Here is a 144,179-nt window from a genome sequence, read left to right as displayed (position 1 = left end):
TAATTTATAAAAATCATGTATTAATCTATATTTAACAATCAATATTCCCCAAACTTGAGAATTCCTCAACATCTCAAATGTCTATCTATTTTAATGTAGAATAGAGCATATTTTGAGTCAGATTTAGTTTTGGGCTTCACCTCTACTGCATTTTCAGCACCATGGCCTTGATTCATTTTCCCATCTCTGAATACAGCTTCTTCACTTATACTGTGATGATGATAATGCTATCCATAGAGGTGGTGTGGATAACAATAGTGGTAAACTTTGGCACATAGAAGAGAATGAATAAATCTTTGGTTTTAAGTTAATCAAATAATATATTCTTTCTAAAAGCAGCATTTTAACACATAGATTTGAATGAAATATATATGACATAGGAACCAGAAATTGGGTTTTTACTATTTTCACAAACACATGAGTAATGTGTATTTTTTTAATATGTTACTTGTAACCTATTGGAATACTGTGTGCCAAAGTTTTGAATTTGCAGATATTTGTCTGTGCTCTGCAGAAAGAATGTGTTTCATGTACCTGGTAGGTAATAGAGAGAAAACTAAAAAAAAATAATACATAGGTTCTCAAAGATAGATAAAAACATTTATTCCAATACCCATCTACATAAATAATAATTCTTTACACTATTCGGGAGTATATAACATCTGTTGTGATGTTATGTTTGATAATGAATGATATCTGATGTAGACAAAAAGAAATTGTAGGTGATGTGGCAATCTTTAGAACAAATCAGGAAAATAACCATTGTGAATTTTCAGATAATTGTAAAAATAAGTTCTTATTCAATCTCATCCCCCAAAATATCCACAAATATTTTACTTTCTTAAAACATTAAAAATACATTTGATGATTTGATACTTTTTTTGATAAATTGGTATTAAAAAGTCAGACAAATGATGCTCTGATTCTTTTATAATATAGAGATATTCAAAATAAAATATTTCACCCTTCTGCAATTTGTTTAATATTTCTTTTCTGAAATATTCCCTTTTTTTCTTTTTAACTTATTTTTCTAAGCTCATAAAAAGCCATGCCTCCTCTCCTGAGTATGGCGAGCTTCCCTATCAAAAAAAGTACATCCAACTCTTCCCTAGTATTTGTACTTGAACTGACCAAATTAGTACCAAGTATATGTCGCCTTAGATTTTTCATTGCTGTTTTTAAAACATTATTTTTGTCTCTTGTAATGTCAGTCTCTGCATCATTCTGCTAACCTTATTTTCTCAAATAATCAATGTTCTTTCTTATTATCTGGTATTTTTTTTTTTTTGCTTAGTTCTTTTCTATTTGGAATGGTTTTTCCTTCTCTTGGCATGGATACATCTATTCAGTACTTGTGTTTCAGTCAAGATATTACAACTTCTAAAAAGGTTTCTCCTACCTTCTACACCACTTAGGTCTCCTGAAATATGTGTCCCCAAAGCTCTATGCAGTTTATGACAAAACTAATCTGAAGTGGCCATAAATAAGAATGCAATCATATGTCTTTCCTAGAAGCCCCTGTGGGCAGACTGGGTCTATGTTTTGCACTGCTTCAAACCTGCCACCTAGTACTGTGTCTGGCAGAGAGATAATAAATAGTTATTGTACTAAAAATGAATTTTTAGGTCCTTCAGGGCAGGGATTTCAGACTCTACTTCCTCTATACCCTTTACTTGACAATGAACAAAGTTCTGGCATGCATTCCAAGAAACCTGGAGTGAGAAAACATTTTATAAACAGGTTCATATACTATCTTCAACTTATTGAAAGTTGCAGAAGCAAAAGATCAAAGACCAAAAGTTTGGTTGGTTTAAAATACCATGCTGAGACCAAAGTCTTCTAATCATATACTGAGGATTCTTGTAACAACTATGCTGCCATATTGATGGATCCCATTTCATAGTTAAACAGTACTGTGTAGCCAGCAAGAGGTGGCCATGACTATCATAAGCAAATGTCATTATAAATTTTCATATCTTTAGCTACCAATAATAATAATTCATATTACTTACAAAGCCAATGTAAAAACTCTTCTACAAGATGCTTAGATTTTAGAAGTTTGTGGATCTCTTCTATATTCTTATGTCATTGATAGAAGCAAAATAACTTTGAAGAGGGGGCCGTGGATACATCATTGAAGATTATTGTGTTTCTTTTTCTTTAATATATTTTATTGATTATGCCATTACAGTTGTCCTATTTCCCCCCTTCACTCTTCTCCACCCTGCACACCACCTTCCCCACCATTTCCCCCATTTAGTTTATGTCCATGTGTCTCAAGTTCTTTAGATTCTATATTTCCCCTACTATCCTTATCCTTCCCCCTATCTATTTTCTACCTATCATCTATGCTACTTATTTTCTGTACCTTCTCCCCCCTTCTCCTCCTCCCACTCCCCTGTTGTTAACCCTCCATGTGATCTTCATTTCTATGGTTCTGCTCCTGATCTAGCTGTTCTTTTAGTTTGCTTTTGTTTTAGGTGTGGTTCTTAATAACTGTGAGTTTGCTGTCCTTTCACTGTTCATATTTTTTATCTTCTTTTTCTTAGGTAAGTCCCTTTAACATTTCATATAATAAGGGCTTGGTGATGATGAACTCCTTGAATTTGATCTTATCTGAGAAGCACTTTATCTGTCCTTCCATTCTAAATGAAAGCTTTGCTGGATAGAGCAATCTTGGTTGTAGGTCTTTGGATTTCATGACTTGGAATACCTCTTTCCAGCCCCTTCTTATCTGTAAGGTCTCTTTTGAGAAACCAGAGGGCAGTCTGATGGGAACTCCTTTGTAGGTGACTATCCCCTTATCTCTTGCTGCTTTGGATTCTCTCCTTCATTTTAATCTTGGCTAATGTAACGATGATGTGCCTTGGTGTGTTCCTTCTTGGGTCCAACTTCTTTGGGACTCTCTGAGCTTCCTGGATTTCCTGGAAGTCAATTTCCTTTGCCAAAATGGGGAAGTTCTTCTTTATTATTTGTTCAAATAAGGTTTCCACTTGTAGCTGTTTCTCTTCCTCTTCTGGTACCCCTATAATTAGAATATTGGAGCATTTAAAGATGTCCTGGAGGTTCCTAAGTCTCTCCTCAGTTTTTTGAATTCTTGTTTCTTCATCCTTTTCTGTTTGGTCATTTTTTTCCATTTTCTGGTCCACTCCATTGATTTGAGTCCCAGTTTCCTTTCCATCACTATTGCTTTCTTGTACATTTCCCTTCATTTCAATTAGTTTCGCCTTCATATGTTCCTCTAATTTGTGGCTAAAATCAACCAGTTCTGTGAGCATCCTGATCACCAGTGTTTTGAACTGTGCCTCTGATAGGTTAGCAATTTATGGTTCGCTTAGATTTATGGGCTCTGGTGCTCTGAGTTCTTGAGCCATGTTTTGATCTGTTCATGCCTGTTATGTATGAGGAGCAGAGCCTTAGATGTTCACCAGGGCAGGGCTACACAGGTCGCTGGTTTGTGACGCTGTATGTGGGGGCAGGGTCAGAGAGGGACAATGGTGGTCCTCTCTGCTCCTTCCTGCTGTTGGGGCCTGCCTGGTCTGTCTCACTGCTTGCTCCTTTCCTGGTTTATCTGTATGCAAATATGTGACTGCAGTCAGCCATCCGCCTTGCGCCTTCACTGGGTCTGCCCCCGTTGCTACCCCACACCTGGGATTCTTCCTTAGCTGCCTATGTCTGGGGATCTTTTTTGCCTCATCTGCTGCTGGCTCCACCCCTCTTACCAGTCTAGCTGAGTGGTTTGTTGTTGTTGGACTCTGTATTGTTCAATTTTCTGTGGTTTGGCTGCGATTATTTTTTGCTAAAACTTTGTTGTTTTTAGATTTGGTTGTGCAAGAAGGCAAAGTGTTTCCACCTATGCCTCCGTCTTGGTGGAAGTCTGAAAATATAACATGTCTTTCTAATTGTGTGTGCATCTGTATGTTTCTGCATATTTTAAAGAGATAATACAATCTCTCCTTCCTAAATCTCAAACATCTCCATCACAAATGCATTAAATTGGAGGAAGAGAGATGGCATTTGTAGCAGGATAAGGAACTTAACAAATAGATATGCATAAATGTAGTTCCATTTGTAGTGGAGTAGTTCCATTGTTTTACTCTCATTTAATGAACTTGTGATGGTAAGGGAGGTGTAATTAGAGCTGTCAATATTGAATTCCAAATGTGCACTGCACTATAAATTTAATTTAAATTTTTCCATCCTGACTTTTTTCTTCCCATCACCACTGGGAGAAATTGAAGCACTTGACTGCTGCTGTGGCAAATTGGATCCTAATAGGTATGATGCTTTACTGCTTCTTGTTTTTGCTACGATACAATGACACTATTTCTGAAGAACTCACCTGGGCATTAATTCAACAAGAAGTGTTGGTGAGAGCATTACATTTTCCACGTTTTGATATCTTACTGAATGACTTGCATATTAAGAGGTCTGGCAGCTAGTTTTTATCATTCACTGGTGTGCTTGTCATTTTAACTTCAGGTTTGGCTAAATTGTTCTGGGGGCTTAGAAATTATATTTCTCAGTTTTTCAAATAATTTGAGATTAATTTTTTCATACTGAATTTAAAGCATAATGAAACCGATTAATATGCCTAAATGTGAAGGAGTTGATTAAAAAAGGTATCTTAACAATAATCTGCAACCTTATAGATCATGATAGGCCTTGTTAAAATTAGATTATGTTCTGAGAAATCAACATCTGTGCTATAAACATCTAAAAACAATGACAATTTTTAAGTTAAAATAAAATCTTTCAGCCCTGGCTGGTGTAGCTCAGTGGATTGAGTGCAGGCCCGAAAGCAAGGAGTCACTGGTTCGATTCCTGGTCAGGGCACATGCCTGGGCTGTGGACCAGGTTCCCAATAGGGGGTGTATGAGAGGAAGCCACGCATAGATGTTTCTCTTTCTATCTTTCACCTTTCCTTCCCCTGTAAAAAAATTAATTAATTAAAAAACCAAAATATCTCACTAGGCAATCTCATGAAATATTTTATAAATGGAGACATTCAAGAGTGATATGAAATATATCAAGTGCTGGTCAGAAGCAGAATATCCAGAACTTTCATACACCGAGAGCAAGCATGTACACTGAGACAACTACTTTGGAAGAGTTCAGTAGTGTCTATTAAATCCGAATGTGTCTGTGAAGCTGAAACAGAAATACATACAAGTATGGTTCTTCTACATGGACAAACACCAAAGTTTCATTAGTAGCACTACTCATTTAATAAGCCAAACTGAATAAACTACAAGTTCTCATCAACGACAGAAAGGATGAATAATTTGTAGCATAAGTATAAAGTGCAACACTATTCAGCAGTGAGAATGAACAAACAACTCACTCAGATTAATACCAATTAATGTCACAATGCAATTTGAAGTGTAATAAACTTGAGGAAAAAGGAGTTTATACCAATCAATTATGTAAGTTCATAAAGAGTAAAATCTAGGCCCTGGCTGGTGTAGCTCAGTGGATTGAGAACGGGCCTGTGAACCAAAAGATCACAGTTCAATTCCCAGTCAGGGCATTGATTTTTTTTAAAAAAAGAGTAAAATCTAATCTAAGGTAATAGAAGTCACCTTTGTAGTTACCTTTGAAGAGCCTCTAGAGAGCTGATAATGTTCTATTTCTCAAGGGATTTGGTAGTTACATGCAAGATTTTCCTTAGTGAAAATTTCCTGAGCTGCATGCTTATCATTTGCACACATTTGTGTAGATAATCAGATTTATATATAAAAATTACATTTTGTAAAAGAGGATATGAAGTGAAACAAAAAAGAAGACATGTCCATTATAGAATAGGTCCTTGATTTTTCCTTTCTCAGTTCTCCATATTTTTAATATATTTTCATTTAGCATGTAGCACATTTTTATTATATTTTATTTTTATTTAACTAACTTGTGAAGTTATTAAGTCTGAGACTATTCTTGTATACCCATGATTTGTCATTTTAAGTTTATTAATAAATAACTTAAAAATCTAACACTTGGGTGCTTACTGTGTATCATTATTGTATTGTAATTCATGTGCATTGTTTAAGTTTTATAAAAATTATTTGAGATAGTTAATATTATCTTTGTTTTCCAGGTGACAAACTAAGGTACTTAGTAGTACAGTAATTTGCTCAAAAGTTAATAGTTTTCAAGTGGTGATAACAGGATTAAAACTCCAGAGCTTAATTGCTAAACTTCTAGGATACGAAGGGTAGTAAATTAAACAGGTAGTAGTACAGGTTTGATGCCACCAGTACTCAGTAATGTGAGCTTTGAATAGAACATTTAACTTATAAATTTATATAACAGTGGTTAATCTTGCTGTGGGAGAATGGAGGCTGGGCGCATGCAGATATGTTTATTTACACACCTCACACTATGGAAGAAACATCAGATGAAGCCCAGACTTCCATAGATTGAAGTGTAGCAGAAAGGATAGGAATTAACAAAATTACTACATTTGTTATGTGTCCATAAGGAAATCAATTGATGCATAAGTATAACTAAACAGGTGCCAGACACCCCAAATAAACAAAAGGAAGCCATGAGACATCACGGCTAAAGGCCAAGGATGACTGCTCTGAGAGGGGTGGGAGGAAGGCTGGGCCAGATAGTGCAGTTATATGGGTCAAGACCCTGAAAGAGCTGTGACTATAAGAAAAGGGGATGATGATATTATGTATAAAATTCAATCCAGTGAGATTATCTTGAGTAGACCTACTTCTATGTCTTTAAGAACATGTCGTCAAAGTTATTTAATTTAAAAAGACAGTGAATTATCAAGATCACAAAGATGGGATGAAGCAAAAAATACCAACAAGATCACCAAGGTGAAAGCTCTCTTTATGTATAAGTTTCTTCATTATTTGAAGACTATAAAGAATGTTTAACAACTGCAGTTACAGTGGAAGAAATGATATTGCATAAAATGTGTGATAATTCACTCTGAGCATTAGCTTTTTCTCTTCCTGTCTTTCAACAAGTCCTAGAAGCACCTGTTTTAGATGGCTCTGCTCTTTCCGCTGTCCAAGTCAAAAGGTGGTAAGTGGATGGTGGATGAATAGTGACAGGATTGGTACTTCTGGAATTCAGAAAGCATCTCTCCTAAGATGAAGTGAACAATGACATTGCCTGTCTAACATGTTGACATTCATCACTTTTTGTCATATCTCTAAAATAAAATCCCTGGTGCTTAGGGAAATGACACATCAACATCCAATCATTGCAAGACTGCCCACCAATTTGGTAAATCCAGGCTGACATTGTATGGCTAAACATCACTGCCAAAATACTGAGGTCATAAGCAAAAGTTTAATGTAGCCTTGGTTGTAGGTTTTTGTTTTTCATCACCTTGAATATTTCACAACATTCCCTTCTGGTCTGAAATGTTTCTGTTGACAGAAATCAGATGACAGTCTAATTGGTGCTCTATTGCATGTAACTACCTGCTTTTCTCTTACAGCTATTAGGATTCTCTCCTTGTCTTTAAGCCTTGACATTTTAAATATGATGTGTCTCAATGTAGGACTCTTTGGGCCCAACTTGTTTGGAATTCTCTGTGCTTCCTAGACTTGTGTGTTCTTTTTCTTCATCAGGTCAGAAAAGTTTTCGGTCATTATTTCTTCAAATAAGTTCTTAATATCTTGCTCACGCTCTCCTCTTTCTGCTATTGCCATGATGCAGATGTTATTATGCTTCATGTTATCCAACATATCTCTTGAGCTCTCATTTTTTAAAATCATTTTTTGCTTTTTGATGCTCTGTCTAGTTGTTTTTTCTACCTTGTCTTCCAAATCAGGGATTCAATCCTCTGCTTCATCTAACCTACTGTTTATTTCTTCCAGTGAATTATTTATTTCAAATATTGCATTCTTTATTTCTGAATGCTCCTTTTTAATGGTTTCTATGTCTTTTTTTCATGTTGTTGAGTATACTTATAATCAGTACTCTAAACTCTCCATCTGATAATTGCTTGTCTCCATTTCATCTAGTTGTTCTCCTAGAGAATATTCTTTTTCTTTCATTTGGGGCCTGTTTCTTTGTCTTCCCAGTTTGGTTGCTCCTTCATATTTGTTTCTATATACTAGGTATGTCTGCAAGACTCTGGTGCACACCTAAGACAAATCCTGCCTATGACTGGTCCTGGGCAATCCATTTAGATCTATCAGGATCCACAGTGTGTGGCTCCCTCTACTGGGCCAGGGTATGTGCAGAAAGAACAAGGCTACACACCAAGGTTGGCCTTTATCAGCATCAGGCCTGGGGATGAGGCAGCAAAAGCCTGAGGGCTTTGAGCAATCCAACTCTGCCTGCAGGCTTTCTGTAGGGTTAACCAGTAAATGTCTTCCAGCTTTACTCCTCAGCAGCATGGCTTAAGCAGCATAGGGTGGGGCAGATACCTAATGCTTGTAGGTGGGGCTCTTGCTTTCCCTCAGACTGATACCAATTGAAGGGGAGTGTTCAGCCTGAGAATGATGGTTTCGGCAGTATGGGAAATGACTAAGCATAGGGACCTTGCTGGCTGTTCCTTCAGTTCTCTCCCCAGAGCCACCAGCCTCAGAATCCACTCAAGTATCTTTAGTCCACTCTGGACTTCCTCTGCTAGAATTCAAGGTAAGTGGCTGCAAATGGAATTTTGTGTGTTGCCCCTTTCAGAGGCTTTCTGAGTTTCCAGCTGTCTCTCCCTGGCAGATAGATACCCTGCTGCTTTTCACAGCCATATGTTATTTGGGTTCCTTTCCCAGTTCTGATGTTGTAGCCTGGGGACCTCAGTCTGGGGTTTAGATCCTACACTTCTCAGGGGAAATGCCCTAGCCACTGAAATATCCCTCCAGTGCTTCAGCCGCTGCCCATGGGAGCCCAGCCACCCCTCTGATGCCTTCTGTGCAATCCCTATCAGTCATGCAGTGATGTGGCTTCTTCCATCTGTCTGTGGTTATAAAGCTTCTCTCCAGCTGATGTTCAGTTGGCAGGATGATTTTTGTATAATTTAGTTGTAATTCCAGTTTGGTCCTGGGAGAAGGCTAGTGTAGCTACCATTTAACTTCTTCACCATGGGTTTACAAGCAAAAGTCTAATATGGGGTTTCTCTTTTATAAATTTTGTTAATTTGCATATTAATTCAAAAATATGAGATAAAAATTTATGTTTATAAACATAGATTTGTCAAACAATAGACATTTATTTTAAACTATATGTTTTGTCTGCTTTTTATCGAGTTATAGCAAGAAATAGAACTAGTAACTATGACAGGCAGGCAAATTTTAGGAAAGAATTTTTGGAAATTAGAGTTGGTATGGAATGCTCAGTCTTGTGAAATAATGGACATTATTGTCTTAGAGGTGATCTAACGGAGGCTAGAAGGAGACAGTGGGAGGAGGATACCAGCTGGGGAAGTTGTAAAGAGGATGTCTGCTTTGGATTAAAGTCTATAATTAATCTATGGTAGCTTATTAAGGTCTGACTCTTACAGTTTTCTAATAATGATAATTAATACTTAATACATGCTGGCACTGTTGTAAGCAATTGAAAAAATTATCTCATTTGGTAATTAAGACAAACATGGTATAATTATTATTACAAACAAAGAAACTAAGGTCTAAACAGGTCTAAATGACTTAATCTTACTCAAAACAAAGACTGCCTTTTACCCAGTCACTCAACTATGTTATGGCATATTATCGTAAAGTAATAAATGAATAAATAGTTTGAATAAAACAAGACAATTTGTCAAGTTATTATTTTGGTATCTCTCAAAATATCATTTGGAAGTAAAACACTCCACGTTGTATTTAATTATACTCTCTTCTCTCATTCAGTTCATTATGGCTTTCTAGGTTTTAAGGTGCTTATATTTAACTAAACTCTAGAAAAAGTAAGTAAACACGGCAGTCTCTGAAGTATCTGAAACTAACGTTCTTTTTAAAAATTTTTATTAGGTATATTTTATTGATTATGCTATAACAGTTGTCTGATTTCCCCCCTTTTTACCCCCCACCTAGGACCCACATTCCCTCCAGCAACCGCCCCTTTAGCTCATGTCCATGGGTCATATATGTGAGATCTTTGGCTTCTTCATTTGTCCTACCATTTTTAATATCCCCCTGTCTATTTTGTGCTTACCAATTATGCTTCTTATTCCCTATACCTTTTTTCTCCATTCTCCCCCTTTCCTCTCCCTGCTGATAAATCTCCATGTGAGCTCAATTTTTATGATTCTGTTCCTGTTCTAGTTGTTTGCCTAGTTTGTTTTTATTTTATTAGAGCCCATTGTTGGTAGTTGTGAGTTTGTTACCATTTTACTGTTTATTGTGTTCATCTTTTTTTCCTTAGATAAATCCCATTAACATTTCATATAATATGGGCTTGGTGATGATGAACTCCTTTAGCTTTACTTTGCCTGGGAAGCACTTTATCTGCTTTTCCATTCTAAATGATAGCTTTGTTTGAATAGAGTAATATTGGTTATAGGTCATGCTTTTCATCTCTTTGAATACTTCTTTTTAAAAATAATAATATATACATTTATATATTTTTAAACATATTTATTTTTTGTTCAAGTATAGTAGTTTCCATTTCTGCCCTCCACCTCGCCATCCCCACCTTCCACCCTCAATCCTATCCCCCTTTGGCTTTGTCCATGGGTCCTTTATACATGTTTCTTAATAATCCTTCCAATTTTTTCTCACATTACCTCCTCCCTCCTTCCCTCTGGTTTCTGTCAGTTTGTTCTTTTTTTTTTTTCAATGTTTCTGGTTATATTTAACTTGCTTGTTTATTTTGTTGATTAGGTTCCACTCATAAGTGAGCTCATATGGTATTTTTCATTCACTGTTTGGCTTATTTCACTTAGTATAATGCTCTCCAGCTCCATCCATGCTGTCATGAAGTGTAGGAACTCCTTTTTTCTTTCTTCTGTGTTGTATTCTATTGTGTAAATGTACCATAGTTTTTGATTCACTCATTTACTGATGGGCACTTAGATTGATTACTACACCTGACTATTGTAAATTGTGTTGCTGTGAACATTGGGATGTATAGGTTCTTTTTTCCTGCAATATTTCTTTTGAGAAGTCAGCTGATAGTCTTATGGGAACTTCTTTGCAGGTACTCTCTTCTTTTCTTTTTCTACCTTTAAGACTCTCTTTTTATCTTAATCTTTGACATTTTAATTATAATGTATTTTGGTGAGGCCCTCTTGAGGACTGACTTATTTGGGATTCTCTGAGCTTCCTGGACTTGTATGTTTATTTCCTTCACCAAATTGGGAAATTTTTATTTCATTATTTTTTCAAATAAGTCTTCAATTTCTTGCCTTTTCACTCCTTCTTCTGGCACTTATAATTCCCTTGTTGGTACATTTAAAGTTGCCCCAGAGATTCGTAAGCCTCTCCTTAATTTTTGAATTATTTTTTTCTTATTTATGGTCCAATCAAATGTTGATTTCTTCCTTTTATTTCCCAGCTTTCTTTCCTTCACTGTTCGTCCCCTGTATATTTTTCTTTATTTCACTTTGCATAGACTTCACTTCTCCCTTTATTTTGTGGCCATACTCAGTCATTTCTTTGAGCATCCTGATCACCAGTGTTTTGAACTCTACATCTGATAGGTTGACTATCTCCCTGTTGCTTAATTCTTTTCTAGAGTTTTGGTCTGTCCTTTTATTTGGACCATAACTCTTTGTCTCCTCAATTTTGCAGCCTGTCTGTGTTTCTGTGTATTAGGTAGAGCTGCTTTGACTCCCTGTGTCAGTGCACCTGTTTATGGTGTAAGGAATGGAGCCTTAGGTATTTGCCAGGGAGGTGCAACCTGCTTTTCTACTTTGTAACTGTATGTGAGGGAGGGGTCAGAGAGGGAACCATGCTAATTGCTTGCTCTCTCCCTATTTTCCATCATTTACCCCACCTCCTATATGCATCTTGCACCCTTCTAGCTAATGCTCTGGTGCTGATTCCCAAAATGAGTGTTTATGATGTAGGACCCTGTGTATGCCTTAAACAGACTCTCTTGAGTGACCAAGCAGTTTATTTCATTACCCGCCCCCCACTGACTTTTACAGCCAGAGGTAATAAGGCTTTACTTTCCCAGTACTAGCACCCTGAGATGTACAGCCTGGCCTGGAGCTGGGCCATCTCTCCTTCCCCAGTTGTGTCTCCTGGTTTTTATCTACTTCCCATGAATGTGGAACTGCTTGTTCTGCTGGCTGCCATTGCTGCTGTCTCACTGTCACTGCCTCACCACCCGTTCATCATGCCACACTGCATTCTCTCTGCCCCTCCTACCTGTCTGGATGGGTGTTTCTTCTTTAAGTCTTTGGTTGTTGGGCTTCCCTATAGTTTGATTTTATGGCAGTTCTGGTTGTTTTGTTTCTAGATTGGTTATTATTCTTTTTATGGTTGTGCAAGGAAGTGTAGAAAATCTGCCATCGTGGCCATAAGTAAAACTAACATTCTGAACTTTTAATTGATAATGAGTCAGGGTCAGTGTATCTAGGATTTCTTCTGTAGTCTTACTATGAAATCAATGGAAGAATATTACAGATCTTATTGTTAAGTATTGAAGAGACCAAATAACAACAACAATTACAACAACAACAAACGTATCCCAGAAAACTAAACTTACTATAAGTCAAACTTTTGATTTTTTTACAGGACTGGGTAGTATCTATCACAATTCTCATGTAACGAAAGCATTTATAGAGAAGTTACTTATTTAAAAAATGATGTTATACCATCATTTGGTTATTGTAAAAACGTAGTTTGTCTAACTTGACCCATGAAAAATTGAATTATGTGTGTATATGTTTATATATGTTCTTTGTGATATGAGGCATTATGAAATAACAGTGGATCCAAAGTAATAGCAGTAATCAAGAGAATCTTACTGTTCCCTTCAGCCTCACCAAACTGAAGACTGGAGTTTTACTGACTCAAGTCCTCTGACCAACTTTTTCTTAGAGCATTGAAGTTAGAAAACTTAAAAATTCTTTCTCTACCATTCTCATATATAAATATCTTTGAAAGCCTTTTGCAAATTTTACCATTTAGCAGTGACTTTCAAAGATCTGAATGTCATTTCTTTGAAAGGAAATTATCAAGACAGATAGTGCCCATATCTTCTAGTCTCTGTGGGAGGGTAGGAACCTAACTTCTAAGGGTGCCTTGCTGAAAGTTATAGAACTACCACCTCTCATAAAGGTATAAAATTCATTTTTCTGTTTGTTTAAGCAATAAGACACTTGTAGATGGCCTACAATCCCCCACACAGCTGTTTAAACTCTCCACCGTTTACTTTAGTGTAGTTGAGTTCAATCTCTCCCTTAAATTGCTATATGCTTAAAGTTTTTATTTCCTTTTTAATTTTGTTCAATACATTTTTTGCTTTGACAGTGATTAGTAGCATTTCTAAAAGGATTGATAGGGTGTTCTTAACCTACAGTACAGTAGACTACATATAGTGTATGGGACTTTGGAGTTAGGAAATTAGAATTTAACTATACCACTAAATGACCAGTCAATATATGACATAAGGCAAGACTTCAGTTTGTAGCTATGAGGTGTTTCATCTTACATGAGTGTTGTGAACATTTAGCAAAGGATGAGCAGAAATATAAATAATGGAGATAAATAACTAACTCACTTCATAAATTGTAGGTAAATCATATAAAGAAGACCTTAAATAAATACATAACATAATAGATGATATTTGATGGACATATGTTGCTGACCCCTGTTAACAATGCTTTAGCAGCCTGTGGTTACAGATCTTACAGATGTAAAGGCCAGGCAAACTATTATTTGTGGCCGCATTTCCTTCATCCTAAGTTGTATGTTCCTTAAAGTCTCTTTGTAGTCTAAAATCTAATGTTATTTAACTTAGGTGAGTATTATTCACTTTCAATTAAGTATATTAAATGTTTATCTTTGATCTTCAGTTTTGGTGTCTAAACAGTTTTATACTAACAAAATAAATGTAGCATAGTGTATTCAGTTTGCATTGTTGTGTAACACATTACTACAAACTTAGCGATTAAAAATGGTATTGATTATCTTACAGTTTCCTTGGGTTAATTCGTTCCAGGTAGAAAATTGAAATTAATGCATTGACTGGATGAGGATCTTATCTGGAGGCAGTACTGGGAGGAACCTACTTCCAAGTGCATTTAAATTGTTGATAGAATTTATTTACTTGAATTTGTAAGACTGAAGTCTTTGTTTCCTGGCTGGGTATCAGCTAGGATCTACTTTCTATGTCAAATCTCTGCCCATCTCACCTTCTATGGCTCTTCCATCTGCAAGACAGCAAGGGCACACTGAGTTTTTCACATACTTCAAATCTTTCTGTCTTCTGATATCAGACAGAGGAAGCTCTCTGCTTTTGTGATTCTTGTGGTTACATTTGGCCTACCCAGATAATGTGGGATAATTGTCTTATCTTCAAGTCAGCTAACCCAAGAGTTATAACTCACCACATTTACACATTTTGAACATAATTTTTATACAACTTGAGAGTTTATTTTGGAAATCTAGCTACCACACCTGGTGATAAGGCATTTTATTTGCACTGAAAAACTACTAAGTTTTAATTACAAATGTAACTTATAAAAAGTTCTACTTAAAAATGGAAACAAAATAATAATTAAAATAATACCCTATAATTGCTAAAAGAGTACTATAGTTTTGCTGCTCTGCATTGTGCTTTAAGTGAACTGTTTTATTGATTCTCCCAAAGGAGATATCGAGAACTTAAACAAATCAACTTTTAGAGATGGCACAAGTTTTCAACAACAATAAAAAACATAAAACTTATTCAGAATGAACAGACAAACTAAAAGTGCTTGGAGCTCAGTAATCCCTCAAGGTCTCTCCAGTTTCTATATCTTCTTATCTAGGTTTAATTCAAATTTGAGTCTATATTGTTTAAAATTCTGTTTGGAAGGGTAAGAAGTTGAACTTTAAATTTCTTCAAAAATTTTAAAAGTATTATGACAGCCTAAATAATTTTATGTACAATGGTGAAGCAAATATTCCCATATTCTCCAGAAAGCATATATGACTAATTATAACTTACATCTTATTATTTATGTCTTTACCCTTAGATGAAAAAAGTTTCTTGATATTTTTATATCCTTTTTTCTATCTAGTTATATTCAGTGTCCTAGACAACCAAAATAAAGTGAGACTTTAAAAAGCAGAGGGAATGAAATCAGCCTAAATCTTTCTTCTGTGGATTGTTTGCTCTAGGATGTAATAAATTATTGATTCTTCCTCCATGATGGTTTTCACATTAGTGAAGTAATGATCAGATCCATTTGTAATGAAACCATGAATGAAAAAAAACTAATAAAAGATTTTTAACTACTTTAAATTATAACAGGGTGCAGCCAAATGGGGATTTCTAACTGGGGTCCAGAACTCAGGGTGTCCAGAAGTATTAGAGAAGAAAATATATATGATGTTCTCACCCCCACCAGTATGATCTGGGGGGATGAGACACATGGACCAGGGCCATTGAGAGATGTTTTGCATAGCAACAGCTTTGCAGCCAACCTCTGGCATAGTCATTGAACCCATATGTAGCCTTTAACTGGTTTCATAGATATGTTAACTAGATGTGGCAATGCTTTGAGCCAGGGGGATGGGAGTGACTTCAACCCAGGGTATAACTTAGAAGCAACTCCCTCGTTACAGTGCCTGTGTGAAAGCTTGGAGATGATTGGCTCTATGCCATGGGGCCATGCCTGCCTGGACTTACTATGGCAGCCCAGTAAAGCTGGAAGGATAGAGGAATACTGGCAGAAGTAACTAATTGTGGGAGGAGTCAGAAATGGGGCTGCAGTGGAAGATTGGCACGGGATTTAAACCCAGGTGCAGGTAGCCATACCAAGGCAGGACCATGCAGCTTTGGAGGAGTCAGGACCACCAAGCTTCGGGGGAGTTGGCACCATGTGGCTGTGCCAGGGAGCAGGGAATCATCATGTGGCTTGGGAAGAGGTTGGGACCACAATGCTTTGGGTTGCTCCCTTTTGCCACATGGCTTAGGAAGCAGGAGAGACTTTGCCTGGAAGAAAAGGGGTGAAAGGACTCTTTCTGGTGGGCCATGAGAAAGTGCTACATGTCTTTGGATTAACTGGACATCGTGTCAGCAACACAGCTGATGGTGCCAGGATCCTGAATCACGTACTTCTACTTCTTTTCCTGAGATACAGTACCCCAGACCAGAAAAAGGGCAGAAGAAAGACTGTGCATTTGTGGGTGTTCTAAAGAATTTTAGTGTTATAATGAAGACGTTAAGTCATTACTCTAAGTTGGTATTACTTTTAAATAAATAATTTATTTCCTTTTCACTGATCTCTGGCATTGAGAGACATCTTTCCTCTGGTGGTGGGCAAAATAAACCTAGTATGGGGAGAACCTTTGCCAAAAAAGGGGGGTCCTTTTGGTAATAGTATATAGTTCAACATGCCCAGGTCTGTTCTGTAACAAAATTATCAAGTGTTCTAAAAATTAATAGTAATAGTAATAACAATTTCCATCTACAAACTTTGAAAATTGCATTTCTTATTATTCTACTTACTTGTCTTATAAAGTGTATTCTTTTAATATTGAATTTGTGAAGTATTTGGCATCCAGCTTGTATATAATAATTTGATACAAGTAATTCTTATATTGTTAAGTGTGTTACTTCTTTAAAATTACTGTTTCCTTAGAATTTTAGAAACCTCATGAAATAGGAAAATGAAAGTCCTAATTCTACTAATATCTTTTAAAGCATAAAATTCTATAAAACAAAAATTCAACTTATAGTGAGTGCTATAAATAATTATTTCATTACTTCACTTTTAGTATGATTCAGAATTCTAGTTTATCTCCTATATGTAAAATATTCAGAATCATAAAATCTGCAGTGCAGAAAGTAAATAAGATATCAGATCCAGATGCTACATGCTGAAATAAAAAATGAATGAATAAATGCTATACATGCATTCATGTAAGAATCTATTTCAAATGTTATCATAACACAGGAATTTCATCCACTTTTATGGACTGAGAAGTTAGTACTTTGATTTATCCACATTTGTTATTGGTCCTTACATCAAAGTAAAACATTGCTCCTATCTAAATCTCATCCACTTATATAAGATCTCCTTTCTTTAATATAAATACTACTTTCTCTAGTACAGATGTACAATTATTTGATGTGATTTATTAATACCACATTGAAATGCTACTATTTAAGACATTTCTAGAGTTCTAGGTTTTTTCTAAATTTTATTTTTATTGCAAACATTACCTTCTAGATCACCATCTGTGTACAGAAAATAGGCTAATGTTTTGTTTTTTTTTTAAATATAATGCTGCTCTAGAAAAAAGTGTCAATTAGGGTGCTTTTTTACCTAGAACCTAGAGAAATATTCTCAGACCACACATAATATATCTCGGTGGATCTTTCAGTATCACAGCTCACCAATATACACAAATTTGCCCCTACAAGCAATCGACTGTTAAAAAAATTATAATCATATGGTTGGGAATTGTAGTTTTCTTTTTTTCATGTAGAGCATTTCTTGTAATTGAGTTTAAGTGGTTGTGCAAAAATATTTTTATCTTGAGTTGATATTTTGGAAGTTACATTTGTGTGTGTGTGTGTGTGTGTGTGTGTATGGAATTCTCATCACTTATTTCCAGGTTTACTTTATAAATACACAAATGATTTTCATATTCTTGTAGTCATCTCATTATGGCTCACATTATAGAAAAAATGAAAGGCTAATCAGTTATCCTGTTTTTTTAAGACTAACTTTTCTGAAAATGTGTGTAATATGATTCAATATAGACATAACTTTTTATTATTGTGATTCCATTTTTCTTCCATTTTTTAATCATTATTTATACTACATACTCTATATTTTCACTTAAACATCTAAAATTGCACTATGAATATATGTTATTCACAAAAGATAACTTTAGTTTCTAATAAAGCAATTTTGAAATATAAAACAAGGTCATAATGAAAGTTTATTAAATTTTATTCACATCACACTTACAATATATTGATATAAATATTAATGTGCAAATTACTTCCCCAAACATAAGTATACCTGGCAATTTAAAAACATGAACCATTTTTATTATATTTGGGTAAGTTTCACTGCCCTTTAACAGAATTATGAGTTAGGCAGTACAAAGAGAACTAAACTTTCTGCCTGTCCTATATTGGGATTATGAATTCTCTTCTGAATTTCTTACCTTCTAAAATTTTTTGGTTATATTCTTTAGACAAGTTTCCTTAATAACTTTTGTTGTTAGGTGACTCTGCCATATTCTTGAAGATTATTCAGTGCTTTGTAAAACTAGTTCCTAGGGAGCCATATTTAATAAGGAAGTTTTCTGAAGCTCTGAGGAAATATTTGATATCTTGCCATCTATCCCAGTCATATAACAAATCTGAAATTAAGTTTTAGACTTAAGAAACAATTATCCAAGGCAAATAGTGCTTTTGAATCAAAATACCTAATGCTTGGGGGAAAATGTTAATTTAATAACATGTTTCCTGCCCTGTGACAGTTTTGGCAGAACGAGATTAAAACAACTAAGTTACTAATATTTTAAAAACATCAATTCCAGAAAAAAATGTGGCTTATATTTCTTTGTAGCACTGTTTTGTAGGAATAACAATATGGAACTGAAAAGTCCATAAAAATTAAAATGTGTAGTTCAAGTACTCAGATGACTAGATAATTTTTAAAAATGTGATATCTCCATTTTAAAAAATACATTATGGTAAAAATTAATTGAAGTAGTTTGATCATTTACTTAGTAATTAAGTTTCTAAAGCATAGAAAAGTAAATATTAACCAAAATATTTTAATCAAATTACAGGTACAATAATTATGGTGTTAAATGTGCTAATAGCAGTAACAATCATTGGGGCTGTTTAGCAAGTAAATGTTAAATTCTAGACATTTCTGAAAATAACTAATAGATGGCTACATAGATGGGTGGATGGAGAGTAGGTGGAAAGATAGAGAGTGTATATATATATACTATATGTGTTTGTGTTTATTCTCTTTAAACTGTATGATAGTTATGGTTAGCATGCCCAGTTAGCAGATGAGAAGCCCGAGATCCAGAGATCAATTTGGCTAGCCCACGTGAGGAGGTGATGTTAGAAAATATATTTTATGACCCCACTGCCCCACTTCTCAGAATATATACAAAGAAACCTGAAGCAATGACTTGAAAGAATATATGCATTCCTATGTTCATTACAGTGTTATTTATAGTAGCAAGATCTGAAAACAGCCCAACACTCCATCAGTACATAAGTGAATAAAAAGGCTGTGGTACATTTACACAGTGGAATACTACTCAGCAATAAGGAAGAAGAAACTCTTAGCTTTTGCAACAGCATGGATGGACCTGGAGATTATTATGCTAAGGGAAATAAGCCAGTCAGAGAAAGACAAATACCACATGATCCTACTTCTATGTGAAATCCGATGAACAAAATAAATTAACAAATAAAATAGAAATAGACTTCATAGATAGAGAGAACAGTCTGACAGATGTCAGAGAGGGCAGGAGTTTCAGAGTTAGATGAAAAAGGTAAAGGTATTAAGTTATTTTAAAAAACTCTCATAGACCCAGACAACTGTATAGCAATTACCAGAGGGAATGAGGGTAGAGGGCAGAAGAAAAGGATAAATGGGAAATAAATCAAGATGGAAGGAGACTTGACTTCAAGACATTGGAATACTGTACAATATATAGATGATGAATTATAGAATTATACACCTGAAACCTATATAATATTATTAACCAATATCACCCCAATAAATTAAATAAAATTGTGTGTGTGTGTATAATTTGTAACCCAAATAACTTGTGGAAATTCCATAGAAAACAAAATATTTGCTAGAAAATGTTTAAGCCAAACTCTATCATTTACTAAGGGATGATTACACCAAAAATGTTTAAATAAATACTAGAGCAAAGACTAAAACTTTTTTTTGTCCTTACCAGGGATATGTTTATTACTTTTAGAGAGTTAAGAATGGAAGGGGGAGAGATAGAGACAGAGATAGAGAGGACAGAGAGGGAGAGAAATATCAACATGAGACAGAAACATTAACATTGATAAGCCACCTTTCATATGCACCCTGGCTGGAAATCAAACCCACAGCCTTATAGCATATGAGGTGATGATCCAACCAACTAATCCAACTGACTAGAGAAAGACTAAAACTTTTCAAAGTTTTCACACACAAGTATATTATTAAACACAAGTGGGTCCTTAAAACAAATGTTTAGCAATATTGCTGTCAATCATAATAAAAACTGAGCATATAGTTTTGTTGAATCTATTTTGAGGTAAAAGAGTACGCAGAGGAAAATTTGTAAACAAAATTAAAAAATGAAATTTGATATAACAAATATATTTTCTAAAAATAGAAAAATAATCATAATTTGAAACAAAAGAAAACAAGAGAAAAATTAATAAAGATAAAAGTAAATTTAATTAGTTGAAGAAAAAGTCACTAGAACAAAATTAAAAGTTAGTTTTTTAAAAATAATTAAATATTTGCCCTGACTGGTGTAGCTCAGTGAATCCTGCGAACCAGAAGATCAGGGTTCCATTCCCAGCTAGGGCACATGCCTGGGTTGCAGGCCAGTTCCCAGCAGGCGACCCAGGAGAGGCAACCATACATTGGTATTTCTCTCCCTCTCTCCTTCCCTTTTTTTCTAAAGATAAATAAATAAAATGTTTAAAAATATAATAAATAAAAATAATTAAATATTTGGCACAGGTTATGATAAAATATAAATAAATAAAATTAACAAAATGTAAAGAAAGAGATGAAAAGGAAAAGGAGATATATAAAAACATGCATTTATATTATAAAATTATAAAAGTAATAAATACCCAATTAAATAATAAATTATAAGAAAAATTATAAAAATTATAAGAAAAAATTACCCAAACAATTCTAATCCCCATGAAAAATACTTAAAAAGTACAGAAAATCCCCTCTCCCCCAACCAATGCTACAGGCTCAGGAACTTTCATAAAATAATTCAGCATGACAATTAAAGAGTAGTTAATTTAATGTTATATTATTGTCTCAGAGCTTATAAAACAAAAAAGAATCTAATGAATTATATCAGGTAAGCAAGTGAAACATTGGAAAGAAAGAATAATGAAGCTTCTACAAAAAAGGAAATCAAATAAGCTAATATTAAAGGGGTAGGATTGAGTGTGGGAGATGGGGATAACAACTGTATTTGAACAACAATAGTAAATCAATCAATAAAAACAATTTATAAATATCAACACAATTATTTGAAGTAAAACATGAGAAAATAATATGGAAACCCAGTCCTAACAGTGTAGCATAGTCATGTACACTCCACACTTATATGGCTATTTTTATTATTAGTAAATCAGTAATGTTATTTATGTTACTAAATGTAAGGAAAATTCATATAATAGTCTTCAAAGAGTCTACAAAGGCACTTGACAAAATTCAAAGCCCATTCTCAAAGTATATAATAATAATTGTGTTAAAGGGCACTTTGTCATCCAAAACAAACACATGTGTTTACTTGTTTATACCCCAAGTACCTTACTACAAAACCTCATGTCTCACATGATGAGGATACAATGGCAGCATTCCCACTAGAGTCAGGAAAAATAGGAAGATGCACATGTGCAATACCTCTGTGACTTTCTAACATGGTCTAACAATATTTGACACTTGGGTGATAAAAGTTAGATATATAAAATTGTGAAAGGAGGTAACACTATCACTATTTGGCAATGAGAGGTTGTATACTGAAAATTTAATACCATTCAATTAAAAGTACCACCTACAATAAAAATAACAAGGTACTGAATATAGATTAATGTGAGAAAACAAAAGCCTTAATGATAACAAACAACAACTAATTAGAAGATATAATGGGAGAAAAGAATGTATTTTTAATAGCAACCAAGGAGATAAATTAACTAGGAAAAACATAAAATATGTATAATTATATGAGAAAAATTTTAAACACTTCTGAGGGACACATACACAAAAAGGCTTGAACAAATATATATGCATTCCATGCTCTAGGAATGAAAAAATTCAACATTATAAATATGTTGGCTTCCTAAGTTACTTAATAACTTACATGTGATTATAAGAAAAATATCAACAATCTCATTCTGTAAGTAGACAATGTGGTTGAAAAATTCATATGGATAGCATAAACAACCAAGAATATCCAAGAAAACTGAGGGAAAAAACCCATGAGCCCATTAAAACTAGCTGTACAGCCTCATTAATTAAAGCCATGTAGTACTGGTATATGAATAAACAAATCAACCAATGCCAACAGAACAAAACTACCTGAAAAGACCCAAGCATACATAAGACCTTAGTGTATTGTGAAGTGGCAAGTCATAGCAGTAGAACAATGTACTTTTTATCACGGTGTTGGTAAATGTGATCTTCTAAAAAATGATGCAATTGGATTAATTTTTCACATGGTATAACAGGATAAATTCCAAATGTATCAAAGTCTTAAATATTAAACATGTAATTACTATAATAAAATATTATAGTATTCTATTGTAAATTAGAAAGCTTTCTGAATCCTGGCTACACATCAAGAAGCCAATAAAAAATGGATAAAGTTAACTGCACAAAAATATTTTAGCTGACAAATGCAAATGACACACTGCTGCAAATATCTGCATCTCAAATCATAGACAAATGTAGAATCTGCCTAATATAAGAGAGCTTATGAAGAACATAAAAGAAAAAGGCAAACATTTAATAAAAATAGAATATGAATCAACAGAGCACAGAAAAACAATTCAAATCACTTTCAAGGCATAAAAGGAGATACTTGTCCTCAGTCAAATTTAGGGCAATAAAAGTTAAGACTGTGGTGACACCACATTTTTTTTTTTTGTCCTCAGATTGCAGCATCTAGTTCATCACCACCCCCTGCTGGCTGGGATAAAAGCACTTTCATACATCGTTAGTAGGAGTGGGATGGATGCAACTCTTAGGGAGAGTGATTTCACAGTATCTCTCAAAATTACAGTCACATCTGTTCTCAACCCAGCAACTTGCTTCAGGAAAAATATCCTAGAGTTACAACTGCACTCCCATACATAATGTGTTGTGTACAATTTTATTCATTTCAGCATGATTAGTAATACTAGAAATTGAAAAAGCAATGTCCTTCTGTATATAATGAACTGGTTAAAAAAGCCACACAATGACACACAGTGCTGCAAAAAAATAAACAAAAGAATGAGAAAGATGTCTATATACTTATAATAACATAGAATACTGTATATATTATAACATTTTTTTGTGTAAGAAAGTAAAGAAAATAAGTATATGGGGGTAAATATCACTGTTTATGTGTTTAATTTATGCCAAGAAGTACTTAGCACCAATTTTATGGTACACATTGTCCTAGGCACTGAGCATTCAATGGGTATGCCCCTTGGCCTTGTAAGTTCATAAATATAGTATGTATGCTCTTTCCTCTATAACTATGAATGTGTCCTCTAATCTTAAAATGTCTCTCCTTTTTTCCTTGCAAATTTTTTGAAATTCATGTCCTGTGATCTTAAAACTCTATATCTAACCTCTTGTTTAAATATTCTCTTTACTTCCCTGAGGTGAAACCTGACTACAGCCAGTGAAACTGTTGTCCCTCCAGCCACCTCACGTGTGTCAGGAAAAAGGGGCTTGGTATTTTCCTTCTCATTCCTCTTTGAGACTTGCAAACAATTTCTTCTCCTAAAACAAACAAACAAACAAACAAAATACCACTCTTTAAATTCCATAATTAGTTTCTTTCTCACCTCAATTCATTGACCTCTAGTTACTCCTCTATTTTAAAAATAATTTTAACTCCTGATTTGCTTCTTCATCCTTCTCCCTTCCATCATTCTTGTTGTCCAACTAGGGGATGAGCTGGCAAATATCATAGTCTCTTGATGCATGCAATAAACTTGTCTTTCTTTCCTGTTCAGCCATGTGCTCTCATATTCACATTCTAACACATAAAATATGACCAAATACTGACAGATATGTTCCCAATCAGATAAAAGAAAAAATAACTACTCGTATGTTTTTAAAATAAATAATGAAAAGGAAAAAAAAGATGTCAAATGCTTAAATTACCCTTGTTTTTTTTTCAGTCTTTCTTTTTTCTTAGTGATCTTGCCAGAGGTTTGATTTTATTTTGTTTTATTACATATATTTTTTTCTTTATTGTTTACATTATTTCAGATGTTCCCATTTTACCACTATTGCCCACCTCCCCCACCCTCAAACCCCCTTTCCTCTGGCTTTCGCCACACTCTTGTCTGTGTCTATGGGGTATGAAAATATGTTCTTTGGCTGATTCCTGCACTTCTCATCCAGTACCTGCTACCTCCTCTTTTCTGACAGCTGTCCGTTCTATGCATTAATGCCTTTGTTTCAATTTTGTTCATTCGTTTATCTTGTTCATTAGATTCTTCATATAAGTGAGATCATTCTGTATTTGTCTTTTTCTCACTGTCTTATTTCACTGAGGATAAAAATCTCCAGGTTCATCCATGCTGTCACAAAAGGTAAGAGTATTCCATTGTGTAAGTGGACCACAGCTTCTTTATCCACTCATCTACTAATGGACACTTGGGCTGTTTCCAGATTTTGGCTATTGTAAATAACACTGTTATGAACACAGGGGTGCATATATTCTTTATGAGTGGTGTTTTGGAATTCTTTGGATATTTTCCCAGAAGAGGAATCATTGAGTCAAAAGGCTATTCCATTTTTAATATTTTGAAGAATCTCCATGCTGCTTTCCACAGTGGCTGCACCATTCTTCATTCCCACCAACACTACATGAGGGTTTCCTTTTCTCCACATTCTTGCCAGCACATATTTGTTGATTTATTCATGGTATCCATTCTGGCAGGTGTGAAGTGATATCTCACTGTGATTTTAATTTGAAACTCTCTGATGATTAGTGATGGTGAGCATTTTTCATATGTCTATTGGCCATCTGTATGTCCTCTTTGGAGAAGTGTCTATTCAGGCCCTTTGCTCATTTTTTTAATTGGATCATTTGTCTCCCTGTTATTGAGTTGTATTAATATCTTTATATATATATTTTTGGAATTTAACTCCTTATCAGACGTATATTTGGCAAACATTCTCCTGTTCAGTGGGTTCTCTTTGATCTCTTCAAAGAACTACCCCTTACTTGCATTCTTTTTTCTTTTTTTTGTTTTATACATATTTTATTTAATTCTGCTCTAATTTTTGCTATTTCCTCCTTCTACAGACTTAGAGCTTCATTTGTTCTACATTTCTACTTTGTTATGGTGAAATGTTAGAATGTTTATTTAAGATATTTTTTGTTGGTTAGGCCTATAAAAATATAAACTTCCCTCTTATTACTGCTTTTTTGTATTTCAAGTTTTGATATGTAATAAGTCATGCTTATTTGTTTTTAAGTACATTTTATTACCCTTTTTATTTCTTCTTTAATGGAAAGCAAATAAAAAACAAACAAAACAAATACTCATAGACATAGATAACAACGTGATGGTTACTAGAGAAAAAGTGGGTTTGGGGAATTAGTAAAGGGTGCAAGGGGTCAACTATATAGTGACAAGAGGAGATCTGGCTTTGGGTGTTCAACATACAATGCAATATGTAGGTGATGTATTATCAAATTGTCTTAAAACCTATATAATTTTATTAACCTATGTCACTCCGATAAATTTAATTTTTTTAAACAATTTACTCCTGAAACCTAGACATAAAACATAAACATGCCAAAGACTCTCACTTAAAAAATTGAGAAGTGCATTACTGAAATCACCATACACACACATCCTTGAAAATTCCATACTCATGGTACAATTTTTAACCTTATAAAAGTAAAATGAGGTTATAGTACACAATTTGAATTAATGATTCACTATACATTATAGGTTCCAGGGATCAGAGACATTAGGTCAGTCATAGGAGATGAAAGAATTTGGAAAAAAGACCTTCCTAAATGCTTTTTCTTTCTAACATTAGGTTTTATGAAAAGTTGTTTTATACTTCTTCCCAAAAGATTTTCAATAAAATTAATCAAATTTTAAAAAAATCAGTAACAGTTCTTTTAATAAGAAACAATGTTTTAAAGCACAAGCACATACAAGAATTTGCAGGATTCTATCAACTAAAAAGCAAGTCAAATTCAGACGTCAGCTCAAGTTGCAATTCAGTGTCCCTTTTTACTAATAATACATATTTCATTTTTCTATGGTTCTTTTCAATAAAGAATGAAAATATGGAAGTATGTAGCAATCTGGTATACTAGACAAAATATATGCAAGAGAGCAACAGGATCAAAAGAACATCTTTGAAATTGCTTACTATTGTTAAAAAATGTAATAAAAATAAAAGTATAGGGATACTATTTGCCATACTCTTTTAAAGTTCTAAAATATTTCCAATATATTAATGATACTTTTAAAATATGCACATCATTAAGAAAAAAGCACTGTTACCATAAACACAACATGTTTCAGTCACTTGAAAGACTAAATGTCATTTAAAAGACTAAGATATGTATATCTTAGTCTTATATATATGTTATATACATCTTAATTTGTGTATATACAGCTCTATTCTGTGCCACTTAAGATGAATCATGGCAATAGATTTATCTTAAATACATGCTATTGGAATAAAGCTAGAAAACACTTATCTTGGATAAATTGATTTCTCAATGTTAATTATACACATTTTAGATGCTTATATCCCTTAAATAAATAGGCTTTTTTTGCAGGGATAACAAGGCTTTGTTTTCAGCCACATGCATATCTCCTCTAATGCCTTTTCATTGCCCTGCTATATCTAGGTTGTGACTAGTGTTTGTAAATGTCCTCATCTTTTCTTTTTCATCATCAAAATTCCTCTATAGAATACCTAATTCCTTCAAAAACATGCTGTCTCCTGTCTAGAATGACAAAGAGTTAACCTACTGTCTAACACAAGAGCATGTAGGAAGGAGGAATATAAGTGATAAAGCCTCAGAGTGTGGCATTAACATGAACATCCTTCTTAACAGAATCCCTACTGTGGTAGACTAATTTCAACCCAGGAAGCTAATAGCATCAATTTGAGGATACATTGTTACATGAAGTTTTATAAGAAAAGTGCTTATTAAAAATATGTTATAGGGAACTAAGCCACACAGGAATTATTAATATATTATTTCAATCTTACCAAATAAATAATAAATATAAGCCAGTATACTAAACTTCTTGTTTTTTTTTTTGTTTGCGTCCATAATGCCTGACTGGCACAATATTAGCTATAGATTGCTTTTCCACCATGTATAATCTTTATAACTTTTTCTAAAAACTGCTAGTGCCTATGGCAACACTGGATAGATGTGTATAGAGCACTGTAAATTCATGATCAATAGAATCAACTGATATGTATAACAAATTTCTATTGCTGTTCTATCTATCTCCTGCAATCACTATTTCAAACCACCTCTGAAGAGCTAATCCTACTGCACTTGCTCATATCACTCTCAGAAGTGGTGTGTATTTCACAGAGGAAATAAAAGCTACCAGATAAAACTTACATTCAGCATCTCAGAACCTGTTCGTGGATCTATTTTTAATCTTCTTTATTTTAATATATTACTCTCCTATCTTACTTAAGCATCCAAATGTTTTTTGAAATAATTTTTCTGTTCTGTGGTTTTTACATATTCAAATCCATCCATTCCTCAATCCACAGAAATCAGATAACCTCTCTCCTTGACTGCAGTAAAATTTCTGTAGGTGGAATAATGAGTAATGTCCACCAAACAATGGATGCTTCTCAGTTTTTTTTACTAGATCAGTCATTAGGCATGTTGGTGAAAAGATGACTTTATTTAACTTCCTTAATCACGTACTTTATCATTCCTTTTATCTCATGGTCATCTATTTGTTTTCTGCAATTGTTATATTTTGCTTTCTTCATTGGACTAAAATGTGGAAGACAGCAATGTAGAACATGGGAATCAAAGTCCCATGACTATGACATCAATAAGAGTGGGCCATGGTGTCACATGCTACCCATATTTTAATAAGAGTGTAAAAGGGATCAATGGATTCAGCAATAAGAAAGAAGATCATGGTAAACTTCAGTAGAGTATCAGCATTAGAAGAGTAGTATTTCTGACTAGGAAAAAGAGATATTATAGTAAACTCCACTAATTAGCTGTTTGTCATTGATAAAGTTCTGAAAACCTTAAAGCTTATTACCACTGTGTGCAATAATGTTAAAATTATTCACCATTGTGGCTTCTTATATATTAAAAATCATCACAATGAATTTGTTGATTTAATGAAAAAAGAAAATGTTTTACAAACTGAGACACTTGTAAATGATTATGGTAAAAACAACAGTGGTAGGCCAGGAGATTGACCTGAACAAACCAAAATGGAATTAATCATCCCCTCTATATGGGCCTGTATGACCTAGTCCCTTCCCACATTTCCATTTTAATTTATTTATATCCAGTACCATTAGCCCTCTAATTGTTCCTCAAATTTCCCTAACCTTCATAAGGCCTTCAGAAATCAACCTCTTTCTCTTTCCTTCTTTCTCCTGCATAGTATTCTATTGTGTAAATGTACCATCATTTTTGATCCATTCATTTACCCATGGGCACTTAGGTTGCTTCCAGCATTTGGCTATTGTAAATTGTGCTGCTATAAACACCGGGGTACATAAGATTTTTTGGATTGGAGTTTCAGTGTTCTTAGGGTATAATCCCAACAGTGGAATTACTGGGTCAAAAGGCAGTTCTATTTTTAGTTTTCTGAAGAAATTCCATACTGCTTTCTATAGTGAGTGCACCAGTCTGCATTCCTACCAACAGTGCATTAGGGTTTCCTTTTCTCAACATCCTCTCCAAAACTTGCCATTTGTTTATGATGGCTGTTTTCATGGGCATGAAATTGTGGTATCTCATTGTGGTTTTAATTTGCATCTTCCTGATGACCAGTGATGATGAGCATCTTTTCATATGCCTGTGGACCCTTTGTAGTCCTCCTTTGAAAAAATGTTCAAGTCCTTTGCCCATTAAAAATTTTTTTGTCTTCTTACTGTAGAGTCATATGAGTTCTTCACATATTTTTGGAGGTCAAACCATTGTCCAAGGTATCATTGGCAAATGTGTTTTTCTGTATGCTTGGTTCTCTTTTAATTTTGTTGATGTTTTCTTTAGCTGTGAAGAAGCTTTTTATTTTGATGAGACCTCATTTGTTTATTCTTTCCTTTATGTCCCTTGCTCTAGGGGACATACTGGTGAAAACAGTGCTGTGTGAATAGCTGATATTTCCCTGCCTATGTACTCCCGTAGGACTTTAAACTGGAGAGTATTATGCTAAGTGAAATAAGACAGGTGGTGAAAGATAAATACCCTATGACCTCACCAGAAGTGAAACCTAATGTACAAAACAAACAAGCAAGCAAAATATAACAGAGACATTGAAGTTAAGAACAAACTGACAATAACCAGAGAGGAAGAGGAGGGGATGGTGGAAAGAAAGAGAGGAAGGGTTTGCAGGAACAAGTACAAAGGACACATGGACAAAATCAAAGAGAGGTAGGATCAGAGGTGTGGAGTGGAAATGGTTGGGGTCAGGAGGAGTGGTGGGGAAAAATGGAGACAACTCTACTTGAACAGCAATTAAAACAAAGAAATCAACATTTTTTTATTTGAGTGCTTTTTCTTCTCATCTCTTGCATTTTAAAAAATGCATTATTTTTTATGAGAAGCCCAAAATCCTGAAAATTAAAATTTTCAGAAAGAATATTTAAAAATAGCTCCCAGTTTAGAGTCTAGAAGAAACTTTGGAATATTTTTAAAAAACTTTTAATTTAATTTAATTTTTAAATTACAGTTTACATTTAGTATTTAATATTAGTTTCAGATGTATAGCGTAGTGGTTAGACAATCACATTTTAATAAATTCCCTAAATATTTACCCACTTATTAACTATTAACTGTATTAACTATACATAGGTACTAGAATATTATTTAGAGAATTTGGATTCTTAAAATTTAAATAAATACTTTCTAATGAGGATAATTGAATAAATTAGACACATGATTTACCTCTCATGTAGAATAATTTAGAGAAGATATTCTCTAGTTACTCTTGATTCTTTGTGTCCTCAAAATTTCCAGGGAAATAAAAATGCAATCAAAGCATATAACTGTAAAATAACAAAAAAAACAACAGTAAGGAAGTAAGAGAGAAAAGAGAGATAAAAGATAATAAGATATACGGGAAACAAAATGGCCAGAGTAAGTTCTTTTCCACTAGTAGCTAATTTAAGTATATATGGGTTAAACTCCCCAATTAAAAGAAATATATGTCATGGCTAAATGGATAAAAATCTAAATTCTAATATGTTGTAAAGGGAGAACATTTTATTTAAGGAGATATTTAATAAGGGGATTACTTTTGATTGGTCACTCAGCAATTATCATTTTTTAAAAGAAATGACATTTAATCTAAGTATCATAGTTGGTATAAATGTTAATGTGTAGTCTCAAGTATCAAGTGTATAATTATAGGATGGGTGACTCAAGAAAATACATCTGAGGGGATGCTAAAATAATAGAATTTATTTATAAAAATTGTGTATTTATTTTTACATTTTAAACTTCAGTCACATTCAAAGTACTCTCTATTTGATGCAATACACCTATGGGGACATTTTTTTCTACTGCTAAAAATAGTTTTGTATTCATCTATTTTGATGACTTTTAGTGCTTCTGCTGTTGTCCTTTTTTGTTTCTTTGTTTTGCTTCTTCCACATGGCAAAATGTTTCCCTTTTCATGTAGGGAAACAACAGAAGTTACTCGGGATTGAGATCAGGTGAAATGGGAGGGTAGATGTAGGAGGTTATGCTGTTTTTAGTCCAGAAGTGCTGAACACTGAGCACAGTGTGGGCAGGAGGACTTGTAAACCACCAATTATGAAATGGGCAAAAATATTGAAATAGTCTTCAAGAAAAAAGTTAATGAAGACTAGTGCAGCCTCTCACAACATCACCAGCTGGTGCAGTGATACAGATGTGTTCCTAGAACAGTCACTTAGTTTAGGAAGCCTATAATACAAGGGGCCCACTCTCCAGAAGATAATTCCAGTTTTTTTATGTACCCCATAAATAACGAGATGAGGATATATCGATTATCAAATTAGAAAATATTTACCAAGTTATATGTTCAAATGACTTAAGCCTACTTACGTCATTTGGTAATGTTGGTTCTCCAATGAAAAATTACAAATTTAGAAGATCTAGAAAAAAAATGTATAACATGTTACTTCAAATAAGTAGAATACTATGATCAAAATATAAAAATAATCAAGCAGATTAGTAGTTTGAAGAATTATTTTACTATTTAAATATACACTTGCATTCTGGGTCACATATAAATGTAGATTTTATTGTGTTTTGATTCTTAAAAACTTAAAAATTGCTGACCTGAATGAAATTCCTGAAGTGTGCTGCAGTGCTCAGTTATTAACACCACATATTAAGGATTTCAACAGAACAAATAAGGTATAAAATAAATGCTCATCAAATTTGTCAGTCATTGAAAGCTGGATGGAAGATTTAATAGTAGTTTAAATAAAAGATTAAAGATTTTGCAAAATCTTCTTCTTTAATCACCAAGTAAAAAAGACTTAGTTCATAAGTAAACTAAGTAGAGATCAATAATTAAATAGGACCAATAAAATACCAAGAATGTCATACATTGTAACATTAAAAATATATATCAGAAGAGAGAAGATGTTGGCTGATTATGTGGAAGCTGAGTTCACTTGCTTGTGCCGCTAGCATAGATTTTTCAGCTTATCTTCTCACAAGTAAACTGAACAATTACTGAAATCTTAGCTAATATGAATTTTTGGAGTCAAGGAGTAGAAGGATGCTTTTCACCATTCACATCTGTACAAGAGAATATTAAATGTTGTGGGTAGTGTGACTCTCTGTCAACCACCCATAGGGAAGAATCTACTAAAAAATGACCCAACAACCAAAACCCAATTACAACAAGAGAGCCTACATCAACGTCATAAAGAGCATTCTAAGAGCATCCAGCTCAGGAGACAAAGGAGACAGCACCAATAAATCCCACAGGTTTCCTATCATAGAAATCCACCACACAAAAATGGAGTCAAAATAGAAAAGTCTAATATATAGAAACAAATGAAAAGAGTCACCTAAAATAAGAAGACAAAGAAACAACCACCAATCAAAAGGGAGAGAGAAATGCCCAGAAACAGTGCTAAATGAAATTACAGCAAGCAATCTATCAGACACAGAGTTCAAAATAATGGTTATAAGGATGGTCAAGAAATTCAGTGAGAGCTACAAGGAATTCTATGGGAGCTACGAGAAACATAGTGGAAACTACATCAGCATGAAAGGGGACACAGAAACTATGAGTAATAGCCAGGAAAAAATGAAGAAAACAATATCTGAAATAAAGAATATAGTAGGAGGAATAAAAATGGATAAGAATAATCAGAGGACCAAATCAGCAAGTTGGAAGACAAGGTAGGAAAAAACACACGTAATTAGAGTAACAGCAACAAAAAAGACTAAAATAGAATGAACACAGTTTAAGGGAGCTGCAGGACAACATGAAACATAATAATATTCACATCAAATAGTATTCCAGAAAAATAAGAAATGGAGCAAGGGGTAGAGAAAAGCTGTTTGAAAAATTAATCACAGAAAACTTCCCTAATTTGGTCAGGGCAAAATGCATGCAAGTCCAGGAAGCACAGAGGGTCCCAGTCAAGATGAACCCAAGGAATTCCACTCCAAGACTCATCATAATTAAAACAGCAAAATTTAAAGGCAAAGAGAGAATCTTACAGCAGCAAGGGAAAAACAGCTAATAAAAGAGAGTGACAATAAGTCTATTAGATGATTCCTCAACAGAAACATTACAAGACAGAAGGAAATGGAATGAAATATTCCAGGTAATGTTCAGAAAGGTCTGCAACGAAGACTACTCTACCAAGCAAGGCTCTCATTTAAACTGGAAGGTGAAATATGGAGCTTCACAAACAAACAAATAAACAAACAAACGGGGCTAAAAGAGTACATCTTCGCCAAACCAGCATTGTGAGAAATGCAGAAGAGATTGCTTTAAGAAACTGAAGAAAAAGAGAGAGAGAGGAATGCAGGTACCAAGGGGAAAACGACAGTGAATTAATACCTATCAATATTACACTTAAATGTAAATGGAAAATTTCTAATCAAAAGACATAGTTTAGCTGCAGGATAAGAAAGTACTACCTGCATATATATGCTACCTACAAGAGACCCACCTCAGAATAAAAGATCTACATAGGCTGGAAGTGAGGGGGTGGGAAAATATTTCATGCAAATTGACATAAAGCAAAAACCTAGGGTAGCAATAGTTACATTAGACAAAAGAGACTTTTAGTAATGAACTATAGAAATGATCCCTGAAAGTATAGTCTTTCAAATAGACTTCTAAACAAGTCATAACAAGAGACAAGGTCACTACTTGGTACTTAAGGGATTTATCCAACAAAAGGATGTAACCCTTGTACACATATATGCACCCAATGTAGGAGCACCCAAGTATATAAGGAACATCTTAGAGGCCTTCAAGAAAGAGACCAATAGCACTGCAGTCACCACAGGGTATTTTTAACAACTCACTGTGAACAATGGATAGATCTTTTAAAGAATCAACAAGAATATTGTGGCACTGTATGACACTCTAGATCAAATGGACTTAATTGATATTTACAGAACATTTCACCCCAAAGTAGCAAAATGTACATTATTTTCAAAAGTACATGAAACATTTTCGAAGATGGACCACATGGAATGACACAAAACAAATCTCAACAAATTCAATAAAATGGAAATTATACCAAGAGATCTCATATGACAATGGCTAAAAACTAGAAACCAACCTCCATGAAAAATTTAAAAATATTCAAATACAGGTAGACTGAACAACATGTTATTAAATAATAAAAAGGTTAACAATGATATCAAGGAAGAAATCAAAATTCTCTGGAAACAAATAAAAATGAACACACAAGAGACCAAAATCTATGAGACACACTGAAGGCAGCCCTGGGTGGGAAGTTCATAACAACAAAGACGTACATGAGGAAGGTATAAAAACTTCAAATGAGCAACTTAACCTTACACCTACAAGAATTGAAGGAAAGCCCTGGCTGGTATAGCTCAGTGGATTGAGCGTGGGCCTGTGAAGCAAAGGATCATGGTTTGATTGCCAGTCAGGGCATATTCCTGGGTTGCAGGTCAGTTCACAGCAGGGGATGTACAAGAAGCAACCATACATTGATGTTTCTCTCCCTCTCTTGTTCCCTTCCCCTCTAAAGATAAATAAATAAAACTCTATAATAAAAATTTTAAAAAATAATTAGAGGAACAACAACAAACAAAGACTAGAGCAAGTAAGTGAAAGGAAATAATCAAGATCAGAGCAGAATTAGAGACTAAAAAAAATTTTAAAGGATCAATAATCTAGGAGCTGACTTTTTCAAAAGAAACAAAATTGACAAATGTTTAACCAGACTCATAGTAAAAAGAGATAGGACCCAAATAAATACAATCAGAAACAAAAGAGGAAAAGTTACAATGATACCCAGAAATACAAAGGATTGTAAGAAATTTACTATGAACAACTATATGCCAATAAATTAGACACTCTGGGTGAAATGGGTAAATTTCTAGAAACATACAGTCTTCAAAAACTGAATCAAGATGAAGCAGAAATCCTGAATAGACTGATAACATCCAGTGAAACTGAAGCAAAGGTAAAAAAAAAAATTCTAGTATACAAAAGTGCTGGACCACATGGCTTCACAGGCTAACTTTACCAATCATTCAAAGAAAAACTAACTGCTATACCCCTCAAACTATTCCAAAAAATTTAAGAAGAGGGAAGACTCCCAGATACTTTTACAAGGCAAATATTTTCCTAATTCCAAAACCAGGTACACAACAAAGAAAGAAAACTACAGCCCATCATCTCTGATGAATTTAGATGCTAAAAATCTCAACAAAATATTTCCAATCTGGATTCAGCAAAAAATTAAAAATATCATACTCCATGATCAAGTGGGATTCATCCTAGGATGAAAGGATGGTACAATATTTACAAATCCATAAACATATGATACCATAAAAGCAACATTGAGGACAAAAATCATATGATTGTATCAATAGGTGCTGAAAAAGCATTTGATAAAATCCAGCACCTATTTATGATTAAAAACACTTAGCAAAGTGGGAATAGAGGGATTATACCTCAACATAACAAAGGTCATATATGAGAAAACTACTGTCGACATCATACTCAATGGGCAAAACTAAAAACTTTTTCCTTAACATCGAGGACAAGACAAGGATGTCCACTTTCACCACTCATATTCAACATACTACTGGAAGATTTAGCCACAGAAATAAGACGAGAAAAAAATGCATCCAAATTTTAAAAAGGAAGTAAAACTATTGTTCTCAGATACCATGATAATCTACATAGAAAACCCTGTAGTCTCCACCAAAAAACTATGTGACCTAATAAGTGAATTTGGCAAAATAGTGGGATACAAAGTCAATATTAAGAAATAAATGACATTTTTATACACCAACAATAAAATATCAGAAAGAAAACTAGGAAAATATCTTATTTACTTTAGTAACAATAAAAATAAAGTACAAAGGGATACATTTAACAAAAAAGGTAAAAGACCTGTTCTCAGAAAACTATAAAGCACTGAAGAAAGAAATTGAGGAAGATACCAATAAATGAACTTATATACTATGTTCAAGGATTGGAAGAATTAACATCATAAAATGTCTGTACCACCCAAAGCAATCTACAGATTCAATGCAATTCCTATAACATACCAATTGCATGTTTCACACATCTATAACAAATATTTCAAAAATTTATATGGAACCAAAAGAAGATTCCAAATAGCCTCCATATTTCTTTAAATAGAAGCACAAAGTAGGGGGATCACAATACCTGATATCAAACTATACTACAAGATCACTGTAATCAAAACAGTGTGGTACTGGCATAAGAACAAACACATAGATCAATAGAATAGAATAGACGGCTCAAGAATAAACCCATGTCTCTTTAATCAGTTAATATTTAGTAAAGAGGTTTTGAGCATACAATGAAGTAAAAAGCTACTTCAATAAATGGTGTTGGGAGTACTGGACTAGTACATGCAAAAAATGAAATCAGACCACCAATTTATATCATACACCAGAATAACATCAAAATAGATAAAAGACTTAAATAGAACTTCTGATACCATATAAGTCCCAGCAGAAAACATAGCAGAATTTCAGAAATCCCATGTAGCAATATGTTTGCCAATATATCTACTAGTGCAAGGAAAAATAAGCAAATGGGACTACATCAAATAAAAAAGTTTCTGAACAACTAAAGAGACTATCATCAAATGTAAAGAGAACTTACTGTACAGGAGAAAATATTTGCCAAGGATACCTCAGACAAGGGTGTAATATCCAAAATATATGAAAAAGTCATACAACTCAACACCAGGAAGGCGTATGTACAATATAATTAAAAATGGGCAAAGGACTTCAATAGACACTTCTCCAAGGACATGCAGATGGCCCATAGACATATGAAAAGATGCTCAACATCACTAACCATAAGAGAGATGCAAATTAAAACCACAACAAAATATCACCCCACACCTGTCAGAATGGCCATTATAAACAAAACTACAAACAACAAGTGCTGGAGATGTTATGAAAAAAAGCTAACCCTAGTGCACAGATGGTGGGAATGCAGACTGGTGTAGCCACTGTGGAAAACAGTATGAAATTTTCTCAAAACATTAAAGATGGAACTGCCTTTTGATTCAGCTACTCCACTAATGGGAATGTACCCTAAGAATCCTGAAGCACCAGTTCAAAAGAACCTACGCACCTTAATGTTCATAGCAGCATCATTTACAATTATAGCCAAGTGCTGGAAACTTCCTAGGTGCCCATCAGTAGATGGGTGGATCAAAAAACTGTGCTACATTTACACAATTGAATACTATGCAGATGAAAGAAAGAACTATATTTCACAACAGCATGGATGGAACTGGAGAATATTATGCTAAGTGAAATAAGTCAGTAAGTGAAAGACAAATACTATATTATCTCACTTATAAGAGAAATCTAATGAACAAAATAAACTGAAGAGCAAAATAGAACCAGAGGCATGGAAACAAGGAACAGACAGTGGCCTAAGGGGTCAGGGAAGGGGCGTAAATGTGGGAAGAAAGGAAAGGGACTTGTCAAAGAACATGAATAAATGACTCATTGACATGGGCAAAGGTGTGGGGATTGATTATGGGAACAGAGTGTGGGCTAGGCAGTGGTGGGCGAAGGGGAAAACATTGGGACAACTGTAATAGAATAACAGTTAAAATTTAAAAAAATAAATACATATCAGAGATGAAGGCCAGGATGTTTTAATTTTACTCTTTGTGAGGATTGACTGTCCTTGACACACTACACTCAAGGGAAGACTACATTTAGGACACAGGAATGTCTGTATTGCTTTGAAAATTCCCACAGAACACTAAAAGAGTTTGTTTGCACCTATCATTAGAGCAGTGGCTTTAAATGCAAAAATATGACAACTGTTCTTAGTAACTAGAAAAATTTTACTTACAGTAGGGAAAAAACACTGGGAAAATATATAAAGAAGGTTTTCATGTGGAAAGTGAATGAGGCTTTTTTATATCAATAGGGTAGCAAGATATAGCTTGCTTACTTAGCACAGAGTTTAATTATGTGGAATGATAAAAGATAAATTTAATGGAGTGTTAAATCAAAAGAGAAACATATTAGTGGGGAATTGTCAACATTTATTCAATTTTTATGGAGAAAATTTTATGGGTGATGTGATTTCAGAAGTTATTTTAATTATGGATCTAAGAGGAATACCAACTGTATGAAAGGTGGAATAAAGAAAACATAGGAAGGGCAGTGAGGAAATGCAGTGTGTTGACTTTCAAAAAGAACTGTAAATTAATTAGAAAATGGAGTGGAGGCTTTGGGAAGTAAAGATAAACACCTTTCAGAGGAGGTTAATGGAGAGAATAAATTTATTTACATAAAATAAATAATAAGATCCTCTGTGGAGAAGCAGTAAGGATGTCCCCATTGCATGATGGATGGGCTCAGGCACAGCTAAGAGCATGGAACCTGATTAAAAAGAAAAGTCTGTAACAGTTCAGGACATTAAAAGCCTTCAAAATTCAGAGTATTTGTTATTTTAGTTTTCAAATACTTGTTGTGAACATATACATTCTTAAATGTAAACTTAATACTAAGAAATGGCCTGAAGGTAAACATTTGTATCTGGCATTTTAGGACATTAGCCAGAGACATTGCATGAAGATATTATACAATAAAATGGCATACGATCAATTTGGTTAGTTACTTATCTGTTAATTTATTTTGGACAAGGTCAATTTGCTTTATGAAAAACTTCTGAGGGATATACTATGAGACACACTTCTTATAGCAGTTCCTGTAATGTACGTCTACAATCCTGAGCATCTTGGAGTTAGGCCTTGAAGATCATTTAGTGTAACAGTCTCACACAATCAAAATCCACATGGGGTCATCCATCTTCTGCTGGAATAGTGTCATTAAGTCAATGATAAATAGTTCATATATGTATATTGATGCAACTTTATTTTATAACTATCATTTAAAATCAACTCACATTTTTTACTAAAAAAATCTGCTAGCACACTAAACTGTGTTCCAAGAGTGAAAAGTAAAATTCACATACTATACTACTAGTTTAAAGTTGAAATTTAGAGTTATCTTACTTTCATTCTAAATTAACTTCCCTCCTAAAGAGAAATTCTCTACCTGTCCCTTGATAACAAGACTTAGTCTCTCAGAATAATGGTTCTTAATCTTTTTTAATGTTTATGAATAATTGAAAAGTTAATTCCATAATTTGAAAAATGATAAAAGTTATGTGTCTTAATCTCAATAAAATAGCCATAAGATTAAAATTTATATATACTATCACTAGGATAGCAAATTAACTGAATCCATTTGCGAATGTGGAGTTATGGATGGGTGGGGTGGCCAGGATTGGAGGGAAGAAAATGGAGACAATTGTACTTGAACAACAATAAAAAGTAATACATAAATAAATTAATTAAAGAATTCCTACTTTTAGTGTACATGGAGTTGAAATCTTCCCATTGGATTAGAGACAAGGATTGATTTCACTGTTTACTAGACCATTTCCAATTTCTCTCTTTAGATCATTTTTATACCTATGATTATACATTTTCAAGGTAGTGATGGTCTTTGTCAAAATAAACATTTGAGAGGTACAGTATTATTAATAATTCTAGGTAAATATGTAGCAAACTCATTTAAGAAAGAGTTTTTATCTTGTTTCTAATATGAAGATACAAAAAGTCTAGGTGGATTGAAATAAGCAAAAGTGTACTATTGTCCAGACATAAATGTAAAAGCCCATCTTAATTTCTGGCCAATAATTACAAAACTGATCATAGATCTGAATACAAGCTTTTTACTGTCTAAGAAAAATGTAAGGTAAGAATAAAAGAGAATTTAATAACAAAAGAATAAATTTTTACTTTAAAATACCATTAATTCATTGTAGCCACATGTTCCTTTAAAGGAAAAGGCTGTTGACCATTTCTGTAGTTCTGCTCCTTTGAATAACTTGGGGTGAAAGAGTGAGACACATTTCCCATTGTTAAGGGAAAGCACTAAAAGTCATTATTTTGTTTTTTTAACATGTAAACATTTTATAATTTTATTTCTTATTGTATTTTTCCATTAACTTTTATCCTCCTTATACCACATCCCTCCCACAATCTCCACACTATTGTCTATGTCTATGAGCCCTTTCTTCTTTTTGCTTGATTACTTCACCCTCTAAACACTCTCAGAGTTGCCAGCCTGCTCTCCATCTATGAGTCTTCACTATTTTGCTTCTTAGTTCAGTTTGTTTATTTGATTTTATATATGAGTGAAATCCTTTAGTATTAGTCTTTCTCTGACTGGCTTACTTCACTTAGCGCAATGTTCTCCAGGCCCACCCATGCTGTCACAAAAGCTAAAGTTTTCTTCTTTTTTATGGATGAGTAGTATTCCATTGTGTAATTGTCCTGTACCTACTTTATCCACTCATCTACTGATAGACACTTGGGCTACTTCATACCTTGCCAATTGTAAATAACACAGGAATGAATATAGTGGTGCTTATATTTTTCAAATTATTGTTTCAGGTTTCTTTGGATAAATTTTCAGAAATGGGATTGCTGGGTCATAGGACAGTTTCATTTTTTCATTTTTTGAGGTAACTGCATACTGATTTCCATAGTGGCTGCACCAGTTTGCATTCCCACCAACAGCACGAGGGTTCCTTTTTTCCCACATCTTCACCAGCACTTGATGTTTATTGATTTATTGATGATAGCTATTCTTATGGGTGTGAAGTGATATCTTATTGTCATTTTAATATGCATTCTCTGATGATTAGTGACCGTGTTTTGCTTTGTTACCAATCTATAGGATCAGAGTTCCAGATCCTGACAACTTGTATTTCAAAATGCTTTTTAAAATTGTATTAGTTTTTATGATAATATAGTTTGTTTACTCATCCTTTTCAATATGTTACCTACTATTTCTAGTGCTTTTCTATTTAACTGATTTTAATTAAATGTACTGGGCTGACATTTGTTAATGAGATTATGTAGGTTTCAAGTGTATGATTCTATGTGCATTGCATTACTACCCAAATTCAAATCTTCCGCCATCGTTATATATTTGATCCACCTTTACCCTTAACTGCTCCATACATGCTTCCTTTTGGTAACCACCATACTGTTGTCTGTGTCTGTAGGTTTTTATTTTTCTTCTTCATTCATTTGTTCCTTTTAGTTTTATACCCCACATATGAGTGAAATCATGTGGTTGTTAACTTTTTCTTTCTGACTTATTTCACTTAGGATGATATTCTCAAGATCCATTCATGTTGTCACAAATGACAATAGTTCACCTTTTCTTATGGCTTGGTAGTATTCTGTTGTCTACATATACCACATCTTCTTTTTTTAACCATCTAGAAAACCTTAACTTTTTCATTTGCTTGTTTTACTTTTTGGACTTCTGGAGTGCATAGGTGAAGAAAAGAGAGGGAAGAAGGAGGCAGAATGGGCAGGGGAAGGGGAAAGGGTTAGGTAGAGAAGAATTAGTAAACCAGACGACAAGTAAAACTAAATGGTTTATAGGCTTTAAAACACAGGCAATTATTTAATTTTAAGTTGTTGTTTTCATTGCTATAAGGTGAACTTCTTTTACCTTTCAATGCCTGATATAAGTGGCACTTTATAAAAACAAAGGACAAAGAAGAGGGTGTACAAAAATAGATAAAAATGATGGGGAGCGTAATAAGTCTGAGAAAGATGCCTTATGAGAGCTGAAACTTGGAGATAAAGTTAACCACAAAAAGTCAGCACTGGAAAATATTCAGAAATCTAAGAAAAAAGTGGATTTAGGTATCTATACTAGTAACTCAGCTATGTGTAGATAAGAATGGATATATTAATTAGTCCATCTTAACTATTTCATTTCCTGAAATCATTCAAGTTGAGTATTATAATTTTCTAAATAATTCAGAAAGTTCTCTTTATTGACATATAAAGCTACTTTTCAAAAAATGTATAAGAACCAGACAGTAATTGTAAAAATAAGTTATTTTTTAAGCTCTACCAAGAAACAAAGTAAGTGACATTACTCAGAAAAAATGTTTCATTCAATTTAAGGCTTAAAAGGTTAAGGCTTAAATCACCATTAAATCCCCCTTTAACCACCACACTGTTGTCTATATCCATGCAGCCTTTAGTAGAACTTGTATGAGTTATCCAGCTCTCAAGAGACAATGGTTCATTACTTGTCACTTGCTTGGCACTCATAGGTTATGGTACTCATCCTAAATTCTGGAACAAATTCATGATGAATACCAAGGTACCACTGTATATGAAAACAAATCCAAAAGGTTATAACTAACATTCTCAATTGCACTGAAAAGTGAAAAGTGAGTGGTAGTTTACTGATCTCTATCTATCCCTGTATTTATCTGTAGTATGTATATCAATGTAATCAATTCCTTTTCTTTAAAAATTTTCAGGAAATGACTTGTATATATAACAAACATTTTTTTTGTTCTGGAAATAAAATAAATAAACACTTCGTTATTTTATGGGTGTATATACATTTTTTAATGTTTTATTATTTGGATATATTATTTATCCTTTTATAAAGATTATTATTTTTAATTATATTAGCACAGCCATAATACATTTACATTTATTTCTTGAATGAATAATATTTTGGGTTACATTTATTATTTAGTGAATAAACTTTGTAACAAAAAGATTGGATATGGAAATACAGCAAACTATGTTTGGGGGAAGAACTAATTTGGGGAAAGCTCTGAAAATAAAAAAAAATAGTAGACACAAAGTAGAAATTCTAGTACAGAAAATAGCATTACAGACACGTTAGACATTGTGAAGGGACATGTATACTTCTAAAGTATCTTCTAGGACTTGTAGGGCAAAGTAGGGCATTTGTACATATTTCTAAGTGTATTGAGAAGACATTAGTTTAAAGCAGAAAAAATACATGTATTTTAAAAATTTGTTTTTTGAGTCAAAACAATGGTGGAATGATGAAGACAAATTACATAATGTATAATAACTATATTACAATGTATAATATATTAATATCAATTATGAATATAAAACAACCAGTGATAGAGCAATGAATATTCAAATACACAATAATTAAGTTGGATCTCTACCTCACATGATGCACAAAAACTTTCTTCAAATATATCATAGAACTCAATGGATAAGTGTTAAAACTATGAAACTCCTAGAAGAATATATAGGTGTAAAATTCTGTGATCTTGGGTTAGACAGTGCTGTCTTAGTTATGATACCCAAAGCAAAAATAACCCAAACCAGTGTGGCTCAGCAGGTTGTGTGTTGTCCAACAAAGTGAAAGTTTGCTGGTTTGATTCCTGGTCAAGCAAGGTACATGCCTGGGTTGTGGGTTCAGTTCCAGTTGCAGTACATAGGAGAGGCAACCAATCAATGTACTAGACTTCATAAACATCTTTTTTTAATAAAAATATTTTTTATAAAAGGTTGCTTTATTTTTCAAAGGTTTTATTTATTCATTTATATAGAGAGGGGAAGAGAGGGAGAAAGAGAGAGAGAGAAACATCAGTGTGTGGTTTCTTCTCACGTGGCCTCCCACCATGGACCCAACCCACAACCCAAGCATGTGCCCTGACTGGGAATCTAACCGGCAACCCTCTGGCTCACAGCCTGCATTTAATCCACTGAGCTACACCAGCCAGGGCTGGACTTCATAAAAATCTTTAAAAAACCATTTGTGTTTTATAAGACACCATAAAAATTCAAAAAATGAAACAATTTGCAAATAGTATACAGTTATATCTCAGTACTCATGGGCTTCAGAACTCATCAAACCCTGTACTCATTGCATTTTGACAAGAAAAAAATGTTTAAGCACTAGGCACTGGATTGGTATTCATCACACATTATAGAACTTTTTTATTAGTATTAAGTTTCCATATGCCATTCTCCCCCTTTAACCACAAAATTGTTGTCTATATTCATGCAGCCTTTAGTAGAACTTGCATGAGTTATGCTGCTCTCAAGAGACAATGGTTCATTACTTGTCACTTGCTTGGCACTCATAGGTTATGGTACTCATCCTAAGTTCTGGAACAAATTCATGATGAGTACCAAGGTACCACTGTATATGAAAACAAATCCAAATATAGAATAAAATATTTACAAATTATATATGCATATAATGTATACATATATATCCCTTACCATATATATGTATACATACACATGTGTGTGTGTGTATATATATATGTGTGTGTGTGTGTGTGTATGGTAAGGGATTTCTATAAATCATTTATTTAAAAAAGGACTCTCACAACTTAAAAATAAGAATGCAACTCAATTTAGAAAAGAACCAAGAATAAAAAGAGACATTTTTTCAAACAAGAAATATAAATGATCAGTAAGTATATAAAAATAAGGTCAAAGTAATTAGTTATATCTAAATCAATAACAAAATGAAGAACAGGTCTATACTCATAACTGAAGAAAAAGAAGAACAGGCATGACTACAATAAAAAGTCTGACTATTTCAAATGTTGGGGAGGCTGTGAAAAAGTTGGACATTCATGCATTGCTGATAGGATCATAAAATAATGCAGCTGGTTTGGAAAACAATTTGACAGTTTCTAAATGTTAAATATACAATTATATGATACAGCTATTCCACTTTCACGTATATCCCCAAGAGAAATAAAAACATGTGTCCATATAAAAACATACACAACAAAGTTCATTGTAACATTATTCATAATGGCTCAAATGTTAAAATAACCCAAATGCCTATCAATAGATGAATAAACAAAAGGTGATATATATCTACAATGGAACATCATTCAGCATAGAAAGAAATGCAGTATGATACATGCTTCAGCAGAGATGAACTTGGGAACATTACAGTAATTGAAAATAATCTAATAATGAAAAACAATGATTTTATGTGTTCTTTTAAGTGAAATATTCAGAATAAGCCAATCCAAAGGCTCAGAAATCTGCATAGTGTTTTTTAAGGTCTGGTGGGAGGAAAAAAGCTGATTGACCATTAATGAGTATGGTGTTTCTTTTGGGTATGGTGAAAATATTCTAAAACTAGATAATAATGATGGCTGCATGTCCCTATTAATATACTAAAACATTTAATTATATATACTTTAAAGGGAGAATTTCATGGCATGTGAAGTACATTTCACAATGGATGGTATAAAAATAAAATAAGACATACATGTGGCCCACTGTAAGGGAAATACAAGTCAAAACTGCAGTGAGGTACCACCTTGCACCTATTAGAATGACTATTATCAACAACATAAGAAATAACAAGTTTTGCAGAGGTTGTGTAGAAAAAGGAATACTCATTCACTGCTGATAGGAATGCAAACTGGTAGGTACAGTCACTCTGGAAACCAGTATAGAGGTTCCTCCAAAATAAATGTTTGCATTTATTCACCCTTATGTTCACTGCAGCATTATTCACAGTAACTAAGATGTGGAAATAATCCAACTGCCCTTTGATGGATGATCAGATGAAGTATGAGATAGAATACAACTCAGCCATAAGAAAAGATGAAACACTGCCATTTGTTACAACTTGGATGGATATTGAGACTATAATGCTAAGTGAAGTAATCAGACATAAAATGATGAGTCATGACTTCATTCATATTTGCAATATAGAACAGAAAGCAACAAATAAATACACCAAATAAACAAACAAACAAAAACTCATTGACACAAACAATAGTATGGTGGTTACCAGATTGAAAAAGAGTTGAAAAAGGTTGACTAAGGTAAATGGGGTCAAATATACAGTGATAGAAGGAGAATAAACTTCAGGAAATAAGCACATGATGCAATATACAGATGATGTAGTATAGAATTATACACTTGAAACCTATATAATCTTATTAGCCAATGTCTCCCCAGTAAATATATAATATTAAATAAACATCAGAGATCTTAAAAGCAAGGTGAAGCCCTACAATCCACTAACATCAGACATCTTATGGCTACTGATCCCATTCACAAACACTGCTGTTATATCATGCCACATGTTCACCATCAGTTAAAACATTTTACATTTATGCACTAAACTGTAATAAATACAATAAAGTGGAAATATATTCGTGATGACAAAGTTGTAAAAAACTTGAGACATGGATACATCTAAAGATACTTTTACTGTTCTTTGGAATTTAGCCTTGATAGCTGTTTAACTATATTTTCTTTGAAGTGTAAAGTTCATCTGTGTAAACTTCAAAGAGCTCAGCATAAGATTGGCTTGTATTGCTTAACAAGTTTTTAAATGTGTAGACCTCTGGGGATGTGTATGCATGCATGCTGATCTAATTGTGCATGTTAGCTTTGTACTCTACAAGATAGTTAAAATTTATACAGTGTGTGCTCAGAATGGCATTTGCAAATGATTGGACCTTTAATAAAAATGTATATATTTTAACTCATGTATATTGCCTTCAACAAAGTATAACTTAAGTATTAAATTGTTTTCTGTTCTTATTTTTTCATGAGAGGAATAGGACTATTAATAGTAAGAATAATATTATTTCTTTTAAATCTATTTTTCCATTCGTGTTTAAGTGACCCTCATTGTAGACTATGTAGGAATTTTGGCAGAGGAAAAGAGTAAGTACCAAAAATATTTGTGTTAGTTTACCTACCATGAACTTCTAAAGAGCTCTGAGAGTGGTTAGATGATGTTTGAAGCCAAAAGAACTAGAGAGAATTTCCATCTCTTCTTAAGTAACACACTGAGGATATCTGTATTTCCTTCAGGAGTACATCAGAAAAATCAATTAAAAGGAGGTGATAGGAGACTTTTAACCTGGGTATTGGACAGACTTTTGAAGGGGCAATTATATGATATGGGGTTTGTATTTTTTTCTGTGATAAATATAAAGCTTACGTGATGTATCACACAGTTTTAGAAGCCTATTATGAATATAATCACTCCCCCCACTTTGCCAAGTGATACAGCTAATATTTGGAATCAGAAAAATATCCCTTTTGACAGATCATTGTCCACTTTCTCAAATGAAGCATCCTAAAAGGATAAGGCATGGAGTTATCTTCCTAAGTGTTCATATTCAGAGAGCAGGAATTTTCTTTTCATAATGCATTAATTGAATTGTAAGTCCCATACCCACTTAACCAAGATATGCAACAAATTTTCACTCAAGGTTTTGAGCACCATGAAAAAAATTAAAATATGGCATCGAATATACAACATAGTTACATATATAATATAGATATGTCCAAGCCATTACTTTTTCATTCTAGCTTTTGACATTATGAACATTCAAAGCCTTGTTTGAAAAGGATAAGATTTTCCTTTAGCCTGAAAGCCACACATACACACAGGTACACAAAACTGTACATACTATGCACATACACATTCACAATCATGCACAAATATATGTCTAGATGCACACATGTATACAGGCATAGCTCTTGCACTCATGTCTTAGAGTTTAAATGAAAAACTACCATAAAATCAGTAGAATGATTCATTCTTACTAGACCTTGGTTAAGTAGACATTCCTGGGCTCCACATCCAACATTCTTTCTTTTACTAGCCTCAGTTTCCATAAGTTGTGGCCCAGCATACTTTAGGTTTTTTTTTTATTTCAAGAGAAATAAAATAAATTTATTCTAACATTGGCTTGCGTTAATACTTTGATACTTTGTACTTCTCTGTGCCAAATCCCATCCACCATTCAAGACCAACTCCACTATGGCTTATGAACCCTTCTTCCATGCCCATGTCTAAGGTAATGAGAATTGGTCACACTACATAGTCCATCATGGCTCACTGTAATATGATTTATGTTTATAAATGTTTTTCTCTAAAGGATTCTTGATGACATATCTCAATTTATTTTTTATCCTGGTACAGGCCATGGTACACTGTAGGGACTCAGTATTGAACAAAGGGGATCCATTATTTCAGAAGAGCCTGCCACTTAATTTGATGATATAAAAATTAATGAAGGTATCAACCATTAGTGAAAGGAATCTAATAACTTGAAAATTATAAATATGAATGTAAATGATGACTTTAACATAATATTCTGCAATATAGATAGAGTTACAACTTTGGAAAATACTGACACATTCATGGTTGGTTAAAACACAGAATTTTATAAGTAATTTTTTAAAAATTTAGGAAAGGGTATGTTTTTAGTTCAATTATTCATCCTTCTTTATTTAAAAAGGAAAGAACAGAAAAATTATCACCATATTATTTATCTCAGTGAACTTGAAGATTTAAATTGTGATGTAAGGTACATATATAGTTTGGTTCAGTAGCCAGGTCACTGTTAAAGGTTGAAAACTTTTAATTATCTTATTAGACCCATTGGGATTCTAGAGTAAAGCTTTCTGCATATTTCGCTATTATTTCATCAGGTCCCTTTATGTTTTTGAAAATAAAAATAATACTAAACTAAATGTTTTATAGCTTTTTAATCACTAAATGAATGCAGATGTTGCATTAAATGCTTTCAAAATTCAACATTGCCTAACATTTAGAGAAACATGAATTAACAGAGAAATTATTTGTTTTTAAGAGCCATTTTCTGTTTATAGACTAAAGTCCTGATAAATTATATTTTATTACTAGAGGCAAGATTTCTTGGATAACACCACAAAGTGTTGAATTATTGTTTTTTTGTCATGGAAATTAAAATATAATAGGGCACACTGCCTTGCTTAAGAGGTTTTTAGTGCTCTTTTCCACATATTGTAAAAGTTTTCTATGAATATAGCTTTACCCATTCATTTCTAGTTTGGTTTATTTTAATTTTATTGTAACAGTCAATAATCTTTATGAAAGTATTTATAAAACCTAGAAAAAACTCCATATATTATATTAAAAATATAGTTGCTGGATCTTTATTACTATACTAATATATGCTTAAATATCTGTATACATTTAATTTTTCCAGTTATATCACTATTAAAGATAATGTACAAAACTATATTTTTCTGTAATGCCCTTGCCTATGTATCTATTTAGTTCATAATTCTCTTTTGAAAATTTCAAAAGAAAAAGAAACACCCAGAATCATGTATGTAGCATTTTACAATCTGTTATGTTCTCATTGATGTTTCATTTTAAATTTGTTAATTTAAGAAGTAAATCATTAACTTCTGTATCATCATGGCATGCTTTACTAGAGCTAGAATTTATTTACCTTACTTGGCAACATGGGTTGTATGTTGGACAATTGTGTTCTTAGAAGAAAATAGTAATAAAATATCTTCTCAAAACATACCTTAGGTATTAACCATTAAATCTTGGCTATAGAACTGAGTTAGGAAGTTAAAAATTTTAAGTTAGGCCCTGACTGGTGTAGCTCAGTGGATTGAATGTGGGCCTGCGAACCAGAGGATCGAGGTGTGATTCCCGGTCAGGGCATATGCCTGAGTTGCAGGCCAGTTACTAGCAGGGAACACAGGAGAGGCAACCATACATTGATATTTCTCTCCTTCTCTCCTTCCCTTCCCCTCTAAAGATAAATAAATAAAATCTTTTTAAAAAAGTTATGTTAATAAAATTTTATTAGTTCGCTTTGGCTTTGTATTCGGTTAAACATTATTCATGAGACTTAAGTATATACATAATCTAACAAGAAAACAGGAGTCTGGATATTTCTGAGATATATAAAACTGCTTGAGTTCCACTATAAATAGTTCTAAAATTCTATATCCTAGCCCCTTTTATTCCTTTAGTTATATTCTTTTCCTTGTGATCTCATTTGGCCTCTTTATTGTTAGCTTTAGGCTCATTAACACACATATGCGCACATTTGTATATGTATATTTTCACCCTTAGGTTCTAGTCCTCTATATTTCATTCTTCACAAGGCCTGCTTAGTTATATATTTTAGTGGATACCTATTTTTATTTTGGGCCTGCCTAGTATCTCTTTTCCCTGTTTCGTTGTAAAATAATTCTCCTAATACCTTGGGAAACTCCCTAAGGTGGCACAATCAATTTAATAACTCACATTTGCTACCACAGAGAAGAAAAGGTGATCTTAGCAAGGTTAATTGTAGTTTATCTCTTTGTGCAACCCTAGATACCAGTATTTTCACAGGGTTTTGTTAAAAGCAAGCAAATTTATCTTACAACTTATACCAGTATTACACCAAAAAGTGTTTATCGACAATAGTTATATTAGACTAAAATAATTATGAAATAAATCAGTAGTAATTTCTCAACATTCTTAACAAAGTCAGTCCCTGCTTATAGACTAATGCTGTTGTCGATGGCAGTATAGATGAAGACCAAACTTCGCTTTACTGTAGATTCCACATCTCTTGGTATTATATCTGTAGGCTTTGTTCCATATTTCAAAAAGTGTACTGCCAGTGTTTGCATTGTGTTTTCTCTTTAAGTAAAGCCCATCTTTCCCCCATCAATAAAGTTCTACTTAAATAGCTCTCTAATCTCAACTTACTACATTATTTTATAGATCCGTTTTGTGTTTTTCTGTGTGTGTTTGGCAGTTAGGAAGCACCTGTGCAAATTATACTTTCCACTAGAAATTCCCGTAGACTTCATGAGGAGGACCACAAGTATCCCATAAATGTACTGCTTGTGTTTTCACAAGACCCTACACTACTGTCCTTGATCTACCTTAGCTCCTGTCCAGAGGAACATACTTATTAGTTCCTCATGGGACAGTGCACATTCTCTGCTCCGTTTTTCATCTTTAGCTTCTGTTTATCCATTATTTAAAAACACTATGCCTTGTGACCCATTAATTCAACTTCTGAGTATACAGATGAGGAAATTCAAAGCACTAATTCTAAAGTATATATGCACTGCTATGTTCACTGCATCATTATTTACAATAGCCAGGCTAAGGAAGCAACCCAAGCACCCATTGCAATTGAATATTACTTGGCTATAAAAAAAGAACTCTTACCATTCATGACAGCATGGATGTATCTACAGGGCATTTTACACTAAGTGAAACAAATCAGCACAGAAATATAAATATAATATGATTTGACTTATATGTAAACTAAATAACAATATAAACAAACAAACAAACAAAAAGCAGACCCATAGATCCAGAGAAAAGATTGATGGTTGCCAGAGGGGGTGGTTGGGGAACTGGGTGAAAAAAGATAAAAGGACTGAGATGTACAGACTGGTAGTTACACAATAGTCATGGGGATGTAAAGCACAGAATTGGAAATTTAGTCAATGATATTGTAGTAAGTATGTTTTGTGCCTGTTGGATACTGGAAATATCAGGGGAAACACTTTGTGAACTATATGATTGTTTAACCATGATGATGTACACAAGAAACTAATACAAAATATTATTGAGCATAAACTATCATTTAAAAAATGTTTAAAATCCCAGCTAACAGTATCTCTCCAGGAAACTTGTCATCTTGTATCTTTCTCCTGAAAGAGTCTTCAAAATGACCATTATGAGTTATTAAATCATTCTCCTTAGAATGTCTCTTTGCTAAAGGCAAATGTGGTTTTTATAAGACACCCAGACCTGTGCCAATTTTGTCCAAATCATTCTTAGAGTATCTTAACCAATGTTTGTTTATGCAACAAGTATACGGATGTCATTGAATGCTTATTGAGTGTATTTTAAACATGAATTTTGGACCACAGACATGCCATTTAAAATGTAAAATTCCTGTAGAGGCACTTTCCAATAGTTTGCCTACATTGTTTATGGAGGTGCAGATTAATGGCTCTTCCTGGTTTATCTGCTTACATAGATGGCTTTAACTACATGGTCAGTTGGATACAATAGACTCCTCAGTAAATCTGTGCCAGGGTGTGTGCTTGCCTGGAACTGAAATGTGTCTCAGTGAACCCAGTGGCACATCATCCAATAACAAAGAGCATCCTGTGAAGCTGACAAAGGAGTTTGATGGACATTTCTTGACTATTGTTCTCTCCTTCTTCTGCCATACTATACCCTTTATAGGTATTAAAGCTTGCATATGCAAAATGTGATTTTTTCAATTACTGTATGCTGTGTAATTGATGTAAAGTTCTAGGAGATGACTGGATTCAGGCATAACTCAAACTAAGGACTTGAATAACTTTCTTGGTTTTTCAAGGCTTTTTTAAAGTCAGCTTCAGGAAAAAGTATCCATCTCCATATCTTGATCTTATGAAAGGAAACATTAAGGTGATGTGAAGTCCCAGAAAAGTGATAGTTAGGAAGGAGATATCCACACATATACTTGAGATTTATACACCAATGAACTTCCCATAGGTCCCTCAGTGATCATTGTGTCCTTGTGAATAAGCATTCAAAGGATCATGGTTCCTCCTTTGTTGTGGCAAATCTGGGTTTTTACACACTTGAGGGCCTGTGTCCCAGAGTAAAGGAGGGATTCTTTTACCAGAATTCAGGGGTAAGGTATCCTAAGCAGGTAAAATACTTAAAAAATACATATCTGCTACAATATTCAAATTAAAAGGCTAAGTAGAGAATAGTATACGAGGATCTAGGACTATTTTTGTAAACACATAAGCCTCTTGCACCTACCATACCTACACTGACATCAATTTCTATTTGCAGAGTTTTCTTTTATTCACAAGAGTGTATTCTATGTATAATAGGAAATATGATACAAATGGCATTCAATGGATGTGTGGGCATGTTTCACAATAGGTCATCACCTAGGCTAATAGTCACACAGTGGCCTGTAACTTCATAATGAACCAAGTCCTTTGCAAGTATGCAGGAGGCAAGAGTTACTACATATTTCCTTCCAAAAGAGTTTCTCTATAATAGATGAAACTGGTAAAATGAGAACCAAGAGAAAAAAAACTTACGTACATTGAAATTATCCTTAGTATTCATGCAGAAGGTAATATTAATGTCATTGAGATACATCACACAGATAACTCCAGGTTAAGAGGCTATGAACCTTCTTTGCCTTGATTTATAATAACTGCAAAGAATGATTTTTAAGAGAAAGAATAAAATGTGTTGAAAATTTGACAATGTTAGATTAATCTGGATGAATTTATTCATAAGATGAGAAAAAGACTTGAATAATCAACTTTAAAATGTTACATGGATGATATACAGAAAGAAAGACATTATAATTTAATTTTTCTTCATTAAAATAATAGAGAAATCATTGTCTTTTAAGGGAGGAGGTAAACCAAAAAGTGTATATCTGGTAGGTTTAACGTTCTGGTTGATTCAAGTACATGTTGATTATTATGAGAAATATATTTGGCCAGAAAAAATAAAATTGATAAGGAATAAAATTAGATTAATCATATTATTTATCTATATAAAATGGCATACATTAATAAAACACACACAGATTATACTTGGCATGCTTGTTTATTCATTAGGATCCATATTAGACATTTGTCTTCATACAAAGGGAGATTTGATTAGGACAAAAGCCTCACCTCATACTACTGGGATCTAAAAATATTCCACATCATGTCACAAGGTTCAAACTACTGTTAGCTTTTCTCCTTTTCATGTTATACATTTATTGGCTCCCTTTCCATCATCAATCACTTCCTCACCATTTTATTTATCAATAATTTTCACCCAGACCTTCCCTTCTAGGGTAGGACGTATACCTTAGGTGATGTTTTTCCTAAGACAGGGATATATTTTGAATAAGAAGTAGGCAGTACCTCTTCCCACATCTTTTTTGATATTTACCCATATTTCCATTGCTCCAGGTCAAAAATGAACCTCACACATATCAAACTTTTCATGATCCAAGTCTTATAGTTGGAATCAGAAATTATTAATTGAATATATACTTTGTGCCTACCATGGAGCGTTTAAACCTAGCAGACAAAAAAAGCATGTGTTTCTCTTCTTTTATGAAATTTCTTTTTTCATTGGAGAGAAATAAGGACAGCTAGTCAAATACCAGAACATTTTGAGGTTCATGTAAATGTTTAATCTGTTGGTGATTGTGGAGATTATAGGTCACAAAAATACTTATAAAAGGAGAAAATAGCTACCTGTCAAAAAATGGAAGTATCAGAGCCAGAATCAACTACAGAAATGTTGCAATGCAAATAAAACAATAGATAAAGAATAGCAGCAGACAAAACATTTTGAGACATTTCTTTCTTGAAACACTGGGAAAAGATTAAAAATAAACATTTGAGGACTTTTTCAGGCATTTGGTTTTGTAAGGCTATTTGATTTATTTCAATATCTTTAGATTATTTCCCTTGATTAAACTTTCTAAAAAAATCCAGGTACTGAAGAATAAAGATAAAAGAATAAGAAAGACTTACTTGTACCAGATATAGATATACATTTTGTAAGAATCTGCAGGATCTATTAATATCAAAAAGACTCTGGATGAAACATGATACTCCTTCTGAAGTGCTGTGAGTAAAGACCATCCAAAATCTTCAGTAAAAATATGGAGGTAAAACACAGATCCTTACCACTGCCTAGACAGGACATACATACAGACCCCCACCTACACTAACAGCACAGATCCACACAAGTATGTGCAGCATACCACACACACACACTCACATGCACAAAATAGAACCTACATTAGACTCCACACATAACACACATGTCCCTTAACCCCCCCAAATTATATAACCATTTTCAAAATATACATTTTCTCCTAATTGTAGATACAAAGTCAATAGTTATAGAAAGTCAAGTAGATAATTTTAACCCAAAATACAATGTGTACATATGTTTTTCATACAAAATGAATTGTATTATATATATGCATACACACATATGCACACAATATATGGACTGTATATATTACCTAAAACAGTAACCAAGCCATGCCCGACTAGCTCAGTCGGCAAAGCATGAGACTCTTAAAGTGTTAACTGTGTTTTTTAATTATTATTGTGACTTTTAAAATAGATCTGCTCTAGGATTTGGATCAATAGAGAAAAGACACTTTAAAATAAATGATATAAATAGATCCATCAGAAAAAGAAGTCTGATTAAATGGATAAATACCACACACCATTTGCTATGATTGAGGGATTTTGAAAGCTGTTATGTCAGGAGGGAATTTGCAAGCTATAACTCTGACATAGCAAGTTATTATTATTATTTTTTAAAGATTTTATTTATTTATCTTTAGAGGGGAAGGGAAGGAGAGAGGGAGAGAAACATCAATGTATGGTTGCCTTTCGTGCATCCCCTGCTGGGAACTGGCCTGCAGGGAACCGGCCTGCAACCCTGGCATGTGCCTTGACTGGGAATCAAACCGTGATTGTCTGGTTCACAGGCCTGCACTCAATCCACTGAGCTACACCAGCCAGGTATTTCTTTACTGTATCTTAAAGACTAAGAGAGTTGTTTAGGCACTAAAAATGTTTAGGTGAAGAATTTCCAGGTGCCAGCCCAAGGGTCAAATTCATTTGATCTAGGTTGATCTTAAAAACCTGTATTTGTAACAAGTCTCCAAGGGAATTTGTAAGACCAGGCAAATCTGATCATAAAAGAAATAGTTGTTAACAAGTGTTTAGCAACAGAATTATGATATTAGTTATCCTTTACCTAAAATTCCAGCCCTGACTCCTTGCTCATTTTTGTACTGCTCCATGCTTCATTCATTCTGATAGATTGTCAAAGTCCTATTAATAGAAATTTATCATCTACTTACCTTAAAGTCAGTCAACTGAAATTCGATAATGCTGCCTTTTAACTCCGATGCACTCTCACTAGATTGCAATCAAGGTGTATGGGAAAAGTGATGGTCACCACCATTGGGGGTTGAAAGGTGTGAGATAGTTATTATTTCTGCCTGCTGAGCATCTGAATCATCATCCTATATTTAGGAGATCCCTCACCTTATCAGAAAGAACCTATTTCCCAATATACTTGCTGAAAATGCCAGTAAGTTACTTTCCTAGCTAATTTGTGATTAGGGTCCGAAAAAATGAATGAAGATTTCCCAGTCAGATCCATCTCTGTAGTGTGGTTGGTATGGCCACACTGGTGGCAGAAACATCAGGGACAATGGTATTAGCGTTCACATCCATGTGGTATTCATGACAGTACCATTTCCCAGCCTCTGGGGTAGATCTAACTAGTTGCCAATGGAAGAAAGTTTACTGTTCAAGTTGCACAGCAAACGTGAAGATTATTACTTTCCTAATTTCTCTACTTCTAGAACCTCAGACATTTCTTAACATGAAACTTTTGTCTTTGGCTCTCTGATAGTTCCAAAAACTGGTTGCCCAAATGTAAACTGGGCCTTGAGTCATTCTGTGCAGCAAACCACAAGGGTAGGCAAGTGCTTAGTGAAAAAAAAAACACCTGATATTTTCAAATGACAAACTGATAAAACAACAGGGAATAAAGAACATCTAACTGCTGGTGTCACTATTGCTAATAACACTTAAAATTTTTCCAAGAGTTATATATGTTCATCATATTGATTGTCTATAGTATTCAAGTTCATTAAATAATTGTCAAGATAATTTTTATGCGTTTTTCTTTAAAAAAAGTATCACTAGAATTTTCTGGTTCCTTTAATTAATGTAATGTTATTTTTTAAATTTATATGTCAACATTTTCATAAACAGAAAACTGTACTTGAAAAAATAACTAAATAAGAATTTTAAAAAACATCAAAATAATTGGCAAAGACTAAAACTATATTCAGGAAAAATATTCAGTAACAATAAATTGGTTATACTGATTCTAGTTCTTAAAGTTATAGGTATAGTAGTCATAAATATGTTTAATATTCACTATTGACTTTCTGAAGGATACATATAAAAGGTAAACATTATTGTTATATTAATAGAGCTACATGCTTCCCTGGCTGGTATGGCTCAGTGGATTGAGCACTGGCCTGAGAACCAGAGGATCGCAGTTTGATTCCCCCTCAGGGCACATTCCTGGATTGTGGGCCACTTCCCAGCAGGGGATGCACAAGAGGCAACCCTACACTGATATTTCTCTCCCTCTCTCCTTCCCTTCCCCTCTAAGGATCAATAAATAAAATCTTTAAAAATTTTTTAAAAAATAAAAACAATAAAAAATAAATAGAGCTACATGCTTTGCTTAGCTAACAGATAGCTTTGTGTGGTGAGGCTGTGTTCCATGCCTCAGTACTGAGTTTTCATGGCTCAGAATCCACTGTGGAGCAAATGATGGGAAGTGTGTTTCCATTTTCCATAGAGCTTTGGAGCTATTTAAGGAGAGAAAGCCCGTCATTAGAGACTTGAAAACTACTATTAACTACTAGAAGTTAATATCTGATTTTTATTTAATTAAACATGCATGAGAAATAAAAAGATTTTTATTGAAAATTCCTTTTAGCAAATATTCAGCTCCTGGAGTTTTAAAAAAACTTTCATTCATTGCCTTTGATAAAGTTGGGGAGTAAGAAGCAACAAGTAGTGTATCTTGAACCTTGGCCAAAAATGTAGTTACATATGTTCTTTGTTTTTGAATACATAGGGGTTTCCTGAAAGTAGGAAATGTTAAGATGGGAAAAAGATATTTTAATTTTTTTAGAATAAATAAAGGAAGGTGCTTGACTACAGAATAATTGACTAGGTTGACTCTGTAAAAATCACCAGAGAGCTCCAAGGCTATTTTCTTTTTATATGCTTCCTCTGTTCCATTAGCTCTTTTTTTCTTTCTCCTCAGATACTGAATTTCTTCCTTCAGGTTGTGGCTACATAGCTTTATGGCAAATTATATAAATTTCAGGTATATGAATAAAAACCCTGCCAGTGTGCATAATATATATTCTCTCTATATATATTTATATAAAATATGCAAACATATAATATATAAATATATATGTATAGATATGGATATATTGATGTATATGAAATTACATATAAAATTAAAATTTAAACTTTGAGAGTAGCATAAAATATATACACTAAGAAGTATGTAATGTTAAAGAAATAAAAAAATCCAGGCTCAAATATAACAATGAAACTTTTACATATGTAGAAGAAGAACGTGTCTTTTGATACGGGCTTAGACAAGTGGAACCATTATTGTGTATGTTTATTCATTCATTGCCTATGAAAATGTCCAAGACCCTGAATTAAAAAACTCCATCCCCTAGAAGTAATATAGAAATTATGTCAGCAGAAGCCATAGACTAGACTTTACAATTAAACACTTGACTCATGAAGTTCATATAATTTTTCAAAAAAGTCCTTGTTATTCAATAAAATCACCAATGATCAATCTTACATAGTAACCAGTCTTCTGAATTATATGCATTTCTTAAATCCATAGAAGCTGAGCATCATCCTTTTCATAAATTCACAAAGGTTAATTTCACCTTCAGATAATGGGGATAGCCAGCAACTCTTGGCAAAGGGCTGATATTTTGGGAGCTTATTTTAAATTCCTAGACTTCCCTGTAGATTACACTGTTTAATGTAGTTTCATAAGATTTAGTTAGAAATCACTTCCTTGTGTTGTTTATTCACTTAAATATTCATTAAACATGTATCGAGCACCTACCACTCTAAATAGGTTTGGAAGACACAATGTTAATTAAATAAAATATATATATCTGTGGGCATGGCACTTAGAGACTTTTCCTATCCATTTTATTTTGTGCCTGTTAAAGAAAAAAATAAGATGATATTTAAATTGAATGCTTTGATTATTTTTAAGATATGGAGGGACTTCCGCCAAGATGGAGGATTAAGGTGGATGTGCCTGCCTCCTCTCACAACCAAGTTTAAGGACAACTAAATATTAGCATCAGAAAACACAACCAGAACACAGAAAACTGAACTTTTCGGAAGTCCGCAAACAACAAATTCTTCGGCCCGACCAGTAAGGGGCGAAACCGGTGGCGGGTGAGGAGTTACAAAGGAGAACTCGATCTACCCGGGTGCGGGCGCGGAATCCAGTCGCGGGAATCCAGTCGCACGGGTTCCAAACCCAGGATTGGACCTAGTGAGCAGCCCACCAGGTGAGCGACTACGGAGGAGTCAGTGGGGAGGCGGTGGCAGCGAGTTGACTGTGGGTGCCCGGTTACGCGCGGGTGAGGGAGTGAGGGGGTGGGGGACCGGCGGCGGCGCCATTTTCCCCGCTCTGACCACGCCCCCACATACAGCGTCACAACCCAGCGACCTGGGACTCCAAGGCCCCGCTTCTCCCACTTAAAGGGCCAGAACAGACCAAAAATGTCGCAGGGGGACCTCAAAGTCCCGGAGATAAATCTAAGTGACGAAGAAATAGCAAATCTCTCAGACGCACAGTTTAAAACACTGGTCGTCAGCTTCCTCACAGATCTGGTGGACTATAGCCACAAATTAGAGAAACATATGAAGGCTAAATTAAGGGAAATGAATGGAATTCCACAGGAAACCCATAGAGATGAAAAAAAACTGGGACTCAACTCAATGGAGTGAACCAGAAGGAAGAAAAAAAATGATCAATCAGAAAGGAATGAAGAAATAAGAATTCAGAAAAATGAGGAGAAGCTTAGGAACTTCCAGGACATCTATAAACGCTCCAATATCCGAATTATAGGGGTACCAGAAGGGGGAAAGACACAACCACCAGTGGAAAAACTATTTGAACAAATAATAAAAGAAAATTTCCCCAATCTGGCAAAGGAAACAGACTTCCAAGAAATCCAAGAAGCCCAGAGAGTACCAAAAAAGTTGGACTCAAGAAGGAACACACCAAGGCATATCATAATTACATTAGCCAAAATTAAAACGAAGGAGAGAATCCTGGAAGCAGCAAGAGATAAGGGGACAATCACCTACAAAGGAGTCCCCATCAGGCTGTCAGCAGATTTCTCAAAAGAGACCTTACAGGCAAGAAGGGGCTGGAAAGAAATATTCCAAGTCATGAAAACTAAAGACCTACAACCAAGATTGCTCTACCCAGCAAAACTTTCATTTAGAACAGAAGGACAGATAAGGTGCTTCTCAGATAAGATCAAATTCAAGGAGTTCATCATCACCAAGCCCTTATTATATGAAATGTTAAAGGGACTTATCTAAGAAAAAGAAGTTAAAAAAACATGAACAGTGAAAGGACAACAAGCTCACAGTTATCAACAACCACACCTAAAACGAAAGCAAACTAAAAGGACAGCTAGATCAGGAGTGGAAACATAGAAATGAAGATCTCAAGGAGGGTTAGCAACAGGGGAGTGGGAGGAGAAGACAGGGAGAGAAGGTACAGAAAACAAGTAGCATAGACAGTAGATAGAAAATAGATGGGGGGCAAGAATAGTATGGGAAATATAGAACCTAAAGGACTTGAGACACATGGACATAAGCTAAAGGGGGGGGTAATGGGGGGGTTGGGGGGCAGGGTGGAGGGGAATGAAGGGGGAATAGAACAACTGTAACAGCATAAACAATTCAAAAAAAATAAATAAATTTATTTAATTAAAAAAAAAAGATATGGAGGGAAATTTTTTCCATGAATTTTATTTAGATTGAATAATATCTAACCAATATATTTTGATTAAAGAAATCAAAATAATAGCTTTAAATGTTAAAATTGTATGTGCTTTCCAAAATGCAGGAAATATTTATCTTTGTTCAAAATCATCAATTGGCAAAGCATAGGACACCTAAAATAAATTGGAGAGGTATTTTATAAAGCCCTTCTTTCATAGAAATATTTCCTAAACTATACTGAATTAAGAAGTGAAAAACAAAACAATAAATGGTCCAAATGACTTTTGGTTTACAAAAAATAAAAAGTAATTATATGTTGCAGTTGTTTAACACAACAAGAGCACTAATTAACCAGACAATTTTTGTATTTATAAAATTATCCTGTGTAACCTTTGAATATAAAATTTAAAGAGTTGCTGTTAAAAGAATAAATAATATAATTAATGTATTTCCTTTGATTATTCTAATCCTTGGTTATTAATATCATTATTTCATTATTTTAAGTAGCTTATACAATTTACTCATTGACCTACTAAATATACAAAATATAAGGTAACATTTCTGGTTAGATTCTCTTGAACAATTATTCTGAATTTAGAAGTATTTACAGAAGCACTTTTTAAAAATTACTTTATTGTTCAATTACAGTTGTCTGCATTTTGTCCCCATCACTCCAGCCAAACCCACCTCCCTCCCTCACTCCCACCCTCCCCCTTGGTTTTGTCCATGTGTCCTTTGTAGTAGTTCCTGAAAACCCTTCTCCCCTCTATCCCCTCCCCCTCCCCTCTGGCTAATGTTACACTGTTCTTAATTTCAATGTCTCTGGTTATATCTTGCTTGCATTTTTCTTTTATTTTTTGTTCTCCAGTTAAAGGTGAGATCATATGATATTTGTCCCTCACTGCCTGGCTTATTTCACTTAGAATAATGCTCTCCAGTTCTACCCATGCTTTTGCAAAGGGTAGGAGATCCTTCTTTATCTCTGCTGCATAAAATTCCATTGTGTAAATGTATCATAGGTTTTTGATCCACTCATTTGCTGATGGGCATTTACGTTGCTTCCAGCACTTGGCTATTGTAAATTGTGCTGCTATGAACACTGAGGTGCATAGGTTCTTTTGGATTGGTATTTCAGGGCGCTTTGGGTATAAACCCAGCAGCAGAATTTCTGGGTCAAACGGCAGTTCTATTTTTAGTTTTTTGAGGAAATTCCATACTGTTTTCCACAGTGGCTGCACCAGTCTGCATTCCCACCAACAGTGCACTAGGGTTCCCTTTTCTCTGCATCCTATCCAACACTTGTTGTTTGTTGATTTGCTTATGATGGCCATTCTGATCAGTGTGAGGTGGTAACTCACTGTGGTTTTAATTTGCATTTCTCTGAAGGCTGGTGGTGCTGAGCATTTTTTCATTGCCTCTTGATCCTCTGTATGTCATCCTTGGAGAAGTGTCTGTTCAAGTCTTTTGCTCATTTTTAATTGTTTTTTTGTCTTCCTGGCATTGTGTGAGCTCTTTATGTATTTTGGAGATCAAACCCTTGTCTGAGATATCATTGGCAATTGTTTTACCATATGGTTAGTTCTCTTTTCATTTTAATCTTGTTTTCTTTAGCCATGCAGAAGCTTTTTAATTTGACAGAAGCACTTTGATTCACCTGTTCTCTGTGTGACATACCATCTCCTTCCCAATGTAAAAATCACCACCATTAATTTATATAAAATTTTATTCTTTCTATTCTACTGAACTGTTTAAGCAAATAATTTAAAATATTTCTATTTCATAACACTTCACAAACTTTTTTACTATAAATATTTTTCCATTTTTATTTTAACTATAACTCAACACTAATATTGTGGTATGCTGTTTCTAAAGTATGATTTGCAAATCCTTAAATATTTCTATTGAGTTCATTCTGAGCAGACATGCTTATATTGTTGCACAGATGCCCAATTAGCCAAGTTCAAGTCATTGAAAATCACTACTTTGAAATTATAATTCTATATAAGTATTCTCTCTGCTTTGTTTTCTCACTAACTCTTTTAAATTCTCTATTTCTTTATAAAGGCTTACTAACTAAAAGAAATTATCTGGTTAGCATTAGTGTGCATCAGACATTCATTGTTCTTTAAGCACAGGTACTTGGTTATCAGATAAATACTGGTTACTGTCTTCCTTGAGCACCTTTCATCCTCTGCAGTATAATTTTGTGTTAAGGTTTAGAGGTGCCACAACTGAATAACATAGATCTACTCATTATATCATTTAAGCTTTGACTTTCTATTGTAGCTGGTGGGGAAAAAAAGGTCTTTTTCTATTTAGCAGTGTAAATTTAAAATATAGAAATATGACCAGATGTTCTCATTAAGCATTAAATGAATAACATACATGTATATCATTTCTTTCTTACACATAATGTGCCCTGAAACTTTAGTTTTAATTAAATATGGATTTTTTACTTTGTTCATTCTCCAGATAGCTTCACTAACTATAATAATATTTTTAGTGTTCTCCAATGCCATTGAATTTTTATAGAGGCAATGTCTCACTGTGAAACCTCAGCTAGAAATGTACATTTATGATCTCTTTACACAAAGTAAGAGCTCCTAAAATAAAACACCCTCTTCAATTTTAACCCTTTAAGTATTACTGCCGTGGGAAATTTCTAGAAAATCTATAAAAAGCATATATTACAATTCAGTCTAAATGAGAATATTTGTCCATTTCTTTGTAGGTATTCTTAAAATATGCTCTAATGAAAAAATAAACTGACAAACAGAATAGGACCAGAGGCATAGATTCATGGAAAACACTGACAGATCTTGGGATGGTTGGGGGGAAACTGGAAAAGATTAGCTAAAAAATGTGTATGCATATGTGTGTAGTTCATGGACCCTGGCAAAAATGTGATGAAGACCAGGGCATGTGGAGTCTAGTGTACGGGGTAAAGTGGGGGATGGGGACATCTGTAATAGTGCAAATAGTTAAAAAATAAGTAGAAAACAAAATAGTTAAAATGGTAAATTTCATGTTATATGTATTTTGCCACAATTATAAAAACTAAGGGCATATATATATACTAAAATATATATATTCTAGAATATATATGTATAAATATGTGTATATGTATATGTATATATATATTATAATATGAGCATAAAGGCATAAAAGTTCTTCCTGCTTCAGTGTAAATCTGCGAGGTACCAAATAGAAAGAATTCCTACTTCATTGAAATACCTCTAGTCACTCATTTTTTTTGTAAAGTAATTAGAGCATCAGTTATGTTCCTAGCACTGTGCTGAGACTTGTATTATAAAATTAGAGGACACATGTACCTGTCTTCTAGTGTGCAAACAAGACAAGTGCATAAGCAAAATATATAATCCTTACTATAGTAAACATATGTGCAAAGTACTGAAAAATTTCACAGAGGAGATTTTAACTGAGCTGGTGATGAAAAAGCAGTTCCATTTTCTCCACATGGATAAGCCAATAGAAAAAAATATTTATATTCAGAGATAATAAACAACTAGCATCCAATGTTACAGGTTAAAAGCAAGGATTTGGGGAATACATTTTCTAGGTTCACATACAACTTCACAACTTACTAAGTGATAACATAGGAAAAGTTATTTTAACTCTCTATGCCTGTTTCTTCATTTTTAAGTAGATATTACATCATATAGTTACTATGAAGATACATGAGTCAATATATATAAAGTGTTTAGAATAGTGCCTGCTTATGTGTTTGCTATATAAATTAGTAAACTTCAAGTTTCCTAAAATATAAATTTTAATAAAAACTGATGAGACAAGGTAGTCATATAAAATTATTTAAATGCTTAAAATAGGTATATAGACAAGATATTTTGAGCAGAGTAGTAATGTGGTAGGTTAAACATGGTTTAAATTTTTTGTCATTTACCCCACTTAAGGAGTGGAGTCTACTAATTTCACTCCTTTAGAATCTAGGCTGAACAACATTGGGGAAAAGAGTATGGCAGAAATGATGTTGGTTTCTTAGCCCATACATTAAGAGACTGCCAGAATCCACTTCAAATCCTTGAAACATTCTCTCTGGGAGCCCTGAGCCTCCCTGTTGGAAGTCTTACTGTACAGAAGAGACCCCTGATAGATGCTCTGGTTGATGATCTAAGATAAGCCTAGTTACTTAACTGTCACCACCCAGGCACCAAATGTGTTAATGCAGTTACCTTGGATCCTCCACCCCAAAACAGCTGCCACTGAATAGCTCAGAGTGAGCTCCACTAATGTTAGATATAAAAAAGACATTAATCTCATTCCTGTCAAAATTATAGACAAATAAAATCATGAAATATTATAAAAATGGTTGTTGCTTAAGCCACTATATTTTGGGATGGTTTGTTACTTACAAATAAATAATATAATTAAAACAAGTGACAAGGTCAGGTTTTCATATTCTAAAGATCCTTTGGCCATAGTCTTAATGGAGAGGAGATAATAACTAGGACTGAGTCTGGAAGCTGTAGAATGATGAGATTTTTGATCAATTCAAAACAGAGGTAATGAAAAGCTAAACTAGATTGGTATTATTAGATAAATATGAAGAAGAATCGTTATTACCACATTTAAAATGATAACTTTTATCTGTATTTTTTCTCTAGATTTTTTTCTATTGAGTAGATATAGTTTAGAAAAAAATGAACTGAGTGGCTGAAATAAAATCCAAGACAATGAGCTAGAGAGCCAAAATTTATTTTCTGTGCTCTGAGAAAATTCTTTAAAAACACATTTATTTGGTATTCAGTTGTTTGTTGATTCTATAGATAGATATAAATGTAGATATAAATATAGATATAGTAGATATACTAAGAATCCTGGATAATTTAAATTATAATATTTTCATCATCAGTCATTGAATAAGTAAGGAAGAATGCAGGATGACTGAAGAAGACCTTGTCATGGTGACCAACTCTATGTTAAAGAAACATAGAGTAATATAGAAGAAGAATGATGAGAATGATGCCATGTGACTATTCTTTGGTGAAACCAACAATATGCCTATTATTTGTTCAAGCTCTAAAGTGGGAAGCAATCTATATAACTTGTTTTTCTAAAATATTTTGGATAAAACCAATAGTTAGAATTTATCTAATATTTCAATCTAATATAAAAAAACATATACCCGAAAATGAAACAAATATTTCATAAATATCCCTTTGGTCTTAAAATAGGCAATTTGTTGTTCTCTGGGTTATTGTTTAAGGTACTGGTTAATTCATATGACCTAATAGATTGATGTCATCAGAGAGAAGACTATATTTGAAGTGTTTAAAGAAATGGAAAAAAACAGCAATTTTGTGAATATAACCTGAGGAGATTGAAATCTTCTTGAAGAATATCTTCATACAGCATGGCATCAGAGCAAATGAACATGTTTTGAAAAGATGTGCCAAACCTAACAAGAGAACTTCCTGCCTTGAAGAGGCAAAGCAGTCACAAGTTTCTATGCCTCCTCTGAGATGAATGTGCATGTAGCACAGACTAAGTCAAGAGAACTGATTTTTCTGAGCCCTAGAAGAGCAGGACACAGAAGGGCTGTATGAACAGTATGACAAAGTAGATCATGTCAGAAGCCAGCAACCCCAGTGAATGTAGGGAAGCAGTGCTCAAGGTTCAATTACATGTCAGCAAAGGCCAGAAAGGGGTGGGTAAGAGAGAACCAGTTAAACAACTTTTCTTCATAATCCCAGTATTTCCTCTGTATTCCACTCCAGGGTAAAACACTGTTAGAAGTAATCTTTTACCATTTTTTCCACTTTAGCATCTTCACAGATGATGTGAGTTTTTATGTGCAAAACTTTGTAGAGGTCTGGGCAGACTCAGGAGGTCTCAGTGACTGATTTGTGACATAGCGATACCTTCCCCCAACTTTGCCCCAAGCTTGACTGCCACCTCCCCCTCATGGATATCCACTAGCCACAGCCTCCTGACTTTCGGCAGCCCCATTCTGCTGAGATCAGGGTCCTAAGAGAATCTTTGATAAAGTGAATTGTATGGCTCTACAACGGAGGACAGTTTTTCCTTGCATGCCCAACAAGTACAGAGCCTTCAATGCACACATCTTAATCTTGGTCTATTTGGGTTTAATAAATGCTGGCCTGACCCTGATGACTCCTTCAGACACTGCTCCACCATAAAGGTCTGTAGGTACCCAGCAGGTGATCTAGACCTAATATACCCTGGGACATTTGCTGATTGGCCACAGACCCAGCACTGGTGCTGAGTTCAAAAATGTATCACTCTGGTGAGTACCTCTCACCCATACTTGGTGATGTACTAAGACATAACTCATGCAAGTCAAGTACAACCAGAGGCATTTAAAGTAATTGAGCCTAACAGGCAACCAGATGGCAGATGCAGCCAGAGGCAGACCTTAGATGACATGGGTATATTGCTGACCTACCCCTAGGCTCTGTATTGTGGGAAGCTGATGTAGGTGCAAAACTTGGTCCTTCCAACACACACCCAGGCTCAGCAGAAGCCATAAATGGTGGATCATTTTGTAACTCCAAAAAAGATGCCCAGGACAAGTCACTCCCATTGTCTGACATTGACCTGCACCAAAACCTTTTCCAAGAGGACCCAGGGCTAACACAGCCAGTACCCAGCTTCAGTCAACATCAGAGAATAGTACAGTTACCTTCACAAACAACATACCGAGAGGGAGATTGCAGCAGGCACCAGACCCTGCTGAGGCAAATTCAGCTTCTTTGAGTCAACACCTACACAGCAGTTCATACACTATGGTTGAGGTCAATCCTCACACTCATCCAACCCATGCATGAACAATCCAATGGCAATCAAGACTCAGTTATAACAAGAGGGCCTTATAAGCCACAAAAGGGGCATTCTTGGAGCACCCAGATTAGGCCATCAAGGAGACTGTGTCCCTGGGTTCCATAGGACACCTAATATATAAGGCTACCCAACCAAAACTGGGAGACAGAGAAGATCTACCTAACACATAGGAAGAAACACAAAAGGGCTGCCAAAGAGAGGAGACAAAGAAATATGTCCCAAATAAAAGAAGAGGAGCAATCTCAAGAGAAAAAGATAAATGAAATAGAGGCAAGCAATATACCAGATAGAAAGTTTAAAAAATGGTTATAAATGTGCTCAGAGAACTTAGTGAGAACTTCAACAACATGGAAAAAGACATAGAAATCATAAAAAAGAACCAGTAAGAAATGATAAATATTATATCTGAAATAAAAAATACACTGGAAAAAATAAACAGTTCATTGGAGTAAGCAAAGTGTCAAACCAACAATTTGAAAGATAAGGTAGTAGAAAATATCCAATCAGAATGGAAAAAAATTAAAAAAGAATAAGAATGGGTTACGGGGACTTTGAGACAACATGAAATGTAATAACATCTGCATTGTAGAGATACCATAATAGGAAGAGACAGAGCAAAACATCAAGAACATATCTGAAAAAATAATTCAATGCAATACCTATTAAAGTACCAATGGCATATTTCACAGACATAGAACAAACACTTCAAAGATTTATATGGAATCATAAATGACCCTGAATAGCAGCTGCAATTTTGACAAAGAACAAAGTAGGAGGGATCACAATACCTGATATCAAACTGTATTACAAGGCCACTGTAATCAAAACAGCCTGCTACTGGCATAAAAACAGGCACATAGACCAATGGAACAGAACAGAGAGCCCAGAAATAAACCCAACTCTCTACAGCCAATTAGTATTCAACAAAGGGGGCAGTAACATAAAATGGAGTAAAAATAGCCTCTTCAACAAATGGTGGTAGGAGATCTGGACAGCCATATGCAAAAAAATGAAACTTGAGCACCAACTTACACCATACACAAAAATAATTTCAACATGGATAAAAGAGTTAAATATAAGTCACAATACCATAAAACTCTTAGAGAAGAAAAATCTCAGATATTCCATGCAGCAATATTTTCACTGATATGTCCCCTAGAGCAGAGGACATAAAAGAAAGAATAAACAAATGGTATCTCATCAAAATAAAAAGCTTCTGCATGGCTAAAGAAAGCAGTATTAACATAAAGCGGTCCAACTGTATGGGAAAACATATTTGCCAAAGATACCTCAGACAAAGGCTTATTCTCCTAAATATACAAACAACTTACATGACTCCACTCTAAGAAGACAACCAACCCAATTAAAAAATGGGCAAAGGACTTGAACAGACACTTGTCCAAGGAGGACATACAGAGGATCCAGAGACACATGAAAAGATGCTCAATATCGCTAGCTATCAGAGAGATGCAAATTAAAACCACAATGAGATACCACTTTACACTGGTCAGAATGACCATCATAAGCAAAGCAACAAACAACAAAGGTTGAAGAAGTTGTGGGGGAAAGGGACCCTAGTTCACTGTTGGTAGAATTGCAGAGTGGTACAACCATTTTGGAAAACAGTATGAAATTTTCTCAGAAAGCTAAAAATGAGTATGCATTTTGACCCAGCAAGTCCACTGTTAGGTGTATATCCCAAGAACCCTGAAACACCAATCCAAAAGAACCTATGCACCCCAATGTTAATAGCAGCACAATTTAAAATAGCCAAGTGTTGGAAGCAACCTAGGTGCCCATCAGTAAATGAATGGATCCAAAAACTATGGGATATTTACACAATGGAATTCCAGCAGCAGAAGGAAAGAAGGAGCTCCTACCCTTTGCAACAGCATGAATGGAACTGGAAAGCATTATGCTGAGTGAAATAAGCCAGGCGGTGAAAGACAAACATCATATGATCTCACCTTTAACAGGAACCTAAACAACAAAACAAACAAGGAAGCAAAATATAACCAAACACACTGAAATACAGAACATGCTGAAAGGGACCAGAGTGGAGAGGGGAGAGAATTTCAGGGGAAAATGGGAAGGATTCACAGGAACAAGTATGAAGGACACATGGACAAAAACTAAGTGGGGTGGAAATGGGAGGGAGGTGGGGAGCACTGGGTGGGTGGGCTGGGATGGGAGTAAAAGACAGAAAACTGTACTTGAACAATAATTAAATTTTAAAAATGCTTAAAATAAATTAGAAAAGAAACCCAACAACAAAAAAGAAGACTAGGTTAAAGGGTCTTTGAGACAACATGAAGTGTAATAGCATCTGCATTATAGAGATACCATAAAAGGAAGAGACAGAGCAAGAAATCAAGAACATATCTAAAAAAAATAATGACTGAAAATTCTCTAAGCTGGTGAAGAAAAAAAGATACATAAGTCCAAGATGTACAGAGAGTTCCAAATTAGATGAACCCAAATATGCCTACACTAAGACACATCATAATTAAAAAAGCAAAAGTTAAAGGCAAAGAGAGAATTTTAAAAGCAGTAAAAGAATGATTAGTTATTTACAGGGAGTTACCAAAATATTATAAGTTGATTTCTTTTTTTTGTTTGTTTTAAAGAGTTTATTTATTTATCTTTAGAGGGGATGGGAAGGAGAGAGGGAGAGAAATATCAGTGTATGGTTTCCTCTCATGTGTCCCCTGCTGGGAACTGGCCTGCAACCCAGGCATGTGCCCTGACTGGGGATCAAACTGTGATCATTTGGTTCACAGACCAGCGCTCAATCCACTGAGCTACACCAGCCAGGGCTTTATTTTAAGGTGATTTCTGAACAGAATTTTTTTAGACTAGAAGAGATTGGCATTAAATATTCAAAGTAATGAAAAGCAAGGTCCTACAACCAAGACTACTTTACTCAGCAAGATTATCATTTAAATTTGAGAGACAAATAAAAAGCTCCCCTGATCAGAAAAAAACTAATAGAGTTCATTACCACCAAACCAGTATTACAAGAAATGTTAAAAGTCCTGGAGAAGAAGGGGAAGAAGGAGGAGAAAGAGGAGGCAGAACAATGGAACATAAATATAAAAACTAAAATGACAATATATGCATACCTACCAATAACCAATTTAGAAGTAAACAACTTAAATGCTCCAATCAAAATGAAGGTAGCTAAGTTAGAGCATCATCCTGATACTCCAGGGTTATAGGTTTGGTCCCCTGTCAGGGCACATACAAGAATCAACTGGTGAATACATAAATGAGAGGAAAAACAAGTTGATGTCTCTCTTTTCTCACTCTCTCTCATTCCCCTTCCTCACTCACTCTAAAATTTAAAAAAAAGTCATAAGATAGCTGGATAAGAAAACAAGATCCATGTATGTGCTATCTATAAGAGATTCACCTCAGAACAAAAGATTCACACAAACTAAAACTAAAGGCATGAAAAAAGTTATTTTGAGCAAATGAAAAGGAAAAAAGCTGGGATACCATTACATTTTTTTCTTTTTTTATTTAGTTATTTTTCAAGTACAGTCTTCTGTTTATTTCTCCCATCCCAGCCCACCCCGCCCCATGTTCCCCACTTCCCTCCCATTTCCATCCCCCTTAGTTATTGTCCCTGTGTCCTTTATACTTGTTCCTCTAAATCCCTCCCATTTTTCCCCCTTAAATTCCCTCCTCTCTCCCCTCTGGTTGCTGTACCATTGTTCTCTATTTCAGTGTCTTTGTTTTTATTTTGTTTACTTGTTTGTTTTGTTGTTTAGCTTCCTGTTAAAGGTGAGATCATATGGTATTTGTCTTTCAACACCTGGCTTATTTCACTCAGCATAATACTTTCCAGTTCCATCCATGTTGTTGCAAAGGGTAGTAGTTCCTTCTTTCTCTCTGCTGCATAGAATTCCATTGTGTAAATATCCCATAGTTTTTTGATCCATTCATTTACTGACAGGCACCTAGGTTGCTTCCAACTCTTGGCTATTTTAAATTGTGCTGCTATGAACATTGGGGTGCATAGGTTCTTTGAAATTGATGTTTTAGGATTCTTAGTATATAATCCTAGCAGTGGAATTGCTGGGTCAAAAGGCAGATCGATTTTTATTTTTCTGAGAAAATTCCATACTGTTTTCCATAATGGTTGTACCAGTCTGCAATTCCACCAACAGTGAACTAAGGTCCCCTTTTCCCCACAACCTCTCCAACATTTGTTGTTGGTTGCTTTGTTTATGATAGCCATCCTGACCGGTGTAAAGTGGTATCTCATTGTGGTTTTAATTTGTGAGATAGCCAATATTGTGGCTATCCCTGATAGCTAGCAATATTGAGCATTTCTTCATGTGACTCTCATCTTCTGTATGCCCTCCTTGGAGAACTGTCTGTTCAAGTCCTTTTCCCATTTTTTAATTGGGTTGGTTGTCTTCTTAGAGTGGAGTCATGTAAGTTCTTTGTATATTTTGGAGATTAAACCTTTGTCTGAGGTATCATTGGCAAATATGTTTTCCCATACAGTTTATTGTCTTTTTAATACTGTTTTCTTCAGCCACGCAGAAACTTTTTATTTTGATGAGATCCCATTTGTTTATTCTTTCCTTTATGTTCCTTGCTCTAGGGGGCATATAAGTAAAAATGTTGCTGCATGAAATATCTGAGATTTTCCTGCCAATGTTTTCCTCTAGGACTTTAATGGTTTCAAGGCTTATATTTAAGTCTTTCATCCACCTTGACTTTATTTTGGTATATGGTGTAAGTCTGTGCTCAAGTTTCATTTTTTTGCACTTAGCTGTCCAGTTCTCCCAACACCATTTGCTGAAGAGGCTATCTTTACTTCACTTTATGTTATTGCCCACTTTGTCGAATATTAATTGACTGTAGAGAGTTGGGTTTATTTCTGGGCTCTCTGTTCTGTTCCATTAGTCTATGTTCCTGTTTTTATGCCAGTAGCAGGCTGTTTTGATTGCAGTGGCCTTGAAATACAGTTTGATAACAGGTATTGTGATCCCTCCACTTTGTTCTTCTTTCTCAAAATTGCAGCTGCTATTCGGGGTTGTTCATGGTTCCATATAAATTTTTGAAGTGTTTGTTCTATGTCTGTGAAATATGCCATTGGTACTTTAACAGGTATTGCATTGAATCTGTAAATTGCTTAGGGTAGTATGGACATTAACTGTCACTGTTTGGAGATGACATGATAGCGTATGTGGAAAATCTTATAGACTCTACCAAAAAAACTGCTCAAACTAATTAATGAATTTGGCAAAACAGCAGTTTACAAAGTCAATATCCAGAAATCAAAAGTATTTTTGTATACCAACAATGAATCAGCAGAAGCATAAATCAGGGAAAAAATCCCATTAAATATAGCAAAAACAAAAATAAAATATCTGGGAATAAACCTAACTGAGGAGGTAAAAGACCTGTGTGCAGAAAACTACACAGCACTGAAGAAAGAAATCAAGGAAGACACAAACAAATGGAAACATATACCTTGCTCACGGATTGGAAGAATTAGCATTACTTATTTTTAAAAAACAGGCTTTAAAACAAAGACCATAGTAAGGGACTAAGATGGACAATACATAATGATAAAAGGATTATTCCAACAAGAAGATATAAACCTTTCAAATTTTTATACATCCAACATGCGCACACCCAAATGTATGAAGCAAAACATGGTGAACATAAAAGGAAAGATCAACATTAATATAGTCATAATAATAGATTTAACACCCCAATGATCAGTGAATAGATCTTCCAGACAGAAAACCAATGATTAAGGAATGAGAGGAGGCCAAATAACATGTCACTAAACAAAACAAAACAAAAAAAGATTAACAATTAGACCAAGAAAATATCAAAAGATACCTTGAAACAAATGCAAATAACAGCATAACAACCCCCAAAATCTATGGGGCTCAGAAAAATCAGCTTGAAAAGGGAAATTCTCAGCATTCCAGACCCATCTCAATAAACAACAAAAAAATTTCAAATAAACAATCAATCTAACTTTACACTTAAAGGAACAAGAGGAAGAACAAAAAAGCATAAAGTGAGTAGAAAAGGGAAAAATAAAGATGACTGCAGAATTAAACAAGTTAAAGAATTTTAAAAAATCAATGAAACCAAGACCTGCATCTTTGAAAAGGTAACCAAGACTGATGAATCACTGACCAGACTCATCAAGAAAAAAAGAGAAGGAATTCAAATAAATAAAATCAATAATGAAAGAGAAGAAGTAACAACTGGCATCAAAGAAATACAAAGGATTATAAGAAAACAATCTGGAGAATCTGGAAGAAATCAGTAAATTTCTAGAAACACACAACATCACAAAACTAAATCAGAAAATCTGAATAGATAAATTCTAACTAATAAAACTAAAGTAATAACCAAATAACTCCAAACAAACAAGAGTCCTGGACAAAATGGCTTCACAGGTGAATTTACCAAACATTCAAAATGAGAACTAACATGTATCCTCAAACAATTCCAAAAAGTTCAAGAGGCAGGAAGACACTCAAGCTCATTTTATAAGGCCAGTATAATCCTAATTCCAAAAACAGATTAAGACACTGCAACAAATTATGGGTCAATATTCCTGATGAACATAAGTACTAAAATTTTCAACACAACGTCAGTAAACTGGATCCAGTAATACATTAAAAAGGTCGCACAGCATGATCAAGTGGAATTCATTCCTAGAATACAATTTTGGTACAATATCTGAGAATCACAAATATGATACATCACATAAAAATATAAAGGATAAGAACAATATGACTATATCAATAGATTTAGAAAAAGCATTTGATAATATCCAATAACAATTTGTGATAAAGACTCCTAGCAAAGTGGGAACAAAAAGAGCATACCTCAACATGATAAAGACAATATGTGATAAACCTACAGCTAACATTATGTACAATGGGTGAAACCAAAAGTGTTTCACTTAAGTTAGGGAACAAGACAGTAATTTTTGCTTTCAGCACTCTTATTAAACTTAGTAGTGGAAGTATTAGCCACAGCAATCAGACATTAAAAATTAATCAAAGGCATTCAAATTGGAAAGAAAGAAATAAACTATCATTTTTTTAAGATGACATGACAATGTATGTGGAGAACCCTAAACATTCTATAAAAATGGTAGAAATGATAACTGAATTTAGTAAAATAGCAGGGTAAAAAATAAATATTCAGCAGTGAGTTGCATTTTTATACACCAATAATGATTTATCAGAAAGAGAAACTAAGAAAACCATTTCACTTATATTTGCATCAAAAAAAGAAGTACTGAGGTATAATTTTAATAAATGATGTAAAAATGTGTACTTGGAAAATTATGACACTGAAAAAAGGAAACAAAGAAGATACAAATATATAGAAGCATATACCATGTTAACAGGTAAAAAGAATTAACATCATTAGAATATCCATACTAACCCTCAAAAATCTATAAATTAATACAATTCTTATGAAGGTACCAATGTCATATATCACAAAACTAGAACAAATATTCCAAGCATCTATGTGGAACCACAATAGACCTTGAATAGTAAATGCAATCTAATTGAAAAAGAAAAACAAAGATGGAGGAATCACACTGCCTGATATCAAACTATACTACAAGATCATAGTATTCAAGACAGCATGGTACTGGCATAAAAACTTATATACAGATCAATGGAACAGAATAGTCTAGAAATAAACTCACACCTTTATGTTCTATTAATATTTGACAAACTAGGCATAAACATATAATGAAATAAAAAGTCTACTCAATAAATGTTGTTGGAAAAAACTTTACATATACATGCAAAAAATAAAAATGGACTGCCTTTTTACAATATACACAAGAATAAACTCAAAATGTGTTGAAGACCTAAATATTATACTCAAAACCATAAAAATCCTAGAAGAAACAGTAAAATCTCAAATATTTCTCATAATCTTTTTTCTCATATGTCTCTTTGCACAAAGAAAACAAAAAATAAACAAATATACTACATTAACCTAAGAAGGTATTTGTAGAAAAGGGCGCAACCTTCTGAATGGGAGAATATACTTGCCAACAATGCATATGATGAGCAGTTAATATCCAAAATTAATAAAAAACTTGACATCACCAAATATCAAACAATATAATAAATGGGCATAGGACCTGAATAGGCTCTCCACAGAGGACGTACAGATGGCCAATAGACATATGAAAAAATGTTCAGCATCTCTAATCATCAGAGAAATACAAATTAAATCACAAGAAGCTATCACCTCACACTTCTTAGAATGACTGTATCAACATATCAACAAACAAGTGTTGGAAAGGATGTTAGAGAAAAGGGAATCCTTGTGCACTGTTGGTGGGAATACAGCTTGGTGAAGCCACTGTTAAAAACAGTATGGAGTTTCCTCAAAAAAACTAAAAAATTGGAACTGCTTTATGACCCAGTGATTCCATTTCTGGGAATATATGTGAAGAAACCCAAAACACGAAATGAAAAGAATATATGCAGCCCTATATTCACTGCAACATTATTTATAATACCCAGGACATGGAAGCAACCCAAGTGGTCATCAGTAGATGAGTAGAATATTACTCAACTGTAAAATGAAAGAAATATTACTTTTTGAAACAGCATCGGTGGACCTAGATAGTATTGTGTTAAGTGAAATAAATCAGTGAGATAAAAACAGATACCATATGATTTCACTTATATGTGGAATCTAATGTACAAAATAAAGAAACAAAATAGAAACAGACTCATAGATACAGAGAACAGGCTGATAACTGACAGAGTGGAGGGAAGTTGGGAGATTAGGAGAAAGATGAAGGAATTAAGCAAAAAAAATAAACAACCAGAAAAAAAAAAAGCAGCATAGTAGTGGCAGAAAATCCAACACACCAACCAATGGAACAGAATTGAGAGCTGAGAAAACAACTCACATGCATAAGGAGAAATAATATATGTAAGGGAAATGAAAATATACACTGGAGAAAAGAGAGCCTCTTCAGTAAATGGTGCTTGGAAAACTGAAAAGCCACATGCAAAAGAGTAAAACTAGACTACTGTTGGTTCCCCTGTACAAAAATTAATGCAAAGTAAATCATGACCTAAATATATGTCATGAAATAATAATAAGTTACAGGGAAGTAGACATAGGAACTAAATTTATGGACCTTCATCTGGAGAAGATTTTATGAATTTGACTTCAAAGGCAAGGAAAGTAAAGGAAAAATAAATGAATGGTACTATATAAAACTAAAAAGCTTCTGCACATAAAAATAAACTGCCCATAAAACAAAAAGGCAACAATAAAATGGGAGAAGATATTTTCAAACAACAACTTAAACTAGGAGTTAATATCCAAAATATATAAAGAACTCATACAACTTAATTTCAAACAAATAATTAAAAATGGGCAGAGGACCTGAACACATATATCTCCCCCAAACACGCAAATAACCAACACATATGTAAGAAGATGCTCAACTTCACTAGATATTAGAGAAATGCAAGTCAAAACTATAATGAGATACCACCTCACATTTCTTAGAATAACTATTAATAAGACAAGTGATGTAAAGTGTTGAAGGAATTGTGGAGAAAAAGGAACCCTCCTTCTGCTGCTGGGGGAATGTAAACTGGTACAGCCACTATGGAAATCACTATGGAGGTTCCTCAAAAATTAAGAATATATTTACCATATGACCCACCAACACTTCATCTAGGTATCTACTAAAATTTTTTGAAAACATTTATGTGCATACATGAGGTCTGTCCGGAACACTTCCAGCCCTTGTTAATATAGTGAGAATGGTTTGTACAACACTGATGTAACCTGGCAGCCAAGGAGAGTAGACTGGAATGTGCATGCATGAACAATGAAAACTTTACAGCACTAGTCAGTAGGTGTAGTAGACGCCAGTGAGTAAGCATGTGTACTGTGTAGCCATTGCTCTCAAAATGACTGACAAGTAGAGCATTAGATTTTACATTAAGCTTGAACATTCCTCCACGGAAACTATTTGGATGATTCAGAAGGCTTTTGGGGATGGTGCAATGAGTGCAGCACAAGTAAAAGTGTGGCACAAATGCTTCAAAGTTGGTTGAGAATCTGTTGAAAGTGATGCATGTCCTGGAAGGCCTGCCACTAGCAGAACACCTGAGAATGTTGAACGTTGTCAGGCTGCAATCAACAAAGATCAGCAACTGACAGTGCAAGAACTAGAAGCTGATCTGGAGATGCCAAAAACTATTGTGTCTGAGATATTGATGCAGGATCTTGGCATGGAATCTGTCATGGCAACATTGCAAAATTCATTCCTAGACTTCTGTTACCAGAGCAGAAGGAATATAGTGCCGGAGTTGCTAATGACTTGATTCAAACCTCTATCAACAAACCAGATTTCCTCAAGAGGGCCATAACTTTGAAGGGGACTGAGGCATCATGGTCCTATGTACAATGTTTCTTGTATCTTGTATCTTCTTTGATAATTGTGTCTGTTTTTCATATTATATGGCTAGATACTTTTTGGATAGGCCTCAGTATATGGAGCAAAAGTGATGTGGAGCCTGTATTTTTTGAAACAAAGGAAAGCAAATTATCTCTGAACTTATTGAGAAATTACCATAATCATGGCAAAAATAAGTAAATAAATAGAAAATTAAAAAACAAGCTGAGATTAAAAAATAAAAAGTCAAAAAAGAGAAAATTTAATTGTTTTTGACAATGTTACTATATTTCTTTCTTTTATAGTTTATCTTTACTGTATTTTTCCATTACCATACATCCCTGTTATACCTGCTTCCATCCCTACTCACTTCCCTTCTTCTCACAATCACCACAGTGTTGTCTTTGTTTGTGGTACTTTTAATTTTTTGGGCTCAATCCCTCCACTCCTAACCCCCTGCAAGTGTTGTTAGCCTGCTCTATGAGCTGTCTCTGTTTTGCTCGTTATTCCACTGTGTTCATTAGATTTCACATATGAATGAAAAAATATAATATTTGTCTTTCTTTAACTGACTTATTTCATTCAGCATAATGTGATCCAGGTTCATCTGTGCTGTTGTAAAAGGTAAAAGTTTCAAATCAAGGAATAAATTAATGTAAGGAATTAAGTTTTATTAAGAAAATGTATACATATCATAGAATTTATCTTTAAACAGTTGTTTTTAAAATCATCTTTGGGTGTATTCCTTGCAGTGTAGTTTTTATTTTGTTAAAGGATATATAGTGCTTTGGGTAGAAAGTAACTATGGGGCCAGATGGGTACTACACTTATGATGATCACTCTGTGAGGCATACCAGTGCCTAATTACTATGATGTACACTGTAAATTAAAACAACACTGGTCAACTATTAAAAAATTTTACATACATTCTACAGGCTAACACCTTGGGATCTATTCACTGCCATATGGTGTCAGTATAGTCAAGTTGCAATGACAACCACTTAGATAAACATATTTTACCTCCTAAGAGTTGAAATTATAAAATATAATCTACAAGGAGACAAGTTGAACATTAAACATCCCAGCACACTCAAAAGTATTATGGATTTAAGCAAAGACAAATTGTTTTCTTGAGGTGCTCTGCAGTGAAGCACCAGCTCAATGAAGTTATATGCTACTGAAATGTAGTGGCACCGTAAATCCTACACATTACCAATAAACCAAAGATCAACACAATCAACTAAGCTTCACTGGTAATAAATTAAAAGTCAGTGGAGCATACAAAGTATTACTGGTAGAATTAATTTTGGCACAAAAGCATTGTTGAGTTTTCCCCTTTTCTTAAGACAAATCAACCCCATACAAAGAGTTAATAGACTGTTCGAAGGTAAACTCAGTGTGCTCATAGTATTCTGATTGAATTTTGTATTTGATCTTTAGCAGAACATAATTACTTATACTCCATTTTATATGTATTTTGAATAATTTTATGGTAGTTTCATGATTAAAGTGTATTCTAAAAAGTCTTTTGAATTACATATGAGTTTTTTCACAAATTTTCCAGAAGATTCTCAGAGGCAAGTGGTCTAATCATAATTATAATAAGTTGGATTAATATTTTATGGACTTATGTGATTTAAAACTTATTAGCAAAATTGTAGTATGTCATAGGAAGTTGTTTAGATACTGAGATAAGTTTTAGATATACAACATGTTACCAAATGAAGGAAGCAGACATGTTTTAAAGGTACTTGGGACTACAGCAATGTGAGAGCTAAGCTCACACCCAGTGCTGAACCTAAGGATTCTGTGTGGGAATCGCAGAACTTAGGCAAGTTAATAGCTCCTGTACAATAGGTTATCACCAAACGCTACTTGTTTCTATTTTTTTCTTCTACTTTAGGCTATCATTTGAGTAGTGTCAATTTTAACAATGTTGTATCCTTTAACTGTTACAATAATTATTAACTATGTAGTCATTGATGAGGAGGGAATCCATCCATATTTAGGTGATAGTTTTCTCTAGTATCTAAGAGTAAACATTTTTTATCTACTGGGTTTTAGGTCAACAAAGTTGCAAGGCCAATATTTATTATTAATATAATTAACAAAACCTGATCAAGCAATGTATAAAGATGTTTGGCCACATCTTTTTTTCAAAGGCTTTATACAAGTATCGAGATTCCTAAGTACCTAACTCAGCTTTTATTGACCCATGTTCCCTAAGACATATAAAAATCACATAAGACCATATTTAAGGTTCATAAACATGCCAGAAGAGTCATAAATTATCTTTGTGTATCTCACTGTAACCAAGGGATAGATCATGAGTCTGTCAGATATTATTGTGTGTTACACTGCCTGAGCAAGATTCTAATTATTGAACTATCAGTACCCCCCCCAAAAAAAAGCCTACGGCAATCAAAAAAAGTGTGCTTAATTTTTTTTATCATATCACTTTGGGAAATTAAGACCGTTATTGAAAAATTCTTAAATATTATACTGAGAGATTTTATCACAGAAGTGCATAGATTTTCAGAGTAGTAAGGAATTTTCACTCAATAGCTCCATTCAGAATGAAGTAATTTGAGATTATCTAGTAACATAATTAGAATTGTGTCTCAAATCTCCTAACACATACAAAGGTTTCTTTTTAGGTACAAAACATCACTTATGCAGTAACGTTTATTCTAAAGATGTCTGAAAACTTTAGTAGTACTTGATTTTACATAATAGTTTATAACACAGAAAATGAATTTGGCTTCAAATTAATTTTTTCTCATCTTTTAAAGCTGAGTCTGTTGTCTGTAAATCTTCATAAAGCACAGAGAAACTTGCTGTCATTATGTAAATTCATTTGAAATAATTTATAATTTTGTTTTTTATATCTACCAAGTTAAAGATGCTCCTTAATCTATGTAGAAGTTGACTTTCATAGTTACATAAAGACGTAATTTAGTAATAAAACCATCGCCCTTCTTAAAGATAGAAAGTGAGGTTTATCCACTTATTAATAATGGATACCACAGTAAGTCATAAATAATCCTTACCAAAAGTATTACATAAAGTAAATAATATTCTTGGTTTTCCTCAGCATCTGAATGTTGTGACCCAGTGAAATATGTAAAATTTATCTGCACCTATAAGACATCATTAATCAGCCACTTTACTGAATTGGTTTAAATTATCTTTTAAAAATTAATGAATACACATTTTGATGTTGCTAATGATAATAATAGCTACAAATAATAAGATTAATTTATCCTGCTTATGTGTAGATGGGTTTCCCTATGTTCTCCTTGGTATGATTTTCAAGCAATCACTCTAACAAATCAATAAACACATATTTAGAAATCAAATAAATATATTCCTACTAATTAATAACTACTAACAAATATTAGTAGATAGGATTGTTTATACTAATTGCAGGTACTTCACAGCATTTTTGAATAATATAGTTAAACAAGATATTAACATAGACTAATATATATTATATATAACATATAATATTATATAATACATATAATATACAACACATATAATAATATAATATAATTATGTATTATATAATCATGTGATGTTAATCACAATTATCATAATTATATATTATATTAATACATAATAATTATGTATAATATATTATGGTACACTTTCAACATTTGGTAATTTTAATTTTGCATTTGAGCCTTTATTTATTTAATCAAAGTGTTTTTTTAATTTAATTGTTGTTCAAGTGCAATTGTTTCTATTACCCCCCTCCATGCCCCATCACCCCATTCATCCCCACCTCCAACCCCTGATCCCGCCTCCCATTGGTTTTGTCCATGTGTCCTTTATAGTTGTTCCTGAAAAACCTTCCCCCTTTCCCCCATTATCCCGTCCTACCACCCCTCTAATTATTGTCAGTTTGTCCTTAATTTCATTGTCTCGGTTATATTTCAACAAATAACATATGATCTCACTTATAAGTGGAAACTAATCAACAAAACAAACAAGCAAGAAAAATATAAGCAAGCTGTACAAGTTTTAAAGCAAGAGTAAATAGTTGAAATAAGTATAAGATTTTTGAAAGATTATATAAGTAATGCTAGCAAGGCATTAAGAGAAAGATCAAATTGACTACTATTGAAATCAAAGGTTAAAATAAATAAATTTGAATAAAGAATAATAAAAATGAGATTAAAGATGAGATAAAGAGCAAATGTGATAAGGTTAATCAAATAAAATACTTGATTTTTATAATCATATGTGGAAGGGTACAGCATATAAAAGCAGTTATAACTGTGAATATTATAATAAACTATATCTTGTTCTAATAGTACATCCTCTTCATATTTTAATTGGACAAAAGTTTATGTATCATATTCTATAGGTCATCAACTAACCACTTTGATAGACTCTATTTGTGAATTTCTAAGCTAGTGTTTGATCACTTTCCTCCCTCAAGAGTGTGAAGAATTTGCTCCATAAGTCTCATGCTTGAATGACAAATCAACATCCCCAAAACAAAATTTATTATATTATAAAAATTTTATAACTACTCATTCAAATCCACACAAAATATGTTACCACAAGTATAGTTGATCACACTAATACCAATTATAATCATGAATTAATACATTTGTAAATAGCATTGTTTGGTGTTCTGACTACACATTTCAATTTCTCCTTACCTAATATTTGTTGGTAGGAGATCATAGCATACCTTAACAAATGCAGTTAGGAAAACATTACACATTCTGCAAATACCTTTCTCCAAGGTTCAGTAGATCCTCCTGATTGTACTTTACTACAGAGTAGGTCCGAGGATAAGATGTGTTTTTTATTTAGTGTCTTTACTTGGAAGAATCATTAAGTCATGTCATTTGTCATTGCTGTGTATGTTGTGAATGATACAAGTTAGCTTTAGGTATGGTTTTAAATAAATTATTTTATGACTTTTGTTCTTATTCAATAAATAGTGAAAAGATTGACTTTCTTTATTAACCACCAAGGCACTATTCGCTTCTCTTTTTCCATAATACTTAAGAGTTCTTTGTCTTATGTGCTATACTTGTGCTATCATCACTCAGCATTCCTTTCAGGTAAAGAGCACTTACCAACTCTTTTCTATTTTGAAACCACAAAATGCAATTTTATTACTCAATCTCAGTAGAAAGAGTTACATCCTAAGATCTCAGCTAAAAAGTGATCTTCGAATTGTTGGTTGGCATGATATTTGTACAATATGATAGAACAATTCATACTGGTAACAGTATTTCAGTTATCATTATTATATTATTTCATGCTTCATATCATGTGATCTGCACTTAAATATATCCCCTGCATTTAATAGCTCTTAATAGAGCATCTTTTAGCCTGAGTATGGCTCATAGTCTATTCAATAGTAAACACAAAATCTCTTGGAAGCATACAGAGTACCTATCTTAGAATAAAATTCATTCATTCTGCAATTATGTATCTCATTCATTTGATAAATGTACACATTTACACACATTCACTTATTCATAAGCTAGAAAAGAAGAAACAGTAATAAACACATGAAAACTGAGCAACATCTTAAATAAGTTGAATGAAGACACTGGAAAGAGTGATGTGATAATGATTTAACAGAAAGTAATTTAAACTAAATTCTAAAGAAAGGTTTTTGAAAAAGGTGCCATTTTGTTAAGACTGATACCTTACAAAGAGGTTACTAAGATCAAAAAATTCTTAAAGCAGAGCATTTCAGATTAAACAATTTATAAATAAATATATATGTCAAATAAATGTTTAAGCAAGCAATTAAATCAATATAACATAAATAATTCAGGGTAGGAGTTCTATCACTCTTTGGCTCTTAATTTCTTTTACAAGGTCTTTATCATTAAACCTGTATAGCAATATGAGTATTTTGTTAATCCATCTGATATGGAGAAGGTAATAGCTCTCAGATGAGAGTCTGTTCTCTGATTTCTGATTTTTGTCTTAAGAGCTTTGTTTTTTCCCATCTTACTTATATTGGTGTAACTATGAATCATGTCACCATTCCCTTCTTCTGTTTTCCAAGTTTCTCTAAACATATCCCTGGAGGCACTCACAGGTGAAGAACTATGCTGACTGCAGTCACTTCCCTCCACTTTATTACAAGAAAACTATAGAGATATTTTATGGAACAGATATAGTCTTCAATTTTAGCAACTATAAAAATGTAATATATAAGTAAAATGTATCTTGATCAAGTGAGAATCATCCAACAAATGAATGTTTTAGATGCTTGAAAATAAATAGATGTACTTTACTGTGTCAACACATGTTGGGGGGCAAGCATAATTATCCAGTAGAAGCTAAAAAAAGTGTTTGATAAAATTGACCAGTCATTTGTTATAGAATTTCTCAGTAAACAAATAATAGAGGGACTTTTTAAAAAATTAATAAGGTACTTGTATAAAGCATTCCCAGGTTATATCATGTTTAATGGTTTAAGACTCAATGTTTTTCCTCAAAGTATGGATGGCTATTCTTAGCAATTCTATTCAACATTATGTGGAGATTCCATCCAGTGCAATAAAGAAAGAAAAAGAAATAATAGGTATACACACTGAAGAGATAGAAATAAAAATATGATTTCTTACAAACAAAATGATGCTCTACTTGCCAAAAATTATTAATAATCTATAGAAAATCTATGGCATTGAGGAGGTTCAAGATGGAAGCATAGGTAAACATGGACTGCCTCCTCACACAACTACATCAAAATTACAACTAAACTATAGAACAACCATCATCCAGAACTGTCAGAAATCAAGCTGAATAGAAGTCCTACAACTACTGAATTAAAGAAGAAACTTTGTCCACACTTCTAGGAGGGGCAGATGCTTTAAACAGGCAGGTCCAACACCCATGTGTGCTGGATAAAAATTATGAGGGGTATCACTGGAGCAAGGGGTCCTATCTCCACACCAGGCCCTACCAGCCCAGGTTCTCAGGGCCAGAAATGTAAATAAGTTCTGGCTATAAAAACCAGTGGGGACTGTGGTTGTGGAAGACAAATTGCTACAATCTCAGGCAGTTCCTCTTAAAGGGCCTGTGCACAAACTTACTCAGACTCACCCCTCTAAGCTCCAACACGGGAGCAGAAACTTAAAATGCATCAGAGACATATAAAGAACTGAGTTGTCTGGCATCAGGGAGATAGATGGGGGGCATTTTTCTCCTAGACAAATGTGCTAACAGAGGTCCTTGTTCCTTTTCTGAGTACTCCTCCTACCCCAAAGAACCATGGACTAGACAGGTGGGTGTCTTATCTGAGACTCCATCAACCTGGTTCATACTGTTTGCCCTGATAAGCTGATTCCCTGAGGCTCTTTCCTACCCAACTTTTGGGCCCACAGCCTGTTTCTGGTGGGTTTTCCATACAAATGGCTCATGATGGCTCATGATTCAGATCTTCCTAACTTCTTTCAAACAAAGAGCATCTGTCCTCAGTATGTCCCATGCCTATTTTTTAAGTGGCCCCAGGCCCAGTAGCAGGAGCTAGCCTTGGTTTATAGCTTGGACTCATTTGGGCAATTCCAAGGACAGCACAAATAAGGTCCCTCTGCAGATTTCTTTGTAGCCTATTTGGGTGGCCAAAGTCAGAACACAGGACTGGCTGACCTTGGCATTCACCTCCCAGGAGGCACCAAAGACTGCACACCCAGTGGATAAGCTATAGGTCATGTTGGAGCACCACCACTCAACCACCTCCACAAGCAATGCACTCCAGGGGTGAACTCAGTGGGCACCAGAGCTCTGCTGAAATAAGGTTTCTTCTGTGTAGTGGAGCCTTGTACAGCTGATCCTCCATGGTGTTCAGAGGTTGGTGGTCAGTGGTCACTGCCAGTTCTTGCAGCTGATTGGCGTGGGTCAATCCCCCTGATTGACTGACTACCAACAATCAGTCTCAGCTGCAGGAGTGGTGTGTATGGAGTCTGCACAGTAGTTGCACCTTGAATGCCCAGCTTGGGTGATTAAGGGAGGCTGTGCAACTGAAAACTATGGAACACTTACTGCATTAGGGTACTCTTCCAAGCCAGGGAGTCATAATAGCTCTAACTAATACATGAAACCAAACACAGGGCATATGCCAAAGTAAGCAGTCAATGAAACATGGCCCAAATAAAGGAACAAAGCAAAACTCCAGAGGGAGAACTAAACACAATGGAAACAAACTGTTCTCTAGAGGCAGAGTTTAAAACACTGGTTATAAAGATGCTCAGTGAACTTAGGACCTAAACAACATAAAAAAGATAATGAAAACCATAAAAAACCCAGTCAAAAATGAAGGATACATTAACCTAAATGAAGAACAATTTTCAAGGACTCAACAGTAGAGGGAATGGAGCTATTAATCAAATCAGAGATTTAGAATACAAGGAAGAAAAAGCACCCATTCAGAATAGAGAAAACTCCCACTTCAGAAAGAGAAAAAAGAATCCAAAAGAAATGAAGATAGTTTAAGGAGCTTCTGGGACAACTTCAATTGTACCAGAATTTGCATTATGGTAATATGGAAGGAGAGAAAGAAAGCAAAAAGAATGGAAACCTATTTTTAAAAATATAATGACAGAACTTTCTCTCATTTGGAGAAGGAAATAGACATATAAAGACCAGGAAGCAGAGGAAGTCCCAGATAAGATGGACCCAAAGAAGCCTACACCAAGGCACATAATTAAAATGCCAAAGATTAAAGACAAAGAGAGACTCTTAAAAGCTACAAAAGAAATGCAATTAGTTACTCACACGGGAATTGTCATAAGACTGTCAGCTGATTTTTCAAAAGAAACTTTGCAGGGTAGAAGGGATTGGCAAGAAATATTCAAAGTGATGAAAAGCAAGGACCTAACACCAAGCAAATCCAGCAAAAGCTATCCAGCCTCTATCCAGCAAAACTATCATTTAGAATTTCAGAACAGAAAAAAAAACTTCCAAGACAGGAGAAAAAATGCTAAGTTCATCATGACCAAACCATTATTATACAAAATGTTAAAAGTTCATTAAAAATAATAGGAAGATAAAAAATGCAAACAATAAAATGGTAATAAATATATATCTATCAATAATTGAACCTAAAAAAGCAAAATAAATGAACAAGCAGAAGAGAAAAAAATCATAGATACAGAGAAATGTTTGATGTTTGCCAGATGGGAAAAGTGTTGTGGGGACAGGCAAAAAAAAGTATAAAGATTAAAAAATACAAATTGGTAGCTACAGAATAGTCATGGGGATGTAAAGTACAGCATAGGGAATAAAGTAGCCAAAGAACATGTATGCGTGACCCATGAATATGGGCAACTGGGTGGGAAGAAGAGGGGTTCTGAGTAGAGGGTGGCAAAGAGGGAAAACTTGTGACAACTGTAATAGCATAAACATTAAAAAAAAGTAAAAAAAATCTACTAGGACTCAATAGCAAATTCAGCAAAATCATAAAATACTACATTAATGTTTATAAGTCCATTGTATTTCCACATATTAACATTAAAATAGTAAAAATAAACTAAACCAAATATAATTTACAATACCATCAATGCAATAAAAAAGATAAAAAGCAACATTTATAGTTGCAAACTATAATAATCTTACTAGAGATTCAAAGAAATCCTAAAAATTGGTGATATGTACCATGTTTTCTGTTTTATGTAAAGATTTTTTATATGGGAGATCATGTTTCCTTGAAAAAAGGAAATAATCAAAACTAAAAGCTGTGGTCTTTGTAATAGATTCTATAATTCTAAGATGTTATATGTGTAATGTAAAATAAATGATCAATTATAAAACTTTCTAATTATACCATTTCTTCTTTCCTTTAAATCAGAATTCTTATACAGAAAAATGGAAAAGTATATGGAATAATAAAGTGGTTAAACAAAAGCCTTCTAGTTCTGACTGTGAATAATTAGTTGCCAAATGAAACCATATTGCTTTTTAACATATAAATATATTGTCATGTATATGTATTAATTTATATATCTATATGTCTATATAGACATATATCCTAATATATATGTTATTAGGATATATATATATCCTACCTCTCTTTAACACAGACTATAATTAGAATGGAACACATGGAGAGTATTCTGGAATTACCTGCAAATTTATTTTTTTATGTAATTTATTGATTATGCTATTATAGTTGTCCCATTTTTTCTCCCGGTTCATCCCCTTCACCCTGCACCCACCTTCATTCAGCATCCCCCCCACCCTTAGTTCATGTCCATGGGTCATACCTATAAATTCTTTGGTTTCTCCAAAATTCCTATTTGTTTCATCTGGTTATAAGGGTGTTTGACTTATAGAAACTCATAGAACTATATAATTATTTTATTTACTACATTTATATATTTTTAATAGCGGGAATAAAATGTCTAAAGTTTTCTACCATAGTGAATAAGCCATACTATCAATTACACGCTTGCAGCATTTTTATTACTGCATTTTCCCATCTGACTTAATACTGAAATGATTCATGTCACCAACCTCTGAGTTACAGAATATGTCGACACTAGAGTAATCCACTTGAATAAGATTGCCAGAGGTTACACCAAAGGGTCACACTAAAAGTAATGACATGCCACAAGACACCATAATTTCTAAGCATATTTGTCTTTATATAGTGGAAAATTTTTTTTTGTTTTTAAATAATAACTGAGTACCTACTAATTTGGACTAATCTATTTTCTGTGAATTCTAAGAGAGAATTAAAACACCATATCTTCTCTTTCTTCAGTGGCCTAATATTCATTAAATGTTACCTTAGCAAACAAATAAATTTAAAAATTAGAAACCTGTCCAACCCCAAAGCAAAGTAAAATCAAAGAAATACAAAAATAAATTGTGCCTAACAAGTCCAAACCTGTACTGAGAGCCAATAATGAAAACTCATTTTAGCTATAGGCCCCTTTAACCAAACCAAACCTCCCTTTAAATTTATTTTTAGATATGTTTTACTAGAAACTATACAAGTATAACAATGGGCTTAAAATAAAAATATTATTTTATAGTAATAGGTACCCATAATAATGTGCAGTATAAAATGTGTAAAGTATTCCATGTTATGATTTGCCTGGATAACAGTAAACACATTTATAGCAATGAAATATAGGTCTGGAATCTGCAACTCTAAGTATTTGCCTTCTTTCCAGATACTGGAAAATATTCCTTGCCCTAATAAGTCTTGCTAATATTAAGTCAGAGGGAAGCATTTGCTCCAGAATAGAAATTGTTTTACATTCTTATAATAGATTAAATGTTATAATACAGCAAATAGACATATTATTCAATTTATAAATAGATTTCTAAGTAAGTATCACAGTAGACTGAATTGTGGGGAATGGATTATAAAATATGACTCAATTTACAACACCAAAATGTGTATTTCTTATTCCAAACTATTTTTATTCTAAACTAGAAACTCATTTGTAGCTCATTAAAACGAGCGGGGTCGGGGGAGGAACTCTCAGTGTTTTGTAGCTGCATTTCCTTAAGGGATTAAATTTAGTTCTAAAAGGCTGGCTTGCTTAAATTTCTGATTTAAACATTTGAACAATTGTTACCATAACTTTGTCTTTTGCCATTCCTGTCTGCAGTGCTGATCTCAACTCTGGGACCCTTAAGAATTTAGCATTCCAAGTTCTATCAGTTGGTAAAATATATAATTAAGGATGGCAGCAAGAAGAGTTTCTCAGAAAGGACTTAGTAATGAATTGGAATTTTACAAAATTTTATTAAACTGAACATGTATCTTTCCTAAAATATCTTCATACTTCAGAAAATGCAGTTATAAGTTCTGTTAATATATTCGCTTATAGCCAAATCAATCAAAAACAGCAATTATTAAATAATGTGCTTTTTATATAGGAATTATAATAAATGTAAATTCTCAGTTTTGACATGTTTGTGTTTTCTAAGTGTCAAAAGCCTTCATATGTTTTCAAAGAAAGTTAAAACATTTATTTGTGGGAAGGGTAAAACATTTATTTATCAAATATAACTTTTTACTGAATCTTTTAACTGTCATTCTTTGAGGGGATTTTATTAGTAATTTATAAAAAGAAAGATCTTGTTTAAGTTTCTTAAAGAGATCAAAGATACCGTCTATAAGCTCTAAGCTCCATTAGAAAAACAGAGGGAAACACTGATGTGAGAATTAGAAAAGTAGATTTGCAAGGGGGCATCCACAGACAAGATATATGGTCCCCAAGGATGGGCACCACAGCAAGCACTGTACTCCAGGAATGGGATGAGTTAAAGAAAAGTCTGAATGGAGAAAAATGTACACAGGCCATTGTTTCTAGCACTAGTCGAATATTTATTCAGACTGTGATTCTTAAAAACTTCAGCATTATAATGGATTTTAGGGGGGGAAACTTTTGTGTTTTATGAAAAACACTTCAGTTTGGCAAATAAAGGAGACAATAAGCTAAAACATTCATGTCTAAATGCACTGAAGTTTTGCTGTATCATGACCTATTAAAAGATGAATTTCTGTCTGAGGCATTTCTATCTCATATCTTTTCCAAAGGAATTCATTAGAGTAAGCAGCAACCAAATAAAGTTGTAACATTTTTTAAAACTATAACAGAGTAGTGTGGTGTTGACCATGCTGTAAACTACAAGGGCTTTAAAAAAAATAAGGTTAGTGGATTTAAAATAAATATAGACAAAAGAAGTATTTATAAGATCAACATACATAAGGTTTATTTATTGTGTTTCTTATGCACTAGTCACATCATACATTTTTAGTTGCTATATGTATTTCATAAAACATAAAAAAATAAAAATTTCCTGAGAGTCCTTAATGAAGGTATCATTATAAACAAAGTGAAATAAAAAAAAGAAAGTGATTTTTCTTTTGTTTTTGTTTTTTGAAAAGAGTCAAAAACATACACTGGAGGAAAAAAAATGCCTCTTCAAGAAATGGTGGTAGGAAAATTTGGAATCCATATGCAAAAGCATGAAACTAGACCGTGGCTTGTCCCCATGTACAAATTAACTAAAAATGGATCAGAGATCTAAATATAAGATCTGAAACAATAAATTATATAGAAGAAAACATAGGTACTGAAATGATGGACCTCTGAAGGGAACATTTAATGAATTTGACCCCAAAAGCAAGGAAAGTATAGGCAAAAATAAATTAATGAGACTATATCAAACTGTAAAGCTTCTGCACAGCGAACCAAACTGCCAACAAAACAAAATGGCAAGAAACCTAATTGGAGAAGATATTTTCTTTTTTTAAAATTTATTTTTTATTGATTATGCTGTTACAATTGTTCTATTCCCCCCCTTCATTCCCCTCCACCCTACCCCCCGTCCCCACTATTATCCCCCCTTTAATTTATGACCATGTGTCTCAAGTTCTTTAGATTCTATATTTCCCATACTATTCTTGCCCCCCCCATCTATTTTCTATCTACTGTCTATGCTACTTATTTTCTGTACCTTCTCTCCCCGTCTCCTCCTCCCACTCCCCTCTTGCTAACCCTCCTTGAGATCTTCATTTCTATGTTTCCACTCCTGATCTAGCTGTCCTTTTAGTTTGCTTTTGTTTTAGGTGTAGTTGTTAATAACTGTGAGTTTGTTGTCCTTTCACTGTTCATGTTTTTTTAACTTCTTTTTCTTAGATAAGTCCCTTTAACATTTCACATAATAAGGGCTTGGTGATGATGAACTCCTTGAATTTGATCTTATCTGAGAAGCACTTTATCTGTCCTTCCATTCTAAATGAAAGTTTTGCTGGATAGAGCAATCTTGGTTGTAGGTCTTTGGATTTCATGACTTGGAATACTTCTTTCCAGCCCCTTCTTGCCTGTAAGGTCTCTTTTGAGAAATCTGCTGACATTCTGATGGGAACTCCTTTGTAGATGACTGTCCCCTTATCTCTTGCTGCTTCTAGGATTCTCTCCTTCATTTTAATCTTGGCTAATATGATGATAATGTGCCTTGGTGTGTTTCTTCTTGGGTCCAAGTTCTTTGGGACTCTCTGAGCTTCCTGGATTTCCTGGAAGTCTATTTCCTTTGCCAGATGGGGGAAATTCTCCTTTATTATTTGTTCAAATAAGTTTTCCACTGGTGGCTGTTCCTTCCCCCCTTCTGGTTTCCCTATAATTCGGATGTTGGAGCGTTTAAAGATGTCCTGGAGGTTCCTAAGACTCTCCTCATTTTTTTGAATTCTTGCTTCTTCATTCTTTTCTGTTTGGCCATTATTTGCTTTCTTCTGGTCCACTCCATTGATTTGAGTCCCAGTTTCCTTTTCATCACTATTGGTTTCCTGTGCAATTCCATCATTTCAATTAGTTTTGCCTTCATATGTTTCTCTAATTTGTGGCTATAATCAACCAGTTCTGTGAGGATCCTGATCACCAGTGTTTTAAACTGTGCATCTGAGAGTTTTGCTATTTCTTCATCACTTAGATTTATAGGCTCTGGGGGTTTGAGATCTTCTTGAGCCATTAATGGTCTGTTTGTGCCAGTTAAGTATGAGAAGCGGAGCCTTGGACTCCCAGGTCGCTGGATTGTGACCATGTATGTGGAGGCGGGGTCAGAGCAGGAAATGGCAGTGCCCTCCGCTGCTGCTTGCTGCTGGGGCTGCTGGCTCTTGTCCAATCGCCCACTCCCTGGCTTGTCTATCCACACGTTAATGCGCGACCACAGTCAACCCGCAGCCCTGCTCCCTGGCTGTTTCCCCGGGATCGCTTGCTGAGTTGCCCACCAGGTCCAACCCTGTGCCTGGATTCCACGCGCCTGAGTCCGTCTGACCGAGTTCTCCTGTGCAACCCCGCTCTGCCAGCTGCTGGTTTCGCCCCTCTTACCGGTCAGGCTGAAGAATTTGTTGTTATCAGACTTCCGAAAAGTTCAATTTTCTGTGTTCTGGCTGTGTTTTCTATTGCTATTATTTAGTTGTCTCTAAACTTGGTTGTGTGAGGAAGCACGGCATCTCCACCTATGCCTCCATCTTGGTGGAAGTCCCCCGAGAAGATATTTTCAAGTAACATCTTCAACAAGAGATTAGTATCCAAAATATATAAAGAACTCATACAGCTCAACATGAAGCAAACTATCCAATTAAAGTTGGACAGAGAACTGAACAGACACTTCCTCCAAGACAAACAAATGGCCAATGGATATATGAAAAGATGCTCAACTACACTAACTATTAGAGAAATGCAAATCAAGACTACAAGATACCACCTGAAACCTGTTAGGATGGCTAATATCAACAAGTATTACCAAGTGCTGTAGAAGTTGTGGAGAAAAAGGTACCCTTGTTCACTGCTTGAGAATGTAAATTGGTACAGCCACTATGAAATCTAGTATAGAACTTCCTGAAAATATTAAGAATAGAGTTACCATATGACCCAGCAACCTGTTTTCTGGATATCTACCAAAAAAATTGAAGACATCTGTTCACAAAGATATGTGCACTCCTATCATCATTGCAGCGTTATTCACAGTGACCAAGACATAGAGACAACTAAAGTACCTTCTATAGATGATTGAATAAAGAGAATGTGGTATGTATGAACAATGGAATACTACTCAGCCATAAAAAAGATGATATACTGCTGTTTGTGACAACATGGATAGATCTTAAGAATGTCATGCTAAGTGAAATAACTCAGTCAGAAAAAGCTAAGAACCATATGATTTTACTCAGCTGTGGGGTATAATACTGAAATTCATAGACACAGACAACTGTATGGTGGTTATTAGAGGGCAAAGGGGTGGAGTTTAGTAAGGTTAAGACAGGGTCGATTAATAGTGAAGGAAGATGATTTGACTTTGGGTGGGGGCACACAATGCAATATACAGATCATACAGACCAGAGGGGAGAGGGAAGGGAATTTAAAGGGGAAAAAGGGGAGGGATTTGGAGGAACAAATAGGAAGGACACAGGGACGAGAGCTAAGGGAGGTGGAAATGGGAGGGAGGTGGAGAGCTCGGGCGGGGGGCCTGGGATAGGAGAAATAGACAAAAAAAACTGTACTTGAAAAATAACTAAATAAAATTTAAAAAATGAAAATAAAGAAATACAAATTAAATATTCTTTTTCAACTTTCAATGTAACAGTTGTAAAAACTTGTAATATCTAGTTTTTGTTAAGGTGAGGAAAAGCAGATGTAATCATTTACTGCCTGTGAGATGTACATTAATGCAATCTTTCTGGAGGACAAAAAAAAAAGAAACCTATATATTCTTCAATGTCAGCTCAATAAATATATTTTCTTCAATTAAAAAAATGAGCCACTTTTAATGAGTACAGACCTAATTAATCTTAGTTCTCAGCTATGCTCAAATCTTCAATGAATGAAGTAAATTTAATATATGTAAGGTGAGAAATTATTGTAAAAATATATAAAATTTAAACATATATATATATTTTACTGAAAATTATAATATTGCTGCTTAATATCTAAGATAGTTTTAGGAATGGAACACAACAAGAAAGCATTATTATTGCATAGATTCAGGCTTTCTTTTATGTGAAGTAAGAAAAATTAATGCTTATTTATGTTTTAGATAACAAAAAGAAAAAGGCATGTGAAGTTTATGTAGATGACTTAACAAAACCAATAAAATACTTTGTAGAAAAATGTTATTTTTAATTGTCTTATTGTGAAATTGTTACAGAATGGACCCATGGGGGTGGGCAATATACTATCACCAAATGGACCCTTCTCTTCTTCTCCTAGGGTCCCCCTGTACTAGGTCCCACCTTGCTGGCCACCAGGGAATGATGCCTCTCAATGCCAGAGACTGGTAAAAAAGAAAATAATTATTTAGTCAAATTTTGTACAGACTTAAAAGTAATGTCTTCATTGAGATCCCAAAGTCTCTTAGGATTCCCACAAATGCACACAGTCCTTCCTTCCCCCTCTGCCCAGTCTAGAATAGAAATCTGTAGCTGAGGGGGGGGGCCCCGCTCTATCCAGGGCCAGGTGCTTGGCTGGCTGGCCTCCCTCAGTTCTCATCACCATCAGCTGTGTCACCACCATGATCTCCAGTTCTTAATCCAAACCCATGTGGCACCTTCTCATGGCCCACCAGCAAGAGTCCTTTTACCCCCTCCTTCTTGCAGCATCTCTCCTGCATTCTTACAAACTACTAAGAGAGTTCTGCCTCACTGTATGAGAGCTCTACCTCAACATTCAAAGAACTATGAGGGCTTATTTTCAGTCAGGGTCAGAAAGATAAGGGCCATAAAACTTTTGGGAAATAAACTCATTTCATGCTTGGACCCTTATCATTTAAACTGAGGGTATTAGTAAAGTAGGTTTCATAGGATTTTATATATTCTTTCTTAGGCCTGATTGCCCCAGGGAACCCTCCCTTTCCAATACAAGGTCATACCCACCTATGGTATTGTTTCAGGCTTAAGTCAGGTAGGGCAAGCAAGGCAGCCAAGAGGAAACTTCTTGCAGACACAATGAGGACTAAGGCTATATCAAAGCCTAAGGGGAAGGGTCCATCACCCCCTTTTTCTATAGCCCCCCATGTCTTTCCCTGAGTGCCCCTTCACAACCATGCCTATCTTAGGTCATCCCTCCTTTGAGGAATCGTACCCCTCATTGGCTAACCAGTCATTGGCTCACCAGTCATTTGTCCAGGGCCAAGCAAGGAGAAGAAAAAAGGGGCAGAGGTGGTACCCCTACAAGGAAGATAAGCTTTGTCTCCTTAGTGGCTTATGATCCCAAGGCCTTTTTACTCAGCCTTAGCCATGGGGGATTACAGCTTCTGAAATCAGGCAGGGGGGTTCCCAACACATTGCTGCTCTATCTTGCTTCCTAGCTTCCTACCTGCATGGCAAAGGGACCCCCAAATGCATGCGGTCCCTCCAATGCCAAGCTCTCAGACAAGTGCTGTAAGCATGGGGAGTTGCCTTCCAGTTACATCTTGAGTTGAAGTCACTCCCATCTCCTTGGCTCAAAGTATGGCAACAGCTATTTAACATATTCATGAAACCAGTTAAAACATATAGATATGTTAAATGACCATGCCAGAGGTTAGTTGCAAGACCGTTGCTATGTAAAACAACTCTCAATGGCCTTGCTGCATGTGTCCCATTCCCCAGTGCAGACTTGTAGGGGTGAGGACATTCTATATTTTTCAATATTTCCTGGACACCCTGAGTCCTGGACCCCATTACATTTCCCTATTTGGGGTCTCTCTGGCTGTACCCTGTTACAAAATGAATGTCAAAAAGCATAAAATGTTTCTGGATGACTCTTTCTCAGATTCACCATAGTCCTGGCTCAGTAATACTTTCTACTTAGTACTAACTATTGTTGGTTGTGGAACTAGTTCAGAGCCTCCTTGTATTAAAAAAAAAATGTGTGGTTACTTTCAAATTTTTCACTACATGAAAGAAACACCTATTCCTAGATTTTATTTATTTTTATTCTTCTACAAAAAATGAGTGAAATGTTATCTACTTCATTTATTTGGAGGAGGTTCCACTACTGAAAACAAAGTCATATTTTGTTTGATATATTATGTTTTAAGGATTAGATGCATAACTCAGTGGATATTTTTCTGTGTTCTTACCTGAGACTCTACCAGATGGTACTGTGCTCGTCTGGGTTAATAATTCTGTGAGAGACCTGGATTCACAGCCAGACCAATACACCACTGAGGAGAGAAAATAATGTAATGCTGAACCATACATAAAAATCATAATTGGCACTTTTGTAATTTAAATAGACATCTGCTTTCTTATATCATGTTTATCTGATACACACACGTACATTTTTCTGATTTGATCTAGTTATAAAACTGAATGTAAGAGGATAATTAAAATATGTGTACTTGCAATATCTGGTATGTGTGTATATAAATACAAATATTATATAGATATCTACCAATATAGATATCAACTGTTCCTATGTGGGGGTGACTTCTTTCACGAGGTCCCCTCGGTGCCATGGACACACATGAATGAGTAAATACGGCCGAGAAGCGATGAGATCTGTCTGGGGATGGAGGAATGGGCTGTGGCCAGTTTCTCTGGGGAGAAAGAGGCCCCGAGTGCCCTCTTCCATAGCCTTTTATTGAGTTGTAATACACAGGAATACAGGGCGGCAAGGATCAAACAGTAGATAACATTTCAAAGAAATCTGAGGGCTTCAGAGTCAGTGTCTGTCAGGAAGAGTGTTGCAGAAACTTTGGGAGACATACTCATTTCCTCTTGGACCCTTATCACATGAATGAAAGCACTCTTAGCAGAGCAAATTTCACAGGTTAATCAGCAAGTCTTTGTGGTGCCAGATTTTTCCCCAGGGCACACTCTGACCAGGCAAGGACCTGCACTTCTCCCCATCAAGTATTCAGGCTTAAAGGGATTGGAGCCAGGAAGCGCTTCTCCCAGAGAACATGGGGACTGAGGCTTTGACAAAGCTGGGGGGTGATAGTCCATTGCTCTCTTTTGCAGCCCCTTCCCCCGAGTCCTTCCATGAAGGCCTCCCAGGTGATCGAGTCTGGCTTAGGTTGCCCCCAGCTCTGAGGGGTCTTACCTGTCATTGATTTCTGACCAAGCTCTGGGGGCAGGGAAAGGAACTGAGGCAGCATTTGCTACCAGAGACAGGCTTTGTCTCCTGCAGCTGGCATTCCAAAGGTCATCTCTCGCCCTTCGCTACAAGGGGTAGAGATACCATTCCTAAAACTAGGCACAGCGGTCTACAACATTCGTATATATGTATGAATTTTTATATACACATATACACATGTACCCATAATATACATTAGAGTACAAAATTTTAAGCATTTCTCTGAGCTGTCTCCACTTGTTTCTTCAGCCTTCACTGATACTTCCTCAGCTTAACTAAGATATCAGCTAAACACAATGCATGGATGGGTCAGTCCCCAGCTTTCCAATTGGAAGTTCTTTTATTTGCTTTGTGAAAAATTTTCCAGACACAGTTTCTCATTTGCAAGTTTTTAAAAATTCAAATGTTCTATTTTATTAAATGAAAGAAACTTGCTCTCCCCTTTTCTCTCCCTCTCTCCCTTTCTTCTTTCCCCCCTCCTTTCTTTATCTGTTTTCTCTATTTCCTTCCTCCCTCCCTTCTTCCTTCCCTCTCTCCTTCTCTCCTTCTCTTCTCCCTTCCTTCCTCCCTTCCTTCCTTCCTTCCTTCCTTCCTTCCTTCCTTCCTTCCTTCCTTCCTTCCTTCCTTCCTTCCTTTCTTTCTTTCTTTCTTTCTTTCTTTCTTTCTTTCTTTCTTTCTTCTTTCTTTCTTTCTTCTTTTTCTTGCTTTCCTATCTTTCTCTCTCTGGTGGGGAAGTTGAATATATCCTCAATAGCAGCTATGATTTTTTGAAATTTCATTGGGCATAATTGTTATCCAAATCTTAAGTGGTACAGGCCTCAGGGATATTGTTTTATATCTTTCTCTTCTCCCATCCCTTCATCTTCAAGTCTCTCTTGAATTTCTGAGCACTAAAAACACAGGTATGAGAACACTGTTAATGTACTACATAATAACTGCTGGCATATTTTATACTTCATAGAAGACATTTAACAAGAATACAAGCATCAAAAAACATTTTTAACTTTATGTCGACTAGTTAATTATGCAGAGTTTCTTTACTTTGCAAAATATTACATAGGTGATTTGATTAACCTCACAGAACCTAATTTTTTCTTGTTTTTTCTTTAATTATTTTTCAACTACAGTATTCTTTCTTTTACTCCCTTCCTAGCCCACCCCCCATGCCCCCCACCTCCCTCCCCTTTCCACCCCCCTTAGAAGTTGTCCATGTGTCCTTCGTGCTAGTTCCTGTAAATCCTTCCTTTTTTTCCCCTGAAATTCCCTCCCCTCTCCTCTCCAGTCACTGTCCCCCTGTTCTTGATTTCAGTGTCATTGTTTTTATTTTGCTTGCTTGTTTGTTTTGTTATTTAGCTTCCTGTTAGCGGTGAGATCATATGGTATTTGTATTTCAATGCCTGGCTTATTTCACTCAGCATAATGCTTTTCAGTCCCATCCAAGCTGTTGCAAAGGGTATGAGCTCCTTTTTTGTTTCTGCTGCATAGAATTCCATTGTGTATATGTACCACAATTTTTTGATCCATTCATTTACTGATGGGCACCAAGGTTGCTTCCAGCTTTTTGCTATTGTAAATTGTGCTGCTATGAATATTGGGGTGCATAGGTTCTTTTGGATTGGCATCTTAGGATTCTTAGGATATAGTCCCAGCAATGGAATTGCTGGGTCATAAGGCAGGTCGATTTTTATTTTTCTGAGAAAATTCCATACTGTTTTCCATAATGGCTGTACCAGTCTGCAATCCCACCAACAGTGAACTAAAGACCCCTTTTCCCCACACCCTCTCCAACATTTGTTGTTTGTTGCTTTATTTATGATAGCCATTCTGACTGGTGTAAGGTGGTATCTCATTGTGGTTTTAATTTGCATCTCTCTGATGGCCAGTGATATTGAGCATCCTTTCATGTGTCTCTGGATGTTCTGTATGTCCTCCTTGGAGAAGTCTGTTCATGACCTTTTCCCATTTTTTAATTGGGTTATTTGTCTTAGAGTGGAGTCATGTAAGTTCTTTGTATATTTTGGAGATTAAACCCTTGTCTGAGGTATCATTGGCAAATATGTTTTCCCATACAGTTGGTTGTCTTTTTATTTTAATACTATTTTCTTTAGCCATGCAGAAGCTTTTTATTTTGATGAGATCCCATTTGTTTATTCTTTCCTTTATGTCCCTTGCTCTAGGGGACATATCAGTAAAAAAGTTGCTGTGTGAAATATCTGAGATTTTCTTGCCAATGTTTTCCTCTAGGATTTTAATGGTTTCACAGCTTATATTTAAGTCTTTTATCCATCTTGAATTTATTTTGGTGTATGGTGTAAGTCGGTACTCAAGTTTCATTTTTTTGCACATAGCTGTCCAGTTCTCCTAACACCATTTGTTGAAGAGCTATCTTTACTCCATTCTATGTTACTTCCCATTTTGTCAAACATTAATTGACTTCAGAGAGTTGGGTTGATTTCTGGGCTCTCTGTTCTGTTCCATTGGTCTATGTGCCTGTTTTTATGCCAGTAGCAGGCTGTTTTGATCACAGTGGCCTTGTAATACAGTTTGGTATCAGGCATTGTGATTCCTCCTACTTTGTTCTTCTTTCTCAAAATAGCAGCTGCTTTTTGGGCTCATTTATGGTTCCATATAAATTTTTGAAGTGTTTGTTCTATGTCTGTGAAATATGCCATTAGCACTTTAATAGGTATTGCATTGAATCTGTAAATTGCTTTGGGTAACATGGACATTATGGTGATGTTAATTCTTCCAATCCATGAACACGGTATATGTTTCCATTCGTTTGTGCTTTTCTTGATTTCTTTCTTCAGTGTTGTGTAGTTTTCTGAAAACAGGTCTTTCACCTCCTTGGTTAGGTTTATTCCCAGATATTTTATTTTTGTTTTTGCTATATTCAATGGCATTTTTTCTTGTTTTCTGCTTTTGCTGAATTATTGTTAGTATATAAAAATGCCTTTGACCTGGCTGGTGTAGCTCAGTGGATTGAGCTCGGGTCTGCAAATCAGACAATCGTGGTTTGATTCCCAGTCAAGGCACATGCCTGGGTTGCAGGCTGGTTCCCTGCAGGCCAGTTCCCAACAGGGGACCCATGAATGCAACCATACATTGATGTTTCTCTCCCTCTCTCCTTCCCTTGCCCTTTAAAGATAAATGAATAAAATCTTTAAAAAAATGCCTTTGATTTCTGGATATTAACTTTGTAACCCACTGTTTTACCAAATTCATTTATTAGCTCAAGCAATTTTTGAGTAGAGTCTATAGGATTTTCCATATACACTATCATGTCATCTGCAAACAATGACAGTTTTTGTTTCCTCCTTTCCAATTTGGATGTCTTTTATTACCTTTTCTTGTCTGATAGCTGTGGCTAAAACTTCCAATACTATATTGAATAGAAGTGATGAAAGTGGACATCCTTGTCTTGTCCCTGATCTTAATGGAAAAGATTTTAGTTTTTGCCCATTGAGTATGATGTTGGCTGTAGGTCTTCATATGTGACCTTTATTATATTGAGGAATTCTCCCTCTATTCCCACTTTGCTGAGTGTTTTTATCATAAATAGGTGTTGTAACTTATCAAAAGCTTTTTCCATGTCTATTGATATGGTCATTTGATTTTTGTCTTTGCTTTTGTTTATGTGATGTATTATATTTACTGATTTGTGAATGTTGAACCATCCTTGCATCCCTGGGATGAATCCCACATGGTCATGGTGTATGATCTTTTTGATATATTGTTGGATGCAATATGCCAATATTTTGTTGAGGATTTTAGTGTCTATGTTCATCAGTGATGTTGGCCTGAAGTTTTCTTTCTTTGTTGTATCTCTATCTGGTTTTAGAATTAAGATGATGCTGGCTTCATAAAAGGAGTTTGGGAGTTTTCCATCTTTTTGAATTTTTTGGAATAGTCTGTGAAGAATAGGGGTTAGCTCTTCCTTAAATGCTTTGTAGAATTCTCCTGTGAAACCATCTGGTCCAGGGCTTTTGTGTGATGGGAGTTTTTGATTACTGCTTCAATTTCTTTTGCTGTTATTGGTCTATTCAGGTTTTCTGCTTCTTCTTCATTGAGTTTTGGAGATTATATTTTGTTAGAAATGTGTCCATTTTCTCTAGGTTTTCAAATTTCTTGACATACAGTTCTTCATAATAATTTCTTACAACCCTTTCTATTTCTGTGGTATCAGATGTAATCTCTGCTCTTTAATTTCTGATTCTTTTTATTTGTATCTGTTTCCTTCTTTTCTTGATGAGCCTACTTAAAGGCTTGTCCATTTTGTTTATCTTTTCAAAGAACGAACTCCTGGATTCATTGATCCTTAGAATTGTGCTTTTAGTCTCTATGTCATTTAGTTCTGCTCTGATCTTGGTTATTTCCTTCCTTCTACTTGTTCTAGGCTGTTTTTGTTGTTGTTCCTCAAGTTCTTGCAGGTGTAGAGTAAGGTCGTTTGTTTGAAATGTTTCTGTTTTCTTTAGGTAGGCCTGTATTGCTATAAACTTCCCTCTCAGGACTGCCTTCGCTGTGTCCCATAAGTTTTGGGTTGTTATGAGTTCATTTTCATTTGTTTCCAGAAACTTTTTGATTTCTCCCCTAATTTCATTCTTGACCCATTCGTTGTTTAATAGCATACCATTCAGTCTCCATGATTTTGGGTGCTTTGGGTTTTTTCCTTTGGGGTTGGTTTCCAATTTCAGTCCCTTATGGTCAGAGAAAATTATTGGTATGATTTCAATATTCTTGAATTTGTTGAGGCTTGTTTTGTGTCCTATCATGTGGTCTATCTTTGAAAATGTTCCATGTGCATTTGAAAAGAATGTGTATTTAGCTTCTTTGGGATGAAGAGCTCTGTATATATCAGTTAAGTCCATTTCATCGAGGGTGTTGTTTAATGCCGCAATATCTTCGTTGATATTTTGTTTGGAAGATCTGTCCATTTTTGATAGTGGGGTGTTAAAATCCCCTACTATAATTGTGTTGCTGTCAATATCTTTCTTGAATTCCTCTAAGATTTTCTTTAAATATTTGGGTCCTCCTATGTTGGGTGCATATATATTTGCGATGTTGATGTCTTCTTAGTGGATTCTTCCCTTGAGTATTATGAAGTGACCTTCTGGGTCTCTCTTTATGGCCCTTTTTTTGAAGTCCATTTTGTCAGATATGAGAATTGCTACCCCAGCTTTTTTTTTCTTTCCGTTTGCTTGGAAATTTTGTTTCCAGCCTTTCACTTTTAGTTTGTGATGGTCTTTTGTCCTGAGGTGGGTCTCTTGTAGGCATCATATGTGTGGGTCATGCTTTCTTATCCATGCAGCTATTCTGTGTCTTTTGATTGGAGCATTTAGTACATTTATGTTTAAGGTTATTATTGATAGGTACTTACTCATTGCCATTTTCAGACCTGTGTTCCTTTCTGCCTCTCTCTTTTCCTTCCTTTTCTTAAAGCAGTCCTTTTAGTATTTCTTCTAGAACTGGTTCGGTGGAAGCATATTCTTTTAGATTTCTTTTGTCTTGGAAGCTCTTTATTTGGCCATCTATCTTGATTGAGAGCCTTGCTGGGTAAAGCTGTCTTGGTTTCAGGCCTCTGGTTCTCATTACTTGGAATATTTCTTGCCATTCTCTTCTTGCTTGAAGTGTTTCCATTGAGAGGTCAGTAGCTAACCTTATTGGGGCTCCCTTGTATGTTATTTCTTTTTTCTCCCTTGCTGCCTTTAAGATTCTCTATTTGTCTTGGAATTTTGCCATTTCGATGATGATGTGTCTTGAAGTGGGCCTCCTTGGGTTCCTCTTGATTGGGACTCTCTGTGATTCCTGGATTTGTGTGACTTTTTCTTTCACCAAATTAGAGAAGTTTTCTCTCATTACTCTTTCGAATACGTTTTCTATCCCTTGTTCTTGTTCTTCTCCTTCTGGTATTCCTATTATATGGATATTATTACATTTAATATTGTCTTGCATTTCTCTTAATCCCTCTTCATTCTTTCTGAGCCTGTTTTCCCTTTCCCTTTCTTTCTGTGAGATGCTTTCTACTTTGTCTTCCAACTCACTAATTCAATCTTCTGTCTGATTAACTCTATTTTTAATACTTTCTACTGTGTTCTTTAACTCAGAAATTGTATTCTTCATTTCCTCTTGGCCCTTGTTAATAGTTTCCATTTCCTTTTTCATGTTGATATAGTTTGCCGTGAGATCATTGTAGCTCCCCTGTAGTTTCTCGTAGCTCATTGTGAGCTCTTTGAACTTCCTGATAACCAGTGCTTTGAATTCAGTATCTGATAGTTGACTTGCCTCTATTTCTTCTCCTTTCTGAGTCTTCCTCCTGTCCTTTCATTTGGGGATTGTTTCTTTGTCTTCCCATTGTTTGTGAGACTCTTCTTGTCAGCCTTAGCTTCTTAGATTGACCTGTTTTGACTCCCTGGGTTTATGGTGTGAACTTTTGTGGTGGAATGCCTGTGAAATTCAGTGGTGCAGTCTCTTTAGGTTATCCTGTTGTTCTCTGCTTCTACCTACTCAAATATGCAGTAACTTGTGACTTTTGTCCTACAGCAAAGTGCACTTTGTCTCTCTGACTCTACTGTTCGGAGGCCTCTTCTATGGGTCCAGCTCTGGTCTTTTCGTATTTTCAAGTTGTTTGTGTCTCTTGTGGGTAAAAGAAAGAAAAGGCAAGGAAAGAAATAAAAGGAAGAAGAAAAGAAGGTAGGGGAATGAAGGAAAGAGTGATAATTTTGGAAAGAAAGTAAGAAGGAATAAAACAGAAAATCCAAAAAAGAGGACAAAAGTATTGAAAGATAAAACAGTAATAAAATTTAAAAGAAATAACAGATTACTTTAAAAAAGCAAAAAAAATAAAGAAAAGGAAAGGAAAAAGAGAGAAAAGTTTTTAAAAAGAATAAAAATAAAAAATAAAATAAAGTAAAATAAAATTTAAAAAAAAGGAAAAAAGAGGAAAAAAAAAAAAAGGAAACCTTGCTTGTTGTTTTCAGACTGGCCAAACCAGTTTTTCTGGCTGCAATTGGCTGAGGGTCTATTATTTTTATTTTTCTTCCAACCCTCTCTCAGGAGCCAGACTATTGCTGCCTCTCCCCAGCTCCCTACAATGGGGGACTAGGACTTCCTCACAATGTTCTTTTGCCAGTGGTTAGCGCTGTGGGTTGAGTTGTGGGGTGCCCTGGTGCTTTGGCGCGTCCAAGTTGCCTGGTTCCCAGTGCATCCAGCACAGAGCACAGACCTGCCCCCGTTCTGTGGGAAAGCTCCAGGCCCTCTGCCCAGGCTGGGCCCTCACATTTGCTGCCAGGCTGGGTGTGGAGCAGACCGGGCAGTTGTGTCTATTGGAGTCAGAGCCCCACACTGTGCCTATCAGATCTCCCGGGCTGGCAACCACAGAGTCCTCATCACCCTCTCTGTAAACTCTAGCTAACAAGTTTCTCCTGGCACCCAACCTTGCTTGGCCAGAAAGGGAAGGAGTTGAGGATCTCAGCTCTTTCCCCAGGACCCCTCGGCAGGCCCAGGGCTTTCAGATAGTCCAAGGGAGAAGAACTGAAAGCTGGGAGCTGATCTGAGGGCTCGGCATGGCGAAACACTGTGCGCACATCAAGGCGCGTTGCAGGTTGTGTATTGATCCCCTGAACTGTGCACAGGCTGAAAATCCCTTCAGCTCCTGCCTTTGTTTTGGGAGGCTGCAGCCTCCAGTCTAATCCAAAATAGGGGTTTGCACGGGTCATTGTTCCAGAACACTGGGCGCTTGTCAAGGGGCACCATGAGCCGAGCACTGGTCCCCGGACTGTGCATCCCCCGAATTCCCTGCTCTTCCTCTCTTTGCTCCATCCCCGAGACTCTGCTCTACCTCTGTTGTTTCCTACCGTCTGGTTCCTCTGTGGCGGTCGAGACTTCTGGTCCCTTATTTTCACATATGCTGGGCAACTGCTGGCTTGCTGGCTTCTCCTCCGCCCACAGGTTTCTCTCCCTTGTGTACAAGGAACTGGAATCTGCTCTGTCCTCCGTCGCCATCTTGCCCTCCAACCAGCACCTAAATTTTTCAAGTGCACATAGTTTTAATTACTTTCTTAAGTTCAGTTTTGTGACTGGATCAAATAGAAAACCACTATATATTATTGAAGCTTTACAGAGGACACAAAAATCATTTGTAGTGTTAAGTACTTAATATTTGCATGGCAATATAAGTGCAACTTAAAAAGGGAATTAATCTTTAGATAGACACAATCTTTTCTGAAGGCTTTAAGCTTATGAAGGCTGGTTACAAGAACAAATAACCTAGGTTCGTTTTAGGGTCTCTGCAATTATTAGTTTCTACTTATGGTAGGTTAAGCTAATAGGTTTTTATACATGAAGGCTTATATCATATTACACATTTTACACCCTTCATACTATGTGCTCTAAATTATATATGCATGTATGTGCACATGTGGATAATAATGTGTATATATATATATATATATATATATATATATATAAATATCTTACTTTCCTCCAGTCACTTGAAGGTTTTAGTTAAACTATGTGACAGAGAGAAAACAGTACTATGTATTAAAAACTTTTATCTAGGTAGGATTTTTTTAAGGAGTCTTTAGAAAGTGCCATATATAAAGGACACATGGACAAAGCCAAAGAAGGGTAGGATTGGGATGGGAGGGGGTGATGGCTGGGGTGGGTGGGAAAGGTGGAGGAAAAATGGAAACAAGAGTACTTGAACAACAATAAAAAATTGAAAAATAACAATAAATAAATAAAAGAGTGCTCTTTAAAAATGTCTGAAAAACTTTCATTTACTATAGTTTAGTTAAAATTTGTGCAAAAAACAGAGGACGTCTGTTTTAATAATTGAGAAATTACATTACTTTCAAGATTTAAAATTGTAATTAGAAACTCTGAAATTCAGAGACAAAGAAGAAAAATAGCAATATATTTTGTTAAATATCAGTTAATAGCTCTATTGTCTGCTACTTGAAAGATCGAGCAAGTCTTTTCTAGGGTATTGTTTCCATCTATTATTTAAAAAGCAGAAAATATATTTTGGAAATATTAATTTAGCATACACAAACTGGTTAAGAGGAAATTAAAAAATTACTTTGGTTTCCCCATTTCTGTTTAAAAGCAAAAGGAAGCCCAAACACAATTGTTCAATAAATATTTCAAGTGGACAAATGACTAGAATAGTGCAGCATATAGTCCTTCAGAACTACTAAGGTACATTCATTCTTATGTATGATAATTTCTGCAAAATAAATAAAAGACTGTAAAACACAGAGAAAGAAGATTATGGTGGGAAAACTGATTTTGAACAACTTTAGAAATTGCAGGAAGATGACAATGTTAATTTTGACTTGATGAATCTATTTAATGTCTTCCATTGCTTGGGTATCTACTATACTAATATAATTAAAATCCCATAATAAAATATTGTGTGGTTAATGCTGTCCTTATTATTAGAATTTAATAGGTGAGAACACCCAAAATTAACAAAACGTCATGACATTTCAGAACCTTTATCTAGCAGGGAAAATAGCCATGATGAGAATACTGGTTGCTTATTTTTTCTTTATTTCAAACCCAGCATTCTTTCCTCCTTTCAAGAGGTATTTATGGCTTTTTCCTGAATTTATAATCATCTTAACTATTTGTTTTGTTTTTAAAACAGCATGCCATGTTTTTAGAAATGAAGATATAAAGTCACTTAAATATTCTTTTATTTCAAAGTATATTTTATTGAAAACCTTCTAAATATTGCATATGATGTTTAATTTTTGCATGACCAATTCTTGGTGTCCCATTGCTTGTCCCTTCCCCTTCTTTCCCTGTTATCCCGTTCTCCCCTTGCCTCTGGTCATCATCAGTTGGTTTATTATTTCCAAGTCTCTGGTTCTACTATACTCATTTGTCTGTTTTGTTAATTAGGTTCCACTTATAGGTGAGAACATATTATATTTATCTTTCACTTAGCATAATTCTCTCCAGTTCCATTCATGTCACTGAAGTAGGAGTCCCTTCTTTCTTTCTGTTATAGTATCCCATTGTGTAAACCACCATAGTTTTTTGATCCACTCATTTGCTGATGAGCACTTAGGCTGTTTCCAGCACTTGGCTGCTGTAAATAACACTGCTATGAACATTGGAGTGCATAGGTTCTTCTGAATTGGTGTTTCTGGATATTTTGGGTATAGTACCAGCAGCGGGATCACTGTATCAAAAAGCAGTCCCATCATTACTTTTCTGAGGAAATTCTATACTTTTTTCCATAGTGACTGCATCAGTCTGCATTATCACCAACAGTGTACTAGGGTTCCTTTTCTTCACAACCTCTCCAGCACTTGTTGCTTGTTGATTTGTTAATGATGGCCATTGTGACCACTGTGATGTGGTATCTTATTATGATTATAATTTGCATCTCTCTAATGGCTACTGATGTTGAGCATTTTTTCATGTGTATATGGGCCCTCTGTGTGTCCTCCTTGGAAATATATCTGTTCAGGTCCTTTGCCTATTTTTTAAACCAGATTGCTTGCCTTCCTGGTGTGGAGTCATGTGAGTTCTTTATACAATTTGGAGATCAAATCCTTGTCTGAGGTATCTTTGGCATATATGTTTTCCCATACAGTGGGGTCCATTTTCATTTTGCTGTTTTTCTAACTGTGCCAAAGCTCTTTAATCTGATACAGTCCCAGTCCCATTTGTTTATTCTTTCCTTTATACCCCTTGCCCTAGGGATATATCAGTGAAAATATTGCTGTGTGGTACATCTGAGAATTTCCTGCCTATCTTTCCCTCTAGGATTTTTATGGTGCTACAAGGGATTCATCCTAGGGATGCACAGATAATACAATATAATACACCACATAAACAATACAAAAGATAAAACACGATCATATTAATATATATTGAAAAAACATTTCATAAGGTACGGCACCCATTTATGATAAAAACACTCAGCAAAGTGGGAATAGAGGGAGGATACCTCAATATAATAAAGGCCATGTATGAGAGACCTACAGTCAACATCATATTCAATGGGCAAAAACTAACAGCTTTCCCCATAAGATCAGGCACAAGGGTGTCCACTTTCATCACTTCTGTTCAACATAGTATTGCAAGTTCTATCCATAGCAATCAGACAATAAAAATAAATTAAAGGCATGCAAATTAGAACGGAGGATGCAAAGCTGTCACTGTTTGCAGATGACATCATAGTGTTTACAGAAAATCCTATAGAATTTACTTAAAAACTAGTTGACTTAATAAATGAAATTGGAAAAACATCAAGGTACAAAGTTAATAACGTAAGAAATCAAAGGCATTTTTGTACACTGACAATGACATATCAGAAACACAAAGAGGAAATAAGGAAAAATATCATTTGCTATAGCAACAAGAAAAATAAAACACTTAGGAATAAACTTAACCAAGGAGGTAAAAGACATGTACTCAGAAAACTTCAGAACACTGAATAAAGAAATTAAGGAAGACACAAATAAATGGAAGAATATACCATATTCATGGATTGGGAGAATTAACATCATTAAAATGACCTTACTACCCAAAGCAATCTATAGATTCAATGCTATGCTTATCAAAATACCAATGACATATTTCACAGATATAGGACAAATATTTCAAATATTTATGTGGAACCATAAATGTACCCAAATAACCTCCACAATTTTAAGAAAGAAGAACAAAGTAGGAGGGATCACAATATTGGACATCAAACTATATTGCAATGCTAAGGTAACAGTTTGGTACTGGCAAAAGAACAGACACGGATCAATGGAAGAGAACAGAGAGTTCAGAAATAAACCCATGTATATACGGTCAGCCAATATTTGATAAAGGGGGCAGGAACATAAAATAGAGTTAAAAAAAGCCTCTTCAATAATTGGTGTTGGGAGATCTGCACAAATACCTGCAAAAAATGAAACTAGACCATAAACCTACACCATACACCAAAGTAAACTCAAGATGGATAGAAGACTTAAATATAAGGCATGTCATCATAAAAATAATAGAACAGGTTTTATGAGCCTCTTTACTATACAGAAATTTGGTCTTTAGAAATAGGCCTTGTGATCATTATTTCCAGACTTCATTTACAAGTCCTCTATAGTCCAAAAAATATTCCTTAATTTACTAAATTTAAAATGAAGGAATAATAGAACTAATTATAAACAGTAATGAAATGCTTGTTTTCACTTTCTTATGAGAATTGCAAATCATTCACAATTAATATAAAGTCTAAGCTGCCTAAAGAGAGCTCTCAGTGATGAGGGTCCACTCTGTCAATTTCCTTAACCAGGAATACTCAATTCTGTCCCGGCCAGCTCACCTCCATGAATTATCAGCTCCTCTGATTCTAAGTCACTCATTCCATTACATATGTTCCTCAATTTCAGCCAAATTTTTCCTGCCATTCACATAGCTTATAGATGTTCTTTCTCCTCACCACATTTTCTTCCTAAACTAATGATGTTACTAATATACATGCATACGTATATACATACACACATACATATTGTATATCTTGGTTAGTGTTTATTCTTAGGTTATCTACATATGGTTGTCTCTGCCACAATAACTTATTTTAGACCAATATTAAGATATATATATATTTCTAGCATAAATGTTTCTAAGGAAAAAAATTCAAATGGTGGTGAATTTTGACTATTGATAAAATAGTTGTCTATGTGTTGGTAAGTTTTATATCAGTTGATAGTTTTTTAAAAAGCATGACATATTACACTCTGAAAATTTTTTTCAGAAATAGGACTCGTGCTTGAAAACTATGTAAAAACAGTAGGTTCAAGAGAATAGTTCCTATTAAATGACAAGTTAAGCTGACTAGGAGGAATAGTTGACCTGTCTTCTTAGATTGCTAATAATAATGACAACTATAAGTAGGAATACAGCGATTAGCAGCAGGTCATTTTCCTTCTTTTAGTCTATGTGTTTAGAATGGAGAAAAGGTATGGAATCTAATAAGCAAAATAAACTAAATAAAATCAAAAGCATGGGTACAATAACGGGTTGACACATTTCAGCAGGTGGGGGGGTGGAGAGCACTGGACAAAAGGAGGTGAAATGATTAGCCAAAAGAACATACACTCATAGCCTGTGGATACAGACAATGGCATGGTGAAGGCCAAGGAGGGTGCAGGGGCTGGGTGGAGGTGGGAAAGGGGTGGAGTTGGTAATAGGGAACAGCTGTAATAGTGTAATAGTCAAAAAAAGTCAGTGGGATATATTAAAAGTTCAAAGCACAGAAATGAGAAAGAAAAAATAAGAAAGTAAAATCCACAGATTCTGTTATCATTTTAGTTCTTCTTCCAAACACCATTACAATATTAATGCCATAGTCTTTAGGATCATGGAAACCAAAAAAAAAGTTATCTTAGATAACATGTGAAATGTTTTATAGGCAATTCAAATAAAATTCTGAAAAGTCTTCAGAATTAGCATCTTAAGTACTGACAGAGCTTGCAGAGTTACACCAGAATCCAAGTTCAAAGTGTTTTTCATTTTTTAAAGACTTTATTTATTTATCTTCAGAGGAAAAGAGGAGAGAGGGAGAGAAATATCAATGTATGGTTGCCTCTCATGCATCTCCTTTTGGGAACTGGTCTGCAACACAAGCATGTGCCCTGACTGGGAATTGAACCGCAATCCTTTCGTCCACAGGCCCATGCTCAATCCACTGAGCTAGAGAATCCAGGGCTAAAGTTGTTTGCATCATGACAGTCTTTCCATGTAATTCAAATTCATTTTACCTAAAAATAATTTTATTAATAAATAATTGTCTTTATTTCATTCTATACCTAACAGGTAGAATATTTTGTGAAAGAAATATAAATTTAGTTTTAGGTAGCTTCACTTTGAGGTTTCCATGCAAAAATATTCAATAGGAATTTGAATAGATCACTTTAATTTTATAATTTAAATCTTTCTCCAAAGTCTTTAACATGTCCATGATATTGAAAACCACAGACACTAATGAGAATGTCGGAGGGTAGAGTTAATGCAAAGAGAGTGACTAGAAGAGTGCCATAAGGAACTCTTCTTTTAATCGTTTTAGAACTCTAAATCCCTAGGACCTAGAAGCATGTTTCATTGAATAATGAACCAATGGATGAAATAATTATAATCCATTAAAAGAGGAAGACCCAGCATATGAAAATATGAAGGAAGAGATGGAAGGTGAAAGAATACCAGTAGAGTCTAGTGTCACAGAATCCAAACAAAGAAAGAACGGCATTCAAGGGGAGAATGACAGGGTAAAGTACTACCAAGATTCACAAGGTGAACTTGAACATTTCACTCTGGATATACCAACCTCCAGAACTCTTAGTAACATGGATTTGGGTAAAGTAGAAGTAAAAACAAGAGTACAGAAATAAATAATAATTCTGGTCTGAAGGTATTTATATTACAATGGGAAAAGAAAAATTAAAAAACTAAATGAACTATTATAATAGATTGAGACAATGTTACAAAAGATAAAACACAGGGTACTGTAGGATTCGTAAAAGGATTTTTTAAAGAAAGTGATATCTGAGTTGGGTCTTAAACACCAGAGAGATAAGTAATAGTAGTATAGTTATAGATGAGCAATAAGAATGGTTACTAGTGCATTTCAGGTACTAGAAGTACATGCACGAAAAATGAAATATGAACTCAAGTGTTTCCTTAAAGTACTAGTTTATATGAGTAATCATGGAGTCAAGGACTTCTTGGTTTTCTGGCTTACCCCTTACTATTCCAGTCAATTTATTTAATTAAAATAAAAATGTAGCTTTATTTCTAAAGTAGTTGACTAACTTTGAGTTGTACCTAATTAACATTTTCTTTACATAGAAAGGAAATTTTATTTGAAGAAGATTGATGTCTTCCAAACTTATGAAAATAAATGTAAACAAACACATGCTTTATTTAGGCTCTTAATATATAGATATATAAAATCATGCAATGATAGTGAGCAGAGAAATAGAAAAGAAACACATACTAATGCAACACTTGTACATTTTAAGAGTAATTTAAGTGGTAATCAGAGAATTTTTACTTATCTGTTAGAGTTTGTGTTAAATGGTTTTCCCATCAGTTTATAGTTACTGGCTAAAAAAAGAAAATTTAAGAATGACCCATAGTTATGAGAAGAACAGCTATTTTAGTAACGGTATCATTATTATAGAATTGTGGGATACAACAGTGGAACAAACTTGCATTTATTTTAAGGTGAGGTAGTAAAGAAAATTCATAAAAAATCATAAGTTGGTAATGGATAGAGAAAAATTAATATTTCTGTAATGGAAAATAAATAAAATGTAAGTTCTACTTGAGAATATAATCAGCAAATATCATTGAAGAGTACTTATAAAAATAAGTAGATTAAAATATATATTATATAGCTATATATCTTGGGCACATATTTAAGTATTTATGTATTGAATTCGATACTAGAATTACAACTGTGGATTTGAAAATGGTATGCTTTACATATATTCAACAAGAATATGTAATTTTTCTGTCCATCAGCTATGCATTGCTTAAAGAAAGTAAATATCTGGCTGCATTTACAAAGAAAATCTTTGTGTAAACATTTGAAAGATAAACAAGAAATGAATCTCTCTAAATACCTAAGCACAGAAATGAGAAACTGTGCCTCTCATGTTCTAAGTCAGTCACAAATTACTATGTTATTTTCCACTCCAATCTGACATTTAACAAAAACCCAGTATTCCAAGATCAAATGTTTATTTTAGGATACCTAATATATATACCACTTTACAAAGCCAAATCAAAAAAGTCAAACTCTATGCTGAGAAAAATTTACATATGGCCAATGAAGAAGACCACTAATATCTAATAGAAATTATTGTAGATAATAGGTTTGGGTTACAACTTTTGAAAGACAAATGAAAGACTTAAAACTTAGGAATATTTTAAGGGGAATAAAATAAAATGAAACTGAAAGTTATTGTTATTATAGATATATTACTATAAGTGATACCAAGAAAAAATACACAGGGATGAATGAGTGGTATTAAATTTAATTTTTAGAAAATTGAGAAACATATGATGAAAAGACATGAAAAAACATGGAAATAAAGCCTGAGAATTTTGCTTAACTGTGAATAATGTATCACCAATTAAAAATATACTAAAAATTCTATATGTTTATGTTAACTTTCTGTCAGTGAAAAATTATAAACTTGAGATTTTGAAGGGAGAAAATTATCCAATAGTGTCATACAGTCATACGATCTTAAGTGGAGTAACATGTTCACTTCTAGGCAACATAATGTTTAAATGATTTAATATAATATAAAAGTATTAAAAATTAAATTCAGTAATTGAGTTAAATTATCTGCTTTTCACCTTGGTAGATTAACTTTATTAGCTGCAAAGATGTATAAAACAGAATATTCTTATAGAACTTTTTAATGAGGGATGGTAGATATATAGACAAATAACTCTTCAGCATGTGACCAGTTGGTGTATAAAAGATGTATACACCAATAGTGAATGTACTCTACTCCAGAAAACACAATACACACAAAAGTAACTGAGGGTACTATTATTACTAGACTTACCCCCAATCTACTATATTTTTTATCTTCATGAAGTGCTGGAATGGCATGAGGACAAACAAAGCTCAGTTGGTATTATCAAGTCTTAATAAATGAAAAGGCTCCATAATGCTGGCAGTACTAAGGAAGTGGGCAAAGCAAACATACATATTCAGAGGAATAATTTTATAGATAATTGCATATGTTTCTGATAACACTGCATTATTTTTCTTAGTTCATAGTGAAAAGTCACTTATTTTTAAAAATCATCAGGAATAATTAGAAGTGTGGTCCTACAAATGCAAACTTTGTCTCCATTTGGAGCTGTTTATTTTCAATAATTTTATTAAGTCAGCAATTTGTAATCCTATGGGATCTAGTATCTTGAAACATATCACCAGCATGAGAATTCTAAAACTCCTATTTTAAAATTAGCATGAAAATAAATTGCCTACTTAATGTACAATATCAGATAAATACAATCATTTTAAATGTATATAAATCTGTTTTATACAAATATTCAAAAAAGCATAAAAGTACTTAAAATTTAAAAATCAAAGAAATAATTGAAAAGAGTACTCTGAAGAAAAAAGAGGAAATTGGTAGAAGCAAAGCAGATGCAGTCCATAACCCTGTCTCCGTATGGATGCATCAACCATGGCTCGTCCTCATCCATTTGTTTACCTATTATTTTAGAATTTTTGCCAATTGAAAAAATTGCATATATCTATTTATTTATTTCTTTAAATTTTATTTTAATTGTTGTTCAAGTAGAGTTTTCTGTCTTTTGCTCCCAATCCAGCCCACCCCATCCAATCCTCCCCACCTCTGTCCAATTCCCACCAATCATAGTTTTTGTCCATGTATTATTTACACTTGTTCCTGTAAATCCTCCCCCCTTTCCCTTGAATTCCCTCCCCTCTCCCCTCTCGTTCCTGTCAGCCTGTTCTCTATCTCAGTGTCTTTGGTTATATTTTGCTTGTTTGTTTGCTTTGTTGTTTAGGTTCCTGTTAAAGGTGAGATCATATGCAATTTGTCTTTCACCACTTGGCTTATACTGCTTAGCATAATGCTTTCCGGTTCCATCCATGCTGTTGCAAAGGGTAGGAGCTCCTTTTTTTCTTTCTGCTGCATAGAATTCCATTGTGTAAATGTACCATAGTTTTGGATCCATTCATTTACTGATGGGCACCTAGGTTGCTTTCAACATTTGGCTATTATAAATTGGGCTGCTAAGAACATTGTGGTGCACAGGGTGTTTTGGATTGGTATTTCAGAATTCTTAGGATATAATCCTAGCAGTGGAATTGCTGGGTCAAAAGGCAGATCCATTTTTATTTTTCTGAGAAAATTCCATACTGTTTTTCATAATGGTTGTACCAGTCTGCAATCCCATCAGCAGTGCACTAGGATTCCCTTTTCTTCACAACCTGTCCAACATTTGTTGTTTCTTGCTTTATTTATGATGGCCATTCTGACTGGTGTGTAGTGGTATTTCATTATGGTTTTAATATGTATCTCTCTGATAGCTAGCAATACTTAGCATCTTTTCATGTGTCTTTGTATCCTCTGTATGTCCTCCTTGGAGAAGTGTCTGTTAAGTCCTTTGCCTACTTTTTAATTGGGTTGCTTGTCTTCTTAGAGTGGAATCATGTAAATTCTTTGTATACTTTGGAGATTAAACCCTTGTCTGAGGTATATTTGGCAAATATGCTTTCCCACACAGTTGGTTCTCTATTTATTTTAATATTGTTTTCTTTAGCTGTGCAGAAGCTCTTTATTTTTATGATTCCATTTGTTTATTCTTTCCTTTATGTCCCTTGCTCTAGGAGATGTGTCAGTGAAAATGTTGCAGCGTGAAATATCTGAGATTTTCCTGCCTGTGTTGTCCTCTAGTACTTTAATGGTGTCACAGTTTATATTTAAATCTTTTATCCACCTTGAATTTACTTTTGTGTATGGTGTAAGTTAGTGCTTCAGTTTCATTTTTTTTGCACGTAGCTAGCCAGTTCCCCCAACACCATTTGCTGAAGAGGCTATTTTTACTCCATTCTATGTTACTGCCCCCTTTGTCAAATATTAATTGACTGTAGAGAGTTGGGTTTATTTCTGGACTCTCTGTTCTGTTCCATTGGTCTATGTGACTTTTATGCCAGTACCAGGCTGTTTTGATTACAGTGGCCTTGTACTACAGTTTGGTATCAGGTACTGTGATCCCTCCTACTTTGCTCATATTTCTCAAAATGCGGTAGCTATTCAGAATCCTTTATGATTCCATAAAATTTTTTGAAGTGTTTGTTTTATGTCTGTGAAATATGCCATTAGTACTTTGATAGGTATTGCATTTAATCTGTAAGTTGCTTTGGAGAGTATGGACATTTTGATGATGTTCATTCTTCAAATTCATAAACATGGTATATATTTCCATTTGTGTCTTCCTTGATTTCTTTCTTCAGTGTTGTGTAGTTTTCTGCATACAGGTCTTTTACCTCTTTAGTTAGGTTTATCACTAGGTATTTTATTTTTCTTTTTGCTATATCAAATGGGATTCTTTCTTGATTTCTGCTTCTGCTGTTTGATTGTTGGTACACAAAAATGCCTTTGATTTCTGGATATTGACTTTGTATTCCACTATTTTGCCAAATTCATTTATTAGGTCAAGCAGTTTTTTGGGTGAAGTCTATAGCATTTTCTATGTATGCTATCATGTCATCTGCAAACAATGACAGTTTTGTTTCCTCCTTTATGATTTTGATGCCTGTTATTTCTTTTTCTTGTCACATCACTGTGGCTAAACTTCCAATGCTATATTGAATAGAAGTGGTGAAAGTGGACAACCTCGTCTTGTTCCCAATAGTGGAAAAGCTTTTAGCTTTTGCCCATTGAGTATGATGTTGGGTGTAGGTGTCTCATATATGGTCCTTATTATGTTGAGGAATGGTTCCTCTATTCCCACTTTGCAGAGTGTTTTTATCATAAATGGGTGCTTTACCTTATCAAATGATTTTTCAAATCTATTGATATGATCATGTGATTTTTGTCTTTACTTTTGTTTACATGATGTATTACATTTACTGATTTGTGAATATTGAACCATCCTTGCATCCCTGGGATAAATCCCACTTGATCATGGTGTATGATCTTTTTAATGTATGGTTGGATGTGGTTTGGCACTAAGTTGTTGACAATTTTAGCATCCATGTTTATCAGTGATATTGGCCTGAAGTTTTCTTTCTTTGTTGTGTCTTTATCTGTTTATTGGATTAGGATAATGCTGGATTCATAAAAAAAGTTTGGGAGTCTTCCATCATTTTTGATGTTTTGGAATAGTCTGTAAAATATAAGGGTTAGCTCTTCTTTAAATGCTTTGTAGAATTCTCCTGTGAAACCATCTGGTCCAGGGATTTTGTGTATTTGGAGTTTTTGTTATTACTGCTTCAATTTCATCTGCTGTTATTGGTCTTTTCAGGCTTTCTGCTTCTGTTTCATAGAATTTTGGAAGATTATATTTTTCCAGAAATTTCACCTAGGTTTTAAAATTTCTTGACATATAGGTCTTCATAGTAATTTATTACAGTCCTTTGTATTTCTGTGGTTTCAGTTGTTATCTCTCCTCTTTCATTTCTGATTGTCTTTATTTGGGTCCTCTCTCTTTTGTTCTTGATGAATCTTCTTAAAGGCTGTTGCTTTTGTTTATCTTTTCAAAGAACCAGCTCCTGGATTTATTAATCCTTAGAATTGTTTCTTTAGTCTTGATGGTATTTAATTTTGGTCTTATCTTGGTTATTTCCTTCTTTCTACTTGCTCTGGGTTGTCTTTGCTGTTGTTCCTTCTAGAGTTCTTGCAGGCATAGGGTTAGGTTGTTTGTTTGAAATATTTCTATCTTTTTTGGGTAGGTCTGTATCACTATCAGCTTTCCTCTCAGGACTGCCTTCACCGTGTCCCATAAGTTCTGGGTTATTGTGAGGTCATTTTGTTTGTTTCCAGGAACTTTTTGATTTCTTCCCTAATTTCATTCTTGATCCATTGATTGTTTAATAGCATGCTATTCAATTTCCATGATTTTGAGTGTTTTGGGTTTTTGTTTCTTGGGGTTGGTTTCTAGTTTCAGTCCCTTGTAGTCAGAGGAAATGCTTGGTATGACTCTAATTTTCTTGAATTTGTTGAGATTTGTTTTTTGTCCTATTATGTGGTTTATCTTTGAAAATATTCCATGTGCATTTGAAAAGAATATGTATTTAGCTTCTTTGGGATAAAGGGCTCTCTCTCTCTCTCTCTCTCTCTCTCTCTCTCTCTATATATATATATATATATATATATATATATATATATATAATCACTGAAGTCCATTTCATCTAGGGAATTGTTCAATGCCATAATATCTTCGTTGATTTTTTGTTTGGAAGATCTGTCCATTTTTGACAGTGAGGTGTTAAAATCCCCTACTATAACTGTGTTGCTGTCAATACCTTTCTTTAAGACCTCTAAGATTTTCTTTTTGTATTTGGGTGCTCCTATGTTTTGTGCATATATATTTACAATGTTTACATCTTTTCGGTGGATTCTTCCCTTGAGTATTATAAAGTAACCTTTTGGGTCTCTCTTTACGGCCCTTTTTTTTGAAGTCTATTTTGTCTGATATGATTATTGTAACCAAGCTTTCTTTTTCTTGTCCATTTTCTTGGAAAATTATTTTTCTAGCCCTTCACTTTTAGTCTGTAGAGGTCTTTTTCCTGAGGTGGGTCTTTTGTTGGCAACATATGTGTGGGTCATGCTTTCTTATCCATGCAGCTATTCTGTCTTTTGATTGGAGCATTTAATCTATTTACATTTAAGATTATTTTGATAGGTACTTATTCATTGCCATTTTCAGACCTGTGTTCCTCTCTCTCTGTTTCTTTTCCTTCTTTTCCTTAAAGCAGTCTCTTTAACAATTGTTGCAGAGCTGGTTTAGTGGAGGTGTATTCTTTTAGACTTCATTTGTCTTAGAAGCTCTTTATTTGGCCTTCTATCTTGATTGAGAGCCTTGCTGGGTAAAGCTGTCTTGGTTTCAGGCCTCTGGTTCTCATTACTTGGAATATTTCTTGCCATTTTCTTCTGGCTTGGAGCATTTTCACTGAAAAGTCAGCTGATAACCTTATGGGGCTCTCTTGTATGTTACTTCCTGTTTCTCCTTTTCTGCCTTTAAGATTCTCTCTTTGTCTTGAAATTTTGCCGTTTTAATAATGATGTATTTTGAATTGGGTCTCTTTCAGTTCCTCTTGATTTGGACACTCTGTGTTTTCTGGATTTGTGTGACTTTTTCTCTCATGAAATTAGGGAAGTTTTCTGTCATTAGTTTTTCAAATATGTTTTCTATCCCTTGGTCTTCTTCTCCTTTTGCTATCCCTATTATATGGATATTATTACATTTCACATTGTCTTGCATTTCTCTTAATCCCTCTGCATTCTTTCTGAGCCTCTTTTCCTTTTCTTGGTCTTTCTGGGTGTTTTTCTCTACTTTGTCCTCTATCTTGCTGATCTGATCATCTGCTTCATCAATACTCCTTTTGATTCCTTCCACTGTGTTCTTCAGTTCAGAAATTGTATTCTTCATTTTATCCTGGACCTTGCTATTAGTTTCTCTTTCATTTTTCATGTTGATATAGTTTGCAGTGAGTTCATTGTAGTTCCCCTGTAGTTTCTGGTAATTCATTGTGAGCTCATTGAGCTTTCTGATAACTATTGCTTTGAACTCAATATCTAATAGTTGATTTGCCTCTATTTCATTTAGCATTTTTTTCTGAGGCTTCCTGATTTCCTTTCATTTGGGTATTGTTTCTTGTTGATTTGCCTCTATTTCTTTTTTTTCCCCTTTTTTAAATTTTATTTTTAAATTATATTTTATTGATTATGCTATTACTGTTGTCCCAGTTTTTCCCACTTTGCCCCCCTCTACCCAGAACCGCCCCCCCCGACTCCCTCAGACAATTCCAACACCACTGATCATGTCAGTAGGTCATGCATATAAGTTCTTAGGCTACAGAGTGTCCTACACTGTCCTTTACATCCCCATGGCTATTCTGTAACTACCTATTTGTACTTCTTAATCCCCTCCCTTATTCATCAATTCCCCCACCACCACCTGCAATCTGTCTTTTTTTTTATTATTATTATTATTATTATTATTTTTTATTTAGTTATTTTTCAAGTACAGTTTTTTGTCTATTTTTCCCCTCCCAGCCTCCCCTGCCCCTTGCTCCCCACCTCCCTCCCATTTCCTCCCCCCCCTTAGTTCTCGTCCCTGTGTCCTTCGTATTTGTTCCTCCAAATCCGCTCCCCCTTTTCCCCATAGCTTCCCGCATCCGATTTGCCTCTATTTCATTTAGCATTTTTTCTGAGGCTTCCTGATTTCCTTTCATTTGGGGATTGTTTCTTTGTCTTCGCGTTGTTTGTGAGACTCTTCTTGTTAGCTTCAACTCCTTAAATTGATCTGTTCTGGTTCCCTGGGTTTACAGTGTGAATTTCTGTAATAGAATACCTGTGAGATTCAGTGGTGCTGTCTCCTTGATCTCCCAAACTCACTGGTCTTGTGGTGTCATTTAAGTTGTCTCTGTGTATGTCTTTGGGTTTTGATTATTGTTGTGTCTTTCTTTGGTGGGTCCTTCCCACCAGCTGGTTAACTGAGGGTCACTCTGTCCATCACCTCTTTTATTTTGTTGTGTTGGTGAGGGAAGGTTGTGTTGAAGCTGGTTCTTCTGTTTGTACAAGGTTTTGAGTATTCTCTCTTGCTTTTATTCAGTTGTTTGTACTGGGTAGTTTCTCCACCACTTAGTTGTATTTCCAGAAAGGCCCTAGATTGAGGTTTGTGTGGTTTCCACTCCCTCCTTCACCTTCTGTTGTTATCTGTTGGTGGTTCCTTTGTTGTTGGGTTTCCTTTTCCAGTGGGTATCCTGGTGTTCACCACTTCTACCTACTCTTTTTTTGTGATCAGTTGGAGGAGGAAGGCAAAATTGTTTAAGACAGCAAGCGTGCATTCTATGATATTTACAGTAGCAGCTGTTAGAGAAGAGATAGGAGATCCTTTGGCTATGTGTAGTGTTAATCATGATCTTCTGCCCAATTAGCCAGTTTTTAGAAAGTATGGTGAGAAGAGGAGACTCTTACTGGGGACAGAAGGCTTGTGCGTTGGATCTAGAAAGCAGTGAGGTTGTGGGAGGTAAGATGCTAATGTAAGGTGAGAGTAAAGAATAGTAAATAGGTATAGTGTGTGAGAGAATGGAGTTAACCACTACAGTAATAGAGTTCAGGAAATCGTGAATTGGGCTAAGATCTGTGAGAGGTGTTGTGAAGTATTTAAAATTGTATAGAACAACTATCATTTACAATAATATTAGAGCAACAATCATATGGCAGACTCTGTGATCTGGGTAACATGAATAGGGGGTATAGGACCTTCAATAGTGTGCTAGTGGAACACGAGTGAAGTGAGGGACAGTAAATTAGCAATATACTATGAAAAAGAGAACAGGGAAAACCTGTCAAATGATACAATATAATCAGCCAAGCAAAGAAGATTGTACAGAAGGAAGAGGGATACAAAAATACTATTAAAATAAAAGATGTAAGAATAATGAAAAGTACTAACACAAATATGTAATAACTTGCAGGTTCTCTGTAATAGCAAAGTGAAATTTGTCTCACTGTCTCAACTTTTGGGATGCCCCCTCTTTGGGTCCAACTCTGGTCTTTTCACAGTTTTTTTTTTTTTTTTTTTGTCTCAGTTGTGGGTATTTTTTTTAATCAGAAGAAGGAAGGAAGAAGAGTTAAAATTGGCAAGCAAGAAAGAATAAAACAAGAATAAAGGAAAGAGAAAAAAGAATTGAAAGATAAAAATAATATGTTTATAGATATTTTAAAGATAAAAATAATAAATTTTTTAAAATTACTTTAAAATGCTCTCGTTGCTTTTAAACTGTCCAAACCGTTTTTGTTTTTTTTTCTCATTTTGCTCGCTGCAGCAGGCTGAGGGGCAATTAGTGTGGCTTTTCTCCCTTCCCAATCAGCATTCAGTCAGCCTCTGGTAGGCTCTACCCAGAACTAGTCTGGTGCCTCTCCAGCACCATGGGTATAGGGTCCTGAGAGCACTCTTTCCTGGGTGGTTGCCACTGTGGGGTGGGATGGGGGTGCCTGTCCACTCAGCCAGGCTGCCTCTGTTACACTGGTTCAGGTGCCCACCCTTCCCAGTGCTATGGGGGTGTGCAGGGCCTTCTGTGCAACCTTCCTCACAACCTCAGGATCTTTGCCCTGTTGGGTGGAGAGTAGGCCAGAATGATTGCTGCAGGAGAAGTCCCCAAACAGTGTCTCTCTTTTCACTTTTTCTTTTTGAGAAATCCTTCCTACTCAAGCCTGCTGCTATGTACAATGGTCTGGCTTCTTGCACAGCCAATTCTCCAGCCAGACCAGAGATTATTGAGGTAAGGGCCGATCACTGCACTACTCAACTCTCCCCAAGCAGCGTCCCAGACTCTGTGGGTGCTCACAAGCCCCTGTGTGTTTTCTACTTAGTCCTTATTCCCCTCTCTGTGACTTCAAGCAACCAAGTATCTCCTGGTGCTGCTTAAAACTTGTTTGACTGGGGAGGGAGCAGTTGACCCTCCCTAAGGACCCTTGTGGCAGACCCAGTGAGTGCTGGGCCTGGGGCTGCAGCCACCCTGGACCCTTTGCTGGTCCCTGGGACCTTATTGTCCTGCAGCCATTTTTTTACAGGCTGTTTTTTTTAGCATCCACTACAATTACTGGTTTCTTATTTTCATACATGCTGGGGTACTGTTGGCTGTTCTCTCTGTTCCTACATAGATTAGCTAGGTTTTTCTCCCATGTGTAGGGGGAAATGTAATCTTCTCCCTCCTACCTCATCACTATCTTCCTCCTCCCAATTCGGATTGCATATATATTTAAATTATAAAACATAAAGTCAAAATGCAATACTTTTCTTCAACTATTTGAAGATGTTCATCTTAAAAAGAGATGTTGACATATTTCATAATGGAATACACACTACAATACAAAAAGACAATAAAACTATTACTTAGAGACAGATATCAGATTTTTTAAGGTATAATACAATAAGGATTACAATTGTATACCAAAGATACCTTTTCCCCAGAAACAATCAGCACCTGATCACTGGAAATATTTAAACACACATGGTACTCTTGCCATTTCAGAGTGGTTTAGAGAACATTTCCAAATTAGAGGAAAAGGCAGATAGACTCTAAGAGAACTCCTAAAAAAATTATATATATAACATTTTCATGAATGTATATATATATATATATATATATTCATATATATATATATATATTTCTTAAATACTGGATGAAAAAATTAATTAATGCATTTACTTTACCAATTCCTCATTATTTTTAGAAACATGCTAACGGTATTATCAATTACTGTTATTATTCTTTTTAAAACATGATGAAACAATAAATTTTTAGTAATTCAACCTAACTGGAATGTTGTTTCAACTCAGTGAAATTGGCCTAAAAATTATGTAGAAGAGGTGAATAAAAGTTATTAAAGAAAATCAATGGAAGCATGAAATGCAAGAGAATAGTCATCATTTGAGAAGCATATTTGTCTCAGAGGTGCTATTGCAATGGTTAGCACCATGATCATAGGCAGAACTCCTGACTCTACCCATTAACTGGCTAAGAGACCTTGAACAAGCTTCTGAGTCTCTTTGGGCTCAATTCTTTCATTTGTGGCTGAAAGAATTTAATTAAGATGAACTTAAGGTTATTTACATCCTTATGGCTTTGTTATTTAGGCATCACATAGAACCATAGCAAATGGAGGATAACGTTTATTGATCTTGGTAGCTTTATTATAAATAATAAATTGCATTAAAATTTCTGTCATTAATTTTTTCATATTATCAGAAGAGCTGAAAATACAACTCTATAAACCAGTTCGGTTTATAAGCTTTAGCGGGGAAAAGCATTTCATGACAAGAGGTTATAATAGATATAAAGTTATATATTTTTAGATATTTTCCACCCAGTCTCGGCTATAAATGTCTTTATCATCTACAGTTATCTTTGGAATTAAATCTTTTGAAAGATGAATTCTGTGTAGACTATTTAAAGCTTCAGCAGGTTTAGATGCTTGTAACTTGTGAAAACTTAAAATATTTTTCTATTTATTTCGTATCCATTCTAAATCTTCATTATTGCTTTTGAAACAGATAATTTAGAAACAAACAATTACTAAACAGATAATTTAGTAATCCCGTAGCCCAAAGTCTTTTTCTCCCTCCCATCAGGCAGTGTTAGCTGGCACTTTTTCTCTTGAAGCTCTTAGGTGCCCTGTGAGAAATGCCCACTGAGATGGTTGCCATGCCGGAAAGGCCACCTGCACAAACTCGGTTGATGAAGCCGAGTTTCAGCTTCCTATCTCTCCCAAAGGAGCATCACATGACTAAAGTTGCTTTGGACCCTCCATCCTAATTCATCAGGCAGCTGAAAACTCCTGAATGACTTTGTCAAAGCTACATGAAAGAGAAAAATCACCCATTTGAATGTTGGCAAATTGTTGATTCATAAAATTATGAATAATTGTCATTTTAGACTACTAAGTTCTGGGTACATTTATATTTTAATGTAGCAGTAGAGTAACAGAATTTAGTGCCTGAAATTGAGGTGCTAACATTACAAAATCTAAACTGTGTGAGTTTGGTTGGGAACAGGACAACAGGAAAAGCCTGTTGAAGCTTAAAGTAACTAGTACAGAGGACTAAAAGAGATTAAAAAAATACATTGAGAGCTGGTAGAAAGTTTGATAATACTGTCACCTGAGCAACCTGAAAAATATAAAATGTTCTCAATGAGCTTGATAATTAGCTAAGATGAGTTCTCGGCAAGGTATTCATGGCACCACCTGGTTTCTTCCAGTTGACTAATGACATGAGAGAAGAAAAGAGGTGGACTAGATAATCGACTGTTAACAGAATATTAAGTGAATGTAAAGGGATTAGGATGAACTTTCCAACCAGGAACTTCTCCAGGGAAGAGATGGGTTCAGGGTAAAGATCAAGTCTAGGGCTCTGCCAGAAGAGTACGGCCTCAGTGAATGCAGGCTGCAGCTATAACATACTTTTTAAGACTTTGGGGAAATTTAGAGAGTCAATGTTCTGTTTTAGCTTAAAAAAAAAAAGAAAGAGTCCATGCCATGTAGGTGTTCTAGGACAGACAATAGTGATTAGTGTGTAGTCAAACAACAGCCTCCAAAGAAACCAAGATAGAGAAGGATTTATCTCAAGATTTATAGGTAAGGTTCAGTCTAATGGAATAGGTTAGGAATCAGCATAGAAGAGGCTCACAGATTTTAAATGAACTATATTAGCCTAAATCGAAATGGAAAAAAAGAGCAAAAAAATTAAGAAGGCCTTGAGATAATGAAACTATACACAAGAAACAACGTAAATAAAGTAGATTTTGTGAAAAGGCCTACATTCTGTGAAAGGATTTAGAGGGCAGGACCAAAGCCAGGAGACATACAGAATTATTCCTAAAGATTAAGACTGAGACTCAATTTTGGAAATGAAAACTTCAGCAGGATTATATTTAAGAAACACTGTAGGATAGTGATTATCTGTGTCTCTGATTTTTCTCCCTCTGGAAGAGAAATGTTTACTAGAGTTATCTTATGGCTATCTCATCTTTGGACATTAGGTGGGCGGGGGACAGGTAATTTATCTCTTTATTTGAAAGGGCTTTCAAGTAGGAGAGACTTTACTTAAGGAAAAGAAACTTCTAAAACTAAAACCGATTTAGATGATGAAATACTACAAGTTGTACCTGAGCTTCCTAGCATAACACAGTGAGACTTTGATGGCCCTTACATGATAAAAGAGGGTCAATAAATTTGTGGACTATAATGGTTTTAGGTATGGAAGCAAATTGTTTGAAACTTCTCTCATGGCTCTTCAAGTCTATAACTGTGCCTGTTGAATACAGGGTGGGGAAAATGCAGGTTTAACAGTTGTTCAAATAAAAGATAATACAGCAATTAATAAATAATAATACAAAAATAAACTCTGTGTTTCACATACTCACAGCTGTAAACCTAACTTTGCTTCATTCTGTATATGCATGGTTGGGACTGCTTTAACCAGTAAAGTATGGAGGAAACAGTACTACATTATAGAACACCATGCAACTTCTGCCTTCTTCACGGAAACAACTGCTAGTGACCTGCTGATCCACCATGTAAAAAATCTGACCACCCAAGGCCACCATATTGAATAACTCAATTTTAGGTATTCCACTGACAATTCCAGTTGAACTCAGTCTTTCAGATATAGCCTCCAAGTCATCATATGTGTAAGTATGAAGTTTCCACCTTCCAATCCAGACCACTTAACAATTAAATATCATCAAATATCTTTCATTATGCCACTTGGAACAATTAGATTTTTCAACTGGGTTCTGCTGGAAGTCCTGGCCCACAAAATGCGTGAGCTACACAATTAAACAGTGGACAGAGGACCTGAGTTGACAATTCTCCAAAGAAAACATACAGATGACAAATAGACATGTGGAAACATTTTCAACATCACTAATCATCAAAGAAAAACAAATTAAAACTATTATGAGATACCATCTCACATCTATCAGAATGGCTATCATCAATAAATCAACAAATAAGTGTTGCCAAGGATGGGTAGGAAAACTAACCCATGCGCAATGCTGGTGTGATTGCAAATTGGTGCAGCCACTATGGAAAATAGCTTGGAGTTTCTTCAAAACATTCAAGATGGACTACCTATGACCAGCAATTTCAATTCTGGGTGTACTGTATTTTTGGACCATAAGACACACCTAGGTTTTAGAAGAAGAAAATAGAAAAAAATTTGAAGCAAAAAATGTGGAAAATATTTAATAACACAAATAAAATAATATTTCACCAATGTAAATGTAAACAGGACTCAATGGCAGCATTAACAACCATTTTTATCCCATATTAGGGGTGAAAAAGTGCATCTTATAGTCCAAAAAATACAGTATATCCAAAGAAAACCAAAACACCTCTTTTGAAAGAATACTTGTACCTGTACTGCTATGTTTACTGTAGCATTATTTACAACAGCCAAGATAATGGGAGCAACTTACATGCCCATCAACAGATGAGTGGATTAAATAGTAGTGGTATATATACACAGTGAAATATTACTCATCCATAGAAAAACAATAAAATCTTACCATTTTTGAAAGTATTGATGGTCCTGGAGGGAATTATGCTAAGTAAAGTAAATCAGCAGAGTAAGACAAATACCATATGATTTCACTTAAGTGCAAACTCTAAAGAATGCAATAAATGAATAAACAAAATAGAGACAGACTCATAGATACAGTGAACAAATTGATGGTTTCCAGAGGAGAGATTGGTTGGTGGACTGGGTGAAAAAGTTGAAGAGATTGAAAAGTTTAGATTGGTAGGTATGAAATAGTCATGGGAATGTAAAGTATAGCATAGAGAATATAGTGAATAATATTGTAATAACTATATAAGGTACCTGGAGGATACTTAGAATACCAGGGGGAATACTTTGTAAAGTATATGATTATCTAACCACTGTGCTATACACCTGAAACTAAAACAAAATAATATTAAATGAAAACTGTAACTGAAAAATAAAATTTAAAAATTTTGTGGTATACAATAGAATGCTTTAGAAGTTTTATCACTAAGTTTTGCAGTCATTTGTTCCATAGAAATAGGTAAGTGGAACACCAACCTTCTCTCTTAAGAGATAAATCTTTAATAGGTAAAGTTATGGCAAGGAGAAATGAAGTGGTTTGCACAAGTACATGCAATTATATGGGGAGAGGAGGCTGGAATACTGCACACACAGTATCCATTTTTCCTTTTACTTCCACTACACATCATTATCTTAAAAAGTGCATTATTCATATATTGCTGTAGTATATAATATTTATAAGTTAAATAACCAACTGCAAAATTCAAATATGTTTCTTATTAATCCCATTTTCTGTTTCTTTCATTTTATCTCATCATCTTCTACTGTTTTTCATAGTACAAGAGAGTTTGGCCACATATGAAAATAATAAACATGAGTGAATTCTATTCTTAGTGGACTTTAAAATAAAATCCATTATTTCTCTGATGAAGATTTAATGTCCTATCTAGTTATCTCCCTTATTCACTGTCATGCCTTATAACCATAACTAGAAACATTTAATTTCACACCACCCTCCTAAGAAAAGTAAATCCAGCCCCAAGATCAAGAAAGATTCTAGACAGATAGATTATAAAAGCTCTAATCTAGCAAATCCGCATTTCCACACTAAGGTAATTTTTGCTAACTCTACTCTTTTCTTGTAGCCATGTTCAACATTCTGGACTTGTTTCTGAAGTAAGCCATCCTATATTTGATGTCAAGTAATTGAGTTTCTCTCCCCCATTTAATCTCATGCCTGGGTCCTGGTTTGGATTTTCTGAACATTTTCATTACCCACTCAGAATGTTAGTCCCACTATGTTCTTGTATACTCTATTCTAATCCATCTTGAAATTTTTAGCTCTGAAACAGGATTTATGCTACTTTTCTTTAAATTCTTTGGCATTCTTATTATCCTCTCTAGAATCATTAGCTGCCTTTAATTAATTCAGTTACTTAACACCTAACTCTTAACACTCTTGCTGGTCTTCCTGGTCACCAGTGTGATGACCTGCCTGTCTATTCACCAGTCTTAATTATGATCCCCTAGTACTCCCTATTTTAATCTCTAGAAAGAATACCTCACCTGGATGGCTGTATTTCCATCACTAGATTTTTGTTCAATTTTCAAGAGCAGATTTTATTTCAATGCTGGTTTTTAGAAACCCATTTCTATCCAATCTAAGCTCTCTCTCCTACTACCAAGTCCTAGATTGGTTAGAAAACAATTGCTGTACAATAGCTAATGGGTCACTTGCTATTAAATGAAAGGAGCAGTTTTCAAATGTGCTTCTAAATAGCAATGCTTTTATAGTAGAAAAATATGACACACTCCTTTTTATATAAGATCTCTGTAATGTTTTTATTTTATAAATTTAGAATTCTGATTTGTATTCTTGATCAAGGACTTAACATGACAATATATATCTATATATGCATGTATATAAGACCTGTCCAGAAAGTATTCAGCCACATGCCATGAAAAATAGAGATGTTTACCAAAAAAGATACAAGATGCAAGAAACATTGTACATAGGGCAATGATGCCTCAGTCCCCTTTAAAGTGGGCACATTGGGACCTCACACAGTTCTCCCAATCACTATCAGCTATCCCAACATATCTTCCTAAATTTCATCAACTGTCTGAAATATCTCCCCTTTCAAAGGTGATTTTAGTTTGGGAAGAGCCAGAAGTCACAGGGAGCCAAATCTGGGCTGTAGGGAACTGAGTCACCTGGGAAATTTGATGTTTCACAAAAAAACTCTGCATTAGGTTTATTGTCATAATAAAATTGCCAATCACTAGTTGCCCATAGCTGTGGTCTTCTGAATCATCTGAATAGTTTCCAGAGAGAAATGTTCAGGCTTAATGCAAAATTTGATGCAGATTTGTGTTGCTCGCTTAGTCATTTTCAATTATATGGCCACACAGTACACATACTTACTCAGTGTGTCTACCTCCCCCACTGACTAGTACAGTGAAATCATTATTGTTCACTCATGCACATTCCAATCCACTCTCCTTAACTGCCAGGTTACATTGATTCTGTGAAAACCATTCTCATTATATTAACAATGGTCAGGCATTTTCTGAACAGACCTCCTATGTACATATCAACTATTATAGTCATTTACAAGGTAAAAAATGTTGCAAGTTTTTTAATGTTCTTTATTTTAGTGCACATAGACTACACATTGGCCTGGGTTAATCAGGAGAGCCACACAGTAACTTAAATAGAAATTTAATATAAGAATTGTGAAGCTATGAGGAAATCATGACTGGAAAGATGAGAAGAGAACTCTAAAGTATACTCTATAGGATTTCCCTACCTTTTCTTACAGGTAAAGAAGTGTACTTAGGAAGGGCATACTTAGGACCTATTCCACCCCCATTTCATCCCTTCCCTTCTAGGATAGGCCTGAACACTATCCTAGAAGTTCTTGGATTGCCTAGGCCAAACCTACTATAGAAATATCAAGCAAATGGGAAAAAAGCTCTGGGTCTGTAAGCTCTGGCTGACTGGATGGGACAGAACAACACCAAATGTCCCTAGACATTTGCTTCTTGTCAGAAGGTATGGTAATAGCAAGAAGAACACAAAATACCATTTCTCCTAAACTGAAGTGAAACCCTCCTTCCCCTTTACTGCCAAAGCTTGAAATCATGCTCACTGTAGGAGCTTGAAGGGTCTGTTATTGGGAGTAAGTTTACATACACACAAACACAAATATACATACATATATAAATATAGTAAGTTTACTATATATACTGTTTTTATATATATAGTAAAATTGATATTATATATCATTTCACTTAAAGTTGCTGAATCTATTCATGATATTGAGGACTTATTGTATTATCAGTATGGATGAAAAATTAATAATAAGTATAAATAAACATTTAAAAATGTAGATAGATACATAATGCTCTAGATCTTTTAAAAAGTTTCTTTCCAAATTGAAACTGATAATAACCTTTTTTCTATATAAGCTTCTCTGTGCTGCCATAAACAGTTAAAATTATTCTTTGACTTTACCTCAATCTTTATATTTGGCTCTTATATATGTAAAAATAAAGTAATGTGTTTTTCCTTTGACTTAATTTCTATGTTAGTATTCAAATGCATGACAATAGCAACAATTCACACAAATTAATGCTAAATTGTGACATAATTTACAGCTAATGCCTGTCCCCAGATTGCCACAAGCAACCATTTTCATCTGAAGTGGTTGGAGTCTCAGGTAATCTTTTTGTGCTCAGAAGAAATTATGTTTACTTGTTCTAACATTGACAAATGAGAGCCCTATTGGACATTAGTGATTTTTCATACTGTACAAAATAAAGATTATTCTAGAGAATGTGATTCTTTTGTAGTTATCTAAGGTTATTTTGAATGAGAAATTCAAATTCTTCTGAAAGAGTATGTTTATGCTAAGTGTGTACCACTTTAATCTTCTTATATTAAAAATAATGCATTGACTAACTTAATGTAGTTTTTGTCTTACCAAAAATTAAGGAATTATTTGTATTGGTGATCATTAACAATATCTTTAAGCCAAAAATGTGTTGCTAAATATCTTAATCTTCCAGGAGCAATTGGAACTCATCTTAGAATTAATTTGTGCTCCTCGTGTTCGTATGAGCTGTGTGTTTTTGTTGCAGAAGGTTAGTCATGTAGGTAGCCTAACTTACTGATTAAACACATATAGTCAGTCTAGAGTCAAAATTTCAAATTTTGCAAATGAATTTTAGATTTATCTATTTATTCATCTACTAACTCTTTCAGCCAGTACAAAGCCCTATGCTGCAAAATGGAGACAGAGCAGTGAGAAGGACATGCTCGGCCACCACCATCATATAATTTATAGCCTAATCCAGATTATACACACATTAAATTAATAAATAGTATGCTGTGGAAAATTTTGGTAAGTAGTTTGAAGAAGCATGTAGTGTACTATGAATGACAGTAAAAAAGTATAATCTCTCTTGGATGTTAGGGAAGTCTTGCCAAGGCAAATTACACTTGACTTGAGGTCTGCAAAATGAGTAGGAATTAGTAAACATTGTAGTTCTAGAGAGATGAGGAGGGCACTATTTAAGTACACATGAATTATAAATATACATATAAATAAATAAATGAGAAAACTAGAATGTATACATTTTGGAACACAGATGCTTTAGTATTTCAGTAAATACATAATTTAGACTCTATTTTAGTGAATAGCAGCCTTAAGTATAATTCCATCAAAAAAATTTTGGAGCCATGGAAAATAGAGTTAGCCATGTAGCATCTGCTATGACTTTCCTCACTGGGTTAGTGAAATTGCTTGAGATTTAAGGTACTTTCCAGTATTCAGTTATATAACCTTGAGGTTTTTAATGAACACTGTTCCTAGTTGTCAAGGTAACCTGACCTCGTTTTCAAGGGGAACTGAAACATCTGAGGAAGGTATCATGGTGTTCAATAGCTCCCCAGTAAGCATTTTATTAGTCGTGTTGTCAGAAGCAAAGCTTGAAGTGGACATAATTGTTTTTCACTTTTACCTTTTTAAATGAAAGTTATAAAAAGCTGTTAAACATCACTTCTACCGTTGCATTTATATTTTTCCCTCAGGGAGCATTTTAACTGATATGTTCTCTTCATTTTCCCTTCCCCATTTAGATTTGTCCCTCTAGGGTATTCTTCTCTTTAAGTTGTGTTTTATACACAAAACTGACAGCTCTGGCGTTGCTAAAAGGATCCATTGTCTGTTTTTCTCTGGTGAAAATACTTGCCCAGGGCTCCTCTGACCTTTTGAATTTTCCCTTTTTACCTCTACTGTATCCTGTTTGCAACATGAACTTTCTTTTCTCAATAACCTATAAAAATACTTGTATGATAATAGAAAAATTGTCAGAAACATGAAAATCAGGTGCTGTGATTTGGTTCTGTACTGCTGTGAAATTCTAACCTCTGTTGTCCTTCAAACAATATATGTGGTATCTTTCAAGACAACTGAAAAGGAAACATTTCAGAGATATTTATTGAAATATTAGAAATAACCTCATCAATTTCTTTAGGGATGCCAGAGAAAGATTAGCATTCATGTGTATTTGGGAGGTAAAATATATTTATGTGCAAGACCACAGAGCCACATATCAGAAATCATCTGGTTAAGCCTGTCATTTACAGCTTTTGAGTAATTTGTCCAAGGTCGTCCTTGGTAGCAGAGCTGCAACAGTGGAAGGACTTTACACCCTGGAGTATGCTGCCCTTGAGTAGACCACTGGAATACTACTTGGCAGAGAGAAAGAAGGAGCTCCTACCCTTTGTTACAGGATGGATGGAACTGGAGAGCATTATGCTAAGCAAAATAAGCCAGGCAGTAAGGGACAAATACCATGTGATCTCACCTTTAACTGGAACTTAATCCACAAAAGAAAAAAAGCAAGCAAAATATAACCAAAGACATTGAAATTAAGAACAATCTGATAGTAACTAAGGGAGGTGGAAGGAGATGATGGGGGGAAGGGTTTTCAGGAACAACTGCAAAGGACACATGAACAAAACCAAGGGGGAGGTGGAAGTAAGAGAGGGAGATAGGTTTGACTGGGGTCGGGGGGACAGGTTGAGGGTGAATGCATACAACTGTAACTGAACAACAATAAAATAATTTAAAAAACAATGACTACCCTTTGGGCCTCTTTGTTCATTTTATTTATTTTTTTAGTGGTTCCCTCTATAGTAGATATTAATGAGTTTTAAAGAGAACACTAAGTTATGAGTAATTCATGAACACTGTGTCTTTTCTTGTTTGGGTATTATGGGATGCTATAGAAATGACTGCAAGGGCAACTAACAAGTTAAAATAAGAGGCTTAATTCTCTCTGTGAAAATGACCAATTTCTTAGAGTATTTACATAAGAAAACTTGTAAGCACTTCTCATACTTTGAAATGTATATAAATCCTTTTGAAAACAAGATAGATCTTTATGAGCCAAAACCGCTCATCCCAAAGACTCAGGGGATATCCCTTTGAAATATAAACATTAAGGCAAGATGCATCACTATTTCCCTCTTTCTGCAGGAGGGCAGGAGTTTGACTTGGTGGGTACCTTGCTTCAACTTGGAAAAATACCTCCTATAATGAAGATATGAGAAGTTTATTTTTCTTCCAGTAGCCAATGAGCTAACACAGCTGGTTACTCCAATTACAAGGTAAAGTTAGGATAGACATGTATGACAAATGGTACAGTCAAGTGTTCTTGAGGACTAGTTATCTTGAAAACATGTATGTGATAAATTGTATCTGCTTGTCTGTGTAAAGGGACTGAGTATTCTTTTTATCTTTGAATTCTCCTAGAGGATTGTCTCTGATGCACATCAGGTTCTCCTTTAATGCTTATTCAATAATAAAAAATGTTTTCTTTCTCTATTACCTTTGTAAAGAGGATTTCTAGGTCCGGAGAAGATTTTGTTTTTAATTATATTTCCCAACATAATATTTTTAAAATAAATAGACACCCTTTGAAATAAGTACTATGCATAGCCATCAACCAGGAAACACAGAAAAGGGCAAAAAGTCTCCTATGTGAAGTTTACTTCAGCCTTTTCAAAGTTTTGTCTAGATATAAGGAAAAACTTCTGTAGCACTGGAAAATCTAACCTATAACATCAAGAAACTTTGTGAGACAAATAGAAAGTCTATTTATCTTAATCATCATGATTCTTTTCCTGAACCTGTAATTATAGTTGGATTAGTTGAGAATAAAGAAGTAAACATAGTTAGTGACAATATAAAAGGATTTTCAAGGTATAATTAAATAGTACATTTCAAGAAGGTCAATAGGTATCTTCTATTACATATTTCTGACTTTTAGAGCTTCTGAGAAATGAGACCTTCATTTCAATAAGTAGAATTGAACAAAAATTTTACTAAAATGTACCATATGATGCTATTTCCAAATCAATGTTTTTATTGCTATATCCATGAGACCATATGCATATTTCCCCACTAAGTGAAAGAGAGTGGCAGGTATTATGAAAAATGGTTTGGTATTTATTTAACTGTTTCTACTATTGATACATAAACAGGAAGTGTTTGATTAAATTAAAGACATGTATGACATGACAATTAAGAAATGGTGAAAATGATAATACTTAGTTGTAATGCTGCCATGGGAGTGGAGAATGGCAGAGACAAGGAGGACAAAAGGGCTGTGTGTGTCCAGCATTGATAAATTTTTAGTGAGAATTTTTCATGTTGGACTCTCCCAAGGAAGCTATCTTGCTAACCACAATGATAATAAAATAATGGTATATAATCACCTCATTCACATAAAATAGGGAATCAAGAGATCACAGTATAATTATGCTTTCTTATAATCATGGAATAATTAAGTAATATATTTACAGAGAGGTACAATGTTCATCTATTATATCTTCCTGATTGAATGCAACATTCTGAAAAATGGGTGCTATGAATAGCATTCTGGTCTACACCTGTCATTTACACACGTTGAGTGAGTAGATCCGGAACATGGCCCAGGCTAGGTGACCCGGGAGAATCTTGGAGGAGTCAAAGACTGGAAAATTCAATTATTAATAAATTTTCTCAAATAAGGGATATTTTAGACGTCTGTAAACTAGCATGGAATGACCAACAAGGTTATAGAACCTGAGAAGACAAAGAAAAAGGCAGCTTAGAGCCAACAAATAGATATAATCACCTCAGACTCACCTCAATCACCTCAAAGTGTACTGACTATTTCCAGAATAAAGTGTCATCAGTAAGAGACTGCACTGTCTCCTCATTACTTCTCCAGGACCTCAGACTTGGTCAATTTGTGTTCAGAGTCCTAACAATACATATCACATATGGAGCTGTCTCCTCCTCCAAGCAGAAATGTGACCCTTGTTTTTTAGCACTTAGTCTAGGATAAGTATTCTCCATGGCCTACCCTTGCTGACATCTCTTGAGGGCATCTGAAAAGTGCACTGACATTATCTGTTTGAACAGCACTAAGTACAGTTTCGCAGTGAGGCATCGGGTGTTTGCACTTTCTCAGCACCTCCATGGTTGGTGTCATGTCTGCCTGCATCACATCCATCTCACTTAGTGAGGGTATTGTGAGTGGCAGTTTTGCTCCTTAACCCAATTTATCTATCAGTTTACAGATGGTGAATCACAGAGTGGGGGTAAGGGTGGCAGCAGTGTGACTCTCTGCTCATTCAGGTTCTGGGACCTGGCTCATACGCAGTTAGGGACAATTGGATATGACATTAAAGTTGAAGATTCTGGATGAGATAAGAATACAAGGCCTGTGTGGTAGTCCCCTTGCTTTTTTGTTTGCCATGGCACACCTCTAATCTATAGTATTTCTAAATTATAAAAAATTCTCCAGAGGAATCAACCTATTCCTCCAGCTCAGTTGGCCTCTGTAGCTTATCATAAATAAATTATAATTATCTCTCAGATTGCATGGGGAGCGGGAGGTGTTGAGTACATTTGTCCTTTCTTTATTTTTATACTTACTTACCTATTATTCTCTAATGAAAATTATTCTTCACTCTGATGAAAGCCCAAACAATAAATAGAACCCAATGAATTTGATCTTACCCAACCAATTATGTATGATTCAACTTATAATTCTTAATAAAACTTATAATTCTTAATAGAAGTGTTCAGGTCAATATCACAAAGCCTTGCAAATGTGGGGAAAAGAGAAGAAATCATGACCTTTCATAAGGAAAACAGTATAGATAAAGAAGGACATACCTATTTTCTGGGCTACAGTTGGTTCTCTACTAAAATATCAGACATCAATCAAACACATTTGCTGCAGCAAAGCAACGCCATGTTTTTTTTAAATGCATATCAAATCTATGTAGAATTTCCTTACTTTTATTGTTAAAATTTAGTCCATTTCTTACCAAATAAACTTGATCTTAGAGTTTATTTGCCTCCTCTTTACCCTAGGTTACATTATAAACCTTTTAATAGAAAAAAATATAAGTGGCATTATGCCCAGAATCCTTTTATTTTATCCATACATTTCTTTTTCATTTAGGAGTGAATGATGGATGTTTCAGTTTTCAAACGCTGATGCAATGTGCTCTTATACACTCATTCATGTTTATGTTAACTATTTCTTTATTTCTCAGGACAAAGTTAAGGTCCCTCTATTTTCTGGATAAAGTTGTACTTTGAATATTTTAATTATAATAAAAGGAACATTCTAGGGTAATAAGAGACATAAACCGGTCAAAAGGGCTATATTTACCCTTTTATTTTCTTTTGATTTCAATAGACAGAATGTACTTAAATAAAATCTGCACTCTTTTAATCACTCTGTATGACAGGAGGATATTTGCTTGTCGGAAAATGGTCAACCCCCAACCTGGCATTGTTCCTTCGTAATTAAGGGCTGACAAGAAGAGAGCACCAAGGAGTAGGCAGACTATCTAGGCTATATTGCTCTAAGAAAATAGAGAGGGTGTCTCATTTGCTTTTATTTTGTATCTCAGGGAGAAATCACCATCACTTAACTCTACCCACAACTTCTACCAATAGAATAATTCTATCAACCACTCTCGTGCAAAATTCCTTCTCTTACTAAGGGATGTGTCTCTCTAAGTAGGTTAGAGAGATAAACATTCAAGTGGGGCATTCATGTGCATTATTTATCTTTCTATACTGCCCATAACTTATAAAGAAGGACAAGATTTTAATTGGAATAAGGATCACAATTCAGTAGTCATTTCTGTTACCTTCAAAAGGAAGCATCATTGCATGGTGGATGCTAACCAGGTAAAGTCTCAGGAGCGATTCTCTGAGAGTCTATCACAATCTATTTAAAAAACTGTATTTACTTTTACCTATATAGTATAAATTGTGTTATTATCAATAATTTTTTATCATCTTTATTATGTCCTAAAATTTTTTAATGATTTTGGAATATTATTCTAGACAGAATCTTCAAGCAAGTAGATCTCTATTAACAATCATGTCCCAAATCTTAAAGTTCTATTTTATCAGTTTAGCATAATGCCTCACAAAAAATAATTTCTGTATGGTGGTGTTACATTATTCCTAATACCTTACACCAATGACTGCAAAGGATATAAAATAATTAAGACACCATCATTGTGCCCCCCGAGATCTGAATCTAAGAAAAAATTGTACAAGTACAGAAATGACTTTAATAATATTTAGAATCATACCCGTGTGTGCTATATTTGCAATAAATATCTACATACAAACAAAATTGTTTTGTTTTGTAATTATTCACAAAGGAAGAAATGGCATCCTAGAGGCATTTATGTGGTCACAAATCTCCTGATAATAAATAGCTAGTTAATTAGTCATTTATGTGTTTGAGGGCTTAAAAATAATAGGTATTTTTCATTAGGGATGATTTGGTAAGAATTGCATTTTTCTTTAAAGAAAAGAATGGCCCCTATGGTCGCTATCCCCTTGTTCTCTATTTCAGTGTCTTTGTTTTTATTTTGCTTGCTTGTTTGTTTTGTTGTTTAGCTTCCTGTTAAAGGTGAGATCATATGGTATTTGTCTTTCAACACCTGGCTTATTTCACTCACCATAATGCTTTCCAGTTCCATCCATGTTATTGCAAAGGGAGGGGAAAAGGGAGAGAATTTAAGGGAAAAAAGGGGGGAGGGATTTGGAGGAACAAGTGTAAAGGACACAGGGACAATAACTAAGGGTGGTGGAAATGGGAGCGAGGTGGGGAGCATGGGGTGGGGTGAGCTGGGATGGAAGAAATAGACAGAAAACTGTACTTGTAAAATACCTAAATAAAATTTTTTAAATCCTAGAAGAAAAAAAAAGAAAAGAATGGCTAAAAGATGTAGGGGTACAAAAGCCCAGTGTTTGTTTGGGGAAAAACAGTAAGCCAAATTAGCTAGAGTTTAGAGTTGTAGAATAAAACACCCAGAAAAAAAAACTTGGATCTTTAAAATCAAAGGGTCATTAAATAAAAAGAGAAGGTGTTTATGCCTGATTTTAGAAGTTTTTGTAAATTATAAATATTGTTTTTTTAAGATTTATTTATTTTTAGAGAGGGTAAGGGAGGAAGAAAGAGAGAGAGAGAAACATCAATGTGTGGTTGCCTTTTACGTGACCCCCAATAGGGATCTGGCCAGCAACCCAGGCATGTGCCCTGACTGGGAATCAAACCTGTGACCCTTTGGTCTGCAGTCTATGCTCAATCAACTGAGCTATGCCAGCCAGCGCAGTAAATTATAAATATTGTTGAGCAAGGAATTAACAAGACTGAACTATATGCATAATGAAAATATTCTCGCAACACAGTAGTAAGTAAAGGCATGCCAAAATAGAAGTTGGATCAAACAGTGTTTCACAAAAATCAGTACCACCATGAACCTCAGAATATGACCTTATTTAGAAGATGTTATTAATTTAGGATCTCAAAATGAAATCTTATTGGGTTTACAGTAGATTCTAAATGTTATGAACAAAGTTCTAATAAGAACAGGAGAAGAGCAAAGAGGGGTAGAGGAGAAGATAACATGCAATAGAGGTAGAGACTGAAATGATGGATCTAAAAGCCAAGCTATGTGATAGGTTACTTGTAGCCATTGAAAGCTAGAAGACAGGCAGGAGATGATTTCTCTCTGAGACTTCAGAAGGAACCAACCTTACTGGCACCTTGATTTCAGGCTTCCGTCCTCATGAAATAATAGACAATAAATTCTGTTTCAAGCCACCCAACTTGTGGTACAGTAATTTGTTATGGCATCTCTAGAAGACCAATACAAGGTTCTAAGCAGACACCCAAGTGAAGCTTAATGAAAGTGGAAAGTAGAGAGGGAGGAAGTGTAGACAGGATTCACCATAAAGTTCATGTGTCGGAGACCCTAATTTGCACAGTATCCTCCATGGCCTGCACCAAATTGTATATGAATAATTTGGAATTATTTATTTAAATAAAACTGCCTTATATTATAAATTATGATTGTATAAAGGCTAGACTAGCCCTCCAATAGAATACCAGTCTCCATGCTAAAAGACAGAAAACAATTAACACAATTTTGCAAAAAGGATATTTTCAGTTTCTTAAACATAAAAAAGACAACCACTTACCTGTATATATGACATAGCAACTCACTTATTCACATAAATTGCCATCTAAGAGACAGTCTGTTGTTACCAGTCCAATAATCTAAGAGGATGGTGGTATCCTTTATAAGAATTGGCAAATTTAAACTTAGAGAAGGAGCTCTCTTCAAAGTAAATAACAATAATATTTTCTAATAAATTTTAATCTATTTATCCTTTAAGACCCAGTCCACTGCTGGATTTGGCCTGCATTCTGTGGTTTGCTGGCCCCTTAACTAAGCAATGACTATAACAGAATGACTAATTAAATGACTATAATGAAACATGGTAAATGGTGTAAATAGGACTACATTGACAACGTGAAATGGGCACAAAGTGGGGAAGCAGTTTACTGCCACTGTGTGTTAAGAAAGTCTGCCTAGCTTCTTTTGTGAATTGAGTCTACTTGACCTTTTTCAGGGGGAAAAATGTTTTTTGATTTGTGGTTTAGACCATAATGTTTCAGGAAGAATCTCCATTGCCTTTTCATCTTTGTATCCACAGTGTTGAGTAAAAACAATATCAAATAGTAGATGGAGAACCTGAGTCTTGGGTACTAATTATCTGTCCAAATGAAGATAAAAGGAAGATGTTAAAAAATGTGGGTCTTAATCTCAGGAAAAATATTGGAGCTAGCTACATGGATTTAGGTAGTCAACACAGATGCAGTTGTTGAAACTGGAGCTGACTGAGAGCTTTGAGGGGAAGGAGGCAAAGAATAAAACTTACGGATAAACTTTGATAAATACAAGTTGTATGATGAGTACAGATGGGCATTTAAATATACTAACTGTGGAGTCAAAGAAATACTTTAAATAAATATATCAATAAATTGGTGAACTGAAACTTTTTTGTAACTCTGACTTTCTCTGGCTTTTCTTGTTTGGCCCATCACTTATTAGAAATGTCAAGTGATTCTGAAGACCACCTGGAGTTGTTTCAACTTCAATCCCCTGAAAAGCCTCAAAAGGTCAAGTGTCATCTTATACTGCTTCTCAGATTCCTTTACATTGTATTAAGTTCCCAGTTAATCTTCTCCAGTTGTGTAAAATTCACATTGCCCATGCTTTAGGCTGAAATAACACACTTTCTTTCAATTTTGAAAACAGCTTTTTCTCATAGACTCAAGGGGATAATCCCACATTTTAAAGATGGATTTAAAAATACTGAAAGCTATAAAGATTAAAATCGCTCTGAAAATTCCCTGAAAGCACATCATGCATTAATAATGCACAATGTTTAAAAAATATAGGAATTTAAATTTAAAAAATAAAGTAAGAAATAATTTTAAGTAAACTTATAGATACTGATATTATAGTATTATAGTATTTAATCCTGATATTATAGAATTTAAAAATTCATGTATGCATATAGAAACCTAAATGCACACATGTGCATACAAGTATCATGTGTGTTGATTACTGGTAATAGCTCAACAAAAGTAATGAAAGCTTTCATTGAGATCTTACTGTATGACAAGGCTGAATTAATCACTCCAAAAATTAGCTTCTTCATCCTCCCAATAACCCTATGAGGTAGATAATATTACAGTGATCTCTCACCTATTGTGGGAGTTACATTCCAGAGACTCCTGCAATGAGTGAAAATCTGTGAAGTAGCAATGTTATATTTATTTTATTATTTACATATATTTTAAGGCTTTATATACCCTTCTCACACTCCTATAAAACTTTCCTACTCTCTTATTAACCTTTCCTACACTCTTATAAACACTTCATATGCTCTTAAACACTTTCTATACTCTTAAACCTACATAATTTTAACAACATACAAAATTCTATATGGGTACTCACCAGTGAAGTATACTCCAACTTGAGTGATGAAGATCATGAATTACGCAGCTGTGCAGTACTGGTGGCGATGAAAGTGATGACGATGAGATGAATGTGCTGCACAGCCAAGAAGAGCATCACAGCTCTTCTGAAGGCACCACTGCATCAGGAGCTTCATCGGCTGGTGCAGTATCTTTACCCTGGGCCTTAACTTCTATTTCTGCTAAAGGCGTAGGCGTAGCTGATCTCTTCATCTGAGTGATGAACATAGTTATGGGGAATTGCTGGCACTGCTTTTTATCCACAGAGGTAGCTTCTCCATGCAGAGAAACACTCTTGAGTCCAAAGTGTCTCTGAAATTTGTCAGATCACCCCTTGCTGGCACTGAATGGGGTTGGTCTTGTGGGAGAAGCACTCCATAGTCCTGCTTCTGCATTGTTGTCCTCATCATCCTTGTCACTGTCGTGAATGTCCATGCTTTCCACAAAACTCTCACAAAGTTTCTTGGCCTTTGTCTGGATGGTGTTGGTATCCAGCGAGATCTTCTTCCTGCAGTCATTTATCCACAGGGCCAATGCAGACTGCATCCTCACAGTGGCCTTATTGCAGGAAGTGACCACCCTCTTTGCAGTCTTGTTAAAAGTCACTGTTGCCATAGACCTAATAGTCTTCTTGTCTTTCTTTATCTAGGGAATAGTAGATTCTGCATCATAATGGTGGCCTACAGCTGCCATTAGCCTTCAGCTGCGTAGATTTTGCCTTCCTTTAACATGTTGAGAAGTTCCACCTTTTCTCTGATGGTAAGCTTATTCCTCTAGTGCTTGGGTTCACTGCCAGAAGCCTTAGAAGGCACAGAACATTTGAGTGGCATCATAGGGCTTGAAATGTATTCAAACTTTTACAAAAATTCCAAAAAACAAAACACCGCAGAGCAACACTGCATGCAGCGATCAGACATTGGTGTGAAGTGGACAAGGAGAGATGTGCAACATATGGGCGCAGTGCAGAAGAGCAAACAGACCAATGCTGTGGTCATTGAGCCAGTCAGCACCCAAGAAACAGAACACAGTGCTGTGATTGGTCACCTTCCATTCCATCAGCCAATAGTGTGCCGTTTACAATCTCATGTTGACAAACTTGCACAAGTGGTAGTGGCATACCGTATTTCCATTGTGTACAGGATGGTATTCATCTGCTGATGAAATACATACTGTATTTTATTTTGATTTAATATTCTTTTAATATGTTTGAAATAACATTTTATATTGTTTTAAAGTTTTAGGCAAAAATAATTAAAATCATAAATATTATATAAATACCTATATACTGCAAAATCCTGCAATATAATGAAAACTCCATGATACAGAATTAGATATATTAAAAAAACACAATACACTGAAGCTGAAATAAGTGAACTGTGGTATAGCAAGGGAAGACTGTATATTTTACATTTCAATTACTGCTTTATATAGCCACCATAAATGAAATCCCAAGGGACACTCAGACCAAAAGCTTATTCTTCTACTTAACTCAATACATTATTTATTTAGCATGTTCTACCTGCTAGTCAATGTATTGTAAACCACTCTGCCTGATTTTAGGAATTGTATCTCTAGCCCTTGTAGCTAAGGGCAAGAGACAACCTTTGGAATGCCAGCCACAGGAGACAAAGCCTGTCTCTGGTAGCAAATGCTGCCTCAGTTTCTTCTCCCTGCCCCCATAGCTTGGTTGAAGTCAATGACAGGTAAGACCCCTCACAGGGAGGGGCAACCTAAGCCAGATTCAATCACTTGGGAGGTCTTCATGGAAGGACTCGGGGGGGGCTGCAACAAAGAGTAATGGATTCTCGCCCCCCGGCTTTGTCAAAGCCTGATTCCCCATGTTTTCTGGGAGAAGCGCTTCCTGACTCTAATCCCCTTAAGCCTGAATACCTGTTGGGGAGAGGTGCAGCTCCTTGCCTTGCTAGAGCGTGTCCTGGGGAAAAATCTGGCATCATAAAGACTTGCTGATAAACTTGTGAAATCTGCTCTGCTAAGAGTGCTTTCATTCATATGATAAGGGTCCGAGTGGAAATGAGTATGTCTCCCAAGGTTTTTGCAACTCTCTTCCTGACAGACACCGACTCAGACTCTGAAGCCCTCAGATCTCTTTGAAATGTTATCCACTGTTTGATCCTTGCCGCCCTGTATTCCTGTGTATTACAACCCAATAAAAGGCTATGGAGAAAAGCACTCCAGTCCTTTTTCTCCCCTGAGAAACTGATCACAGCCCACTCCTCCTTCCCAAACAGATCCAGCATGTCTCGGTCAGTATTCATTCACTCATGTCCGTGGCACCAGGGGGACTCGCGGAGAGGTCCCCCCACAGTCAATGTGCCACATGCGTAAATAAAATACCTTACTTCTGCCTAAGAAGATACACATTAATGTAATTGTGGGCATCAAAGGAGCTGCTTGCTCCCCAATATAAATACCAGTTTTCATGTGAGAAGACAGAAAACAACCTTCACAATTTTTCAAAAAGGATATTTTCAGTTTCTTAAAAATAAGAAAAGAGACAACCACTTACCAATAACACTGTTGTTTTTCTTCTGTTTCTGCTTTCACTGACTTGGCCCTATATTTTCTATTTCAAATATGCCTTGGTTTACTTCCAAATGTAATCAAGACAGCCATGGAATCCTTCAAATTTATTCCTTGCTATTCCCCAGGACATGCTCTTAAGTGCTGTTTAATTTTAAGAACATAATTGCTAATAACTTTGGAGAGAGAGAAAGTAAGAGAGAGAGAGAGAGAAAGAGAAGAGATGGGGATGGGAGAGGGCAGGCCC

At 34.8% G+C, this 144,179-nt stretch overlaps 1 pseudogene; it reads right to left on the bottom strand.

Moving 5' to 3' along the window:
* Positions 1–33,503: 33,503 nt before the first annotated feature.
* On the bottom strand, positions 33,504–33,584 carry LOC119062311 (uncharacterized; annotated as a pseudogene).
* Positions 33,585–144,179: the final 110,595 nt, after the last annotated feature.

The sequence above is a fragment of the Artibeus jamaicensis genome, unplaced genomic scaffold (genome assembly GCF_021234435.1).
Source record: "Artibeus jamaicensis isolate MK-2021 breed Jamaican fruit bat unplaced genomic scaffold, CSHL_Jam_final contig_415, whole genome shotgun sequence".
Lineage (NCBI taxonomy): Eukaryota > Metazoa > Chordata > Mammalia > Chiroptera > Phyllostomidae > Artibeus > Artibeus jamaicensis.
The sequence above is the reverse complement of the archived record's forward strand: the minus strand, read 5'-3'. Positions and strand labels throughout refer to the sequence as shown.